At 46.8% G+C, this 101,141-nt stretch overlaps 7 protein-coding genes across 8 annotated transcripts; 2 read left to right on the top strand and 5 right to left on the bottom strand.

The window, feature by feature from the left end:
* Window positions 1–1,101: 1,101 nt before the first annotated feature.
* On the bottom strand, window positions 1,102–12,278 carry FIBP (FGF1 intracellular binding protein). The gene is made up of 10 exons (XM_081968241.1): window positions 11,608–12,278; window positions 9,716–9,914; window positions 8,006–8,132; window positions 7,646–7,746; window positions 6,595–6,728; window positions 6,017–6,125; window positions 4,570–4,633; window positions 3,338–3,424; window positions 2,514–2,611; window positions 1,102–1,436 (listed from the first exon to the last, which is right to left on the bottom strand). Exons 1-10 carry the CDS (start codon window positions 11,690–11,692, stop codon window positions 1,367–1,369), a joined length of 1,074 nt encoding a protein of 357 aa, XP_081824367.1. The 5' UTR covers window positions 11,693–12,278; the 3' UTR covers window positions 1,102–1,366.
* Window positions 12,279–17,302: 5,024 nt separating this feature from the next.
* CCDC85B (coiled-coil domain containing 85B) lies at window positions 17,303–20,449 on the top strand. Its single transcript, XM_081968281.1, has one exon. The coding sequence runs from the start codon at window positions 17,469–17,471 to the stop codon at window positions 18,135–18,137; it is 669 nt and encodes a 222-aa protein (XP_081824407.1). The 5' UTR covers window positions 17,303–17,468; the 3' UTR covers window positions 18,138–20,449.
* A 4,158-nt stretch (window positions 20,450–24,607) lies between these two features.
* Window positions 24,608–35,909, bottom strand: FOSL1 (FOS like 1, AP-1 transcription factor subunit). Its single transcript, XM_081968003.1, has 4 exons — window positions 35,733–35,909; window positions 30,038–30,283; window positions 28,289–28,396; window positions 24,608–27,060 (listed from the first exon to the last, which is right to left on the bottom strand). Exons 1-4 carry the CDS (start codon window positions 35,832–35,834, stop codon window positions 26,575–26,577), a joined length of 942 nt encoding a protein of 313 aa, XP_081824129.1. The 5' UTR covers window positions 35,835–35,909; the 3' UTR covers window positions 24,608–26,574.
* A 10,445-nt stretch (window positions 35,910–46,354) lies between these two features.
* LOC309399736 (growth/differentiation factor 15-like) lies at window positions 46,355–55,176 on the bottom strand. Its single transcript, XM_081967811.1, has 5 exons — window positions 54,885–55,176; window positions 52,352–52,515; window positions 50,010–50,084; window positions 48,314–48,477; window positions 46,355–47,803 (listed from the first exon to the last, which is right to left on the bottom strand). The coding sequence occupies exons 1-5, from the start codon at window positions 55,010–55,012 to the stop codon at window positions 47,696–47,698; spliced, it is 639 nt and encodes a 212-aa protein (XP_081823937.1). The 5' UTR covers window positions 55,013–55,176; the 3' UTR covers window positions 46,355–47,695.
* A 1,828-nt stretch (window positions 55,177–57,004) lies between these two features.
* Window positions 57,005–72,512, top strand: CTSW (cathepsin W). 2 transcript variants are annotated; one of them, XM_081968604.1, is made up of 11 exons: window positions 57,005–57,662; window positions 60,382–60,448; window positions 61,530–61,643; window positions 63,788–63,927; window positions 64,949–65,048; window positions 65,768–65,851; window positions 67,760–67,879; window positions 69,121–69,185; window positions 70,081–70,171; window positions 71,071–71,147; window positions 72,018–72,512. In XM_081968604.1, the coding sequence occupies exons 1-11, from the start codon at window positions 57,414–57,416 to the stop codon at window positions 72,126–72,128; spliced, it is 1,218 nt and encodes a 405-aa protein (XP_081824730.1). In that variant the 5' UTR covers window positions 57,005–57,413; the 3' UTR covers window positions 72,129–72,512. The 2 variants fall into 2 exon arrangements, with proteins under 2 accessions (XP_081824730.1, XP_081824731.1); XM_081968605.1 differs by lacking the exon at window positions 57,005–57,662 and adding an exon at window positions 58,886–59,065.
* Window positions 72,513–75,715: 3,203 nt separating this feature from the next.
* Window positions 75,716–93,218, bottom strand: BBS1 (Bardet-Biedl syndrome 1). The gene is made up of 17 exons (XM_081967810.1): window positions 93,115–93,218; window positions 92,288–92,364; window positions 91,275–91,309; window positions 90,728–91,000; window positions 90,021–90,067; window positions 89,245–89,283; window positions 88,646–88,718; window positions 87,380–87,511; window positions 86,423–86,529; window positions 85,869–85,989; window positions 84,285–84,443; window positions 82,929–82,998; window positions 82,024–82,182; window positions 80,952–81,085; window positions 79,186–79,320; window positions 77,374–77,460; window positions 75,716–76,150 (listed from the first exon to the last, which is right to left on the bottom strand). The coding sequence occupies exons 1-17, from the start codon at window positions 93,150–93,152 to the stop codon at window positions 76,064–76,066; spliced, it is 1,773 nt and encodes a 590-aa protein (XP_081823936.1). The 5' UTR covers window positions 93,153–93,218; the 3' UTR covers window positions 75,716–76,063.
* A 1,871-nt stretch (window positions 93,219–95,089) lies between these two features.
* Window positions 95,090–100,489, bottom strand: LOC309400058 (transmembrane emp24 domain-containing protein 10-like). The gene is made up of 5 exons (XM_081968376.1): window positions 100,002–100,489; window positions 99,729–99,849; window positions 98,049–98,122; window positions 97,363–97,489; window positions 95,090–95,533 (listed from the first exon to the last, which is right to left on the bottom strand). The coding sequence occupies exons 1-5, from the start codon at window positions 100,194–100,196 to the stop codon at window positions 95,412–95,414; spliced, it is 639 nt and encodes a 212-aa protein (XP_081824502.1). The 5' UTR covers window positions 100,197–100,489; the 3' UTR covers window positions 95,090–95,411.
* Window positions 100,490–101,141: the final 652 nt, after the last annotated feature.

The raw sequence follows: 101,141 nt of genomic DNA, 5'->3' as shown, positions 1-101,141 counted from the left end.
AGAAGTCTGCCAAAGTCTTTCGGGATAAGGCTGATAAGCACCCACCTTTATCTCCCTTGAAACGCTGCCAAAGAGCTAATTGGCAATTAGTTTTGAAAGGCCACACGGAGCACAGAGTCAAAACAGAGCTTCAGAATGTAAGCCGACCAGCATGAACAAAGTTGCTTTCTGCAAAAGCTCACGTCCGTTTGCTCCTCTTTTATGTCTTATGGGAGGAGCCAATAAACTCCAAGGCTTACTCCCGAGTCGCCCCTTTTGTCTGTTCTTGCCTTCTGGCAGCTCTGCACATGCGCACACTGGGAACAGGCTCCCCCTGTTCCTCTGCCTTGCTGATGTCTGACTCTGAAGGCTGCTAACTGGCATACGGCTCTGGCCCCCTCTCTGCCTCCGACACAGAGCCCTCACCAGAGCCTTCCCCAGACTCCAGGACTGGCCCAGGTTCCTCCCCAACCCTCCTCACTCTCTGAATCTGCTGCCAGCTCGGCTAACCTCAACACCTCACACCATCAAGAACCAAAAACCAGCACCATCAACGAGCGATAAACCTAATTTTAATTCTGACACTTCACAGTTTCTGCTTCCTTGCCAGATGTACTGTATTTCCCTGAAAATAAGACAGGATCTTATATTAATTTTTGTTCCAAAAGACGGCTTAGGGCTTATTTTCCAGTTAGGTCTCATTTTTCAGGGAAATACGGCACTAAATCTGTCCGTCTGGCTGATGATCTTAACTGGGTCTTATATATGGGGTAGGGCTCATATTAGGAGCATCATGCCAGGGCTTATTTTCCAATTGAGTCTTATTTTAGGGGAAACAGGGTATTGGATGACAACTCCCATAATCCCCCACCTTCTCCCCTTAAACCCTGCTCTAATTCAATCAACCGACCAGCCAAATCGAACCGGTGCCTTCCTGTGGACAGAGATTTTCAGCAAAAACACCCCCCAAAAGACAGCCAGTCGCCCCAAATTTTAATTCAGACAGCCGAAATCCCTCTTCCATTGCTGGATCGGCTGGACAACAACCCCCATAATCCCCTGCCTTTGGTCTTTTAAGACTCCAAATTCAGACAGGCAGCCAAAATCAAGCCACTCTCCAGCTTGGGATGAAACGGATTCTTTATTTCATCCGAGCAAAACAAAACAAAACAAAACAACTACTCAAACTAATTGACTAGTCCTCATTGTCAAAATGAAGGGGAATAAAAAAGGTAAAGGGGAGGTGTAGGATGAGCTTTGGGTCACAAATGAGAGGAGATCTGTCCCGGAGGAACAGGCACTTTGGCCTTGAGGGAGTCTCTCCCGAAATAAATTATTAACATCTGGTTTTTTTTAAAATTAAAAACAAATCCAAAATTGTGGGGTTTTAATCATGGTATATCTTCAGCAGGCAGGCCTTGAGAGTGCCCATGTATCGTTCCCAAAGTACTTGATGCCTGCAAGAGGAGAAAGCCAGAGGTCTGAAAAAGTCGGGAGGATTGAAAATAAATGCAGGTAGCCCTCAACTTACGACCGTTCGTTTAGTGACGGTTGAAGAGTTGCAATGGTGCTGGGGAAAAAGTGGACGTTTCGCCACACTTAAAAGACCGTTGCGGCATCTCTGTGGCCATGTGATCAAAATTCAGACGCTTGGCCCCTGACTCGTGTTTATGATGGTCACAGAGTCCCGGGGTCATGCGATCCCGCTTTTGCGACCTTCTGACACGTCCACCGGAAAAGCCAGATTCACTTAACGACCGTGTCACTAATTTAACAATGGCAGTAATTCGATTCACAACAAACGGTGGTACTGCTGTGACTGGCCACTGGAGCTGGCAGCCGATTCAGACAGTGAGGAGGGTTGGGGAGGAACCTGGGCCAGTCCTGGAGTCTGGGGAAGGCTCTGAGGAGGGCTCTGTGTCGGAGGCAGAGAGGGGGCCAGAGCCGTATGCCAGTTATCAGCTGCCTTCGGAGTCAGGCATCCGTGAGGCAGAAGAACAGCTGGAGCCTGTTCCCAGTGTTCGCATGCGCAGAGTTGCCAAACGAAGGGAACAGCTAAAGAACAAGGGTCGACTTGGGAGGAAGGCCACAGATGGACGGTGAATGGCCCCTCCCAGAGGAAATAAAAGAGGAGCGAAAGGGGAGTGGAGTTTGCAGGAGGCAATTAGTTCAATCCATTAGGGGGAAGATCTGTTCCTGACTTCTTGCCAAGGAACTGCTGCTACAGAGTGGAGTTTGGAAGATATCGGCCTGCCAGCTCTCCAAGCCTGATAAAAGTCTTTCAAAAGTTGTGAAATCTCTTGAAAAGACTGTTGGCCTGGACTTTGCTGGAGAGGAATTCCCTTTAAACTAAATAAAAGGGGTTTTATCGGGACGAGGAGTCGGCTTCGTGCTTTTGGGAAGCCTGGGTCAGAACATGTACAGCAGGGCAAAACTCACTTAAACCAAGGTCTCACTCAGCAATGGAAATTGCGGGCACCACGGAGGTCGTAAGTCGAGGACTACCCGTACTGCAAGCAAGGCTTTTTACCCACCTGAACACTTCCAACGAGTGTGCGCTGGCCGTGTAGTGGGTTAGGAAAAGCTGCACGTCATTGGAGCTCCATCTGTCAGACCGAAACGGCTCTACAAACTTTGGAAAAATAAAAGAGAGCAAATATTAAAAATCAAGTTCTCCTGGTACGAAAAGTGATAATTTACAAGCCTTGGAAAACAGCGATTGGGCTTAGGACCCTCCCGGCGAGCTTTGGAAAAGGGGCAGAGGCTGTGTTCTCAGAAGGAGGAGGGGGCCTGGGGAAAGATCCCAGATCCCACAAAATCAGAGGCGGATCGAATAAATCTGAGTGGATTCCACGCAGGGCCTAACAGGGTCTTCTGATGGATTAACCTTGTTCTCTTGCTTTAATATTAATATTTAATTCCTGGATGAATTTGAGGGAGCCTCGATTTTGTGGTACTCCAGGATAATATGTCTCAATCTTGGCAACTTTTAGGATGGGTGGACTTCATCTCCCACAATCCCCTAGCCAACAGTCCTGGTTGGAGAATTCTGGGAGTTGAAGTTCTCCCATCTTAAAGCATGCTGGCTGGGGAATTCTGGGAGTTGAATTTGATTTTAAAGCCTGCTGGCTGGGGAATTCTGGGAGTTGAAGTCCATCCATCTTAAATCAAGCTGCCTGGGGAATTCTAGGAGTTGAATTTGATTTTAAAGCCTGCTGGCTGGGGAATTCTGGGAGTTGAAGTCCACCCATCTTAAAGCAAGCTGGCTGGGAAATTTTGGGAGCTGTAGTTTTAAAAAGTATAAATGTTAGGCAGCTGAAAACCCACATTTGCAGGGCCGGGAAATGGCTCACACTACCTTTTCCACTAGATCAATGAAAAAATCGCGCACGTCTTTGCTGTGGGTGAGCTTCGAGGCGATGTTGATCAAAGCCCGACTGAGATTCTGCAAGAGAGATAGGCGGCTATATAAATTTGCTTAGAATAATAAAACAAAACAGAAGAAAGCAAAGTCAAATAAAAATAAAATAACCTATAAAATAAAGATATAAAATAAAATAAAACGTAAATAAGGGACCGTATTCTCCAACCGTAGCAATTTAAAAAGATCTGTGGACTTCCAGCACCCAGATTGCAAATCACAACAATCACAATTGAAGGTCAAGAAATGCTAAGTTGGATGAAGGGTTGCTGGCTGGGGTATTCTGGGAGTTGAAGTCCACTCATCTTGACACATTACACCTTGAAAACCGTTTAAATAAAAAACCTTTTCTACAAAATCCACATTTTGTGGTTTAACTGGTGTTTCCCCCTTCCCCCAAAAAGGCACAATGGCTCCCCCGTGTGACCAGCCAGTAAATAACAGCTCACAAACGCTTCCCGATTTATAATGATTTTGGAGAACAATTCAGATCCTGCTCAGTTTTTTTTTTCTCTATTACCTAACAAGGAGCTTGTGGGAACAAAAGGAGGTGTGTGTCAGGATTCAAACTCTGTGTTCTGACCTAGGCCTCTCAAGAGCATGAAGCAAACTCCTTGTCCCGATAAAAAACCCCTTTTATTAACTAACTGTGAATTCTGCTCATTCACATCCAGCAAAGTCTTTCTAGGGAGGATTTACAGTCACAGACCTTCTCTGGCTTGGAGAGCTGCCAGGATGATCTCTGCAAAACTTGGCCAGGAGTCTCAAAGAGTCATGAACCAATTAAGCGAACTCATGGTCTCCTGCAAACTCCACTCCCCTGTCGCTCCTCTTTTATTTCCTATGGGAAGGGCCCTTCATTGTCCACCTGTGGCCTTCCTCCCAAGTCGACCCCTGTTCTTTAGCTCTTCCCTTCGTCTGACAACTCTGCGCATGCGCTCACTGGGAACAGGCTCCAGTTGTTCCTCTGCCTCACTGATGTCTGACTCTGAAGGCAGCTGATAACTGTCAGATGGCCCTGGCCCCCTCTCTGCCTCCGACACAGAGCCCACATCAGAGCCTTCCCCAGACTCCAGGATTGGCCCAGTTTCCTCCCCAACCTCCTCACTGTCCGAATCTGCTGCCAGCTCCGCAGGCCGCTGGTGGGCCTGAGTCCCAGCAGGACCCACCTTAAAATTGGCTTCCATCTCACTGAAGACCGAGATTTTCCCCCGCAGTGCTGTGCACACCAGGCTGTGGAGTTAAGTATAAAAAGGAAGAAGTAGGAAGAATGCGGGAAATTTTAGAGAAAACCTCTCCCCATTCAAGTGTCTATTCCAAGCTTCTAGTCCAGCCCCCTGCTCACACAGGAGACCCTGTATAGTTCCAGACAAATGTAAAAAGATTTTAAAATGTGACACGATCCCTCCCGAAACGTGTAACCCTCCGAGATGGCAATTCTCCCCCAGCAAAGGTTTAAACCCAAAGTGAAAAATACCGGGAATTCTTAAGTTACGACTGTAACAGAGGCCGCCCGCTTCGGATGGAAGTCGAAACAGTCGTAAAACAGGGTTGGCTGTAAGGCCAGCCCCGATTTTACAATGTGTCTGTGAGTGAAGTGAGTCTTTGAGTGAAGTGAGTCTTTGAGTGATTGAGCGTGGTTTTGCCAAAAATCTGGAAATTGGTGCTGATTTTTGGCAAAAACCTGTGGTAAAACACAGTGGCGCGAATGCCAGACAGGGCAAATGTCTATAAAGACAGACTTTGTTGCTCAGCATTCAAAGGGTAAGTGTGTAAAATGTCAAGATCCCAAGTTGTAAGTCCCTTTGTCATAACTCTGAAACGGGTGTCAGGCCTGCAGCCATCTTTTTTTTTTGAATCTTTGGCCTGCCACGCTTTCTATTATTCTACTAGGCATTTTGTGTTGTGGGAAAACGGGAGGGGGGATTACACGGAGTTAGATGCTATGTAGCCAAAACAAAATTCCTTCTAGAAAACCAAGGTCATCCTTGGTCTCTCTGCACCTGACCGGAAGTGGATGGGTGGAACTGCCAGCATGGCGGTGGGAGATTGGACCATGGGATGGACTTGTGGGTGTGGGGGGCAAGATCTTGAACTTTCAACTGGGTGGGGAAAACCGGGAAGCTTTCAGATTCGGGTTTTCCCAGATGTGCCAACATGGCTCTCTTCATCAATTGGAACTTTCAGCAATCCTTTGCCTTGGACTCCGATTTACTTTTCGATGCTATTTGGAACCCTGACAACGGGTTGCTAAAAGGACTAGTTGTTAAGTTGAGGAGTTCGACCCGGCGTTCTGCTCTTTCTCTCTCTCAAACTTAGGGACAAGGCGCTAATCCTCAGCGTTCTCCGAGGAATGAGACTGCCCTGAAGTTTGCTGTACCTCACCCAAAGGAGCTTTGTTGACTTCCTCTATGGTTGTGATTAACCATTCAAAAAGTCTTGGGACAGAATGAAAAATTGTAAAAATTAATATTTAATCCATAGCTGCCTCCAGCCAGCTCCTTATTCACTTGCTTTTTTACAGGACAAGCACAAAACTCTTAATATGTTTTGTGCCCTAACCAAAGCTTGGATTCTAGCAAGCCCCCCCTCCTCCCAGGACCCCCATCAGTATACCTCTTGTGCAGATCTAATAGATCTTTGTCGGCAATCAGAACTTTTAACTCTTTCAGGCCCTGTAAAAATTCTTTATCCAAGTCGACGTCCATGTCGTCTACGTTGGTGTCTGCCGGGACAAATGAAGTGAGTCATTTTGTTGGGCCTATTTGTTTGTTTACGCCTTTATTACTTTACTAGCTGAATACCCGTTCTCCGCTACGAAACTACGTGATCGGGCTTGATAAATCAATACTTAACAGCTTGAAAATATATGAGTAGTTACGGATCGGTCTCTCCTCTCCCCTTCTCTCCCTCAGCCTTGCCCCACAGAATCCAATCCTCTCCTCTCCCATTCCCTCCCTCAGGCTGGCTTCATTGATCCTCTCCTCTCCCCTTCCCTCCCTCAGGCTGGCTTCATTGATCCTCTCCTCTTCCCTTCTCTCCCTCAGGCTGGCTTCATTGATCCTCTCCTCTCCCCTTCCCTCCCTCAGGCTGGCTTCATTGATCCTCTCCTCTCCCCTTCTCTCCCTCAGGCTTGCCCACAGAGGCCTCTCCTATCTATCCTACCCCATATCTCAAAGGATCTGCCCTCTTACCCATTGCCCCCAAAGTCCAATTCTCGATCATCTGTTCAGCGCAGTAGGCAAAATCCTCGAAGCTCAAATACTGCAATTTCTTCTTCCCGGTCTCAAAGCGGCTATTGGCGAAGAATACAATGGCGGCGTAGTCCCTAAGGGGTGGAAAGAAGATTTGGGGGTTTAAACCACTGGGACAGCTGGTCAGCAAATGTAAAAGGAAGGGCCTTGACCTAATGGCCCAAGTCTTGTGTTTTGTGGGTCCATGGCGCACAAAAGGTGCGTTTCTGCTTAAGAGAACAAAATGGCTTGTCTTCAAGCTGCAGTTTAGATTGGAAAAAAAGATGTTCTATTTCTTTGGCAGTGGGCTTTTTCCTGCTCACGACTCACTAGGGGGTGGTTTTGCATTCTGCACATGCTTAGGGTGACCGCCAGGTTCAACTCTCTGAACCCTCCACCCCAGATTCAGACAGAGAAAGACACACAGAGACAGAGAGAGAGACAGAGAGACACATAGAGAGAGACAGAGAGAGACAGAGAAAGAGGGAGAGAGACAGATACAGAGAGACAGAGAGAGGGAGAGACAGAGAGAGAGAGACAGAGAAAGGAGAGAGACAGAGAGAGAGAGAGAGAGGGAGGGAGGGAGAGACAGAGACAGACAGACAGAGAAAGAGAAAGAGGGAGAGAGACAGACAAACACAGAGACAGACACAGAGAGAGACAGAGAAAGCCACACACACGCACAGAGAGACAGAGAGAAAGAGAGAGAAAGAGAGAAAGAGCACACAGAGACAAGAGAAAGTGGGAGAGACAGACACACACACACACACACAGAGAGAGAGAGAGGTATCTTGAATTGCACAAAATTCTGCAGGTAAACTTGAGGGAGGGAAGGAGGGAGAACGTGCAAGAAATAGAGAATTCTCTGGTGGACTGGATGCCCAGAATCTGAGATTCATAGAATCATAGGGCTGGAAGGGACCTTGGAGATCTTCTAGTCCAACCCCCGCCCCCTGCCAAAGTTAAGAATCCTAATAACTCTCCCTTGAAGACATTATGCTTATTTCCGTACCTGGCTAACCGATCCGAAAGCAAGAAATGTTGTTGAATATTTTCTACTAGTGACCCGCGTAATTCTTCCACGGCTTTGAAAACCCGCTTGAAATTGTCGAACTGAAACAGAAGGGGAAAAAACCCCAACACTTTACACATTCCTGGGAGACAAACCATATTTGTCTGGGATTGCGAAATAGTAATAATAATAATCACCATCACCTTGTCCGACTAACCAATTTAATTTTATTTCTATCCCATCTTTAGTACAAACGAACTGTCTTTACAAGATTCTGGATCATCAAACATCTGGAAAATATATTTGCCTTTCACGCCCGTCTGTTAAAAGAGTTACTGAAAGCTAGCTTTTTCAACTCACCTGTCGGCGACAACTTTTAAGGGTCACACCAGTTTTGGCACTGATATCATCCAGATCTTTCTTAGTTCCTTTGGATAGCTTTTTCCCCAGCACCTCACGGACGAAAGCAGCATTGAAGGCATAATACCTGGGGAAGGAATAAAACATTACTACCATTTATTTAATTGCCTCTTTCTAAATAAACCAAAGAAATAGAATCCTAGGGCTCGAAGGGACCCGGGAGGTCTCCTAGTCTAACACACACACACACACACACACACACACACACACACACACACACACACACACACCGTGCCCAAAGTGGGAGACCTTCCACCATCCTGGTCAAATGGTTGTCCAATCTCTCTCTCTCTCTTTTTTTTAAATAGTTTTTATTAAATGTTTTCAAGTTTAAAAAAGAACAGGAAAAACAATACAAAGACAAAACAAATAAAAACACAAACAATATAATATACTTCTACAGCTTCCCGTATCAGCATGTCTGTTCTGCTTTTGACGTTTACTATTCAATTTTTGCCTTTTCGTACTTTTTAACAATTTTAGCAATTCTAATAGTACTGAATATAATTATATTATAGTCTGATAGTACAGAGGAAAGGATCAAATTTTACATATATATGTATATACATTTTTCTTCATATTGTATAATCCATAGTTTTCAAAACTTTTATTTCTTGTTTTGGCTTCGATTCTCTCGCCATTTGTACAGTCTATTCCAAATTTTATAATAGTCTGACTCTTCTCTTCACTCCATGGTCATCCTGTCCATTTCAGCACATTTGAATATCTTCCTAATTACCATATCGTGGGGGGAGGAAGTAGGTTTTTGTTTCCAATTTTGCGCAAAGGAAATTCTAGCAGCGGTTTTTAAACTTACAACCTTTGCAGCATCCTTACGATCAGGGGATCCAAATTCAGACACTTGGCAACTGCTTCATACTTACGACCGTTACTGCGTCCCAAGGTCACATGATTCTCTTTTGCAACCTTTTAAACCAGCAAAATCCATTTGGGGGGGGGGGGATCCAGATTCACTTAACAATTTTGTTACTAACTTATCAACTGCAATGATTCCCTTAACAGCCAAGGCTAGAAAGGTCGTAAAATGGGGGCAAACTCACTTAACAAGAGCAGCTTGGGGCTCAATTATAGTCATAAGTCAAGGACTACCTGTACTGTTTCAGACAAGTGGCTATCCAGTCACTTCTTGAAAAATCTTCAATGACTCACCGGACTGGATTCGCATACAGCACTTTTCTAAACAACAGCTGGGTTGCCACAGACTATCTAAGTGAGTGTGGGGCCCAAATCCAACCCAGGGGCCATTTTATCCACTACCGATAACCAGGCATTGCCTGGGTATTTATTTATAGGGGGAAAATATCCAGACCAAACATAATTTCTCATGTTGGATTTTCCCCCTTACCAGAGGGAGCCCCCTTGTGGAGTACTGTGAAGCTGGCAACTCCACTACGCTGTACAGTAGAGGCCGTTTTACGGCAGTACGGTAGAGGCTGTTTTAAGGCACAACAGGCTGTCTCTTAACAGAACACACACACACCCGAGGGACGTTAGGGGGATCTTACCCCCACAGTATTTGTTTCCAGAGAATAAGTCATCTGTGCACCAAGTCTGGTTGAAATTGCTCGAGGCATTCCAGAGTTATGCTGGTACACATACATTTTTATAGATATAGATTCGCCGGCTCACCTTTCGATCAGCATCGTCTGCCGGCAAGGCGGGATCTGGAAAAGCAGCTGGTTGAGCAGCTTGGGGGGAGAATGGAGGAGCCGTTCCAGCATGTAAAAGGTGCGGTAGTGGTCCATGGTGTCGCTCTGGAGGACATCAACCGTGGCGCCTGTCTGCTCCAAGATGCCAGAACGTAGCCGAAGGGAGACGGCATCGTCGACTGGGGAAAACCAAGAGGGGAAGGTTTGTCTCAAGAAATGAGATTCACACGGTGGGAAGATTTGTGGAGCGTAAACATCTCTGCCTGGCTTTAAGACTAACGTCACTCATCTCAGCCAAGAAAAAGCAAGCACAGAGCCACAATGAGTCACGTTAATTTTGCGAAACTTTCTTCCTGGAAACATTGCATTATAAAACTTATGCTAGGCCTATTTTAGAGTACTGTTCAACTGTTTGGAATCCCCGCCACATATCTGACGTCAGTACAATCAGGCGGGTTCCAGAAGTATTTCACGAGAAAAATCTTGCACTCTTCTGGGCACAATAAAATTCTATATGTTACTAGGCTCGAAATTCTCGGTTTGGATAACTTAAGAGCTGTGTCGCTTGCGGTCAGACCCACCGTATTTTTCGGAGTATAAGATGCACCTTTTCCTCCCATAAAAAGAGGGTGAAAATCTGGGCGCGTCTTATACACGTAATACAGTATTTTTTTGCCTCCCGAAACCCCGCCCCCTTCACAAAAATGGGCGTGCAGAGGGTTTGGGAGGCCTGCAAAGTGCTCCTGAGGGCTGGGGTGGGCAAAAATGAGTGAAAAACGAGCATTTTTTGCTCGTTCCCCCCGCCCCCAGCTCCCAGGACCACTTTGCAGGCACCTCAAACTCTTTGCATGGCCAGTTTTTCACAAAAATGAGGCGTGCAGATGGTTTGGGAGGTCTGCAGAGTGCAAAAACTTTTTTTTTTAAATTTACCTCTTCAAAATCTTGGTGCGTCTTATACTCCGCTGCGTCTTATACTCCGAAAAATATGGTATGTATTGCATGCAAAATTATATGTAGTAATGCTTTACCTGTAAATGACTTTTCCTGTTTTCATCGCAATAATACATGTGCAAATAACTGCTTTAAATGCACCGTAAATCATTCTAAACTTGACTGTAAGAAATACAATTTCTGTAATAGAGTTGTCAAAGTCCGGAATGCTGTACCTGATCCAGTTGTCTTAGCTACAAATTTTCACAGTTTCAGTCACAAATTGACTTTCGTGGACCTTACTTCATACTTAAGGGATCAGTAGAGTGGGGCGTGCACTAATTTGCCTATAATCCCTGTATTTTTATTCTCTTACTCTTGCTGTCGTTTTGTTTGACAAATGCCAATAAATAAATAAATAAACATGCAAGAATTCAGTTCATGTTCTCCTAGGTTGCCAGTAGAGATCTACTCCAGAGTTTCTCAAATGTGGGGTGGACTCCAAACACACCCACACACCCAGAAGTCCCTACCCAGCATGCTTTAAGATAGGAAGATTGGATGAGGAATTCTGAGAGATAAACTCCGCCCATCTTAAAGCATGCTGGTTGGGGGATTCTGGGAGTTGAAGTCAACACGTCTTCAAATTGCCAAGGTTGGAGACCCCTGTCTTAGATCAGGATTACTCAACCTCGGCAGTTTTAAGATGGGTGGACTTTAACTCCCAGAATCCCCCAGCCAGCATGCTTTAAGATAGATGGACTTCAACTCCCAAAAATCCCCAGCCAAGGTATTTTAAGATGGGTGGATTTAAACTCCCAGAGCTCCCCCAACCAACTGAAGAATTCTGGGAGCTGAAGTCCTTCTTATCTTTAAGTTGCCAAGGCTGAGAAACACCGTTGCATATTGTCTTTTTCACAGACGTGAAGGATCGAGATTTACCAGAATATCCATCTAGCCACAGCTGATAGACTTCTTCATCGATCAAGGTGGTATTCCCCACAAAAATGTCGAGATTGCTGGTCATGATTAATGGAGTCCCGCTCTTCAGGCACGGGATCTCTTGCCGGCATCAAGGTGCACCTCACAGCCTGCAAGGTAAGCAAAGAAGTTAAGTTTCTAGTCCACAAGCTCTTTTTTTCCACTTCAGAGACCTTCCCAGCCACAGCACCCAAGAATTCTTCCCACATTTGGAGTTTTCTCAGCCTGGTTGTTAAGTTCTTGTGTTATGGAATTCAACGGTCCAAATGCCCCCTCCCCCCAAAATATTGAACTGAAGGAAGGAATTTTTTTCAAATAAAACCACTCTAGGTCTCCACAGAAAGGAAGAGGATGCGCGCGTCCGAAAGCAAGCACAAGTAGTGTCGAAATGTTATTAAATTTATTATTATTTCTTTTATTCATTAAAAATGAAATTCAGTCAAGTGAACATTTAAAGATGTGTCACAAATACCACTGACTGGTGCTAATGGTTTATACAGGTTGCTGCCAGCGTCCTAGGTATCAGCCAAGTATCTTCTTAAAATATATGTTCCTAGTAGCGCAGTTTTTTGCAGTTCCGCTGGTATTATTGCAGGATGCTGCAAATTATTATTATATATAAAATAATTATTATATAATTATATATATATATATATATATATACACACACACACACACACACACACATATATATATATTATTCATGAAACACGGGACTATGCCAACTGACTGATACTAATGGTTGATACGGGTTGCTGCCAGCGTCCTAGGTATCAACCAAGTACCTTCTTAAAATATACTACTACTATTATTATTAATACATTGATATTTAATATATTAATATTCATTTACAATTGTGCATTTTCACAGCCGAGAATGAGACTCATCAAAATCCTGCTAGATTTTAACACACTTGGGGGGATGGACCCTTTTAAAAAAACACCTTTTTCCAAAGAAAGGGATGGGGATTCAATCATATATGAAAGAATGCCCTCTAGGAAAGGTACACGCCTTAGTTTTTAAATGCTATTTTATAGAAAGAGTTAAAAATCTGATTAATATTTATAACATATAATTTTATCATATTTATAATTCCCCCCCCCCTTTTTCTTGAACGCCCTTCTTGTGCTTTATCCCCCTCCTCGCTTTACAGCCTTAGTCCAGCCATTTTGCTCCAGGGAAGGGGCGAGGCACTCTGTGCATGCTCAGAGGCATGAAGACAGACATCCCCCCATGCTGGATAGAGCCCTCCCCGTCTCTTCCCGGCTCGTTCAGCGGCCCACCCCCGCACAAAAAGTCCGCTCCCCCCAAACGGCCCCCCTCGATATCCATCCATTTCTCCCCTTTCCTGAGGCAAAAAAAAATCCCACCAGCCGCCATTTGCAGCCCTTTCACGTGACCCACCCCAGGCAGAATCTCTTCCGGGTTGCCGCTTGCCTGGATGGGATTTCCGCATGCGCCACCTTTTCTTTTCTTTTTTTTTCTCCCCCGCCGTGTTCTCGGTTTCCGTCTTTACCACTGGGCATGGGCGGTGGGTTTGATGAAGGCCTGTCAGGCGGCCCCCGCCAGGGGTAAAGATGAAAGCCAAGATTACGGCGGGGAAAAGGCGGCGCATGCGCAAATCTCGTCCCTATGTATAGTTCATATATGGGTCATATTAATACGCCTATGATGGGGCTTATGGGAGTTGTGATCCGATGCATTTCAGAGGAGGCTTCCCTAGGGAGACTGTCTTTTGGAAGGAGTAATATAAAATAAAAATTTTAAAGTATACACATTTTGAGATCTAAAATGGGACTGGAAAATAACAAGAATAGAATAGAATTGAACAGAACAGAACTAAGGACTAAAAACATGATTAATGAGTTTTGTAAATCGACGACTACCTGTATTTATGCGGCACCTGGTTGTGTGTGGCTTTTAGTTATCAATTGAGGGTTTTGATGGGGTGGAAGGGGCATGTTAAACACAGCCCAAGCCTTCCACCGGTAGACCCATCTGGTACCGTCTCTCTTCCGCAGGAAAATTGGGGGTCTCCCTGCTTTGAGCCCCCCCAGCGTCTCTGCCTGCAGACTCCATCCATCCAGGAAATCCTCCCTGTTTTCCTTTTAATACCAGAACTGTCAAAAAAAACAACCACCAAGCATCCAGGAAGACACCGAGTTCTACTTGGCAGGGCACCCCAGTCATGTCAAAAATAAAAATATTTGGATTTTTCTCTCTCTCTCGTTCTTTTAAGGTTCCTGGCCTGGCTCGCATCCTTTTGAATCTTGCCAACTCCGGAGGAAAAACAAATGAAAGGCGTCTTGGCTTAAACATCTCGCTGATCTGTCTTTTTCCCTGACAGGGCGGGGTGGTGGTGGGGGGATTGGGAAATTTGCAAAGAGGGTTGGAGGCGTGCTAAGAATCAATGCCACATTTTGGAGGATCACGGACAAAACCTCCAGGGAGCCCAGGACAGAGTTTAGGTTTTCAGCGGGTGGCAGAAAACTCCGACTCATAACCACAATGGAGTCCAACGTTTCTGTTGCTAATCAAGATCTTTGAGAAGAGAGTTTTGTCCCACTTTATGACCTTGACTCAGCCCTCCATCCTTCCAAGGTCGATAAAATGAGGACCCGGATTGTTGGGGGCAAGAGGCTGACTCTGTAAACCGCTTAGAGAGAGCTATAAAGCACTGTAAAGTGGTATATAAGTCTAAGGCTACTGCTATTGTCCTTCCTTCCTTCCTTCCTTCCTTCCTTCCTTCCTTCCTTCCTTCCTTCCTTCCTTCCCTCCCTCCCAATGGTTAAAATGCAGTTTTGCAAACTTAATTCTGCCCACTGCCAGTAGTTCGATCCTGACCGGCTCAAGGTTGACTCAGCCTTTCATCCTTCTGAGGGTCATTAAAATGAGGACCCAGATTGTTGGGGGCAAGAGGTTGACTCTGTAAACTGCTTAGAGAGGGCCAAAAAGCACTGTGAAGCTTTTAAGTCTAAATGCTATTGCTATCTTCCTTCCTTCCTTCCTTCCTTCCTTCCTTCCTTCCTTCCTTCCTTCCTTCCTTCCCAGTGGTTTGAATGCAGCATTGCAGGCTAATTCTGCCACTGCCAGCAGTTTGATTCTGACCGGCTCAAGGTCAACTCAGCCTTCCCTCCTCCGAGGTCAGTACAATGAAGACCCAGATTGTTAGGGGTCAAGAGGCTGACTTTGTAATCCGCTTAGAGAGGGCTGTAAATCACTATGAAGTGGTATATAAGTCTACAGGCTATTGCTATTGCCCCTCCAAACAGACCCATAGAAAACTGGGTTTAAGGGGAAATTTATTTCTGACCGACTCGCCCATCAAGCTAAACCTGGTTTGCGATGGTCCAACCCTTGGATTTTAAGAAATCAAGATCTGGGATCGAATCCCGCAAAGTAAGACAAGGCTCACCTAACACAAAGGTTGATAGGCAGGAAGTGCGAGAGCCAGCCAAGTATGGCGCCAATGAGTCAGAGCCCACAAAATGCAAAGGAAATTACTTCTCCTTGGAGCCTTGATTCCCACAACCTCCTTCCTGAACCCGTTGGCAGAGTTCACACGACCCAAGCCTGCACAGGCCAAGCCACAAACCGCAGGATGTGGCAACCTCGCCCCTTCTCCAGCCTCTTTTGGAGACCCAAGCCCAGAAGCCACGACCCCTCGATGTCCCCCCCCTGTTGTGCCCCGTGTCTTCAAGCAAACTGGCTTGCCCACAACAGGCCAAGGTTACCAGTCCTTCCTTCCATCGCAAACGGAATCCTAACCCTCCGATTGTCCTTTTCGCACTCCCCATCAGGGCAAGCGTTCTACGGCAACAACCCCCCCCATGACACACCCACACTCCATCCCCACCCCACGCTCCCTGCCCCAACCCCGCATCCCTGTACGGAAACCACGGAGGGGGTGGAGGATGGAATCCGCTTGCCAACCTGCAGAAGTCTGCGGAAGGGGCGCAGACCCCGGAGTGGGCGGGTGGGCACAGAAGAACCCCCTAATCCGGCCTGCCAACCCAAGAGAAAGGGTGCAAGCTGGCTCCGTTTCCACCTTACCCACGCCCCCTGCCCCAACCCCGCATCCCTGCGCAGAAACCACGGCGGGGGTGGACGGAATCCGCTTGCCAAGCTGATGGGAGGAAGCCAAGGGGGTCCCAGGCCCCGGAGTGGGTGGGTGGGTGCGGGAGAACCCTTAATCCGTATGGCAACCGGGGAAGGTTGCAAGCCAGCTCCGTTTCCCTCCCACCCACCCACTCCCCAATTTTCCCGGCGATGCTTTTTCCCTCCCGCCATCCTTTGCATGCAAGGCAGCTCCGTTTTCTCCCACCTACCCACGCCCCTTGCCCCAACCCCGCATCCCTGCGTGGAAACCACGGGGGGAGGGGGGGATGGAATCCATTTGCCAGGCTCTTGCCAAGCTGCTGGAGGCTGGCAGGGGGTCCCAGGGGGTCCCAGTCCCCAGAGTGTGCAGGAGTACCGTCAATCTGCATTGCAACCGGGGAAAGAGCGCAAGACAGCTCCGTTTCCCACCCACCCACGCACCCACTCCCCAATTTTCCCCGGCTTGGAGAAGTCAGCGATGCTTTCCCAGCCGCCTGCCCGCCCCTCTTTGCATGCACGCGCCCCCCTTGCCAAGCTGCAGAAGGTTGCTCGGGGGTCCCAGATCCCGGAGTGGGTGGGTGAGTGGGTGGGTGCAGGAGAAACTTTAATCAGGATTGCAACCGGGGAAAGGGCACAAGGTCCCTTCCAACTCTGTTATTCTATTCTATTCTATTCTATTCTATTCTATTCTATTCTATTCTATGCTTCTATCCTATTTCTCCTATTTCTATTCTATTCTATTCCTTATAATATCCTATCCTATTTCTCCTATTTCTAGTCTATTCTATTTCTCCTATTTCTATTCTATTCCTTATGTTATTCTATTCTATTCTATTCTATAATCTATTCTATTCTCCTATTCTATTCTATTCTTCTATTCTATTCTATTTCTCCTATTTCTATTCTATTCTATTGTTTTTCTTATTCTATTCTATTCTTCTATTCTATTCTATTTCTCCTATTTCTATTCTATTGTTTTCTTATTCTATTCTATTCTATTCTATTTTATTCTATGCTTCTATTTTATTTCTCCTATTTCTATTCTATTCTATTCCTTATAATATCCTATCCTATTTCTCCTATTTCTAGTTTATTCTTTTCCTTATTCTATTCTTTCCATTTCTATTCTATTCCTTGTATTATTCTATTCTATTCTATTCTATTCTATTCTATTCTATTCTTCTATTCTACTCTATTTCTCCTATTTCTATCCTATCCTATCCCAGTTCTCCTATTTCTATTCTATTCTATTGTTTTCCTTATTCTATTCTATTCCTCCTGTTCTGTTCTATGCTAAGCTATGCCATTCCGTTTCCCCCACCCACCCACCCACTCCCCAATTCCCCCCAGCTTGGAAAAGCCCAGCGATGCTTCCCCACCCCGTCACCCCCGCCGCCGCCGTCCTCCCCCTCTCCCAGCCTCTCTCCCCCACCCACCCACCCACTTTCCACCGACAGGGCATCCTTCCCCCCCCCAAATCCCCCAAACCCCCAGCCCCTCCTCCTTCCTCCCCCCTCCTCCGCCGCGCAGGCGCCCTTCTCCCTCCGCTGCACCTGCCTGTGGCCGGCGGAGGCGCAGCGCCCGGTGCCGGAGGAGGAGGCGGCTGGCGAGAGATCCCGAGGCTCCTCCGCCCGCGCCGCCTTGCAAAGATGCCGCTGCCCGGCGGGCGGGCTGAGCGCTCGGCTTCCCCTCCGCTTTGCACCGGCCGGGGCTGAAGCCCAGCGATGCTCCCGGCTGCCCCGCCGCCTCCTCCGTCCTCCGATGCCGCCGCCGCTGCCCAGGAGGAGGAGGAGGCGGAGGACCTGTCCGGCTGCAGCAAGGAAGAGCTAGTGCGGCGGCTGCGGCGGGAGGAGGCAGAGAAGCTGGCGGCGCTGGTGCAACGGGGCCGGCTGATCCAGGGCGTCAACCGGCAGCTCCAGGAGCACCTGCGCGAGATCCGCGAGCTCAAAGCCGTCAACGGGCGGCTGCAGGGCGAGAACCGGGAGCTCCGCGACCTCTGCTGCTTCCTGGACGAGGACCGCCTGAAAGCCAAGCGCCTGGCCCGCCACTGGCAGCTCTTCGGGCACCAGGCGGCGCAGGGGCTCCGCGACGAGGTGGCCGGTTGTCTCCGTAAGCTGGCGGGCTTGGAAGGGCTGCAGGAGAGGCTGGCGCAGGATAACCTGGAGCTGAAGGAGCTCTGCTTGGCCCTGGAGGACTGCGCCGCCTCCGCCGCCTCTTCTTCCTCCTCCTCCTCTGCCAACGCCGCCCGGCCCGATGCCAGCCCCAGCCCGGGAGGAGGGTCGTCGGAACTCAGCCTGCCTTGCGGACCTCGCGATCTGGGCGACGGCAGCTCCAGCACCGGCAGCGTCGGCAGCCCCGATCAGCCTCATCCTTCTTGCTCGCCCGACGAGTGAAGCTGGGGCTGCCCCGGACGGATGGCAGCCTGGATGGAGCGTGGGAAGAAGCAGAGGAAGAAGGATGGGAGGCAGGAGATGAGGGGGGGGGAGGCATCCAACCAACCCACCAACCCCCCCTTGCCCCGTATTTAATTCCCATCCCAAGGCGGAATTGCTGCCAACGCAGCCAGCTTCTGGATCACACAGGACTCCTGGGCAGGGATTATTTTTTAATGTAGAAGGCGTAGCATAGCAAGGCCGTTTGGGGATGCTGGCACCCGCAGGATGGTTAACCTCTAGAGTTTCTGATCTCCCCCCCCCCCCAAAAAAAAGGGATCATTCAAATGATCTGGGGATCATTCGAACCCGCGCTTGGATGGGGTAAAGGCGGCTGGACAGAAAAAGCAGAGAAGAAAATCAGTCCTCCTTTCACTCATCTACAGGAGGAATTTTGGTGGATAAATCCCCTTGGAAGAAGAAAAGTAGCAAGGTTTGGGGTCTCGCAGGAGTCTTTGGAAAAGCACCCCTTGGCTTAAACGTGGCCTGGTAGTGGCCTTTTGCCTCCCCCCCACCAATCCGCCACGCCTTTCCCGACTTCCTCCATCGAGATCAGAAATGCTGTTGCACGTCCTCTGGGTGGCCTACCCTGCAGGGCGGTTGTTGGGGCGGGGGGGGGGAAGGCGAAACCAACGAGGAGAAATCGGCCTGCACTCTGCATTTTTCCTGCAGGGAAAAACGAGCTCGACATCCGACGACGAAGAAGCTTGCGAATTTGGGGGAGAGGTTTGCAAAGGAAGGAAACACTGTTTTGTAGTTTTATTCTCGCTGTCCCGAATTGGGCGATTCACGAATGTAGTTTTTTCCTGAATTTGGACAGGATTGGTGGAGGGGGGGGGAAAGGGGTGTCCGATTCCCTTGGGACAATTCTCCCTGCCGTTTTTTGATTTCCCCGTTTTAATTCCCGCAAGAACAAGATCCCAGGAACCCCGCAAAGAGATCCCGGACTCCAAAAAGGACTTTTTAAAGGCGACTGAATTTGTTCTGATTATTATTATTTTTTTGATTACGAGACGATGGGATCATACATAAAACAACGGATTAAGCGACGGAAACATGGGGTGCCAAATGTGATCAAAACTGCAGCCGTGTTGAGTGACAGCACCTTGCGCAGAGCTTGGGGGGGCAGGAAGTACAAATTTGGGGTGCGTTGTTGTGTGGGGAAGGATAAACTCCGCTTCTCCATCCACCCACCTACTGAGATCCCGTACTGGGGGGCACAAAAATTGCCAAAACTATTTCAAAATGTAATTCCGTGGCTTAAAGATTTGAGCCATGCCGAGGTTTGAACGTCAAACGGGGTGGGGGAAAATGGGAATTTTATGGGTGCCTTTTGTGATGCAAAGATGCCCCCAGTTTTAAGAATTTGGGCGCAGCACCGTGGGTGGCTGGGCCTTCTCTTAAGCCGAAATGGATCGCTGCACTGAGTTCTGATCGCTAGCGTTTCAAATCTTCCTTGTTTTCCATGCCCCTTCTACCCAGGGAAACCTAAGGAAGGAGTAGGGTGGGCTTTGAATTTCGATAGAATATATGCGTGGGTCCCCACCCTTTTTCTTTCTTTCCGATGAGCAATATTTCAAAAAAAATAATAATAATCCAGCTTTGGTAACCCCAAAGGTGGAGCTTTAAAGGAGGGTGGTCTGAGGAACTCCTTGCCACTTGGTTCGTGTGCCAAAATGGAATTTTTTTAATGCAGACGATGGTATGGGGTTTATTATTCTGGTTGCAGATGCTGAGTGACATCCCCCCCTCCCTTTCACATGACTCCCTCCCGGCAACCGTCGTAAATATGAGTCTGTTACCAAGGCTCTGAATGTTGACCCCGTATCCACGGAGATGCTGCAATGGTTATAAGTGTGAAATACGATCGTAAGTCACTTTGTTCAGTGCCGTCGTCACTAAATGAGCCCAGGACTGCCTGTAATCACAGAACGTTGGTGTCCCGAAAAGAGGCCTGAGTGGGTTGGTTTTTTTGTCCTTTTAAAACCGAAATTAAATAATATGTTGAAAAAGGCCGATTGCCAAAATTCCTCTTGTTGTATTGCCAATTCCCCCCCCCCCACAAGCCGCGAGCGAAGCTGAGTGGCAGGATTTATTTTATTTTCAAGAGGAAACAACATCTGGTTGGATTGATAACGCCTGGAATCCCGAGCTCGGACAAAGGAAAAAGAGGCCCCTTAAATAATCTTTTTTGGGGAAAAAAACCAAACAAAGGAAGGTCGCAATTCTTCCTCTTGAAAACTGAGAATGTTAATAAATCTCTTAAAAACTGATCAGTTGGAAGGGAGAATTTATTTGAGGCTGGATTTGCATTATTCCCCCTGGAATGGGTCGCAGATAATGGGGATCGTAGCATTTAGACAAGAAAAAAGCCAAATGCACAGGTACAGTATAGGAGAGGTGGTACTTGGCTCAGCGGCGGTAACTTGGAGATGGGTCTTGGAGTCCTAGTGAGCTGCCGAAAAAGCCAACAAAATTCTAGGCTGTGTCAACAGAGGGATAGAATAAAGATCATGTGAAGTGTTAATATCACTTTATAAGGCCTTGGTAAGGCCACACTTGGAATACGGCATTCAGTTCTGGTCCCCATGATGTAAAAAAAGATGCGGAGACTCTAGCAAGAGTGCAGAGAAGAGCAACCAAGAGGATTAGGGGACTGGAGGCTAAAACATATGAAGAACGGTTGCAGGAACTGGGTATGTCTAGTTTAATGCAAAGAAGGACCAGGGGAGACATGATAGCAGTCTTCCAATATCTCAGGGGCTGCCCCAAAGAAGAGGAAGTCAAGCTATTCTTCAAGGCACCTGAGGGCAGGACAAGAAGCAATGGGTGGAAACTAATCAAGGAGAGAAGCAACTTAGAACTGAGGAGAAATTTCCTGACAGTGAGAACAATTAATCAGTGGAACAGAAGTTGCCTCCAGAAGTTGTGAATGCCCCAACACTGGAAGTCTTTAAGAAGATGTTGGATAGCCATTTGTCTGAAACGGTATAGGGTTTCCTGCCTAGGCAGGGGGTTGGACTAGAAGACCTCCAAGGTCCCTTCCAACTCTGCTATTGTATTCTTGTATTTTTGTAAGTGTTTAATATCTCTTGGTAAGGCCCCACCTGGAATACAGCATCCAGTTTTGGTCGCCACAATATAAAAAAAAAAGATGTGGAGACTCTAGAAAGAGTGCAGAGAAGAGCAACAAAGATGATGAGGGGACTGGAAAATAAAACATATTAAAAAGTTGCAGGAACTGGGTATGTCTAGTTTGATGAAAAGAAGGACTAGGGGGGACATGAGAGCATCTTCCAATATTTGAGGGCTGCCCCAAAGAAGAGGGGAGGGTCAAACTATTCTCCAAAGCACCAGAAGGCAGGAAAAGGCAGGAGAGAAGCTTGGAATTAAGGAGAAATCCCTTGACTATTAATCGGTGGAACAGCTTGCCACCAGGAGTTGTGAATGCTCCAACACTGGAGGTTTTTAAGAAGAGATTGGACGGCTATTGGTCTGAAATGGTGTGGGGTCTCCTGCTTGAGCAGGAGGTTGGACTAGAAGTCCCTTCCAACTCTGTTATTCCAAGCGAAGAACAGGGTTGGAAGAGACCTTGGAGGTCTTCTAGTCCAACCCCTGCTCAAGCAGGAGACCCTGCACCACACCTGTCCAACTTTGGCAGATTTAAGAGGAGGAGGAGGAGATGTTATCCATTCAGTTGTATCCGACGCCTGGCAATTCTATGGGCCAGGTAGGTTTCCCCATATCTTCCAGATGCCGGCCACATGACTACGGCTTTGAAATGGAGAAGAGCACCGCCCCCTAGAGTCGGGAACAACTAACACATATGTGCGAGAGGAACCTTAAGGTCCCTTTCCCACTTCATTTTTAGCCGGTACGAATCGAAATAGGGGTTCGGTTTGGGCGTCCCCCGTTTAACGAACACAACACTGTTGAGGGTTTACGAGTGGGTGGAAAGCTGCCAGCAAACTGAAGAGCTTCACATACACAACAGCCCAAGGCAAAGCCAACCGTCCTGCTTTGTTCAGAATCTTTTTGGGTTCAGCCCAAGATGTGTCATTCGGCATCTGAGCAGCGGTCACCAACTGCTGGTCTGTGGAGAAAATATTTGGTGGTCCACCCAAATCAGGGGTCCTCAAACTATGGCCCCTGGGACGGATACGTGCAATGGACGCTTGTGTTGCTGCAGAGAGTCTCCCCCTTTGGGGTCTTTTTGTGGGGGTCGGAGGGGGGCAGAAATTCCGACTTGGGGTCTGCTTTGGTCTCCTTATGGGGGGCTTTGGGCGAAGGCTGGAGGGAAGCGCCGCTGGTGGGGAAGAGCCGGAGGGCCTCGTTCCAGTGGGACTGCATCACAGCCTGGAACTGGCTGACCATCTCAGCCCGCTGAGCCTCCAGGCGCCGGGACCTGGCCTTGCAGTCCCGCAGGTCTTCCCTCTGCTTGGAAAGCCCATGCTGGTAGTCCTCAGTGAGGTGCCTCTACTGAACCTCCTTCTTGGTCAGATCCAATTTGAACTGAGCTGTTTTGCCAACTCTTTCTCCTGGTGGCTGCTTAGCTCCAGCAACGGCTTCCTGTTGGGGCCCTAAGGAGCCCAGGTGGGCAGGTGAGGAGTGGCTGGGAGGGGAGAGCCGAGTAAAGGACGATGAGGTGCCCCTCAATGTGAGTGACATCGAATTGGCCACGCCCACCCAGTCACATAACCACCTAGCCACGCCCACCCAGCCGGTCATTAGGCAGATCACATTAGTGGTCCGCGGTATTTAAAATTATGAATTTAGTGGTCCCCGAGGTCCGAAAAGTTGGTGACCCCTGCTCTGGAGGATGGCAAAAGCAGGAACCACGGCTGTTTGCAAAATCACAACTGAACGGGGCCACAAAGAGACCTTCCTGGCACTTCCTGCCCAGCCTGGATGGAGACAAAGGGTCTCCCAGCCAGGAAACAGGTGGCCGGATCCTAGTTTTGGATAAAGGAAATTTTTACCGTCCACGTGACCGGATGGAGAGATTCCTTGGTCGGCCTTTTGGGATTCCTGACGTAGTTAGATCAAAATGAAAACGGTTAATCTGAGTTGGGAAAGGAGAAAGAGGCAGATTAAAGGCAGCAGAAAGTGTGCTTGTGTGTGTGTGTTTTTTTCCCCTCGACCTGTGAGAGTCCACATTCACACAACCTGTTCGACCCGGGGATCATCATTTCCTGGCTTTGCAAAACAACACGCAAATTGTAATGTAGGCCAGCGGGTTGGATTCTCGCCCCCAAATCTGAACTATTATTTATTTGATTTCTTCAGTTTGTCAACCATGGAGGGAAGAAGAAGTATCAATAGAAACATGGACATGAACGAAAGAAATGGGGACAAATAAATGGGGACAGTAGGACGTTAAACACGCTGGTGGGCTTATGCACGGCCCCTTTACGGACCTCTTAGGAATGGGGTGAGGTCCACGGTGGACAGTTTGAGGTTGAAGCTGTGGGGGGTTTGAGGATGTAACAACGGAGTCGGGTACAGCATTCCAGGCGTTGACCACTCTGTGGCTGAAGTTGTATTTTCTGCAGTTAAGTTTGGAGCAGTTTACCTTGAGTTTGTATCGATTGTTTGCCCGTGTGTTATTGAGGTTGGAGCTGAAGTAGTCATTGACAGGTAGGATGTTGTAGCAGACAATTTTGTGTACTGTGCTTAGGTCAGATTGCAGGTGGCTTAATTCCAGATTGTCCAAGCCCAAAAATTTGGAGCCTGGTGGCATAAAGGATTCTACGGTGAGCAGAGGAGTGGAGGACTCTTCTCGTCAAATACCTCTGGACTCGCTCGATTGTATTAATGTCCGATATACAGTGTGGATTCCAGGCAGACGAGCTGTATTCGAGGATTGGTCTGGCAAAGGTTTTGTATGCCCTAGTTAGCAATACAAGGTTACTGGAGAAGAAGCTTTGCAAAATTAGGTTAACAACTCTTCTTGCCTTTTGGGCAATGCTGTTACAGTGAGCTCTGGGGCTTAGATAATTTGAGATGAGTACTCTTAGGTCCTTGACAGAGTGAGTCTACCAGGTCGTATCTTCCCAGCTTATATTTTTATTGCCAATGTGTAGGACAGAGCATTCGTTAGTTAGAACTAAGTCGTATTTTCTAGCTACTCGGGAAAACTGGTTGTGCGAATGCGGCCAGAAACAGGGAACCTTGAGCGGATAAATTTTTTGAAAAAGTTTCTGCAAAATGTCTGGCTTTTATCCATCACTTTGTTTCCTTGGCTGGCCACCCCCACAAGAAATCCACTCTTTGCTTGATCGCCCCGAGCTGAAAAAGCTCACACCCACAGAGACACAAAAACCACACACACACACACTCCTGCTGCAATAGTGTTTGTTTTTAATGAGTCCCATTTTTCCAAATAAACATTTAATCCCAAAGTTCCTTGCGCAGATTTTTTTTTTATTTAAAAAAAAAGGAGAAGGCCTCCCAACACAGACAGGGAAAAAGGCGTGAAAGTGATGGGAAACATGCTTTTTTTTTTTTTGGCAATGCTAGAACTTAACAAAAGTTTTCGACTCAGTTGGAATTACGGCATTGGTTCCTGGCTGTGATTTTCCTTGGAAAAAGATCATTTCTATCGTGGACAAATGAGTCGAAAGGCTTGTTTTTTTGTTTTTGCTTCTCTGGTCCGTTTGAAATTTCCTTTTGAAACGGATTACACAGGACGGAATATTGTTCAGCCTGATTGGGCATTAAAGTGTCACCAATTTACGGCAGTCAGCTCTGCGGGCAGCTAGTCCTCATGAGGTTTTAGGCGCAAATCGGCAGAGGCAAAGCACCGATCGGATTGGACTTTGCGGTTAATGGGATAGTCTTCAGTTTGCAGCCATCCTTTGGGCAAGTCTTCGAAGCTACGACGGCCCTGAAAAGAGGGACCGATGGACTGGTCCTCGTAGTTAACGACCGTGGCAATGCCCCCGTCGTCCCGTGATCTGAATTCAAGTGCTTGGCGCAATTGGCGTGTGTTTATGATGGTTGCAGCGTTTCCAGAGTCACAGGATCGCCGGGGAATTCCTTGTGTGTCGAATCGCACTTGGCCATATTAAAGTTCAATTTAATTCATTTCCTGGCCGTTTTTTCACCAGCGAAATCAACGGGGAAGCTGGACTCGCTTAATGACCGCATGATTCATATAACAATGGCAACGATTGGCTTAGCAACCACATCGGGTGTGACTTACTTAACCGCTGCCTTCCTTAGCCATGGAGACGGCGGTCATAAGTTGAAAGCTATCATTTTTAGATGCAATTCTCCGTGGAATCTTTACATCTTTCCATTTTCCAAAACGATTCTCCTACGCTTAAGATAGTATTCCTGGCCAAACCAACAGAGTTCATGAGGTCTAGCAGCAATGTTTGGTTTATTTTCAAGAAAAAGTAAGCCAAAAGAGGTGGGGGGAGGGGGAGAATACCCAACCTATCTAAAACAACACATCTGGGATTGTTTCCAGCCCTGTGAATTACTGCAGGTTTTCAACATATGTTTAAAAAAAAAAACAAAGTTTACATAATAAAAAATAGATAAATTTATCCCTCGCTGATCTCTGATGGTAAGTTCTGTGCTTGCCGTTCTTTATTTATATTTAAATGTCCCCCTAAACGCCGATTAAGTCCCATGAGGTTTGAAGACACCAAAAAAATGACAATATATCAAAAATCAACCAGCAGCATCTAAAACGGCACAAAACCATCACAGCTTTGTCTAAACTTCCCTTGTAAGGTAACTTTCATGAGGTGTCAGGGGAAAAAAAGGAAAAAAAATGTGTATGTTTACAACAATATACAGTATATCCAACCAGCTTCAGTTCTGGACAATCTACGTCCCACATCATTCCGGCGGTCATCGTAGAAAAATAAATCTATATTCGTCTTAAATTTCTCTTCTTGGTTTAAAAAATACAGGACATTTAAAGTGAAAAACGACTTTAAAACGGTGCATTTTTTTTGTTTGTTTCTTGAACATGATTGAAGGACCCAAAAACTCCCGCTTGTTTTCCAGAAAGAGGATGTCAAAAGAAAAAAAAAAGGTCAGTCTTGAGGACTAGCCACTTGGCCCGCATAAAGGCGAGGGCAAGGGCAACAGGAAGAGATATTTTAGTGTTTCGCGAAAGAACACAACCCTGGTTGGAATGCGGGGCTTTTCCAGACCAAAGGAAAAAGAGGCTCCTGGCTGGTCTTGAGGACTAGAAACCCGATGCCTGCGTCTGGGCGGGGAAAGCAGGAGTCCTGTAACTTCGGTTGGAAACCGGGGTCACAAAGGGAATCCAAAGGGAATTGGGCGTAGCCAGGAAGGACGGTTAATCCTTTGACAAGCCCCCCCCCCCCGTCCCCAAAACGGGGACAAGGTTCGAGACAGCCCATCCGAGGCCGTTTCCTCAAAGTGCCAGCAAAGTGGGGGAATTGAGGGAATCTGAGGAGTGGTCTCCACTGCTGCTCCTTCGGTGGGCGGAGGAGCAGGGCTCGGAGGGGAAGCCAGACCCCGAGGGCCCGTCGGGGTCCCCCGGCGCTGGGTAGGTGAAGACCAGGCTGGGGGTGAAGGGGGTGAATGATGGGGTGGACATGAGGGTAGGGGTATGCAGGGACTCGGGCTCCAGCAGGCCGCTGGGAGGCAGGGTGATGGTAGGGGGAACCGGGGCCGCCCGGCGAGAGCCACGCTGGGGCCCTGGGGGTGACTCGTGCTTCTCCGGCGGTTCAACCGGGCGGCGGTAGCAGCCCCCCTCCTCTTCTCCGGAGGATTCTTCCAGGATCTTGCAGACAGGATGATGGGCTTCCAGAACTAACTCCAAACGATCTTTCTGTTTCTGTAATTCGGCAATTTCTTTCCGGAGAACTGATTGCTCAGCTTCCAGCTGGTCCGTTTCCTGGGGAGGGGGAGGATAAAGAAAAGAGGGGAAGGGGCTTAGATTTGAATCCGGAAGGAGATCAGATCCTTTTTGACGTTTTGGGGAGGTTGGGGGGGCGGGGGGCTTCCTAGCGAAGAGATTTGAAAAAAAAAAAATAGGCCGGATAATTGTTGGACCGGGATGTACCTGTATTGTTGGACTTCATTGAGTGTTTTCAAAGGTACGATGGAGAATAAGAAAACAATACGATAGTAAAATTAGAATGGAATAGAATAGAGGAAATAATATAGAATAGGAAAAAAAAATAGAATAGAGAATATGGAATAGAATAGAAGTAGAATTCAATAGAATAGAACAGAATTCAATAGAAATAGAGTAGAATAGAATAGAAATAGAATAGAATAGAAATAGAATAGAATTCAATAGAAATAGAATAGAATAGAAATAGGATAGAATAGGATAGAATTCGATAGAGATAGAATAGAATAGAAATAGAATAAAATAGAATTCGATGGAGATAGAATAGAATAGAAATAGAATAGAAATAGAATAGAAATAGAATAGAAATAGAATAGAAATAGAATAGAAATAGAATAGAAATAGAATAGAATAGGAGAATATGGAATAGAGAATTTGATAAAAATAGAATAGAATAGAAATAGAATAGAAATAGAATAGAAATAGAATAGAAATAGAATAGGAATAGAATAGAAATGAAATAGAATAGAATTCAATAGAAAGAATAGAATAGAAATAGAGTAGGATAGAAATAGAATAGAATAGAATAGAATAGAATAGAGCTGGGAGGGACCTTGAAGGTCTTCTAGTCCAACCCCCTGCTCAGGCAGGACACCCTATATTATTTTTTAGGTTCAGATTACTTAGTTTAGAGTTTAGGGTTAGGGTGCCATTGGAAGGAAGGCGACATTCACAAGAAGAATGGCTACTGCTCATTTGTTGCCTGTCCTGATTAACCTGGTTACCAAAGGAGCCCGTTTCGCAAACCCGGGACTACAAACCAGAATTATACCAGCCCCCACCCAACCCCAGGAACTGACTCAGGGCCCCCTTCCCCAAATCCCCCATATGAAAACAAAACCCTTCACTGGAACGACCCCCACCTATCCTTTGTAAGCACAGGTTGCAAGGCCCGGAAAGGACGTCATCAGAGGTCATCCAGACTGACCCCCACTGTGCCCGTTGCAGACCGCTGTGCGAATGCCCTTAAATGTTGCCTCGAACGTACCGCTTGCAATGTGTCGGTCAGCTCTTTGCGCCGATTGCGGCATTTGGCGGCTGCCAGTTTGTTGCGTTCCCTCCGTAATCGCCGTCGCTCGTCCTCTTCCGGAGTCAGCTGCAAAGGAGAGTCCGGAGTTCACAACTACACAACCACAAACCGACCGTTTCCACCACAGCACAAAGCACAACACAACCCTGCATGCAACACACACACACACACACACACCCCCCTCCAAGAAACCAAGATACAGGTAGTCCTCAACCTACAACTTACGTTCATTTAGCGACTGTTCAAACTTAGAACGGCCCTGAAAGTGACTTACAACCGTTCCTCGCACTTGACCACTGCGGATGCTTGGCCACTGGCTCATATTTATGACAGTCGCAGCATCCCGGGGTCATGTAGTCCCCTTTTGCGACCTCCTGACAAGCAAGCAAGCCAGATTCACTTAACGACCGTGGTTCATTTAACAACTGCAGTGATTCGCTGAACAGCGGTGTCACAAAAAGGTCCTAAAATTGGGTGCGGCTCGCTTAACAACTGCCTTGCTTAGCAGCGCAAAATCTGATCCTAACTGTGCTTGTAAGTTGAGGAGTATTTTTTTGTGGGGGGGTTACACCCCAATTTTTCAAAACCGTTCTTAAGACCAATTCTGGTTGATCCTAGACTGAGCTTCCAGACCGCAAACCAAGATTATGGTGTTATATAAGAAAGGGAGACCACGAATGCAATTTTGGGTGTTCGTTTTTTAAAAAACTTTTTCCAACTTTCAGGATTGGACTACATCTCCCATCGTCCCTGTTCCCCAGCCTGCAGAGACTTGAATTTAAAGGACGCAGGATTGAAACAGAGCCAAAATGAGAGTGGTCCATAGGTCAGCGATCCATCGGTTGGACAGCCATTGGTCTGAAATGGTATATAGCGCTTCCCGCTTGAGCAGGGGGTTGGGCTAGATGGCCTCCAAGCTCCCTTCCATCCCTGTTATTCCAGTTGTGGTTGGTTTGGGGCCTTGGATGGTGATGTCACCGAATGGCCAGCAGGGGGTGCAAAACACCAGGAAAAATCCAAGAGGATTTGGATTTGTCCTGGGTTTATTTATTTTTCCCCACTTTTTTTTTCTCCTCTCCAAACTTTTTTTCTTTTTTAAAATTCTTTTTTGACACAAGTGTGCAAATTGAAGTGCCACACAAGGGGCTGTAAGGAGATATATATGTGTGTGTGTGTTTGTGTGTGTGTTGTATTTGTACTGATAAATAAATAAAGGGAGACTAGTATAGATCTATTTCGAGCTATTTAACTCTCATCAGCTAGCCATACCCTTACTGGGATTTGAACCTGGGCTGTTATATATCTCAGGCAGGAGTCTTAGCCACTAAGCCACAGGATCGCCTCCTTATCAGTTGAGCCAGGGAAATAGGTATTTATTTATCAGTACAAATACAACACAAATATAAAAAGGCAACATTAAAAAAAATAAAAATATGGTTTTCTGCCTGCATGGTCTTCTGTGATGAGCCGAAAGGACAGAAAGAGGGAGTAGTGACCTTCCTCCCATATTTAGGCATACCAGGGGTTGTAACACAAATATATATAAATAAATATATACATACATACATACATACATACATACATACATACATACATACATACATATATATATATATATATACACACACACATATACATATACATATATATATAAAAGGAATGAAATATTCATCGCATGCTTGCGGTGGAGCTTTCCCGGATACTCACGTGCTCTGAGTGACGCCTACGGGGCACTAGGCCTGGGCCCGTAGTGCGAATGACGCCAGGACGGATGCCAGCCGCGTAGTGCGGGAAGCGATACGGCCGGGGGAAAGGAGGGAGTCCCGAGGAGGCACCCATGAGGGACGGCTGCACCATCCACTGCAGATTGTGGCTGGTAGTGATGGTGTTGAGGTTGGGCACAAAGTGGGCAGTTGTTGCGCTGGTCCCGGCTGTGGGATCTGGCTGGAATTTCTGTGAGTGGGGAAGAAAAGAAGGGAGGAGGGAGGGAAGAAAGAAGGAAGGAAAGGAAGGACGGAAAGGAAAGAAGGAAAGAAGGAAGGAAGGAAGGAAGGAAGGAAGGAAACAGGGGAAAAGAAAGAGGAAGAAGTCAAAAAGAAAAGGAAAGGAAGGGTGGGAGAAAGGAAAGAAAGGGAGGAGACAGAAACAAGAAGGGAAGGAAGGAAAGAAGGGAAGGAGGAAGGAAGGAAGGAAAGAAAAAGGAAAACAGGAAGGAAAGAGGGAAGAAAACGGGAAAAGAAAGAGGAAGAAGTCAAAAAGAAAGGGAAAGGGAGGGAGGGACAGAGGAAAGAAAGGTAGGAGACAGAAACAAGAAGGAAGGAAGGAAAGGAGGGAGAGAGGAGAGGAAGAGGAAAGGGAAGGAGTAGCAAAGAGAAGGAGGAAGGGGAAGAAGAGGAAGAAGGAAGAAAGAGGAGAAGAAGAAGGGAAGGGTGGAGGAAGAGGAAAAAGGAGGGAGGAGAAGAGTAAGGAGTAGCAAAGAAGGGGAGGAAGGGGAAGAGGAGGAAGGAAGGAGAAAGAAGGGAGGGTGGGAGGAAGGAAGGAAGGAGGTAGGGAGTAGAAGGAGAAGGAAAGGGAGAGGAAGGAGGCAAGAAGGAAGGAAGGAAGTAAGGAAGGAAGGAAGGAAGGAAGGAAGGAAGGAAGGAAGGAAGGAAGGAAGGAAGGAAATTATACTACTGCCTTCTGGCTGAGTGATAAATATTTCCCCAGTTGCCCAACTAAGAGAAATTCACTTTTGCAAGAAGGCCCTGGGAGGCCCGAAGTAACACAGGATCCTTCAAAATTAATCTTATCAGCCTCTCCCATCTTCCCCGGCCAGGGGGAAGCCCTCTGCGCATGTTCAGAGGGCGCCCCCAGCCATCAGGTGCATCGGAGGTGAAAAGTTCCGTGTTCCAGAATGTGTAATCCGCTTGCCCTTTGCCGTACACTCGCTGACCTAGTTCCCTGGTAGCCTCTGCCTTGCCCTGGAGGCTCTTGGCACGCTTGTGGGTCACGCCCGGCTGTTTGCGTGGGGTGCTGGCGTCATTTCACTGGGCGAGGCGTTCTGAGTGGCGTAAAAAGGCCACGTCTCTTGACCTGCTTCCACACGGGTGGAGACCTTCCGACAAGCCACCATCAAGCTGCCATTGCTTCACCCAAACCTGGATAGGGGTCTCCCCTCTTCAAATGTGTGTTTTATGCCGTCCAGGCTCAAAACAAGACTAGAAGCCCCATCCTCCACAGCAGGTCCCTTCCAACTCTGTCATTCTGTATTCCGACAGGGGGTTGGACTAGAAGACCTCCAAGATCCCTTCCAACTCTGCTATTCTATTCTATTCTATTCTATTGTATTTTATTCTATTCTTTATTTTGATATCCTATCGCATCCTATTCTTTATTCTGATATTCTAATCTATTCTATTCTATTCTCTATTCTCTATATTTTATATTTTATTCTATTCTTTTTAGTCTAGTCTAGTCTATTCCTTATTCTAGTCTATTCCTTACTTTATTCTATCCTATCCTATCCCTTATTATATTCTCTATATTTTATATTCTATTCTATTCAGTCTAGTCTATTCCTTATTTTAGTCTATTCCTTATTATATTCTATTCCATCCTATCCTATTCCTTATTCTATTCTCTATATTTTATATTCTATTCTATTCTATTTAGTCTAGTTTAGTCTATTCCTTATTCTATTCTATCCTATCCTATCCCTTATTCTATTCTCTATATTTTATATTCTATTCTATTCTAATCTAGTCTATTCCTTATTCTAGTCTATTCTATCCTATCCTATCCCTTATTCTATTCTTTATATTCTATTCTATTCTATTTAGTCTAGTCTAGTCTATTCCTTATTCTATTCTATTCTATTCTATTCTATTCTATTCTATTCTATTCTATTCTATCCTATCCCTTATTCTATTCTCTATATTTTATATTCTATTCTATTTAGTCTAGTCTAGTCTACTCCTTACAGTGAATATTGTATTCTCATTCTTATTTCTATTTTATTCTATTAATTTTACTCGTGTATTGCATGGTATTCTTATTTCTATTCTATTCTCTTCCTATCCACCAATCCAAATGAGGACCTTGTACTCATTTTGTTTCCCCAGGTTGTGCAATCACCAGGTATTTACATGACTCCACAATTGTTGTGCGCAAACACAACAGGAAAGGAATGTTTTCCGGCTTGGTTGCGGAGGATTTCAGCAACGGGAGGGTAGGGATTAATTTGGCCTCCGCTAAGGGCAAGTCCGTTTCGCAGCTGCTTCCAGCTTGGAAGGACAAGGGAGTGGAGTGGTTAGAGCCACACACACACACACCTCTGTCGACAACAGCAATTAGTCAAATATGACAAACTCTACAGGGGCAGGAAGATGTCCGTTCTCAACGGAGGGAGAATCCATGGGGGGGGGGGGAGAAGAATGGCTGATTCACAGAGGACGTTGCTCCCGCTAAGGCAAAATGGATCCTCCATGGACAGGAGAAGTCTACCTCTCTAGACCTTTGCTGAAGGTAAAGGAAGGAAAGCCATTGGCAGACAGGCCCTTCTCTGGAAAGCTTGGCTGGCTGAAGCAGCCTTGGGGTGGGGGTGGGAGTTAAAACCCTGGATTTTAAGGTGGGGAAAGAAAGAAACCCCCCAGAAGGATTTTATAGAATACATAATAATAATAATAATAATAATAATAATAATAATAATAATAATAATAATAATAATAATAATAAATAAAATAAAAATAACAACAACAACAACAGAGTTGGAAGGGACCTTAGAGGTCTTCTAGTCCAACCCCCCGTCAGAATCCAGAATGACAGAGCTGCAAGGGACCTTGGAGGTCTTCTAGTCCAACCCCCTGTCAGAATCCTGATTGACAGAGTTGAAAGGGACCCTAGAGGTCTTCTAGTCCAACCCCCTGTCAGAATCCAGAATGACAGAGCTGGAAGGGACCTTGGAGGTCTTCTAGTCCAACCCCCCCGTCAGAATACAGAATGACAGAGCTGGAAGGGACCCTGGAGGTCTTCAGAATCCAGAATGACAGAGCTGGAAGGGACCTTGGAGGTCTTCTAGTCCAACCCCCTATCAGAATAAAGAAAGACAGAGCTGCAAGGGACCTTGGAGGTCTTCTAGTCCAACCCCCTGTCAGAATAAAGAAGGACAGAGCTGCAAGGGACCTTGGAGGTCTTCTAGTCCGACCCCCTGTCAGAATAAAGAAAGACAGAGCTGCAAGGGACCTTGGAGGTCTTCTAGTCCAACCCCTTGCCCAAGCAGGAGACCCTATACTCCCATTTCAGACAAATGGCAGTCAACTTAAAAAAAAGAGACGAGATTTTAAAACCAGATCAGAACGAATTAAAAAAATCAAAAAAAAATCCTTAGCTCCTGTAGAGTTAATGCCAGACTTCAAAGTGCTGGGAACCCAATCCCCTTGCGAGGTAGGCCTGCTCGGGCAGGCCCAGGTACCTATGCCCCCGGGGGTGGGGGGTTGGGGGGGGGAGAAGAGAGATTTCACAAGCCAGGGAAAGGGTGAGAAAAAAAAAACTCCCCAGCCGCTTGGAAACTGGGTCCCAGAAGGGAGTGGCCAACTCTTAAGCTCTGTCTGCAGGACAGGTGACTCTGTTCTGACAAATCTGGCCATGACTCACACTTATGACGCAGCACAAAGAATGGCCTGCCCTTCAAGACGGGGAATCAAACCTCGTTGCCTGAAGCCGATGACTCAGGTATTTGGGGGGAAGGGGGAGTTTGAAAGCAACCTTTTAAAAGTGTAGTAAAAAAAAACCCATTACTCAGCAGGGTTGTGTGCTAAAATGAGGATTTCCCCCCCTTACAAACGCACACAGAACAAAATCCTTGCTGCAGGAAAACACGTTGCCCTGCAAAACGAGCTCTGGAAGGAAGTTAAGCCTTTGAGCCCAGGGAACTCCTTGCCACTAGAAGTCTCGAAGAGATGGGGCACGAAAGGGAGAGGGGTCAGACTAGGAGAAGAGCTTGTTGCTCCGTAAGATTTGGAGGGGGTGGCGAGTTCGACCCTAGGTAGAGGCAGATGTAGGGTTTCCTGCCTGGGCAGGGGGTTGGACTAGATGACCCGCAAGGTCCCTTCTAACTCTGTTAATGTTAATAAGTTTTTTTCCAACCTGACCCAGCATTTTTAAAAAGAGTGTAAAAGGAAATTATTCTCAAAGTTTCCCAAATCTCCCAGCAAACCATGAAATAGGAAAAAGGCCATTGAATGTCACCGAATCCTATTATTTTAAATTTTTTTTCAAGTGACGGCTTTTAGATGAGTGGACTTCAACTCCCAGAATTCCACATGCTGGCTAGGGCATTCTGGGAGTTGAAGTCCACCCAAGCTGACAGCCGCCAAGGTTGAGAAATACCATTTAGGGCAGGAAGAGGTTTAAGATTGAAAATAATTGAAAATATTCACTTGGTGGCATTGCAAAGCTGGCTCCTTCCTCTACTATGCCAGCGTAGGAAGGAAAGAACTGAACCCCCTTCGCAAACCTCGGTTTGACTCTGGTTTGATTGGCTGAACCCCCAGATCAGCAAGCAAATCTTTCCTGGATCAATGCCCCCCTCCCTCTCTTTTAAACTGGATCTTGACACACTTTGCCCCAAAAGGTAGAAGGATCATCTTTCAAATTTAAATCTCAAATAATCTCAGTTAACCCCCTTTTTTACAGCGGATAAAATGGGGGGGGGGGCTTTCCCACAACATCTGGGTTCCAGGATTAAGTAACACACCCTGTGTTTGATTGACAGCTGGACTCCCTGACATGGGTCAACTTCAAGACACGTGAAAAATCCAAATTTTGACCCCTACTTTGACAGCTTGTGCTTGTGGATCAGAAAGGTCGGCGGTTCGAACCCCTAGTACAGAAAGGGTCTCCTACATGAGGAGGGGGTTGGGCTAGATGACCTCCAAGGTTCCCTTCCAACTCTGTTACTGTTAAACCCCCCCCCCCGATTTTTGAAATATTCCAAAATCCACTATTTGAGAGTGGGTTTCCCCCGAAGCCTTCTGACCAGTGCCTCTGAGCGTACACAAAGAGCGGCTTGTCTCTTCCCGCACCCCAAGTTTAGTCCTCGGAAGACGGTTCTCTCCCGGGTAGACTGCAAAGACTAGAATCCCCCCCCGAGCATGTGCAGAGTTCAAAAGAAAGAGGGAAATGGGGAAACGTCTTTTGCCGCTGCGATCCCAGGCGAACCGCGGAGTCTAGACTCCCACCCCCCCCGCCCCACGAGCATGTGCAGAGTTCAAAAGAGAGAGAGGGGGGGGGAGGGAGGGAGGGGGGCAGGGGAAAGTTACTTGCCGCCGCGATCCCAGCCGGAGCGCGGAGTCCAGACTCCCCCCCCCCAATCCCCAGAGCATGTGCAGAGTTCAAAAGAGAGCAAAAGCAAAGGGAAACTTACTTGCTGCTGAGATCCCGGGCGGACTGCGGAGGGCAAGGCGGGTAAACGTGGCCGCGGAGCTGCGGGCGGAGGTGGCCTTCCTCCTCCGTAACCCTTGAACATGTCTAGCCGGCCTCAGCCCCGCCGCCGACGCTCCGATGCCCGAAAGAAGCCAAGCGGCGGCGACCTTGGCCTTTTTTTTTTATGAATGGGGACTCCCGGCGCGGGCTCTTCCACTTGTCTCCAAAGGGACCGAGGGAGGGATTTAAACTTTCCCACCCGCGAACCGGAGGGGGGAACCCCGTACCGAGCAGATCATGAGAGAGGAAAAACTATTTTACATACAAGCCGCCCTTCCACGCCTTCCCACGCCCTCCCGAGGTGAATCCGAAGGGTTTCCCCCAACACGCGTCCCCCCCTACGAGCGGAGGCGGTTGGTTTCTCCCGAGCCGTGAATCACGAGACGATGACGCAGATGCCCTTAAATGGGCTGGTTTCTTCCTGTTTGGCGCGCCGCCTGAAGGATTCCCCTCTCGTGCCGGCTTCGCACGTGCGGGCTTGGCCACCGGTGTTTTTTGGGGTGGGGGGATACAAAAACTGGACGCTTGGGGAGGCTCAGAAGAGAGGGGGTGGGGGAAGAGGCTTTGAGTGCTCTCTACACTCTGCACATGCCCAGAGGCTGCTCTTCTTGCTGAAAAGAGGAAAGTATAACAGATTGACAGAGTTGGAAGGGATCTTGGGGGTCATCTAGTCCAACCCCCTGCCCTAGCAGGAGACCCTACATCTGCCTCTACCTAGGATTGAACTCACAACCTCCTGATTGTGAGCTCCAGCTCTACGCCATGGAGTTGTTTGCATAGGGTCGTCCCCAACTTACAACAATTCACTTAGTGACCAGTTCAGAGTTACAACCGCCCTGAAAAGAGTGATTTTTTCCCCACACTTAGGACCGTTGCTACATCCCCAGGATGAAAATCCAAATGCTCGGCAACTGATTCGTTTTTACGACGGTTTCAGTGTCCCGGCGGTCGGGTGATTCCCCCTTTGGCGACCTCAAAGTCAACGGGGAAAGCCAGACTCGCTTTGCAATGGGGTTCCTCATTTCACGACCGCAGGGATTTGCTTAACGGCGGCGGCCAGAAAAGAATAAGGAATAGAATAGAATATGAGAATAGAATAGAATAGGATTCAGAATAGCATAACATCGCATGGAGAATAGAACAGAATAACAGAGTTGGAAGGGACCTTGGAGGTCATCTAGCCTAACCCCCTGCTCATGCAGGAGACCTGTACTGCGGATTCGAACCCCCGAACCTCGCTTCACAACCATCTGGCTTAACAACAGAAGTTTTGGGGGCTCAGTTGTGGTCGTACATCGAGGATTAACTACCTGTAGTGGAAATCGGGGAGTGGGGGGCAGGTGGGCTTGGGAATAAAGGAAGCGATGGGGGTAACAACTTTCTCTGATGTCCCTTCCCCACTTCCTCTCCTTCATTCTGGGCACGTGTCAACTTATCTGTCTCATCCAAAGGGCCTCGGTACATTCTTCACGGAGGTGACTCAGATCCCACCCAAGGCACCCGAAACGGGGAAATCCCCTAACTTTTCCCCAGTGGGAACTGAGCCAGCTTGCAATCCTAAAGCAAAACGTCCTGAACTCCAGTTTCATTGAAGAAAAAAAAATGGGGGGAAACCTGGTTTCCTGTCCTCCCCCCCCTTTAAAAATCAAATATTTATTATCAGGTCAAATCTGATCTCTCACCTGTCCCCCCCCCCACTTCCTTTTGTCCTTTGGCTTCTACCTGGATTTAAGGCACGTCTTGGCTAATGAAAAGGTGGACCAGGGGGGGACGGGAGAGCAGTGTTTGAATGTTTGAGGGGCTGCCACAAAATAGGGGGGGGGGTTCAACCTGTTGTCTAAAGCACCTGAAGGCAGGACAAGAAGCAATGGGTGGAGATTGGAGAGAGGAGAGAGGAAACGTAGAACTAAGGAGGAATTTATTGACTGTGAGAACAATTAACCCGTGGAACGGCTTGCCACCAGAAGTTGTGGGTACTCCAACACTGGAGGTTTTCAAAAAGAGACTGGAGAACCATTTGTCTGATATGGTCCAGGGTCTTCTGCTCGAACAGGGGTGTTGGACTAGAAGATCTCCAAGGTCTTTTCCAACTGTGTCTGTCCTTCCTTCCCTCCCTCCCTCCCTTCCTTCCTTCCTTCCTTCCTTCCTTCCTTCCTTCCTTCCTTCCTTCCTTCCAAAAAAGAAAGGTTTTAAGAAAAAAATTGGACAACCACTTGTCTGAAATGGTAGTGGGTCTCCTGCTTGAGCAGCGGGTTGGACTAGAAGACCTCCAAGGTCCCTTCCAACTCTGTCCTTCCTTCTTTCCTTCCTTCCCTTCCTTCCTTCCAAAAAAGAAAGGTTTTAAGAAAAAATCTGGACAACCACTTGTCTGAAATGGTAGTGGGTCTCCAGCTTGAGCAGCGGGTTGGACTAGAAGACCTCCAAGGTCCCTTCCAACTCTGTCCTTCCTTCCTTTCTTCTTTTCTTCCTTTCTTCCTTTCTTCCTTCCTTCCCTCCCTCCCTCCTTCCTTCCAAAAAAGAAAGGTTTTAAGAAAAAAATTGGACAACCACTTGTCTGAAATGGTAGTGGGTCTCCTGCTTGAGCAGGGGGTTGGACTAGAAGACCTCCAAGGCCCCTTCCAACCCTTGTTATTCTGTTATTTGGGCTTATCCCCCCCCTATCTGCTTAGATCAAGATACTATTTTTCAAGCTCTCGTCTGAGCATAGGAAGGGGTTTCACCCCCAATCTGAATGAGATGAGCATGTGAGCTGCAAACCTTCCTCTTTTTTAGGTTTGCATTCAGTTTTTGACGGGGGCTGCCGGCCTGAATGAGGAATAGAAAGCAATTCAGTTTCAAAAGGAAACTGCTTCAAAAAGGAGAAACAGAAAGTAACGTAGGTTCTCTGGACTTTCTAATAAGAAAAAAAGGAGAGAACCATGGGTCCTTTGGAAGCGGCGGGACTCCAACACCCATCAGCCCCTGACCGATAGGCGGACGGTTGTGGACGATGGGACAATCCACCCATCCTTGCAGATAAGAAAAGTTAGTTAAGGGGGGCCTCTCCTCCTGTAAAATTATTTGAAATTCAGACCGAGGTGGGAAAAAAAAGAAATTTTCTTATAAAGATTCATTTTTCAGTTTCACTCCCAGAACTTTTGAGGGCTTCGTTCTCACAAGGGGAAACTGATCTATTAAAAAAAAAAACACCCTTGAAGGGGAGTAATCTCATTTTATTAGACAAATACAACTTTTAGCTAATTCACAATCAGTTCTTTCCTCTGGAATGGAATGACCGGCTTTGCTCCCATTATACAGATGGGAAAACTGAGGCTGGGTCAAAGAGGAAAAAAAGATCCAGAATCGAAATTGTACATTTGAACCTTCTGTTTCTGGTTGCATTTAATGGGGAAGGGGGGGGGGAGTTAAGGGGCTGCATTAGCTTTTCTATCACCTGTCCAAGGCTAATTTCCCCTCCATCCAAATAGCCCTGGTTTTGCTTCTGAACTGTAAAGGGTTAACCAAAACTTTTTTCTCTTTTAAGATCCGGCAGGATGTGACACAGCCATATAGGATTTTGGTGATTCACCTAGGAGGAAAGGACCTAAGACTCAGCCAGCTTTTGGCTTCTCCCTGTGATTGAGCTCTGAAATCAGAAGAACAAGAGTTGGAAGGGACCTTGGAGGTCATCTAGTCCAATCCCCCCTGCTCAAGCAAGGAGACCCTCTACGGTTCCACACAAACGGCTGTCCAGTTTCTTCTTAAAAACCTTCTTTTTTGGAAGGAAGGAAGGGAGGCAGGGAGGGAGGGAAGGAAGGAAGGAGAAGGAAGGAAGGATGGAAGAAAGGAAGGATGGAAGGAGAAAGAAAAGATGAGAAGGAAGAATGGAAGGAAGGAAGGAGAAAGAAGGAAGGAAGGAGAAAGAAGGAAGGAAGGAAGGAGAAAGAAAGAAGGGATGAGAAGGAAGAATGGAAGGAAGGAAGGAGAAAGAAGGAAGGAAGGAGAAAGAAGGAAGGAAGGAAGGAGAAAGAAGGAGGGAAGAAAGGAAGGAAGGAAGGAAAGACAGAGTTGGAAGGGACTTGGAGGTCTTCTAGTCCAGTGGTCACCAACCGGTGGTCCGTGAGAAAATTTTGGTGGTCTGCAGAACAAATATTTGCATTTTTTAATATTGCACTAAATAGTATTTATCTTTTAAAAAATCATATTAGTGGTCCACGGGATTTAAAATTATGAATCTAGTGGTCCCTGAGGATTGAAAGGTTGGTGACCCTCTGCGCAAGTAGGAGACCCTCTACCATTTCAGGCAAATGATTGTCCAGTTTAGTCTTAAAAACCTTCTTTTTTGGAAAGAAGGGAAGGAAGGAAGAACAGAGTTGGAAGGGACCTTGGGGGGTCTTCTCATCCAACTCCCTGCTCAAGTAGGAGACCCTCTACCATTTCAGACAAATGTTTGTCCAATGTCTTCTTAAAAACTTCCAGTGTTGAAGCATTTGTAACTTCTGGTGGCAAGCTGTTCCACTGGTTAATTGTTCTCACGGTCCGGAAATTTCTTCTTATTTTCTAGGTTGCTTCTCTCCTTGATGAGTTTCCACCCATTGCTTCTTGCCCTGCCTTCAGTGGTTTTGGAGAACAGCTTGACCCCCTTCTTCTTTGGGGGCAGCCTCTCAAATATTGGAAGACTGCTATCCTGTCGCCCCCGTAGCGTGGCTGGGGGATTCTGGGAGTTGAAGTCCACCCATGTTAAAGTTGCAGAGATGGAGAAATTCTGCTCCGAAGGGCCGCTGGCTTTGGGGAGTAAATCGGAAAGACTCACGTGTGGAGAGATGCCAGAGAGATGGCCCAAAACTCAGAAGCTGGGTTGGTGCAGAGTTTTCTCTTAACTTTAGAGCTGAGTCATCCATCCTTCCTTCTTGGAGTCATTTCACTCACACTGCAAAATATGTTGGTTGAATCCAAGCCATCTTCTCTTGCAGCGACTGTGTCTCTTCCCTCCTGTAACCAAAACCAGAAGTGGGAACCAGGAGGTCAGCCCAAGGACGAGGAATAGGGAAGTGGGCACTGACCTCCGAGCGGAAAAGGGTAGCCCGGCATTTAGCTGCCACTGTCGGTCCATGCTGGTTTCCCATGGTTTTAGAATAGAATAGAATGTAAAATAGAATAATAAAATTCTGAATAGAATAGAATAAGATCATTCTGAATAGTAGAATAGAATAGAATAGAATAATTCTGAACAGAATAGAATAGAACAGAACAGAATATAAATAAGTATAGAATAAAATAGAATAATTCTGAATAGAATAATAGAATGTTGAATAGAGTAGAATAGAATAATAGAATGCTGAATAGAATAGAATAATTCTGAATAGAATAGAATAATTCTGAATAGAATAATAGAATGTTCAAGAGAAGAGAAGAGAAGAGAAGAGAATAAGAGAATGCTGAATAGAATAAATAGAATAATAGAATGTTGAATAGAATAGAATAAAATAGAATAGAATAATTCTGAATAGAATAGAATAAGAGAATGTTGAATAAGAGAATGTTGAACAGAACAGAATAGAATAGAATAGGAGAATTCTGAATAGAATTATTTATTGGCCATGTGTGATTCAACACACAAGGAATTTGTCTTTGGTGCAGATGCTCTCCGTGTACATAAGGAGAATAAAAATACATTCATCAAGAGTAAAAAGATACAACACTTAGTGATAGTCACAGGGTACAAATAAGCAATCAGGAAATAATCAATATCAATATGAATCATAAGGATACAAGTAACAAAGTTACAGCCATGCAGTCATAAGAGAGAGGAGATGAGCGATAGGAAGGATAAAAAGATTAATCCTAATAGTAATCCAGCCTTAGTAAATAGTTTGACAGTGTTGAGGGAATTAGTTGTTTAGCACAGTGATGGCATTGGGGAAAAAACTGTCCTTGTGTCTAGTTGTTGTGGTGTGCAGTGCCCTATAGCGTCGTTTTGAGGGTAGGAGTTGAAACAATTGATGTCCAGGATGCGAGGGGTCTGTAGATATTTCCCCAGCCCTCTTTTTGACTCCTGCAGTGTGCAGGTCCTCAATGGGAGGCAGGTTGGTAGCCGTTGTTTTTTCTGCCCTTCTGATTCTCCTCTGAAGTCTCCGTCTCTCTTGTTGGGTTGCAGAACCAAACCAGACAGTGATGGAGGTGCAAACGACAGACTCAATAATTCCTCTGTAGAACTGAATCAGCAGCTCCTTGGGCAATCTGAGCTTCTTGACTTGGTGCAGAAAGAACAATTTAAATGAAAATCAGGGTTTACGAGCCAGAGTGACTGGATCCCTGGTTGAAAAATTTTGATCTAGGCTGAAACATTAAAAAAAAAAGAGAACAGCAAGATACCTTTCCTGCAGACGCTGCCCTGATTCACTGAAGTACAGGCAGCCCTTAACTTACAACCAGAATGTCCCTTGCTAAATGAGACGGTTGTTAAATGAGCTGGGTACAATTTGACGGCCTTTTTGCCACCGCCGTTAAGCAAATCGCTACGGCCGCTAAGTCAATCGCACGGTCCTTAAGTGAATCTGGTTTCTCCCATTGACTTCGCTGGTCGGAAGACGGGGCGAAGCATCCAAAGTTTGAGCAACTCACTCTGGGGAAGCTGCAACTGTTATAAGTGTGAAGAACGGTAATAATTTCCTCTTTTGTTTTTTTTAGTGATGATGTAACTTCAGTCACTGTACAAATCATTGTAAGTCAAGGACTACTTGAACAGTACCAGGGAGGCGGTGGCTCAGTGGCTAAGATGCTGAGCTTGTCAATCAGAAAGGTCGGCAGTTCAGCGGTTCGAATCCCTAGCGAATATGGGGATCGTTAAATGAAGATGTTGATTAAATGAACTGGTGTAAATTAAGGAATACCTGTACAGCTGCAGCTACAATTCCCAGCACCCATTGGGAGGGGGGGAAGAGAAGGAGGAGAGAGAGCAGGATTGGCACCTGCGGGACCACAGATGCCCCATACCTGGGATTACAAACTCACCTGCTGCTGGTTTTGTCACTACACAATTTTGCTCCATCAGCCCAGTTGGCTAAGTTGTCATTTTGTTGTTGTTAGTTGCGAAGTCGTGTCCAACCCATCACGACCCCATGGACCACGTTCCTCCAGGCCTTCCTGTCCTCTCCCATCCTCTGGAGTCCATTGAAGCTCAGGCCAACTGCTTCAGTGACTCCATCCAGCCACCTCCTTCTCTGTCGTCCCCTTCTTCTTCTTTTGCCCTCCATCTTTCCCAGCATCTTCTCCAGGGAGTCCTTCTTCCTTCTCCTTAGGTGGCCAAAGTCTTTGAGTTTCCTCTTCAGGATCTGGCCTTCTAAAGAGCAGGCAGGGTTGATCTCCTCTAGGACTGACCGGTTGGATGGCCTTGCAGTCCAAGGGACTCAATGCAGGAGTCTTCTTCTCCAGCGCCACAGTTCAAAGGCCTCCATTCTTTGGCGCTCAGCCTTCCTCATGGTCCAACCTTCACAGCCATCCGTTGCAACTGGGGAAACCACAGCCGTGACTAGACGCACTTGTGTTGGCAGGGTGATGCCTCTGCTTTTTAGGATGCTGTCTAGATTTGCCATCGCTTTCCTCCCCAGGAGGAGTTGTCACTACTAAACTCAAACAAAAGTAGACACACAGAGTGAGTGTTCTTCCCATCCTTACGAAATGATTCAACCTTGTTGACTTTTGTGCGGGAAAAGATTGTTGGGGTTATCCTTCCTCCCACTTCTAAACTTTCTCCCAGTTCAGCTTTCCTAATAAATTATTAGCAGAAACAGCCTTTCATCTAATCCTCCAACAACAAACTACTTAGATGTTCCTGGCAGATAGCCTGCTCCAGGTTGGGGAGGCTCCGTGTTATAAAGCTGAGTAATCCTTCCAAGAAAGAGTTCACACACCTTTAGTGAGTTTTTTTTCCTGAGCCCAGCAAAAGGTTTTTATTTTAAAGGTACCTAGAGTCCTGGATGTACGGACATGCGAAGTTTGTGTCTTGTGGCAGAGAGTTCCACAGTTAATCTGGAAGTTGTTTAAAGAGGGATTTTTGTCCACTGGCTGGCCTTGTATTATTGTTATTTTTTAAAAAATATGTACTAAATATATCTAGTTCCTGCAATCTCCAATATATCATAGGTAGATAGTTGTTCCATTGATTAATTGTTCTCTCTGTCAGGAAATTTCTCCTTAGTTCTAAGTTGCTTCTAATTTCTAAAGTCACAAAACACAATAACACACACACACAAAGCTAATCAAACAGGCTTTGCCCATGTGAAATTGCCAAAAGCCAAGTGACTTCACCGCTCATTGTCCAATCCCTTCTTAAAAACCTCTAGCGTTGGAGTTGGACTTCTGGTGGCAAGCAGTTCCAATGGTTAATTGTCCTTGCCATCGGGAAATTCCTCCTTCGTTCCAGGTTGCTTCTCTCCTTGGTTAGTTTCCATCCGTTGCTTCTTGTCCTGCCTTCAGGTGCTTTGGAGATGAGGGTGACCCCCACTTCTTTGGGGCAGCCCCCCAAATATCAGAAGGCTCCGGTCATGCCCCCCCCACTCAAAGTCGGAATTTCCAGGTTCGAATGGGTTCATGAACTTCCAACCGTTGCTTCTCCTCCTCCATCAGGGCGGGGGGTTGGACTAGATGACCTACAAGGTCCCTCCCAACTCTGTTCAACTGTTACTCAGCTCAACCGGTTGAACTTCCCTTCTGCATCCTAGGCAAAAAAAAAAAGCTCCACCAGTTGGATTTCTGCCTCTTTCCCCCCCCCCAAAAGCCCAGGAAAGCATAATAAATGGGGCATCCCCCCCATTGGACTCCACCAAAGCATCCCCCCCCCCCAATTTCCCGTGTGGCTTGGCCACCAACTTTTGCTAGTGATTCATTCTCCATTTCTACTTAGCTGTTCATCCTTTTGGCAAGCGAATCAGAGAGATGCCATTCTTGGCGTCTGAATCACTCACAAAACAGAGGGGGGGGGGGAAACAGGACTTGCCAATTGGTGCCCTAATTTCCTTCCTCCCCCCCCCCCGCCCACCCACCGTCCATAGAGGAAATGGGGGGAAAAGTGAGTCAATGCTTTTGCTTCCCCCTTTCATCAGCCGTGTTATGAAACTCCTGCATTTTTGGCCGGGGGTGGAAATGTGAAGCGTGCTGGGCACACATGAAGATGCTTCATTGACCCCGGGGGAGGGTCCAGAGGAACACCCCCCCCCCCCAATTGGCGAAATTTCTGTCTGGAGCTTCTGTTAAAGGAAGTTAATCCAGAGAGAAGCTCTGCACTCTATTTGGGATGATTTTATGAAAAAATCTCGGGACTGAGCACAGAGCTAGTGATTTTTATTTTCCTTTTTTAAAATCCTTTATTCTTTCAGTATTTTATTCTTTTAACACTTCTTCCCTCCCTTTGCTTCTGTTGTCATCTCTCTCCTTCCTTCCTCTCCCTTCCTTCCTCCCTCCCTCCCTTTAATTAAAGTCCTTCCCTCCCTCCCTCCCTCCCATTATCCTCCCTTCCATTATCTTCCCTTCTCCCCTCCCTTATCCTCCCTTCTCCCTTCCCTTTCTTCCTTCCTTTCTCCCTCTCCTTCCTGCATTCCATTAAACCTCTTCCCACCCTCCCTCCCTCCCTTCCATTATCCTCCTTCCCTTCCTCCCTCCCTTCCTTTTTTTCTCCCTCCCTCATTTTCTGCCTTCCTTTCTCTCCCTTCCTCCCTCCCTTCCTTCCATTATCCTCCCCCCCTCCTTCCTTCCCTTCCTTTATCCCCCCTTCCTTCCTCCTTACCTTCCTTCTTCTCCCTTCCTTCCTTCATCCCCTTCCTCCCTTCCTTCCTTTCTCCCTCCCTCACTTCCTGCCTTCCTTTCTCTCCCTTCCTCCCTCACTTCCTGCCTTCCATTATCCTCCCTCCTCCCTTCCTTCCTTTATCCCCCCTCCCTTCCTCCTTACCTTCCTTCTTCTCCCTTCCTTCCATTATCCCCTTCCTCCCTTCCTTCCTTTCTCCCTCCCTCACTTCCTGCCTTCCTTTCTCTCCCTTCCTCCCTCACTTCCTGCCTTCCATTATCCTCCCTCCTCCCTTCCTTCCTTTATCCCCCCTCCCTTCCTCCTTACCTTCCTTCTTCTCCCTTCCTTCCATTATCCCCTTCCTCCCTTCCTTCCTTTCTCCCTCCCTCACTTCCTGCCTTCCTTTCTCTCCCTTCCTCCTTCACTTCCTTCCTTCCATTATCCTCCCTTCCGTCCTCCCTTCCTCCTTTCCTGCCTGCCTTCCATTATCCTCCCTCCCTTAACATCACTTAACAACGAGGTTACCAACTTATCAACTGCAGTGATTCACTCAACAACCGTGGTGGGAAAGCTCGTAAAATGGGGCAAAGCTCCCTTAGCAAATGCCTGACTTAAAACCATAGAAATGTTGGGCTGAGGTGTGGTCGTACGTCGAAAACTACCTGTATATTCGGAACCCCAATTCTGCCATTCGAGGGGATGAATGCCCCCCCCAATAAATAAATAGATTGGGTGCTTTTCTAAGACTGAAAAGCCAAGTTTCCGATGCTTTATACTTTTTTAAAACCCCCTTAAATACGATTTCAGTGCGGTCAGCCCTCCCCTTCTCAAACCCAAGGCGCCGGGTTGTATTAAAATAGTTGGTGCGTTTTTATTGCAAATCGGTGAAGAGTGATAAAAAATAAAATACAATAAAAACCCAACAAAACCACACAGGCTATTTACAATTCTGTTTCCTTCCCTTCGGCCAGCTGCAGGACGCCAACGGCATCTCGGCTGCCTTTAAATCAGTTTTCCCATGATATCTGCTGGCTTCCAGCGCCTGCTCAGCGCCTGGCGATTTCAGAGCAGCTGCGTCTTGCAGAAATGCACAGCGATAACTTTGGAGCAGTTGAGAAAGTAGCTTTTTCTAGCGTGATAAGAGACGGTGGAACTTCGCCCGAAAGACTCTTGTCAACAGTAGCTTGCAGTGCGGTGGAGGCAAACTATGCCCTGGCCTTGTGTTTCTCAACCTTGGGGAATTTAAGACGGGGTGGACTTCAACTCCCAGAATTCCCCAGTCAGACATGCTGGCTAGTGGATTCTGGGAGTTGAAATCCATATTCCTTAAAGCAAGCTGGCTGGGGGATTGTGGGAATTGAAGTCCACAAGTCTTAAAGTTCTCAAGTTTGGACACCCCTGCCTTAAAGCATGTTGGCTGGGGGATTCTGGGAGTTGAAGCCCACCCCTTTTAAAGCATGCTGGCTGGGGGAATATGGGAATTGAAATCCGTGACTCTTAAAGCATGCTGGCTGGGGGATTCTGGGAGTTGAAGCCCTCCCCTCTTAAAGCATGCTGGCTTGGGGATTATGGCAGCCAAAGTCCACCCACCTTGAAGTTCCCAAGATGGAGAAACACTGCTCTAGCAAAATGGTGGCTTATAAAGGTAAGAACTGGATCTGCATTTAGCTGATGTTAAAAGGTGTAGGAACAAGAAGGGCTGGAGGGCAGCTGGAGAAAATGCTCCCTGGCTAAAAATGTTCTTTCCCTCCAGCGACCCACACCCCGAGATGACCTGACCGGTGTTTGCAAGAAGTGCGAGGTTTGGGTTAAACCCCCCCCAACCCGCCTTCTCCAAACCACAACTCCCAGGATGCCTTGCGCCACCCACACCTAGTACACCTTGTTCCGAGCAGCTTAGCGGTGCAGCAGTGCTGGTGTTTGCAATGGGGGGGGGGGCTGTGGAAAAGGGGCTCTCGCAGCCCCGCAAGGACTACTTTTTGTGTGTTTAAAAAGGTGACAACATTTTAAAAGTTTGTTTTTTCCTCCCCTCCCCAGCGATGCTCTCCCTGCCAAGAGAGGGGACGCTTGCTGACCGTACCCCCTTCCCCCCGTGCAGGGAGGCTGGGCGAGGGTCTCGGGAGGGGGGGTGTCTCAGCTCAGGGTCAGCAGTGACAATCGTGGGCCAGGCGGACCGTCTGGAGATTCAAGGAGCCGTCTTCTTTCAGGAAGAGAAAGGGGAGCGGGGTTTTTCGGGGTCGACAGCAGCGTCTCTGGCGGAAGAAAGGAAAAAGTGGGGTGAATTTGGTGATCTCCCCAACGCCGTCTTGAGCCCTGGGACCTCTACAGGTAGTCTTTATTATTATTTATTTATTTATTTATTTATTTTATTAGCACTTATATACCGCCCCCTCTCCCGAAAGGGGTCGTTTGAGGGGTCGTTTGAAGTTACGGCAGCACAAGTGACTTATGACTGCTTTTCACCCTTACGACCGTTCCAGCGTCCCCTTGGTCAGGGGACTTAAAATGTTTATGCAAGAAAATTTGAAGACTAAAACAACGGTGTTACTCACTTCACAACAGCAGCAGTTCACATAACAACTGGGCAAGGAAGGTCGTAACACGGGGGCAAAATTCACTGCCATCGTCTCGCTTAGCAACAGAAAGCTTGGGCCCAATTGGGGTTGTGAACCAAGAACTACCTATATGCCACAGGATTGAAACCCCAGCTCTGCCTGGCCCCTTGCTCCAGGAAGCAGCCAGCTCCTCCATCCCTGCTTTACCTGTTGGGCATCCACCTGGTCTTGGTGGCTTGGCTCCTGGAGGCCGCAGGCCAGAATCCAGAGGTCCAGCTGCGTGTCCTCTTTGATTCGGTGGCAATGACACCCCAGACATTCGGTGAAGGTGAAGGAAGTGGGGCTCAGCACCCAGTTCTGCCAGCCAAGATCTGGGTGGTGGGATAAGGGAGGAGAGAGCGAGAAAGAGAAAGAAAGAAAGAAAGAAAGAAAGAAAGAAAGAAAGAAAGAAAGAAAGAAAGAAAGAAAGAAAGAAAGAAAGAAAGAAAAAAAATGAACGGATTCATACACACTTACAGAATAGTTCTTTTTCAAAAAGAAACTGGACAACCAGAGAAAGAGAATTATCGTACAAATCCTGTAAGGCACTCCTGCCTGAGCAGGGGGGGGGGTGGACTAGAAGACCTCCAAGGTCCCTTCCAGTTCTCTTATTCTGAAATTCTTCAGTCTTACTCTATGCCTAGTTTCTAATTCCAGTTTAGCTCAATGGGAAAATGGCTCTCTGTAGCATTTCCAGAAGCCAGGATTAATGTGCAACCTCAGCCACTAGGGGGCATAGTTACTTTTTAAACCTATTTTTTAATCTGCCCTATTTTTCACTTTTTAACGTATTTTTGAATTTGTTTTTACTACTATTTTTTAACCTAAGGTATTTTTTTTTACACTTCGCCTATTTTAACTCATTTTATATTTTTACTTTTTAACCTATTTTTTAATCCACTATATATTTTTTTAACTTTCAACCTTTATTTTTAGCCCAAAGTATTTTATCTTTTAGCCCATTTTAAGGTACTATATTTTTTATTTTTAACCCACTGGTTTTTTTTTTTACTTTTCAATCCATTTTGTAACCCAAGGAATTTTTTAATTTTCAGTCCATTTTTAACCCACTGTATTTTTACTTTTTAACCTGTTTTTTTAAACATACCATGTTTTCTGTTTTTTTTTAACCTATTTTTAATCTAATCCATTTTTGTATTTTTGACCTACTTTTCATCATGTTGTAACACACTATCCTGACCAAAGTTCACAGGTATTTTTTTTAAAAAAACATACTGTGTTTTCTGCTTTTCTAACCTATTTTTAATCTAATGTATTTTTTATTTTTAACCTACTTTTTCAACCTGTTGTAACACACTATCTTGAACAAAGTTCATAGGTAAATTTAAAAAAAAACATACTGTATTTTCTCTCCTCTAACCTATTTTTAACCCAATGCATTTTTTTTATTTTTAACCTACTTTTTCAACCTGTTGTAATACCCTGACCAACTATCATAGGTAATTTTTTAAAAAAAACATACTGTAGTGTACATGCTGCTTTTCTAGCCTATTTTTAATCTAACGTATTTTTTACTTTTAATCTGCTTTTTCAACCTGTCGTAACACACTATCCTGACTTAACATCATAGGTCAATTTTCAGCCATCATGGTTTAGTCAACAAAACCAGGACATAAGCTATGCTTTAGCAGAATGGACGTATTATTATAAACCTAGTTGATAGTTTTTTAATTTATTCAACCTGACTAACAGGGTTCAGGCAACAAACCAACATTTTGCACAGATGAAGCTTTGGCAGAAAAGTTACCCCATTTTTTCTTTCAAAAAGCCCGCTAAACCTATTGGATTGTAATATTCGCATATGAATAATATTGTGATATTAACATATTATTGATCGTATTACCGTCCAGGGTGATGCGTTGCGAGATCTGTAAGCAGCCGCCTCTTTGGCTCACTAATGTCTGATGGGAGGTAATATCTGAGGACCAAAAAAAGGCAGATAAGCAATTTGTAGTCTTAGCCAAGGCGATAAAACAGGGCAAGGCTCACTTAACAAATGCCTCACTTAGCAGCAGAAATTTGGGGCTCGGTTTGTGGTCGTAAGTCAAGGACGGCTTGTGTTTATTTGAAAGAGAGAAATTTAATTTTTCTTGCCGCTATCCGGAGGAGTAAAACCTTCAGACAGCGAGGAAAAAGAGAAGAGCAGGTGTGTGGGGTGGGTTGGAAAAGATATTGAATTAGAAATGTCCTTTTCTTCTACAGATAACAAAGGCTAGGGTTTTATTAATCTAGCAAGACTCTCCAGCCCCCTCCAGCCAGCTGTTCTCCTTCGAAGTTGGCAGGGAGTAAAAAGATTGTGCCTGAAATAAGAATAATCCTGAGGAACTGCAATAAACAACAGAGGAGGATAAATAGGCACTCTTTATCGTACGCTTCCCCAGAAATAGCTAAAAGAATTTACGGAGTTCCTACAGTGCCAGATTTTCCGTGAATTTCTCCGATCGACAAGCTCAGCGTCTTAACCGCCGAGCCGCCGCGTCCCTCAATTCATTTTAGGGTTGGCCAAATGACAATTTTCTAGAGATTGCCAAGGAAATCCGTTAAAGAGTTATTGGGTTGGAGTTTTCAGTTTCCAAATGCAAAGGCATTTTTCTAGGAATTTCCCTGCTTCTCTAACGTTATCTGCGGAAGCATCTTGAGATCATCAAACCCTGATCGCCGTAGGTGTGTCAAGACCGCATTTCCCAGAATTCCTTGACCAAACTAGCCAGGAACCCTGGGAAATGCAGTTCTACCCTGTTTCCCTGAAAATAAGCCCTCCCCGGATAATAAGCCCAATCGGGCTTTTGAGCGCATCCGCTAAAATAACCCCCCCCCCAATAAGCCCTCCTCTAAAATATTGCAACACAGCAGCAGCCATGAGGTGACTGCCCTCGCCGTCTCCTGCACCCCCAAAATAATAAGACCTCCCTGAAAATAAGGCTTATTTGCAGGGGCCAAAAGAAAATAAGACCCTGACTTATTTTCGGGGGAACACGGTACCATTTTCAGATTTCCTCGTCTGAGCAGTTCCAACTCTGTGGACTTTTACTCCCAGAATTCTCGGCAGCGAACGTGCAGACTGGGGGATTCTGGGAGTGGCAAGACCACACAGCTTATGCAACGCCAATTTTTTTTTTAATTGACAAAAAAAACCACGAGTTTTTCCCAGGCTGAACGGCAAATTAAAATGGATCGATGCAAAAACTGGATCCGTTATGCAGTCCGAAAGCAGAAGTGAGTATTTCTATACCAACTTTTTGACGTAAATGGAACGGAGGGTTGTGGTGAATTCCCTCTCCCCTAAAGAAAGAGAGCGGCAATGCTTTTTAACTCCTCAAGCAGACGGCCAGCAGCGTGTGTGACCAAGGGCACACTTAGTATGCCCTCGCGTGCTCTTGTGAGTCAACTTCCTTGCGACGTCTTTAACCACTTTTGGACTGGATTTTGTTCCCTTTTTGGGGCTGGCATCATCCAGTAGTTGGAGTCGCGAGATGCTGCTAGCACCTCAACTTACGAACACCGTTAAACCCACCGTGAATTTTGAGCCCTTTCACGCCACCGTTGTTAAGTGAATCACCGCCATTGATAGGTGAGTAACCTGGCTGTTAAGTGAATCCAGCTTCCCCCACTGACTTTGCTCTTCAGAAGGTCGCGAAAGAATGGAGGCCTTTGAACTCTGGTGCTGGAGAAGACTCCTGCATTGAGTCCCTTGGACTGCAAGGCCATCCAACCGGTCAGTCCTAGAGGAGATCAACCCTGGCTGCTCTTTAGAAGGCCAGATCCTGAAGAGGAAACTCAAAGACTTTGGCCACCTGATGAGAAGGAAGAAGGACTCCCTGGAGAAGAGCCTCATGCAGGGAACGATGGAGGGCAAAAGAAGAAGAAGGGGACGGCAGAGAAGTAGGTGGCTGGATGGAGTCACCGAAGCAGTCGGCATGAGCTTCAATGGGCTCCAGAGGATGGGAGAGGACAGGAAGGCCTGGAGGAAGGTTGTCCATGGGGTTGCGATGGACACGACTTCACAACTAACAACTACCTTGTCTCCCTTAGTCCTTCTCTTCACTAGACAAGCCCTGCCCAGTTCCTGCAACCCTTCTTCGTATATTTTAGCCTCCCCTCTGAATCTCCTTGGGGCTCCTTGGGAAAAGGGAGGGGGAGATGCCAGACATAGGAGGAGCGAGGAGGGTGCAGAGGGACACTTACTGAGATGCTGTCCCCCGATGGAGTGGTCCAGAGACCTCCTTCCTTCTTTGGCCCATTCTTCCCGCACCTGGCGGGTCACGCTGGCCGTCAGCCGGGGTGGGTGTTCTAAGCGCAGCAGCTGGCACATCACCATCCTCACTCGCTGGAGGATTTGCTCCCGACAGCTGTGGGGGAGATACAATGAACAGGAGCTCAGCCGCAGGCGTGGAGCAAAATTTGGGATAATGGAAAGAGGGCGGCGGCGGCGGGGGGGGGGGGGGAGATGGAGGTCTCTAATTTTCTCCTGGAAGCAGCTAAGTAAGGTGTTCCTGCCTTGAAGGGCAGAAGGGAATAAATGAGGATATCTGTCTTTCTGTCTGTCCGTCCAGCCATCTTCCATCATCCATCCATCCTATGCATCCATGTCTGTCTGTCTGTCTGTCTGTCTGTCTGTCCGTCCAGCCATCTTCCATCATCCATCCTATGCATCCATGCCTGTCTGTCTGTCTGTCTGTCTGTCTGTCTGTCTATCTATCTATCTATCTATCTATCTATCTATCTATCTATCTATCTATCTATCTATCTATCTATCTATCATCTATTCACCCATCCATCCATCCATCCATCCATCTTCCATCATCCATCCATCCTATGCATCCATGCTTATCTATCTATCTCTCTATCTATCAGAACAACTAGACACAAGGAGTGTTTTTTCCCCCAAATGCCATCACTCTGCTAAACAACTAATCCCCACAACACAGTCATATTACCAATTAAGACTGTATTACTATTATTCTTCTCTTCCTTTCTAGTACCTCTCTCCCCACTTATGACTATAACCTTGTTGCTTGTATCTTTAAAATTTATATTGTTTTATTTGTTTCCTAGTATGATTTGATTGGTTATTAGTAACCTATGACTATCACTAAGTGTTGTATGTTATGATTCTTGATGAATGCATTCTATTCTATTTTTCTTTATGTACACTGAGAGCAAATTATGCATAAAAAAACAAATTCCTTGTGTGTCCAATCACACTTGGCCAATAAAGAATTCTATTCTATTCTATCTACAATGTCTCCATCCATCCATCCACCCATCCATCCATTTATCTATCTATACATACATCATCTATACATTCATCAGTAAGAATCATCTATCTATCTATCTATCTATCTATCTATCTATCTATCTATCTATCTATCTATCATCTATCTATCTATCTATCTATCTATCTATCTATCTATCATCTATCTATCTATCTATCATCTATCTACCTACCTACCTACCTACCTACCTACCTACCTACCATCCATCCATCCATCCATCCATCCATCCATCCATCCATCCATCCATCCATCTATCTATCATCTATCTATCTATCTATCTATCTATCTATCTATCTATCTATCTATCTATCATCTATCTATCATCTATCCATCCATCCATCCATCCATCCATCCATCCATCCATCCTATACATCCATGGTTATCTGTATAAAGTTTTATTTATTTTTTATTCTCTTACATACCATTTTAAGTATATACATTCACATAATTGTTATTCTTCTTTACACTTGTCATTCTTATACATTTGATATTCCATTTAATAGGATATAATATACAATTTGGGTTGCTTAATTTACCATCCCTTCCGCCTGTTGTAATACCACCTTAACATCCATGGTTATCTATCATCTATCTATCATCTATCTATCTATCATCTATCTATCTATCTATCTATCTATCTATCTATCTATCTATCTATCTATCTATCTATCCATCCATCCATCCATCCATCCATCCATCCATCCATCCATCCATCCTCTCTCTATCAAATTTTGAAACCGCCCATCTGCCCCACCGAGGAACATTCGGGCAGGGTAACAGATAAAATACGGAAACATTAGAACCAGAGGACAAAATTTTTACAGAGGCGAGAATGATGAAAGTACAATGTTAAAAGTTCCATTTTCATTTCCTGCCCACCGGGGATTCCTCCAGGGGGGGAGAGAGACGCAGGAGAACGACCTTTTAAAAACTCGGCAAACGGGTGCTGGAATCAAAAGAGGCGCGGTGGGAGGGGGGGGGAAAGGGAAGGGTGTGGTTACCACCTCCCGTCAGCCTTTCCAAATTATTACCCGCAGGGTAATAACTTTCCCCACCTGTGGCTGATGGGAGGTGTAGTCCGTCAGCTCCCAAATTCCTCTGCCCCCTTTGAAAAACACTTTACACCTTACATTGCCACCTCTACATCCTCCCAAAATGTTCTCCCCAAAAAGCAGATCTGTCCCAGTCTTGCTTCACCCCATATGTACTGATCCGTATAACTAACCCTCCAATTATGCCCTCCCCAGTTTAGGGTACGTGGCTTGTCTTCTCACTGACGGGTGAGGTGGTGGTAGGGCTGTCTTTGCAACAGATCTTTGCACCCAGGTCTTTCCTGGCCAGGTGGGGATTTGAACCCAGCTCCTCCCAGCCAGCCCCTCAGCCGCCCTGCCTTTTTTCCCCCCCAGGTCTCCCCGCCATTTGGAGCTGCTGGAAAGCCTTACCTTTCGTTGAGAGTCAAGGCAGAAAATTCCAGAGTCTGCTCCCCTGCGGGGTCTCCCTTCCACAGGTCAGAGGTGCCGCCGGAGGGCACCCCGGCCAGCAAGAGGGGCAGGAAAAACAGGGAGAACATGGCACAGATGGCGCCCCGGGGCTGTGAGAATGGGCACAGGTGGGCACCGAAAACCAGCAAGGCTAAGGTGTTGCCTTCGGAATGGGGATGCGGGGATGGGACGCTGGGAACAGACTTTTATCTGTCTCTCCTCCAGGCCTGGGGTGACCTTGGCATTTTTCAGATTTTCCTTATCCCCCGAGGAAAAGCAACTGCCGGAGGAGAGTCGGGTGTGCCAGCTCTTCCGTGCACCCGGGGGGGGGGGGGGGGCACAGCCAGGCATGCTTGCCACGCTTTGGGACCCTCCCTCCCTCTCTATCTCCTTCCTTCCCTCCCTTCATCCGCCCCGCCAAAAAGCGGCCCCTGCTTGCAACTACTAAGACCAGGATTTCGCGCCCATGGATTGCCAGACCCTCAAAATGTGAGCGGTTAAATTTGGGGTCAGGGGGGAGAGCAGGGAGGTGGAGAGGGTGCTCCTGAGCTTGAGCAGAGTGCATTGTTAAGCCCGCCCCAAAGATGCTTTTTTTTTTTCCAGGAGGCAACTGGACTTTTTTTCCCCTTTCTTTTGAAGACGTTTCGCTTCTTCCTCCCAAAAAGTATCTTCAGCTGTGATGGGATGGTGGGGAATGGAAGGAGCTGAAGAAGCTTCTGGGAGGAGAAGCGAAACGTCTTCAAAAAGAGGGAAAAAACAAGAAAGTCCACTTGCCTCCTGGAAAAAAAAAAAAGCACCTTTGGGACAAGCAGGACTTGGAGGACTGAGGATCTCTACAGACTTTGCCCCGAAGGAAGCATCAGCAGGTGGGGGGATTCTATAGAATAGAGAGTGACTGAGTTGGAAGGGACCTTGGAGATCTTCTAGTCCAACCCCCTGCTCAAGCATGAGACCCCATGACATTGCAGACAAATGGTTATCTGGTCTCTTCTTAAAAACCTTCAGTGATGAAGGACCCAAAAATTCTGAAGGGAAGCAGTCCCACTGGTTAATTGTTCTCGCTGTCAAAAAATTTTATCTTTAATTCCAGTTTGCTTCTCTCCTTGATCAGTTTCCACCCCTTTTTTTCCTTGTCTTGCCGTGCTTTGGAAAATGGGTTGAAGCCCCCCCCTTCTTTGGGGAAGCCCCTCAAATACTGGAAGGCTGCTATCCTGTCTCCCCTGGTCCTTCTCTTCCCTAGACTAGCCAGGCCCAGTTCCTGCACTTCATATGTTTTAGCCTCCAGGCATTTGATCATCTTAGATTCAGATGAACAGAGTTGGGAGGGTCCTTGGAGGTCATCTAGTCCAACCTCCCAGCCCAAGCAGGACACCCAACACCATTTCTGACAGATGGCAGTCCAGCCTCTTCTTGAAAGCCTCCAGGGATGAAGCTCTACAACTTCCGAAGAAAACTTCTGTTCCATGGGTTGATTGCTCTCACTGTCAGAAAATTCCTCCTTATTTCTAAGTTGAATCTCTCCTTGATCAGTTTCCATCCATTATTTCTTGTTTGGTGCTTTGGGCAATAGCTTGACCCCCTCCTCTCTGTGGCAGCCCCCCAAATATTGGAAGACTGATATCATGTAATGAGGAGGGAGGGATAGAATAGAATGAATGAGCTGGAAGGGACCTTGGAGGTCTTCTAGTCCAGCCCCCTGTGCAAGCAGAAGAGCCTATACAATTTAAGATGTGACTGTCCAGTCTCTTCTTAAAAACCTCCAGGGATGGAGCTCCCACCGATTTCTAGAGGCAAGCTGTTCCACTGGTTAACTGTCCCCACTGTTAGGAAGTGTCTCCTTAATTCCAGGTTGCTTCTCCCTTTGATTAGTTAGTTAGTTAGTTAGTTAGTAAGGAAGGAAGGAAGAAAAGGAAGGAAGGATTGAGGGAGGGAGGGAAGGTAGGAAGGAAGGATGGATTGAGAGAGGGAGGGTAGGAAGGAAGGGAGGGAGGATTGAGGGAGGGAGGGAGGGAGGGAAGGAACAAAGGGAAGGAAGAAAGGATTGAGGGAGGGTAGGAGGGAAGGAAGGAAGGACAGAAGGGAAGGATGGATTGAGAGAGGGAAGGAAGGGGATGAAGGGAGGGGAGAAGGAAAGAAAAAAATGATGGCTTGAGAGAGAGATGGAAGGAGGGAAGGAAGAAAAAGATAGAGAAGAAAGGAAGGAAAATGTGTCTGAAATGGTGCAAGTTTTCCTGCTTGAGCAGGGGGGTTAGACTAGAAGACCTTTATGGTCCCTTCCGACTCTGTCATTGTGTGACTCCTTACCCTTCACTTCTGAAATCCCCAGAGTTAAAAAAAATCCTGGAGAATAAGAAAGCCTGAAGGTCTCTCCTCCTCCTCCTCCTCCCTTGCCCCCCTCCCAGACCTGACATTCCTCCCAAATAGACACCTCTTGTGTATCAGCTATAAATACCCCCCCCCCCAACCAGGTCCGTGGGGAGGAATGTTCCTATGGGGAGGGAGCTGGGGCCACCCATTGCCGGCCTCCAGAGATTAGCTGTTCACAAACAGCTTCTTGGACACCTGCACCCAAGGTCTCCACATCAAAAGGGCTCCAGGCGGAGGGAGGGCGCATCGGTGAGCTGCTGCGGCCCAGGGGACGGGATGCGGGGCGCCCGCTTTGAAGATAACACCCCATGCCAGGATTCGGCTGGCGGGGAGGCCGTGCTCTGGCCTTTTGATGTTTGGGGACCCGCCCAGGTAGGAATGTTCAGCATCTCGAAGTCAAGGCAATTGTTTGTGTCTATGTCTTGAGAACAGAGAGTACTAGAACCAGAGGGATGGAAAGGGGGCGTCTGAGGTCTTCTAGTCCAACCCTTTTTACCATCCTGGTCAAATGGAGGTCCAGTCGATTTTTTGGAAAACCTCCATTGATGGAACCCCGACAACTTCTGGAGAGAGCAGTTCCACTGTTCTCCCCTGATTGTTTTCACAGTCAGGACATTTCTCCTTGATTCCAGGTTGTTTCTCTCCTTGATGAGTTGCTTCTTATCTCAGGAGCTTTGGAGAACAAGTTGACCCTCCTCTTCTCTCTGACAGTGCCTCAAGTAACAGGATAACTGAGTAGCAGAGCTGGAAGGGACCTTGGAGGTCTTCTAGTCCAACCCCCTGCTCAAGGAGGAGGCCCTTTTCCATTCCAGAGAAATAGCTGTCCAATCTTTTCATAAAAACCTCCAGCGATGGAGCACCGTTCTGGTGGCAAGCTGTTCCACTGGTTGGCTATTCTCAAGTGTTAGGAAGCTTCTCCTTCGTCCCAGGTTGCTTCTCTCCTTGGTTAGTTTCCTTCCGTTGCTTCTTGTCCTGCCTTCAGGTGCTTTGGAGAATAGATCGTTGTGGCAGCCCCTCAAATATCTGAACGCTGCTATCGTGTCATCCTTGGTCCTTCTTTTCATTAGACTTGTTGTTAGTTGTGAAATCATGTCCGACTCATCGCGACCCCATGGACCACGTTCCTCCAGGCCTTCCTGTCCTCTCCCATCCTCTGGAGTCCATTGAAGCTCAGGCCGACTGCTTCGGTGACTCCATCCAGCCCCCTCCTTCTCTGCCATCCCCTTCTTCTTCTTTTGCCCTCCCTCGTTCCCAGCATGAAGCTCTTCTCCAGTTCTACTCAATTCTATTCCAACTCGAGCAGGGGGTTGGACTAGAAGACCTCCGAGGTCCCTTCCCAAACGATTATTCAAGGTTCCATGGGGGAGCAGCCAAATTGTCTCAAGCCAAATAATAAAAACGAGTCCAGTTGCAAGGAGTCCACCTTCAGACAACTCTTATCTGGATGGCTGACAATTTTCATCAACGTTGGTTAGAGACATTTTGTTGTTGATGATGAAGCTGCTACTTTAAAAAAAATAAAAGTAGGCTGCCTGCTTTTTGTGATCGAGGGCTGAAATTCACACCTCGCCTTCCTGTCGTTGTGGTTTTCCACACCTCCCCCAATCTTCATCTTTCTTTCTTTCCATCCTTGGTCGATACTTTCACAACGGGCCCAGAGGCAGCAAGACGCACCCACAATGTGGCTGGCCAAGCTTGCCGCTTGCTTGACGTTATGGGCGGCCTGGATCTGTGCTCTTCATGCCAACTTCACCCTCCCTTCAGACCCGGGCATGGTGAGGAGACCCCTCTCGTAGGGGAAGGGGATGTGGGGGCGGGGGTCGAAAGAAGGGAGTAAAATGGCTATCCATTCCAATTTTTCCCCCCATCTCTGATCACCGTTGCAACTTGCCTTTTGATAACAGCTTCGTAATTGGATGTGCAGAAAATAATAATAGAATAACGGAAGAGTTGGAAGGGACCTTGGAGGTCTTCTAGTCCAGCCCGCTGCAGGAGATCCTATTCCATTCCAGACAAATGGCTGTTCAATCTCTTTTCCAGCTCCAGTGATGGAGTACCCAAAACATCTGTTCCACTGGTTAATTGGCCTCACTGTCAGGAAATTTCTCCTTATTTGTAGATTGGTTCTCTCCTGGATTAGTTTCCACCCGTTGCTTCTTGTTCTGAGTTCAGGTGCTTTGGAGAATAGGTTGACCCTCCCCTCTTCTTTGGGGCAGCCCCATAAATATTAGAAACCAGCTGTTACCTTCCCCGCAAGCCTTCTCTTTCTTAGGATAAACGTATTTGGTTCTTTTAACCATTCGACGTATGGTTCAGCCTCCAGCCCTCTAACAGAATAATGGAAGAACTGGAAGGGACCTTGGAGGTCTTCTAGCCCAACCCCCTGCTCAAGCAGGAGACCCTATTCCATTTCAGACAAATGGTCGTCCAATCTATTTTTAGAAACCTCTATTGATGGGGCACCCACAATTTCTGGTTGCAAGCTGTTCCACTGATGTGTGTCCAATCACACTTAGCCAATAAAGAATTCTATTCTATTCTATTCTGAATTTTAATCTATTCTATTCTCTATTCTATTCTATCTTTCCTATTCTATTCTATTATGAATCCTATTCTATTCTATTCTATTCTATTATGAATTCTATTCTATTCCCTATTCTATTCTATCTTTCCTAATCTATTCTATTATGAATCCTATTCTATTCTATTCTATTCTACTCTATTCCATTCCATTCACTGTTCTCCCAGGAAATTTTTCTTTGGTGTCTGGATCTAAATCTCTCTTGAATCCCATCGATGTGCTTTGATAAGTTATCGATCAAAATCTTTTAATTTTCTCCCCAGGTTTCCGGTGATTCTCCATATTATTGGATGGGAGGGGGAGATATTAATTCCCCTCCCCAGATTGGAAAATGCAGGGCTGCATTTGATAGAACGATTGGGGGGGGGGGAGCTATGGCAAATTTGGCTCTGGGATAAACCAGCATTGCGTTTGTGGGAGGGAGGGAATCAAATGCAAAGGGAAATTTATCTTGCAATGTTTTTATTCTGAAGTGGGTTAACTTTTTAAGGCACTGTTGTTTAATCCCAGATGGAGATGACTGGGAGGTTCTGGGATTTTATGGCGAAGTTTGGCAAAACCTACCACAGCCAAGAAGGTAAGCAATCTCTGTGAATGTCTGCTTCTCCCTCTACTACACCCTGAATCGTAAAAGTAGCCCAAGAAATGGGATTCTGATGAAACGTGGAAGAGGTTGAATCTAGATGTGTTTTTAGTATGTGTGAATGCAGACTTGAGTAAGGAGAAGCGGATCTGAGACCACCAAGGTGAGGAGGTCAGCCGGATGCCCCCGAGAGCAGTGTGTTTCTCAATCTTGGCAGCTGGAAGATGCATGGACTTCAACTCCCAGAATTCCCTAGATGAACTGTTGGCTGGGGGATTCTGGGAGTGGAAGTCCACCCATCTTAAAGCATTTTGGCTGGGGAATTCTGTGGGTCGAACGCCACACCATAAATCTTCAAGCTCCCAAGGTTGAAAAACCCCGTTCTAAAAGTATTACGCTCCAGCTGCGGTAATTTCCATCTGTCCAGCTGCAAATTTTGAAGCATTTCAGTGCACTCCGGGAGCTTAACACGATATTATTTTGACTCCGGAGGTGTTAAACAACAGGGACGCAAAGCATTTGGCTACAAGACATTGCAAATCTTGCTTTCTGGAATGGTTACCTGACTTCCCAGTATAAAAATATTAAAACCACAGTTACCCAGGAAGGAGAGAAGCAGACAAACCAGGGTCTAACATCAACTAAGCATCCATGTTTGTAACCAAGCGCGGTTTTCTTAGTTGCAAAGTTGTGTGCGACCCATCTCCTTCTCTGCCGTCCCCTTCTTCTTCTTCTGCCCTCCATCGTTCCCAGCATGAGGCTCTTCTCCAGGGAGTCCTTCTTCCTTCTCATTAAGTGGCCAAAGTCTTTGAGTTTCCTCTTCAGGATCTGGCCTTCTAAAGAGCAGCCAGGGTGGATCTCCTCTAGGACTGACTGGTTGGATGGCCTTGCAGTCCAAGGGACTCAATGCAGGAGTCTTCTCCAGCCCCAGAGTTCAAAGGCCTCCATTCTTTGGCGCTCAGCATTCCTTATGGTCCAACCTTCACAGCCACCCATTGCAACTGGGGAAACCAGAGCCTTGACTAGACGCACTTTTGATTGGCAGGGTGATGCCTCTGCTTTTTCTTCACCCTAGAGACAACTTACCGCTTCAAGGTTTTTGCACAGAACATGGAAACAAGCCGAATCTTGCAGGACACTGAGCTGGGGACCGCACAATACGGTATCACCCCTTTCAGTGACTTGACAGGTAAGATGGAAGGGCAATGAAATGTTTGAACAATGGAGGCGATTACTATCGGTTATGTAGGCGTGGCTTGGTGGGCGTGGTATGGCTTGGGAGCGTGGCAGGGGAAGGATACTGCAAAATCTCCATTTTGCAGATGGCATTTGCCAGTTCTCCAAACTACTCAAAATTTCCCCTACCGGTTCTCCAGAACCTCTCAGAACCTGCTGGATTTTACCCCTGCTTGGAGGTCTTCTAGTCCAAGCAAAGTTCCTTTCTAGGCCTAGGATTCTATGAAAACGGCAATGGGGAGGCAGTGCCCAAGAAGAATGACAGGAGGGGATATTCTCAAAGCAGCCAGCAGGCCTGTTCAGTTCAATAAAGTGAAATTTGTTGGGTAAACTGCACAGCCCCGGTTTGCAATTTGGAAAGTTGACAGCGTGTGGGAGCAGCGTTGGTTTCGTGGTGGGCTGGTGGTGAGCTGAGTGATCCCATCCTGCAGAAGTAGGCTGTTTAGAGATGAGACCACCGCAGCACCCAACCTCCGCTCAAGGTCTAACCAGTTGAGTTTCAGCCTTGTGGCATCCACACAATGGCTAAATCTCTCTATAACTTGCTCAGAGAGTTTCCAAGCCTATCAAAAGTCCCCCAGGTGCTTTTTTTTTTTTTCAAAACACAGCTGGACTTGTCCAGTTTTCTATTTTCCAAAGCACCATTAAAGGTAAAGATTCCCTCGCAGTATGTGTTCCCGACTCTAGGGGGCGGCGCTCATCTCCGTTTCTAAGCCCAAGAGCCAGCGCTGTCCGAAGACGTCTCCGTGGTCATGTGGCCGGCATGACTCAATGCCAAAGGCGCACGGAATGCCGTTCCCTTCCCACCAAAGGTGGCTCCTATTTTTCTACCTGCATTTTTAAGTGCTTTCGAACTGCTCGGTTGGCAGAAACTGGGACAAGTCACGGGAGCTCCCTCCGTTACGCGGCGCTAAGCATTCGAACCGCCAAATGGCCAACCTTTCTGATCGACAAGCTCAGCATCTTAGTCACTGCGTCCCTTAAAGCACCATTAGGCAAGACAAAAAAACTAACCAAGAGAGAAGCCACCTAGAATGAAGGAGAAATTTCCTAACAGTGAAAACTATGGCTTCCTTGCAGAAGTTGTGGGTGCTTCATCCACTCAAGCAGAGTGTGGACAACCACATGTCTGAAATGATATACGGTCTCCTTCTCCGCAGGGGGTTAGGCTAGAAGACCTCCAAGGTCCCTTCCAACTCTTGGACCTAGAAGAGGTCTGTAATTCTGTTAAACTGAATTGTTGGAAGCTGCCCTTATCTCAGTGGCTGGCTGTCACACAATCGCTCTTTTGTTTGGGCATTGCAAGCGTTGTGCGTTTTAAGCAGTGTGTTTTATTCACCCTAGTTGAAGGGATGAGCTGGGGGTGGGGAACACAACTGGGCTGGCACAAACCTCGGTGGAATGCCAAGCAAAGGGTCGAAGGAAGTTGAATTCCTGGGTAATTTTGCCCGAGTCTCACAAGGCTATCGTGCAGGATCAAAAGAATTGGCTCCCCCCCACTTCTCCTCCTGTCTCTTTCCCTACTCCTTTCTTTTTTGTCAAGGTACACAACACCACCCAAGGCCAGCCAAATTATTTTGGCAGCCGAGGCTGAGAATTCCACATGGATGTCTCCCTCTTTGGAAGAGAGTAAAAATAGAAAATTAATAAAAAGAAGGAAGGAAAGCTATGCCGCCCCACGCCTGCAGTGGGTCAACTTTCCCTGGTCTGTTTAATCAAAGTTTGACCGGTGCGGTTTGAATTGCCAAAAGGCCGGTAGGCAGGCAGAGGGCCAACTGGGAAAGTCTTCAGGATCAACAGGTAGTCCTCGTCTTACAACGGTGCATTTATAGTGGCCGTTCAAAGTTGCATCAGAATTGGAGGGGAAATATGATTGAGGACCGTTGTTCAGACTTTGGGGCTTTTGGGCCAAGAGAAAGTTAGATTAACCGAGTCGCCTAATTCTGCAACCTCCGACGGATGCTTCCTTCACTTGGCTCTGAACTACAATACCCCTCATCCCCCACCGACACAACTCAGGCCGGTTAGAGAAGACTGGAATTATAAAGCCTAAGCCACCGGTGAATAATACAAAATGTGTTTTCTTCCTTACTGCAGAAAGCGAGTTTGCTAAGAGGTTCGGCAATCCGTTTTTGGCTTCTGTGCCGGTTGGGCCGAGGGAACCGCGCCGCGGCTACTCGACGTCATCCCGATTCTGCGACTGGAGAAAAAAGGGCTTGTCCCCTGTGAAGTACCAGGTGAGCGTGGACAGAGAGAGCTGCCAACTTAATCTTCTGCAAACTAACGTTGCATTGGCTGCCGATTTCCGTCTTCTCAGCTTCTCAGGGACTTTTTGATGGTGATGGACGTGACTTATGCAGAGCGTAAATTTTAGGGAAAGCCTGGATGATGTTGAAGGGGGCAGATGGATTCCTCCAGCCTGGTTGAGTGAGATTGTCTTGAACCACTGAATAAAGTCCCTGGAGTAGGGGTTGTTGCTGTTGTTGTTTTGCAACTTTGGAAAGTTTAAGAGGGGTGGACTTCGACTCCCAGAATTCTCCAGCAAGCTGACCTCTTCAAAGAATGCTGGCTAAGGGAATTCTGGGAGTTGAAGTCCACCCATCTTAAAGCAAGCAGGCTGGGGGATTCTGGGAGTTGAAGCCCACCCATCTTAAAGCATGCTGGTTGGGGAATTCTGGGAGTTGAAGCCCACCCATCTTAAAGCATGCTGGCTGGGGGATTCTGGGAGTTGAAATCCACCCAATTTAAAGCATGCTGGCTGGGAAATTCTGGGACTTGAAGTCCATCCATGTTAAATTATGCCGTCAGGGGAATTTGGGGTTTTCAATTCCACCCATCTTAAAAGAATACTGGACTAGAAGACCTCCAAGGTCCCTCCCAAGTACAGATTTGTCCGCAAAACCTAGATAATAGATAAAATGAGGAACTGAATTTAGGATGGAGCCCAATTGCATGCAGGACCCCCCGGTGTTTGGATTCAGTAGTGCAGGGTGCACAGATTGTCAATTAGGACCCCCTCGATCTTAGACTGCCTCCTCCTTACAACAACCCTGTAGGGTAGGGCCAGGATGAAGGCTAGTGATGCCTCGGACTGGTTCATACAGTTTCCCCTCTAAATTTTAAACAGTTATAGGTTACTGAAGTGGCAGTGGGAATTTTCCTGCACTGTTAACAGCCCTGGGATACGAGAGCCGTGGTTAGAAACGAGACGACATGGCGGGCCAGATCCTAGTTTAATGCTTCCGAACTCTTTCCTAGGGAGAAGAGTGCAGATCCTGCTGGGCTTTCGCAGCCGTCTCCAACATAGAGGCGTTGTGGAAGATTCACCGAAAAGTTAACTGCAGCCTCTCGGTGCAAGGTATGTCAGATGACGGGAAGGTAAGTGAGGAAGGAGGGTTTATCAAAGTGTTTCTCAATGCCAGCCATTTTAAGATGGGTGGACTTCAACTCCCAGAATACCTTGCTGGCTAGGGAATTCTGGGAGTTGAAGCCCATCCATCTTGAAGCCTGCTGGCTGGGGGATTCTGGGAGTTGAAGTCCATTCCTCTTAAAGCATGCTGGCTGGGGGATTCTGGGAGTTGAAGTCCATTCCTCTTAAAGCATGCTGGCTGGAGGATTCTGGGAGTTGAAGTCCACCCCTTTTAAAGCATACTATCTGGGGGATTCTGGGAGTTGAAGTCCATTCCTCTTAAAGCTTGCTGGCTGGGGGACTCTGGGAGTTGAAGTCCATTCCTCTTAAAGCATGCTGGCTGGGGGATTCTGGGAGTTGAAGTCCACCCCGTTTAAATCATACTAGCTGGGGAATTCTGGGAGTTGAAGTCCATTCCTCTTAAAGCATGCTGGCTGGGGGATTGTGGGAGATGAAGTCCACCCATCTTAAAATTGCTGAGATTGAGAAAGATTGAGTAGTTCCCTCAAAGGTGGAGCAGAGTCTTCTGCAAACTCAGATTGGGAAGTGGGGACGGGACGGGTGGCAACGAGAGCTGACTAATTTGGGACCTGGGGGGAAGGCAAGCGTCTTCCACCACTGTCCGACAATCTTCTTCAAAATAATCTTTTTTCTCTCTTTCGTTCTAGAACTCGTCGACTGCACATACCCGTCCAGAGGCGGCTGTCTCGGGGGTTACGTCTGGGACGCACTCCAGTACGTCTTCAACAAAAGTATGTGGACCTCCCTGTTCGGTTGCAGCATTTCAGTTGTGCAGCATTGCACAACTTTCGTTGTAGCATTTATGTGAATTCACACAACTGTTCCCCACCCCACCCCGCCCTCCATTGGACTCCGGGCTGTGATGGCTCAACCCATGTTGGAGCCTCACAACAACCCAGCAAGGTGGGCTCCGTGGGAACAGGTGAGTGAGTTGAACAGGGAGGCAGAGATAGCAGGAAAGCCGAGTTGGAAGGGACCTCCGAAGTCTTCTAGTCCAACCCCCTGCTCGAGCAGGAAACTTCCAGTGGTGGAGCAGTCACAACTTCTAGAGGCAAACCGTTCCACTGGTTAATTGTTCTCCCTGTCAGGAAATCCCTCCTTAGTTCTAGATTGCTTCTCTCCTTGATTAGTTTCCATCCGTTGCTTTTTGTCCTGCCTTCGGGTGCTTTGGAATGACAGAACAACAGAGTTGGAAGGGACCACGGAGGTCCTCTAGTCCAACCCACTGCTCAAGCAATAAATCCTCTCCCATTCCAGACAAATGACTGTCCAATCTCTTCTTCACAACCCACAGTGATGGATCACCAACAACTTTTGGAGGCAAATTGTTCCACGGGTTAATTGTTCTCCCCGTCAGGAAATTTCTTTTTAATTCCAGGTTGCTCCTCTCCTTGATTAGTTTCCATCCATTATTCCTTATCTGGCCTTCAGTTCTTTGGAAAATAGGTTGACTCCCTCTTCTTGGGGGCATCCCCTCAAATATTGAATTTCGGCTCTCAAGTCACCCCTTGTCCTTCTTTTCATTAAAATAAAAAGGTAAAGGTTCCCCTCGCACATCTGTGCTAGTCGTTCCTGACTCTAGGGGGCGGTGCTCATCTCTGTTTCAAAGCCGGAGAGCCAGCGCTGTCTGAAGACGTCTCCGTGGCCATGTGGCCGGCATGACTCAATGCACCGAACGCTGTTCCCTTCCCACCAAAGGTGGTTCCTATTTTTCTACTTGCATTTTTTATCTGCTTTCGGACTGCTAGGTTGGCAGAAGCTGGGACAAGTCACGGGAGCTCACTCCGTTATGCGGCGCTGGGGATTCGAACCACCAACCTTTCTGATTGACAAGCTCAGTGTCTCAGCCACCGAGTCCCTTCTTTGTGGCATCCCCTCAAAGATTGAACCTGCTCTCAAGTCACCCCTTGTCCTTCTTTTCATTAAAATAGACACAGCCAATTCCTGCAGCGGTTTTCATGTTTGTTATTTGATGAGCATCTTGGCTTTGTATGCTGAAAGCTGAAATCTCAGTTTGGTTAGCGAGTTATCTGCCTGGACGTTTAAAGTTTCAAGGCGGCAATAAATTGACCAAGGAAATCCAAGGAAAGGAAGAAAGAAGAGTACTGTTTAGTTTGTGGGAAATGGTATATGTGGTTAGATGATAGCAATAGGAAATAAGAATTTGGGAAAGCTAATTTGTATTACAGAAAAATTAGGAAACAGTGATAAGAAAGTAGGAAAAGTAGGATTTACAAAAGAAGAAAAAGATATATAATAGAAGAAGAGTAACAATGACTGTTCATACGAATGACCAAACATAGACTGTTCAGCAAAAGAGCAATAAATAAAAGGATCAGAAACGTAAAATTAGAATGTATTCAGAGGGAAGTAATATTTGTAAAGATGCACCGATAGATCTCTCCTGTAAGAACGAACGTGTAATTCCGGTGTTGTTTGTAAGTTTTGTGTGTGTTTTCGTCAATGTGTTTAAGTGTTTAAAATACAAATAAAATAAAATAAAGTTTCAAGGCAGTTATTTAATGCCCAACGTTAGGGAAATTCCTAAATAATAACGGAAAGAAACTTTTTTTTTAAAGGTCTTTTTTATCTACCTCTTTTTGTAAAACATCCTTGCTCTTCCCCCCCCCCCCCCCCAGGTGGATTGTCATCAGACACCCTTTACCCCTACGCCGGAAAAAACCAGCACTGCCAGAAACACAGGGGGAGAAAACTAACCAAGATTGATGGTTACAGCGTACTTCCAAGAGACGAGAAGTGTAAGTCTTTGGCCCGGGGCTGGATTGAGACGTCTGAATTATAAGGCTCTTGAGGCCCCTGAAAAATTAGGTTTACTCAAGATTTTAAAAAAATGTAGGGTGGTTTCTTTTTTGCAGACGGAAAAACTGGAATGAAAATGAAAACATTTATATGCAAGCCGACAGTCTCTTTTACAGGTTCAGCCAATTTAAATGCGAGGGGGTGCGTTTATATGATGTCCCCCCCCCCAAAAAAAACATTGTGGCTTTAATTACAGGTAGTCATTGTCTTACAACAATCAAGGAGGCTTGATTGACTTCAATCCTAGGTAGAGGCAGATATTTCTCTCTGTGGGCAGATGAGAATATATCTGCAGAAGAAAACTCCGCATCGGCAACGGGAAGGGCATCGGGCCATTCAAACACTTTGCTCGCTCCATTCAGCTGCCAGGGACTCCACCCTGCCAGGGATTCTGGGGTCGTTAAGCGATGATGGTGATTGTCTTACAACCATTCATTGAGTGACTGCTGAGTTACAATGGCACTGAAAACAGAGACTTGCAAACAATCCTCACATGTACAACTGTTATAGGATTCCCACGGTCATGTGATCAAAGTTTGGGCACTTGCCAACCAGCATTTATTTATAACCGTGGCAGTGTCCTGGGATCATGTGATCACCATTTGGGATCTTCCCAGCGGGCCTCTGACATGCAAAGTTGATGGGGGGGTGGGGGCGGAAGCCCGATTCGCTTAACGGCCGCGTGATTCACTTACCAACGCTGTTGATTTGCTTCACCACCTCGACAAAGAGGTAACATTTGGTGTGACTCACTTCACATCCGCCTTGCTCGGCAATGACAACGGCAGTGGTCGTAAGTCGTGGACTACGTAAGTCGCTATGTTGCAAAGTGAGACCTTTGTTAAGTGGATTTTGCCCCCATTTTGCGACCTTTCTTATCCGCTGCTGCTAAGTGAATCTTTGCAGTCTGGCTTCCCGATCGACTTTGCTTTGTCAGGTTGCAAAAAGTGATCACGTGTCCCTTCCAGGACTCTAATCACATGACTAGGTGGACACTGCAACGGTCACAAGTGTGAAAAACGGTCCCAAGTCACTTTTTTCAGGGCTGTTGTAACTTTGAGCCATCACTAAACGAGCTGTTGTAAGTCCGGGACAACCCGTCTTCGGGAAGGGGAAATGAATTTCACTCCAAAATCCTGATTTTGCACTTCCGTGTTAATTTGTGATCCTTTTCTCCCAGACATCGCTAGTATTGTGGCCAACCAGGGACCCGTGACAGCTTTGATGAACCAAAAAATCATTCAGGTGAGAATCAGGTAAAATTATGGTGGAAAAGAGGCACAAGGAAGAGTTTCATTAGCTGTCATCCTTCCCAATTTCTCAGTTGGGTTCTTTTGGGGCTGAATTTTCCCAGCTCTCTAACTTGGCTTCATTTGAACTCGGCTCAGCTCCTGTACATGCTGGGACGTGGTGGCTCAGGGGCTAAGATGCTGAGCTTGTCAATCAGAAAGATCGGCAGTTCGAATCCCCAGCGCCGCATAACGGAGTGAGCTCCCGTGACTTGTTCCAGCTTCTGCCAACCTAGCAGTTCGAAACCACGTAAAAAATGCAAGTAGAATAATAGGAGCCACCTTTGGTGGGAAAGGAAAAGCGTTCTGTGCGCCTTCGGCGTTGAGTCATGCCGGCCACATGACCACACCGACGTCTTCGGACAGCGCTGGCTCTTCGGCTTTGAAACAGAGATGAGCAGCGCCCCCTAGAGTCAGGAACGGCTAGCACAGATGTACGAGGGGAACCTTTGCCTTTACAGCCCTGGTACAGCTAGTCCTCGACTTACAACCCTTCATTTAGTGACCGATAACAATGGCACTGAAAAAAGTGACTTGAGACTATTTCACACTTACGACCATCGCAGCATCCCTGCGGTTAGGTGATTTAAGAATCAGACGCTTGGCCACTGACTCAGATTTATGACAGTTACAGCGTGCTGGGGTCACGGGATTCCCTTTCGGAGACCTTTTGATGAGCAGTCAAAGGGGATGCCAGATTCGCTTAACAACCGTGTGACTGAGATAACCATTCGTGGCGAGAAAGGTCTAATTCCAGAAAGGAGAAGCAGAGACCTAGAGAGGTAACCGGGATTTAAAGCTCATCCATCTATGGTTAATCATGGTCTGTTTCGATTCTCTCCATGGGGCAGCATTACAAAAAAGGCATCATCCAGAGGTCCAAGGTGAGCTGCGACCCCAACTGGCTTGACCACGCAGTCCTTATTGTTGGCTTCGGTGAAGGTAAGCTGTCTCTCTTGGTTGTTGGGATCCAAGGGATCCTACTGATGTGCCCCGCCAATGGCTAGCGGAGTTGTCAGCTGATTCGGAGGGTGAGGAGGTTGGGGAGGAACCTGGGCCAGTCCTGGAGTCTGGGGAAGGCTCTGGTGAGGGCTCTGTGTCGGAGGCAGAAAGGGGGCCAGGACCGTATGCCAGTTATCAGCTGCCTTCGGAGTCAGACATCAGTGGGGCAGAAGAACAGCTGGAGCCTGTTCCCAGTGTGCGCATGCAGAGTTGCCAGACGAAGGGAACAGCTAAAGGAAATGGGTGGACTTGGGAGTAAGGCCACAGGTGGACAATGAATGGCCCCTCCCAGAGGAAATAGAAGAGGAGCGAAGGGGGAGTGGAGTTTGCAGGAGACCATTAGTTCGCTTAATTCGTTCGTGACTCTCCGAGACTCCTTGCAAAGGTTTTGCTGATCTTGGCCTGGCAGCTCTCCAAGCCAGAGAAGGTCTGTGACTGTAAATCCTCCCTTGAAAGGCTTTGCTGGAGGTAAAGGAGCAGAATTCACAGGCAATTAATAAAAGGGGTTTTTATCGGGACAACAAGGAGTTGGCTTCAGGCTCTTGGGAAGCCTCGGCCAGAACACTGGTTTGATTCTCCATTCAGCATCCCGCCAGTTTTGAGATGGGACATCACAACACCCATTTGAAGGTGGTTGGGATGTTTTGATGAACCCAAAAACCATTCAGGTGAGAATGGGGGGAGGCGGGGAATTCTGGGGGACATGTAGCTTACTCCATTTCTGATTGACAAGCTCAGTATCTTAGCATAAAACATGGGGGCTTCTTGATAGGTGGAAGAAGGAAACTAGAATCCATGACCGAGTGGTTGTGGATTATGGCGTGCTTTTTTGGTTGCAGGCAAAATCCGACGCGGCACCTGGAGTGGATCATACTGGATTATCCAGAACTCCTGGGGAAAACACTGGGGAGAAGAGGTGGGTAGAGTTCTACTGATTGGTGGGAAAGAAAGAATGGAAGTGCCTCTTTGGCCTAGATGAGATGAACAAAGTTGGAAGGGACCTTGTAGGTCATCTAGTCCAACCCCCCCGGCCAAGTAGGAGACCCTACTACACAGTTTCTGACAAATGGCAGTCCAATCTCTTAAGGTAAGGTATACCAGGCTAGAAACCAGGAGATGGTGAGCTCTGGTATTGCCTTAGGCATGAAAGCCAGATGGGTGACTTCGGGCCAATCACCAGGAGATGGCGAGTTCTAGTCCTGCCTTACACATGAAAGCCAGTTGGGTGACTTTGGGCTGATCACCAGGAGTCGGGGAGTTCTAGTCCTGCCTTAGCAATGAAAGCTAACTGGGTGATTTCGGGCCAATCACCAGGAGATGGTGAGTTCTAGTCCCGCCTTACACATGAAAGCCAGCTGGGTGACTTTGGGCCGATCACCGGGAGACGGGGAGTTCTAGTCCTGCCTTAGCAATGAAAGTTGGCGCGGTTAACTTGGATAACTTGGGGAAGGGAATTGGGTCAACCAAAACCCAGTTCAGGGGCAGGGAAAGCATCTCTCCCCATCATTGACATAAATTGACGTAAGTGCAGTAGAAACCAAACAATGAGGACAATTAACCAGTGGAACAACTTGCCACCAGAAGTTGTGGGTGCTCCGATACTGGAGGCTTCTAAGAAGAGACTGGACACCCACTCTGCTTGAACTGGTCCAGGGTCTCCTGCTTGAGCAGGGGGCTGGACTAGAAGTACCTCCAAGGTCCCTTCCAGCTCTATTCTGATTGATAATTGATTGATTAGCTGTATTGCTTAGGGATATTGAACTGAACTCTTTCTATTTTCCGTTAGGGCTATTTCCGGATGGACAGGGGCTCCAACACCTGTGGGATTGCCCAGTATGTCACAACAGCCATCCTCAAAGATTTGGGAGGAAAGAAGCCGGATATTTGTCCGAGATGACGGTGTGCGTGCATTTGCCTGTCGTTAAGACAACAGCTCTGGAGCACTCCGTCCTATTAATTTTCAAGCTTTTGCAACCTGGAGACCTCCGGAGGTTGGCGGCTTGCACCGTTCGATTGTCCTCTGAGTGATTCGGTTTCTTTCAAACGCAGTCTTTCTCGAATTTTTCTTCATTTTTAAAAGCAACCGATGAGTAGCGTAACCTTTTTAGAATTGCCAAGTGCAACAACTGGGAGATGATGGACCGAATCCCCAGTTTTGGTGCAAACTCCTTTTGTGTAGAAAAAAACGCTATTTTCTCTTTCTCTGGGTGTACATGCGGATGTGGAGTTGTGTGGATATGGGGGAAAGGAATACTTGAATGGAAACGGAATAAAATGCACGGGCAGAATATGTTATCTATCGTCTTCTTCTATCTTCTTATTTATTATTTATTTATTTTGTATGTATGTATATTCCAGCATCACTCTGGAACGCCCTGAGCAATTCCAAACAAACATAGTACACAGATGACTTACCCTCTGGAAACAAATACTGGGGTGGGTGTGGCGTGTGGGTGTCTTTGTCTGTATGTTCCAATATAACTCTGGAACGCCTGGCCCGTTAAGGAAAGCGTCCCAGAGCAGCAATTGTTTGTGATCTCATGGGAGGCAGAACCTGGGCCATTAAGGAGAGAGAGTGTGGCATTTGAGAGCAGCAATTGTTTTGCGATGCCAGTTCCTTCGCAGATTACTCTGGAAAGCCAGCTGTGATGTTTGCCCTCCAGTGGAACAATTGTGAAGTGCCTATGGATTTGGGGCAAGAAAGCGGAGTGCATGGGAGGGGGCAGGGATGATGGGTATGGGAGTAGGGGGAAGAAACGCCCCTCTCAATGGCTCCCTGTCAGACAAATGCTTCGGGGCAAAGTGCCAGGATCGTAGACAGGGCGGGAAAGAGGGGTGCATGGGAGGGGGAAGGGAGACGGCAGAGATGATGGGCATGGGAGTGGGGGGGGGAAAGGCCTCTTGTCAGACAAACCCTTCGACGTCTATAAATGCCATAAATAAAGAAAGGAGATGCTGAAAATACAGTGAACTCTGCTAATAATCTTCGCACGGAATGAATAAAAAAAAGGATTCTCATCAAAACAGCCATGCATTTTCCCCCTCCCTCACAATTCTGGAATCAAAACCATCTTTCATTTAGATATGAGCCATAAAAAAAATCCTCCTCACATTTGTTCCTCTCTTCATTTTCTTCCCACCCATTTTGGCTCAAAAAGGAAGACGTTTGGCTTTTCGGCCCTTGCAGGTTATACTACGATTAGATGCGCGGGGATGTTGTTTTTTTCACACCTCCAAAGTCACACGGTCTTTCGGGTTTGCGTATCTTTATTTCTTTGGGGTTTGGGTTTTTCTCACAGTTTCACTTCGTTTCCACTGTGCGCCCCAACTGAAGTGTGTGGTTGGTTAATTTGATGTGGCATCCCCGTGTTTCTTTAACTTGTACATATTTAAACCTAAACACACACACAGTTGAAGGAGGGGGGAAAATCAAGAATATATATTGTACAGAGAACCGAATGTTCCCACATCTGAGACTGTCCAAGCCTGTACGATATGATCAAGAGACAGCGTTTTATTCACCTAAATTAATCAGAAATGAAAAGCTATTCTTAGGCTTAGATAAAGGTTCCCCTCGCACTTATGTGCTACTCGTTCCCGACTCTAGGGGGCGCTGCTCATCTCCATTTCTAAGCCAAAGAGCCAGCGCTGTCCGAAGACGTCTCCGTGGTCATGTACCCGGCATGACTCAAAGCCGAAGGCGCACGGAGCGCTGTTCCCTTCCCACCAAAGGTGGTTCCTATTTTTCTACTTGCATTTTTACGTGCTTTCGAACTGCTAGGTTGGCAGAAGCTCGGACAAGTCACGGGAGCTCACGCCGTTACGTGGCGCTAGGGATTCGAACTGCCAACCTTTCTGATTGACAAGCTCAGCCGCTGAGCCAACTGCGTCCCAATTTCTTACGCTTATCCAGTGCAAAAAAAGAGCAGTGTAAAAAAAAATGGCTGCATTCCCACAACTTGTTCAGCACACCTTAATGTCTTGCAGGGAGCTAACCGGTTAGTTAATTTAAGAGTCAGTGAATTTTAATTGGTTTAAGGACGAGGTTAGGTCCTGCAAACAACCGTCTGTGGTTATGCTCCACTTAGGAACTGCAGGAAGCAAAGCTGAACAGAACAGAAGAGAACAGCAGAGTTGGAAGAGGGGACCCTGTAGCTGCTCAGGATGTGATTTTACCTGCAGTGATAAAGATGGAGCCAAGATTTTCACATGATTGTTTTAGAGTTTCAAAGAGCCAAAATCTTGAGGACTGCAACTGTGTTGGGTTGTTGTTGTTTTTTTGGGGTGTGTGTGTGTGTGTGTGTGTCAGATTTTATAGGCTTTAATTTTGGGGGAGGGAGGTGGCATTCATTAAAGCAGTATTTCTTAAATGTGGCAACTTTAGGAAGTGCGGATTTCGACTCACAGAATTCTTAAAGCGTGTTGGCTGGGGGATTCTGGGAGTTGAAGTCCACCCATCTTAAAGCAAGCTAGCAGGGGAATTCTGGGAGTTAAAGTCCACCCATCTTAAAGCAAGCTGGCTGGGGGGTTCTGAGAGTTGAAGCTCTTAATGTTGCCATATTGGAGAAACACTGCCTTAAATCTCCTCCAAGTGTCTCAAAGGAAAAATAAATCTTAAAATCCAACAGACCAAAGGGCCTATTCTACCTAGAACATCAGATCTTCTTGAATTATCTTTTCAAGCTGATTGCCATGATGCTACTTTTAAGGCAGCAAGCCTTAGGCTGTTCTTGGGACCCAGATGTCCAACTGGGATTAACAGAGTTGGCAGGGACCTTGGAGGTCATCCAGTCCAACCACCCTGCCCAAGCAGGAGACCCTCCACCATTTCAGTTTTAAAGGAGTTGCCATTGGGAGGGCAGGGGCGTGGATGGAGAGGAGGGGGGAAGGGAGGCTGAATAAATACCCAGAAAGTGCAAGAAAAACAGAATCTTTCGGAGAAGGGAAATTAGGTCTCTTCTCATAAACCAGGCTGTTGACTGCTAGGAAAAATATGACTATCAGCTTCGAATTCAACCGTGGTGTGAAAAAAGGGTGTGAAATTTTTTTTTTAAAAAAAAGCCCACACAGAGCGAGAAAAGCTGCCAGGTTTTTGATGCAGATTGTTGCTCCCCTTGTTGCAAAAAAAAAAAAAAGGAAGGAGGAGGAGGAGGGAGGAGGAGAAGAAGAAAAAGAAGAGGTGGAGAAGGGGGGAGGAGAAGAAGAAGAGGAGGGGGGGGAGGAGGAGGAGAAGAAGAGGAAGAGGGGGAGGAAGAGAAGGAGGAGAGTTCTGTTGCTAATTCTATTCTGCTCTTTTTTTTATTCTGCTCCTTTTTCTATTCTCTTCTGTTCTGTTCTATTCAGAATTCTCTTATTCTATTCCATTCCATTCCATTCCTATTCTATTCTTTCTAGTCCATTCCATTCTCTATTATTTTCTATTTTCTATTCTATTCTTACTCTGTTCTCTTCATAATTCTGTTCTACTCCTTTTTCTATCCTATCCTATCCTATCCTATCCTATCCCCATTCCATTCTCTATTCTGTTGTGTTCTGTTCCATTTCATTCCATTCCATTCTATTCCTGTTAGGCAGGGAAAACTCCTTTCCTTTAGACGGCAGGATAAATATAATTTATTGACCTCTTCTGGCCTTCTAGCCTTACACGGCTTATTTGGTAGCTAATTCTAACCTTGTCTCTCTGTGTGTGGGTTGTTGCTCCTTAGCAGCAAACGGGACTCTTCTTCCTACATTTGAGAAGAGGCAACTCTTTCCTCCAGTGCTCAGTCGCTGTGCCGAGACCGTCAAGAAAGGCGAGATGGATGAGAGCTTAGGTGTCTCCTCGGAGGCGGTTCAGCTCGCGACCAAGCCTTCGCTCACGGGCATGCTAATGTGGGCCGTGAGCAGCGGCTGGCTGCTGCCCTCCTTCAGCACGAATACCTGCAGGGGAAAAGAGAGAGGGACTCGGCTGATTCAAGAGGAGTCGAAGAGTGGGCGGGGGAGCGTATGGAACGGCTCCCTTTGGGAGCACAGAAAGACTGGAGGGGTCCCGCCGAGGAAATTGGGGTACCGAGATAAACAAACCAGATTTCTCCCAACAGCAAAATGGGGAACGGAGAAGAAAGGGGCTTGGTGGGTTATGTTCTACCCGAGGCTTCCCAAGAGCATGAAGCCAACTCCTTGTTGTCCCAACAAAAACCCCTTTTATTAATTGACTGAATTCTGCTCCTTCACCTCCAGCAAAGTCTTTAAAAGGAGGATTTACGGTCACAGACCTTCTCTGGCTTGGAGAGCTGCCAGGCCGATCTCTGCAGAACTCTCTGAGAGTCACAAACCAATTAAGCGAACTCCTGCAAACTCCACTCCCCTTTCGCTCCTCTTTTATTTCCTCTGGGAGGGGCCATTCACCGTTCACCTGTGCCTTTACTCCCAAGTCGACCCCTGTTCTTTAGCTGTTCTCTTCATTTCGCAACTCTGCGCACACACCTATTGGGAACAGGCTCCAGCTGTTCTTCTGCCCCACTGATGTCTGACTCTGAAGGCAGCTGATAACTGTCAGACGGCTCTGGCCCCCTCTCTGCCTCCGACACAGAGCCCTCCTCAGAGCCTTCCCCAGACTCCAGGACTGGCCCAGGTTCCTCCCCCCAACCTCCTCACTGTCCGAATCGGTTGCCAGCTCTGCTGGCCGCTGGCGGGCCACAACAAGTTAGCATGCTGATGCAATGGTTAGAATGCAGTATCGCAGGCTAACTCTGCCAACTGCCAGCAGTTCGATCCTGCTGTGTGTCCCAAGGTCATGCGATCGCATTTTGCAACCATCCCAAATAAATAGCTGTTCAATCTTTTCTTGAAAACCTCCAGTGTTGGAGCATTCACAACTTCTGGAGGCAAGTTGTTCCACTGATTAATCGTTCTAACTTTCAGGAAATTCCTCCTCAGTTTTAAGTTGCTTCTCTCCTTGATTCGTTTCCACCCATTGCTTCTTGTCCTGCCTTCAGGGGCTTTGGAGAACAGTTTGACTCCCTCTTCTTTGGGGCAACCCCTGAGATATTGGAAGACTGCTATCATGTCTCCCCTAGTCCTTCTTTTCATTAAACCTTCTTTCCTTTAAACTAAAGGATGGGGGTCTTGAATGATGGGGAAACCAACTTAAGGTCACCAACCTTGATAACATCCGAGATCGCTTGGTCGCTGAGACACTCGACAAAGGTGGCTAAAGGATAATTCAGTCCTGGGATCAACATGGGAGCCTTAAGAGAAAGTTGAAAAAGAGGAAATAAATACAGATAATCCTCGACTTACAAACTATTTGTTTAGTGACCAACGTTACAGCGGCAGTGAAAACAGTGACTTATGACCGTTTTTCACACTTATGACTGTTGCAGCATCCCCATGGTCACGCAATCAAAATTCAGACGCTTGGCCATGGGCTCATACATATGAAGGTTGCAGGCTTAATTGCGGTTGTAAGATGAAGACAACCTGTGCAGCCAACACCTGGATCTGGAGCATAAAGTAAAGTAGGCGTGGGGGATTTGAAGGCCAGCTTATCATCTGCCTTGAATCAAATTACAGATAGTCCTCAATTTATGACCACGGCTGAGCCCAAAATGTCCATTGCTAAGTGAAACATTTAAGCGCTCTATTCCACGACTCTGCTCTTGCGTAACAGGAGAACAACTCAAAAAGAGAGCTGCCCAAAGAATAAAGGTTATAGGAGCACAAAATGATATAGCTATCCTTAGTAAGGCAGGTAACTTGAAATGGTGAGCAGATACAAACATACTTTTCATGTATGGCTAGCTTCGTATTGTGGTTTTTGTTTTTTAATGTCATGTCTATTGCCTAGAAATGTTACAGCGAGTTGGGCACCATATCAACCAAATAACCAACCAACCAATCGATATGTACCCAAATCTATTGTGCTTTTTCCTTTTTGAACAAACTCTGTTATATAAAGCATATAAAAGGAATCAGAAGTACAGTAGCAATCCAAGCAGGAAAGGACTAGAATTATGGCTAAATCTAGACTAAAGCCATAACCATTTGCTTTACCTCTCCATACTCTTTCCAAACTCATCGACTTCATTCAAGTACATAATTCTCCTTCTCTTGTCTCCCACTCTCTGCCCCCTGACAGCGATTTGAAGTTACAACTGCCAAAGCATCTTAGGGAGAGATTTACACGAGCGAGATTTGAACCACTTGACCCAATGGTTAGATATGGGAGATTCCATTCTATACCCTACAATGAGAGTCTCTGCATTTGTGGAGTGGCAGAGGTAGAAGATCTGGCTCGCATCCTATTTGATAGTTGCTTGTATCAGGGGGTGAAAGACAGGTGCCTTGGTCTATATAACGAATGAATGAAACTCACTGGGATCCCCCATATCAAAACAACTGACTTTATGTGCAGCCAGAACCGGAAAATAATATTTAACCCAGCACAGTTCTTAAAACAAAATGGTTCACTTGAGATCTGCATATGTGGGACTGATTGGGGTAGATTGTAAGGGCGACACCGAAATATATTTTTATCCTATTTTATCTGTATCTTAAATTATTGTATTCTATTCCAATTTCATTTTAGACTGGATTTTATTCCAATTCCATCTTAAATCGTATTTTATTCCAATTCCGTTTTAAATGGAATTCTATCAAATTTCATTTTAAATGGGTTTTTATCAAATATTAGTAATAATCTGTTTCTGGAACCTTGCGCTTGGATGTGGCCCAAGGGCATATCAATAAATCGACTCAATGTCAAATGTAATGAATACTGTACATTTTTGATTGTAATAGCACAGAAACATGTACCCAGTCGACACACTGTTTAATGGAAGATGATATATTCAAGTTAAAAAATTAATTTTAAAAAAAAGTTCAGATGCTTGGCGGTAGCATTATCCCGGGATCATGTGATTGCCATTTGCGTCAAAAGGAGGGGGAGGAGCCAGAGAAGGGTGCAGTGTTACCTTGAAGAACGGGCGTTCGACGGAATAATGGTTTTCGTTGTAAACGAAGCAAATGAGAAGATGTGCTATGGCGCGACTCTCGGACATGTTCTGGAGATTGAGACACAGTTTGAAAGTGGGGCCCATGCCCTGTACCTGGAAGGGGAGGAAGAGGAGGAGGAAGCAGCATTACAGGAGGACAAAGGACCTGGGGCAAGGACAGAAACCTCCAAAAGGACAGCTTCTCTCCCTAAGCCCAAAAGTAAAAAATAAAAATCAGAACACCAAATACGAGCTGGGCGGATACGACCTCGTAGACGACCCTCCTCTGTCAAGGACCTAGGAGTCCTCATCTCAAACGATCTAAGCCCCAGAGCCCACTGTAACAGCATTGCCCAAAAGGCATTAAGAGTTGTTAACCTAATTTTGCGAAGCTTCTTCTCCGGTAACATTGTACTGCAAACTAGGGCATATAAAACCTTTGCCAGACCAATCCTCGAATACAGCTCGTCTGCCTGGAATCCACACTGTATATTAGACATTAATACGATCGAGCGAGCCCAAAAGTATTTGACGAGAAGAGTCCTCCTCTCCTCTGCTCACAACAGAATCCCTTATGCCACCAGGCCTACGGTCTGACCTAAGCACATTACACAAAATTGTCTGTTACAACGTCCTACCTGTCAATGACTTCTTCAGCTTCAACCTCAACAATACATGGGCAAACAATCGATACAAACTCAAGGTAAACCGCTCCAAACTCGATGGCAGAAAATACAACTTCAGCCACAGAGTGGTCAACGCCTGGAATGCTCTACCCGACTCCGTTGTTACATCCTCAAACCCCCCACAGCTTCAACCTCAAACTGTCTACCGTGGATATCACCCCATTCCTAAGAGGTCCTTAAAGGGGGCGTGCAAAAGTGCACCAACATGCCTAAGGTCCCTGTCCTACTGTCCCAATTTATCTATAGTTACTTCCTTTGTTCATGTTTATGTTCATACTTGTTATCTCCTACATGTATGACAAACAAACAAACAGATAAAAGATCATTTGCATTTCAACTCTGCAAGTGCCAGAGAGAGGGAACATGTTTTCAATTGTTCTAAATGGATTTTTCTTTAGGAAACCTTTTTTACAGATGCAACCTCTAGCAATCAAAGCCATCTAAAGGCGGTGTTTCTTAACCGTTGCAACTTTAAGATATAATTCCCCGGCCAGCTTGGATTAAGAGGGATGGACTTCAATTCTCAGAATTCCCCCACCATGCATGCTTTTTAAGATGAGTGGAGCTCAAACGCTCAGAATTCCCAAGCCAGCATGCTGGGACTGGAAGTCCGCACATCTCAAAGCATGCTGGCTGGGGAATTCTGGGAGTTAAGTGCCGTTAAAGTTAATGAATGAATAAGACTTAGCCTTAAGCAGTCTGCACATGAAATCTCTCCAGGAGAGAGGGGAAGGGCTGGCTGGGGAATTTTGGGAGTTGAAGTGGCTAAGCCGCATGGTAGAGTCTTGTGCTTGGGTGGGCGATTGGACTAGAACTGGATGACCTCCAAGGTCCCTTCCAACTCTGTTCATCTGAATCTAACCTGAAACTGAATCTCTAAACTCCAGAAACATTGTTCTGGAACACATTTTAAGAAGCACGGACTTCAACTCCCAGAATTCCCCCTCCACACAAATGGAAGCAAATGCATAAAACCTTGATAACATTGATAATATTAGGGAGCATTTGAAGCCTCGGGTGTTTGGGAGCTCCTCCCTGGTCTCCGAATGGCTTCCTCACCACGGCGTTCAGCTTGAGTGGCTCCTGCAGGGACTCCGAGATGGGGGCCATGCTGCACTCCAGCGCCCGGACATAGGCACGGGCCGCCGTGAGACGGATGCGGCTGAGGTCCGTCTGAAAGACTTGGTGCATGGCTGAGAAAGGGAAGAAGAGAGGAGGATGAGCAGAAGGCAAGCGAAGGAGCCATTCAAATTTTACCCCTTCTTACTATGTAGGCTCGACTTATGACCACAATGGACCCCCCTCCCCTAAATTTCTTTTGATAAGCGAGACATTTGTGAAGTGAGATTAACCCTCATCTTACGACCTTTCTTGCCACTGTGGTTAAGGGAATCATTGCAGTTGTTCAGTTAGTAACACAGTTGTTAACCCGGCTTCCTTATTGGCTTTGCTTGTCCGAAGGTCGCAAAAAGGGATCACATGACCCCAGGACACTGTGACCGTCACAAAGAGGAGTCCATGGCCAAGCGTCTGAATTTTGATCATTGGTTGTAAGTGTGAAAAATGGACATACTTCTCTCTCTTTTCTGACACACTGCTCAGTGTCTCCTGGGGATTTGAAGTCACCCAGCCGGCTTTCGTGCCTAAGGTGGGACTAGAACTCACCGTCTCCTGGTGATTGGCCCAAAGTCATCAGCTGACTTTCATGCATAAGGCGGAATTAGAACTCACTGTGTCCTGGTGATTGGCTCAAAGTCACCAAATTGGTTCCATGTATAAAATGGAAATAGAACTCAGCACCTCCTGGTGATTGGCCCAAGGTCACTTAGCTGGCTTTCATGCATAAGGTGGAACTAGAACTCACAATCCCTGGGGTGATTGGCCCAAAGTCACCCAGCCGGCTTTCGTGCCTAAAGCGGGACTAGAACTCACCATCTCCTGGTGATTGACCCAAAGTCACCAGCCGGCTTTCATGCCTAAGGCGGGACTAGAACTCCGGACCTCCCAGTTTCTAGTCTAGCACCTTCCCCTCTACGCCAAGCTTGCTTTCCTATCAACATCCAAACAGTATTTGAAGGTAGAGAATAGACCGGAGAGACAGAGCACTGTATTTCTGGCCTCTTCTGCTTACCTACTCCACATTCCCGTTCCCGCAGGGTCTGGTCCACGTAGAGTTTCGTCTTCTTGGGCACGTTGAGTTTGGTGCTCTGGGCAACAAGAACACCAGCTGTGGCGTCCCCCTTATGGAAAGTGCTGGTGCGTTTCAGGATCTTGATGATAAGACCCCCACCTGGAGACGATAGAAAAGTTAGAAGTGGGATGGGTAGATAGAAGGCAGCACAAAGACTGATGTTGAGACAGTAGAAAGAGTGCAGAGAAGAGCAACAAAGAGGATTAGGGGGACTAGAGGCTAAAACATATGATGAACAGTTGCAGGAACTGGGCCTGGCTAGTCTAGGGAAGAGAAGGACCAGGGGAGACAGGAGAGCATCTTTCAATATTTGAGGGGCTGCCCCAGAGAAGAGGAAGGGGGTCAAGATATTCTCCAAAGCCCCTGAAGGCCAGACAAGGAATAGCAGATGGAAACTGACCAAGGAGAGATTCAACCTGGAAATAAGGAGGAATTTCCTGACAGTGAGAACCATCAACCCATGGAACAGAAGTTGCCTTCGGAAGTTGTGGGAGCTTCAACCCTGGAAGCTTTCAAGAAGAGACTGAACTGCCATCTATCAGAAATGGTGTCAGGTCTCCTGCTTGGGCAGAAGGGGGGGTTGGACTAGATGAACTACAGCGTCCCTTCCAACATCTGTTAAAGAAAGGGTAGCTGTCCTGCAACCATGAATGAAGAAAAGGCTTCACCAGACCGTGGAAGAAACGAAGAGGCTGCGTTTGGCCAACAGCCCCCACATTCTGGCAAGAGGGAAATTCCATGAGGCTGGGCTCTAGCACGAGTGCGAAAGCTCGGAAGGGAAAACCTCCGCTCCTGCTGACTGATCCAGATCGGATCCCGAACCTAACTCGTTTACATTCACACACCTTGGGTTGTCATGATGAGGGTGTTATCCTCTCGTCCGTAGTGGCCGAAAACGATGCTGGTGACGACATCCTGCCAAGAATCGGAAAGAAAGAAGGAAAATCGGTCAGCAATGAAAACTTTTGAGAGGGGAGGAGCTGGATATTTTTGCTGGGTCCTTCCAAGCTGAAGCTGGATGTCGTATGTGTGAGGGGCTTTCTCAGTAGCCCTCAACTTACGACCATCGTGGGAGCCTGCCGTGAGAATACCTATTTGATTATCCCTGTATTAGCTGCAGCTAGAATTGTATTTGCAACAACATTGGAAGAGTGAAGAGATTCCTACTGATGAGAAGGTGATCGGGAAAATATTAGAATGTGCAGAAATGAATAGATTAACATTAATAATGAAAGAGAAAGAACAAACTGAATACTATAAGATACGGGAAGTATTTTATCAATAGAGGGAAAAAAGGGAACCTGGAAATGAGGGAAGAAGACTAAAAAAAGAGTAGAAAATAGAGGTATAAACAAGATGATAATTGTTAGTATTATGATGAGGAAGATAATTATGATTAATATTAGTATTGTATTTTTATTAGAAGATATGTTAAGAAAGAAAACGAAGAGGTTAATAATGTTCCATTACTTAATATGTTGCAATTTTAAGATTAAAGGTAAAGGTTCCCCTCCAAAAGGGAATCCCGTAATCCCGGCACGCTGTAACCGTCATAAATCTGAATCAGTGGCCAAGCGTCTGAGTCTTAATCACCTAACCGCAGGGATGCTGCGATGGTCGAAAGTGTGAAATGGTCTCAAGTCACTTTTTTCAGTGCCATTGTTGTTGGTCACTAAATGAACGGGACTAGCTGTACTGGGGCTATAAAGGTAAAGGTTCCCCTTGTACATCTGTGCTAGTCGTTCCTGACTCTAGGAGGCGGTGTTCATCTCCGTTTCAAAGCCAAAGAGCCAGCGCTGTCCGAAGACGTCTCCGTGGTCATGTGGCCGGCATGACTCAACACCAAAGGCGCATGGAACGCTGTTCCCTTCCCACCAAAGGTGGTTCCTAGTTTTCTACTTGCATTTTTTATGTGCTTTCGAACAGCTAGGCTGGCAGAAGCTGGGACAAGTCACGGGAGCTCACTCCGTTATGCGGCGCTGGGGATTCGAACCACCGACCTTTCTGATCGACAAGCTCAGTGCCTTAGCCACTGAGCCACCCTTCGATGAGTAAAAGTATATAAATTTGATCCCTGTTTTGGATGATCTGTAATGTTAATTCCTGAAGTGAGCAAAGAGGTCTAGGGGGTTGAAAAGGAAGTTGGTTGGCATAAACCTGACAGGATGTCCACAAGTATTCCCAAAGCTTGGAATGCTTACCGGCACTTGGATGACGTTGACGAGGTTCTTATCCCGGTAAACATGAATTTCCCTGTTGGCCAGCGCCACCAACACAGCCTGGAAACTTTGCAATTTCTCATCCATGAGGCCCAAAGTGATGGGGTTCGACGACAACGTCACCGTCCAAAGTTTCTTTCCCTGGTAGAAGAAGAGGGCGGAGGGGTGGGGGAGTATCAGAAAATCATAGGGTCTCCTGCTTGAGCAGGACGGGTTGGACTAGATCAGGGGTCCTCAACCATTCGGACCTCAGGGACCACTAAATTCATAATTTTAAATCCCGTAGATCACTGGTGAGGAAACCATTCGGAGACCAGGCAGGAGCTCCTGAATACCCTGGGCTTCAAATGCGTTCTAATATTATCAATATTATCAAGGTTTTATGCATTTGCTTCCATTTGTGTGGAGGGGGAATTCTGGGAGTTGAAGTCCGTGCTTCTTAAAATGTGTTCCAGAATAATATTTCTGGAGTTTAGAGATTCAGTTTCAGGTTAGATTCAGATGAACAGAGTTGGAAGAGACCTTGGAGGTCATCCAGTCCAAGGGTCACCAACCTTTCGGACCTCAGGGACCACTAAATTCATAATTTTAAATCCCGCGGACCACTAATAAGATCTGCCTAATGACCGGCTGGGTGGGCGTGGCTAGGTGGTCATGTGACTGGGTGGGCATGGCCAACTCAATGTTACTCACGTTGAGGGGCGCCTAGTGACTCCTCTACTCACCCCTCCCCTCCCAGCCACACCTCGCCTGCCCACCTGGGCTCCTTAGGGCCCCAACAGGAAGCCGTTGCTGGAGCTAAGCATCCACCGGGACAAAAAGTTGGCAAAAGAGCTCCGTTCAAATTGGATCTGACCGAGAAGGAGGCTCAGCAGAAGCATCTCACTGAGGACTACAAGCATAGGCTTTCCAAGCAGAGGGAAGACCTGTGGGAGTGCAAGGCCAGGTACCTGCACCTGGAGGCTCAGTGGGCTGAGATGGTCAGCCAGTTCCAGGCCATGATGCAGTCCCACTGGAAGGAGGCCCTCCGGCTCTTCGCCACCAGCGGTGCTTCCCTCCAGCCTTCACCGAAGCAGCTGAAGGCTGAAGCAGACCCCAAGTCAGAATTTCTGCCCCATTCCGACCTGCGCAAAAGATCCCGAAGGGGGAAACTCCCAGCAGCAAAACAAGCGTCCATTGCACGTATCCAATGAAGTTTGAGGACCCCTGATTGAGTGCAATATAAAAAATGCAAATAATTTTTCTGCGGACCGTCAAAATTGTCTCACGGATCACCAATGGTCCACGGACCACTAGTTGGTACCCGCCAGACTAGATGACCTCCAAGGTCCCTTCCAACTATATTCCTTCGCTTCCTGAGGAGGAGTTTGGGCAGAGCAACACTGCCCCCTGCAGGATTGTTCAAAGGCACTGCGGAAGAATATACAGGCAGTTCTTTGGACTTCCCCAATGGAGCCCGGATTTCTGTTGTTGTTATATGAAACATTGGTTAAATGAGTTGTGGTCGTAAGTCGAGGCACCCGCCGCATGACTGGACTCAATTTCACAGCAAGAGTCGAAACTAACCTTCTGGTTGTAGCCTCGCAGCGTCTCATCTGAACAAGCCACTATGATGTTCTTCTGGACTCGGACCAAACCCACAGCCTGGGAGCTCAGTTCGATGCAGTACTTGGGCCGCCTGGAGTCCCTGTGTGGGGAGCAGGAAAAAGTTCAGTCCGAAGAGACGGATGGACATGGTTCCAACGGGGCAGAAGCCGCAAAAAACATAAGTGCCTCTTATCAATAAACAAGGAAGCTACAAGTCAACGTTTTTCAAACTTGGACACTTTAAAGATGCACGGAATTCAGTTCCCAGAATTCTTTACCCAGCATGCTTTAAGAAGGATGGACTTCGACTCCCAGAATTCCCTAGTCGGCATGCTTTAAGATGGGTAGAATTTTGACTCCAAGAATTCTCCAGCGAGCATGCTTTAAGATGGGTGGACTTCAACTCCCAGAATTCCCCCGACCACATGCTTTAAGATGGGTGGATATCAATTCCCATAATTCCCCAGCCAACACACTTGAAAAGATGTCTGGACTTCGACTCCCAGAATTCCCCAGCCAGTGGAATCACGTACCTGCGAAGGATGTAAATGCTACCGTTCCGACATGCTACGGTGAGATAATATTCCACGTCAAACTGGCCTGCGATGTCCAAAAAGGCGGGCACACTTGGTATGGCCACCTACAAGAGAAAAAGAGAATCCTGAGTCATTAGTGGCCGCCTCTCTGCGAAACCTGGGAGGAGGGAGGACTGGACGTGATAGCCGGATTCTCACACTGCATCCAATCAGGTCACTCTAGCCCGGCGTAGTTACGTTCGCACAGCCTATTAAACTGGATTAGTGTGAATTCAGGGTTCATTTTTTACGTGCTTTCGAACTGCTAGGTTGGCAGAAGCTGGGACAAGTCACGGGAGCTCGCTCCGTTACACGGCACTAGGGGTTTGAACCGCCGATCTTTCTGATCGACAAGCTCGCCGTTTTAGCCACTGAGTGTCCCAAGAGATGGTCGGGACCCCAAAAGTAGTCTAGTTGTGTAAACAGGTGAGGTGGGTTGTGTGGAGGAGATGAGGGGGAAGGAAGTGGGTTTGGGAATGAAGGAAGCTTCATAAAACAGGGAGCTCTAACCTTGGCAATTTTAAGATTGGTGGACTTAAAACTCCCAGAATTCACCCGCCCGTCAGACATTTTAAAGCATGTTGGCTGAGGAATTCTGGGAGTTGAAGTCCAGACACCTTGAAGGATGCTGACCAGGGAATTCTGGGAGTTGAAATACAGACATCTTAAAGCATGCTGGCTGGGGAATTCTGGGGATAGAAGTCCACCCCACCTTAAAGCTGCCAAGCTTGGACACTCCTGCCCTATAAGATCGACAAGATCCACGGTCTTAAAGCCACAATCTTCCAAATATGTATACATTCCCTATGTGTTGGGTTATTATTTTTTGTCAATACCTTTGACAAGGAAGGAAGGAGAGCATACCATCTTGCAAAGGGGGTACACAGTATGCAAAATTAAGCTGTAGAGCCTCACTTTTGACAAGAGGGTGAAGGCTTCGGCGTCCAGGATGAGGATTTCCATGTTCTCCGTCCCGACCACCAAGCAGCTGATCGCGTCCTCCTCCACCCTGTTCTTCTTCAGAGTGGACATACAGGTGATCACCGTCTGAAATACACCCACGGTAGCCCCGAAAAATAAGGAAGGCACTTTATTGCATTAACCAGCCAACCAAATTAGAGGTAGGCCTCAACATGTGACCACCAATGGAGACCAACATTTCAGTTGTTAAGCAAGACAGAAAACTAAGATCATGGCATCCGACATTCTCAATTCCTGGCAAATACACGGAGAAGAAATAGAGATCTTATTTTCCTGCCATCCAAGATCACCGCAGATGGAGACTGCAGCCAAGAACTTAAAAGGAGCTTGCTCCTGGGGAGGAAAGCGATGGCAAATCTAGACAGCATCCTAAAAAGCAGAGACATCACCCTGCCAATCAAAAGTGCGTCTAGTCAAGGCTCTGGTTTCCCCAGATGCAATGGATGGCTGTGAAGGTTGGACCACAAGGAAGGCTGAGCGCCAAAGAATGGAGGCCTTTGAACTCTGGTGCTGGAGAAGACTCCTGCATTGAGTCCCTTGGACTGCAAGGTCATCCAACCGGTCAGTCCTAGAGGAGATCAACCCTGGCTGCTCTTTAGAAGGCCGGATCCTGAAGAGGAAACTCAAAGACTTTGGCCACCTGATGAGAAGGAAGAACAATTCCCTGGAGAAGAGCCTCATGCTGGGAAAGATGGAGGGCAAAAGAAGAAGAAGGGGATGGTAGAGAAGGGGGTGGCTGGATGGAGTCATTGAAGCAGTCGGCGTGAGCTTAAATGGACTGCAGAGAATGGTAGAGGACAGGAAGGCCTGGAGAAACGTGGTCCATGGGGTTGCGATGGGTCGGGCACGACTTTGCAACTAACAACAAGTGAGACATTTGCTTAGTGAGTTTTGCCCCATTTTAAGGCCTTGCTTGCTTGCTTGCAACTCTAATCGCTTTTCCACTCTGACGATGTTAGCAGTGGCTAACGAAAGCTAAGTGAGCAATATATTTTAAAGTTCCAGAGATCACAATGTCTGTTTCTTTTATAACTACACCCATATAATCCTCTCTCCCATTTTCCCACAGCCTTGAAAGTGGCTGGCCTGAAAGCCCAATGCAAAAGATGGCTCCCAGGGCCTAACATCACCTTTGTCAGTGCCGTTGTAACCTTGAACGGTCACTAAATGAACTGTGCTATTAGGTTCAGGAGTACGGACCTGACGTTTGATGGGCTGGAACTTATTCTGCTTCACAAAGGACTCCATCTCCGGGAGGTCAAGGGTCAGGAACCTAGAGAGAAGAGAAAAGGCGGTGAGAGAAATATAGGTCGTCCTCTACTTACAACAGCTCATTTAGTGACCACTGGCAGCTACGACAGCGCTGACAAAAAGTGACTTAGGATCGGGGTTTATTTCACACTTACGACCATGGAAGGATCCCCGTGATCAAAATCGGTTTTATATTTACGACGGTCGCAGTGTCCCTGGAAATCATGGGATCCCCTTTGGAGACCATCTGACGAGCGAAGTCAACGGGGAAGCCGGATTCACTTAACAACCGTTGTTGCCAACTCAACAACGGCAGCGATTCGCTTAACAACGGTGGCAAGGGAGGTGGTAAAACGGGGCGAAATTCATTCGAAAATGGTGTTGCTTAACAAGAGACTTTCGGGGCTCAATCCCGGTTGAAAGTCGGGGACTCCCGATATAGATTCCCAGGTCAAGAAGTACCACCTCCCCCCAAAAAGAGAGAGAACATTTCCCACAACCGGTGTGAGGTCCCCCGCAAGCCAACCCCTCCGACGTGAGAGGCTCACCTCAAAGACTGCACCGAGAGGGGCATTTCGGCATTTTCTCTGGGAAGGAAGAAGAGAAGACACACATTGGAACGGACAACGGGTACAGCAAAGAGCTAAGGGGACTTTGCAACTCAAATTCAAGCTGAACCAGGATGCCTCTATAAGTTGTGGATACGCCAACATTGGAGGTTTTTAAGAAGGGACTGGACGGCCGTTGGTCTGAAGTGGTGTAGGGTTTCCTGCCTGAGCAGGGGGTTGGACTAGAAGACCTCCAAGGTCCCTTCCAACTCTGTTATTCCTTCCTTCCTTCCTTCCTTCCTTCCTTCCTTCCTTCCTTCCTTCCTTCCTTCCTTCCCTTCCTTCCATTGGTTATAATGCCGAATTACAAGCAAACTGTGCCCACAGACATGAGTTCGATCCTAACCGGCTCAAGGTTGACTCAGCCTTCCACCTTTCCGAGGTGGGTAAAATGAGGACCTAGATTGTTGGGGCAAGAGGCCGACTTTGTAAAGTGCATAGAGAGGTCTGTAAAGCACTGTAAAGTGGTAAATAAGTGTAAGTGCTATTGCTATTGCCCTTCCTTCCTCCCTCCCTCCCTTTCTGTTTCTGTCTCCTAACTTTCTTTCTTCTGTCCCCCCACCCTTTCCCTTTCTTTTTGACTTCTTCCTCTTTCTTTCCCCCTTTTTCCTTCCTTCCTTCTTTCCTTGCTTCCTTCCTACTCTGTTATTCCTCCCTCCCTCCCTCTGAATCGGAAGAACAGCAATTCACCATGCGTGGGGTCGAGATTCTCTTACCTGATGGCTTCCAGCATCTCTTTCATTGACAGAAGATCGACCTTGTCCTGTGCAGAGAGAAAGAAAAAGGCATGCAGCCCAAAATGCGACCTCCAGGATTACAGTTACAAGATAGGCAGTTTATTTCGGTCTCTCTTTTTTTGGATAAAGTACCGTATTTTTTGGAGTATTTTTTGCACCTTTTTCCCTTTCTCTATCTCTGTGTCTCTCTCTCAATCTTTCTCTGTCTCTCTGTGTCTCTCTCTCTTTGTGTCTCTCTGTCTCTCTCTGTCTCTCGGTCTTTCTCTGTCTCTCAGTCTTTCTCTGTCTCTCTCTGTCTCTCTCTCAGTCTTTCTCTGTCTCTCTCTCGGTCTTTCTGTGTCTCTCGTCTCTGTCTCTCTCTGTCTCTCTCTCAATCTTTCTCTGTCTCTCTCTCTGTGTCTCTCTCTCCCTCTCTCTCTCTCTTTCTGTGTGTGTGTGTGTGTGTATCTCTCTGTCTTTCTGTCTCCCAGTCTTTCTCTGTCTCTCTGTCTCTGTCTCTCTGTCTCTGTCTCTCTGTCTTTCTGTCTCTCTGTATCTCTCTCGATCTTTCTGTGTCTCTCTTGTCTCTGTCTCTCTCTGTCTCTCTCGCTCTCTGTCTGTTTGTCACTCTCTCTCTCTTTCTCTCTCTGTCTTTCTCTGTCTCTCTCTCTCTGTGTCCCTCTCTCTGTCTCTCTCTCTCTCCTCACCTCCTTTGCCTGATCCCAGACCACTTTCTCCATCGGGTTGGGCTCCATTGGCGGCAGAGTAAATTTGAAGTAGGGACGCAGATTCTTGTAGACATAGATATATGGCCCAGAAGCCACAGCCAGGGCTGGCATGCGGGGCTCATGGAGCTCCATCAGAAAGGAGACCACGCTTGTGGGTAAATCCGGCAGGGTGTTTTCACTCAAGAGGGTGGTACCCTGGTAGACCTTCAGCTTCATCTCGTGGCCCGTGAAGCCAAAATTGCCCACCACTAACTGAAGGAGAGAGAGAGAACAAATATAACATGATTTGACTTCTTTAAATCATCACCAATTGGATACAGATAGTCCTCCACTTATGACGAGCTGCTTAGCACCTGTTCAAAGTTACAACAGACCAAAACACAACAACGATACAGGTCATCTTTGATTTCCAACCGTTTGTTTAGTGCCCATTAAGCATTAAAAAGGGCTGAGGACATATACACTGGATGGAAATGGGAAAAGTTGGCTAGGGATTTTCTATCTCCGGTAGGCATATTATCTTTACCTTGTGGTCTCCATCCCCATGCAGGTCAGCCAGAGCTAGAAGAAAATGAACAGTCAATGAGAGGACAACGATGTAAGCTTATCAAAGCTTACTAAGAACAAACAGAGGGAATCTTGGAATATGTTCTAGAGTTGAGGGTTGAACTGTGGAGTCCTTAATGCTCTCTGAGCTTAAGTGTGTTTCCTTGCAGACTTTTTATTACCCAAGCAGGTAACATCATCAGCACAAGTGAGTGCTGGGGTTCTAATCCCTATCTCCTTCTTTCCTTTCTTTTCCTTTCCTTTTCCAATCCAATTATTTTCTGTTCTATTCTGTTTCTCATTCTATTCTATGTTCCATTCTATTTTATTATCCCACCTTTTATATATATTTAAAATTCAGGGGAGCAAGCATGTTGAATACTCTTTCCTTTTCCTATTTTTTTCCACAATGGCGACAGCACTTAAGACTTATATACCGCTTTACAGTCCTCTCTAAGCGGTTTACAGAGTCAGCCTCTTGCCCCCAGCAATCTGGGTCCTCATTTTACCCACCTCGGAAGGGCGGAAGACTGAGTCAACCTTGAGCTTGGTGAGATTCGAACTGCCAAACTTCTTGCAGCCGGCAGTCAGCAGAAGTAGCCTGCAGTACTGCACTCTAACCACTGCGCCACCGTGGCACAACAAACCTGTGAGGTTGATTGGGCTGAGAGATAGAGACTGGCCCAAAGACACCCAGCTGTCTTTCATGCCTAGGGCGGGATGTGTTTTAAAACTCATTATCGCCTAAGCCAGGCCATTCACCAAGATACTAAAATGGCTCGCACTGCCAGTTTAGACACATAGAATCATAGGGCTGGGAAGGGACCGTGGAGGTCATTTATTCCAACCCCTTATTCAAGCAGGAGATTCTATACCATTCTGGATGGTCCAGTCTCTTCTTGAAAACCTCCAATGTTGGGACATCCACAAGTGCACTCCACCCCTCCGTAAAAAAAAGAGGAAAGAGGAGGGGAAAACGGAGTTCAGACTTACTGACACACGAGGAAAAGGTGTGCAAATTGGCGACTGGATCGTAGTAGGCATCCAACCATTTGGAACTGGTGCGAACACTGTTGGCAACCACAGAAAAAAAGATGAAAAAGACATATAAACATGGCAAACCAATGTTTCACAACCTTGGTAGTTTGAAGATGGGCGGACTTCGTTTTCCAGAATTCCCCAGCCAATATGCTTTAAGATAGGAAGACCTCAATTGCTGGATGAGGAATTCTGGGCGTTGAAGCCCACCCCTCTTAAAGCCTGCTGGCTGGAGGATTCTGGGCGTTGAAGCCCACCCCTCTTAAAGCATGCTGGCTGGGGGATTCTGGGAGTTGAAGCCCACCCCTCTTAAAGCATGCTGGCTGGGGGATTCTGGGAGTTTATTTTATTTATTTATTTAATTAAATTTTTAAACCGCGCCCTTTCCTAAACAGGACTCGGGGCGGTGAAGCCCACCCCTCTTAAAGCATGCTGGCTAGGGGATTCTGGGAGTTGAAGCCCACCCCTCTTAAAGCATGCCGGCTGGGGGATTCTGGGCGTTGAAGCCCACCCCTCTTAAAGCATGCTGGCTGGGGGATTTTGGGAGCTGAAATTCGCCCATCTTTAAGTCGCCAAGGCTGAGAAACACTGTGTTAGTGTCAATGTAGGCTAGATTCCCAAGGCCTCTCCTGTCCGTACAAATGGATACTTCCCCTCAAAGCGGACCCAGAAGGGGGAATGAGGGAGAATTGGCTCCTTTTCTCGTCCCCCCACAATATTTTCCCGCCCTGAAGGGCTGCGCTCGCTATATCCCTGGCTGCACGCCGGGTTTTTCTTTTTACCCGTCGCCGGCGCCTCCAGAAGACGCCGCCGTCGCCATAGCCCTGGAAGCCCTCACGGCTAGGCCGCGAAGCCCGTTGCCGTGGAAACCTCACGACGTGAAATGGGTGCACCGCGAAAAGGAGCCCTCGCCTGCGAAGCCCGTTGCTATGGAAACCCCCTCGGCGCGCAACGGGTGCATCGCGAAAATGAGTCCCCCTCAAAACGGGCTCATAAACTTCCAAAAGTTAAGAGTGACCCGCGCAGGGAAGCTTCCGAGACCGACTTGAAATTTTCCTTTCGTCTTCTCTGCCAGCCGTTGAAATAAGGCAGAGATCTCCAAACTTGAAAACTTCGTGGACTTCAACTCCCAGAGTTCCTCAGCCAGCATGATTGGCTAGGGAATTCTGGGGTTTGAAGTCCACAAGTCTTAAAGTTGCCAAGTTTGAAGACCTCTGAAATAAGGGATGTTAAGAGTTTGGTTGATCGGCTGACCTTGAAGATGATTTATTTTGATCGTTTTGGGTTTGGGGTATCCCAACATTTAGGGGGGGGGATAGTGATACATACACAGTCCTGGGATTCACAGCTAGCAAGGGTTTAGCCCACCTTTCAAAGAAATAAAAGCGTGCTATGAATTAGTTGCATTTCCAGTCTCTTTTTCTCCATTTGCACAATTTTCCGGGACTTGCAAAATCTGCCATACAACAAATTTTAAGTCGTGCTGTTTTTGATGCATTTGCTACCTCTCCTTTGGTCATCTGTATGGCGAATTTTCCATGATGGAATAAGAAAGAATAAAAAGGGGGCTTCTGTCCATGCACAGAGTGCCTTCTCCCGCCTTCTGGAAGAGCTCAAGATTTCTCCAGCTGAGCTCCTTTGAGACATGGGAACAACTGGACTCCCCCTTTTTTTCTCATCCCAAGTAACAAACATTGGTAGTCGACTTGCAACCCGAATGGAGCTCCAAAATTTCTGTTGCTAAGCGAGGCAGCTGTTAACCGAATTTCCCCCCATTTGACACTTTTGCCTTGCCACTGTGGTTAATTGAATCCGGCTTCTCCATGGACTCTGCTTGTCAGAAGGTGATCACTCGTAAATATGAGTCAGTTGCCAAGTGTATTTTGGTGACGTGACTGTGGCAATGTTGCAATGGTAGAAACAGGTCATAAATCACTTATTTCAGTGGTTGTAGCTTGAGTCACCAAATGAAGTTGAGGATTACCTGTACCAACCCTGGTTGGGAATTACGTGTTTTATAGTCAGAGGGGACTTGGATGAGTCTGTTGTTTCAATGAAAGCGCATCTTCAATGCCTCATTGGTCGTCGACTCTGCAACCGTGAGCCATTTTTATTTTTCAAATCCAACAGCTCATATTCACACGTGTATGTAAATACACCCCACGGCATAAAATCATAGATTGCTCTCTCAAACGGGACGGGAACCAAGGCTTGTTAATAAGCCAACTGTGACAATTAACTGAGTTCACACTTAGTCATAAACTACCAAGCCATCAAGGCATGGTAGTTAAGCCATAATTGCCTGGGCTCACACATCATCCTAAACCAGAATTAAATAATACAGTGGCATTACTGATTAGAGCAGTATTTATCTTAGCAACTTTAAGATGTTTGGACTTCCAAGTCCCAGTATTCCCCAGCCAGCCTAAGCAGCCTCGCTGCGGAATTCTGGGAGTTGACGCCCAGATTTTAAAGTTGGAGAAACAATGGCTTAGCCCAGTGATGGCTAACTTTTTCCGGACCGAATGCCCAAAGCGCGTGCGCGCCTGAACCCCCCAACATGCAATGCGTGGCAGAGCTGAGCTGGGGCGATGGCTGGCATGCCATTGGTTCACCATCACAGGCTTAAGACTTAGGGAGATGAGTGAACTCACCAATATTGTGGATTAAGTCACAGCCCTCTTTCTCCCCCTCAATTTCATATTTTCTTCCCAACTCAAGTTTCAAACGAGTTTTCCTCCACCAACAGCCACCGGCCTAGGAACCAAGATTTATTACTTCCAAATATTATCCAGTGTGCTCAAATTGCGTAACAGTCGGATCGAATGCCTGCCCTCCAACCCCACCCCAAAGATGCAGAGATGGTGAGAGAAATCACCCAGCTAAGTCCAAGAGAAAAGAAACGCACCCAAAACCGTTTGTTTTTCAAAAACCAATCTGTGGCCCAAAAGAGATCCGGTCCAATTTCCAATTGTCACCTCCATCGAGATCGGAGGGCCAGTGAGGAGTTAAAAGTGGTTTGTCCCGAGATCTTGGCACAATCAGGTAAGGAGACGAGGAATCCTGGATCGCGTCTCCGTCACTCGATGAGTTTTTTGGCCTTGAAAAACCGTCGTAGATAGAACACCTGCCAGGATGCTAAGCTGACCAGACACAGCATGGAGAAAATGCTAAAGTAGAAAACTCGAGTGCTGGTGGATTCTGCAAAAGAAAAGTAGAGGAAGGATCATCAACACGGCGATGGCGGCAGTTACTAAGACCGTGGTGACTTTAAGACGTGTGGACTTCAACTCCCAGAATTCCCTAGCCAATGTGGTTGAGGAATTGTGGGAGTTGAAGTCCACAAGTCTTAGAGTGGCTGAGTTTGGGGGCCAAACGTGGCTGGGTGAGGAATTGTGGGAGTTGAAGTCCTCAAGGCTTAAACTGGCCAAGTTTGGGGACCCCTGACCAAGACCACCATATAACTTCCGGTCCTGAACGCAGCAAACTGGATTCTCACCCAACATGCTAAATTTGACTATTGAGGTAGTCCTCGGCTTACAACTACAATTGGGACCGGAACTTCTGTTTGCTAAGTGATAGGATTGTTAAGTGTATTAAATCAATCCTTTGATGTGACTCTCTAGCTCAGTTTTCTCAACTTTGGAGGCTGAAAGACATGTGGACTGCAAACTCCTAGAATTCCCCAGCCAGAATACTTTTAACATGAGTGGAACTTTGATTCCCAGAATTCCCCAGCCAGCATGCCTTAAGATGGATGGATTTTAACTCCCAGAATCCCCTAGCCAGCATGCTTCGGATGAGTAGATCTAAACTCCTAGAATTGTGCAACCAAGGTTGAGAAACCGTAGCCTGTTTGAAAAGAGAACTGGCTGATGGCTCAAGCTGACAGTGACTGAGGTCTAATCTGAATCTCCTTGTCTGTTAACCCCAAGATGTCCATCACAATCAATACATGCTGGTTTGAGGATTCTGGGAGTTGAAATGTGCACGTCTTCAAGAGGCCAAGATTGAGAATCTCTGATTTGATAAGCCGCGATGGCGCAGTGGTTAAGAGTGCAGTATTGAAGGCTATTTCTGCTGCCTGCAGACTGCCTGCAATTTAGCAAATCAAATCTCTCCAGGCTCAAGGTTGATTCAGACTTCTGTCCATCCGAGGCCAGTAAAATGAGGACCCAGATCGTTGGGGGCAAGAGGCTGACTCTGTAAACTGCTTAGAGGGGGCTGAAAAGCACTATAAAGCGGTATGTAAGTCTTAATTGCTATTGCTTCCTTCCTTCCTTTCTTCCCAGGGATTAGTACTGCAGGTTAACTCTGCACACTGCCAACAGTTCGATCCTGACTGGCTCAAGGTTGACTCAGCCTTCCATCCTTCCGAGGCCGGTAAAATGAGGACCCAGATCGTTGTGGGCAAGAGGCTGACTCTGTAAACTGCTTGAAAGGGTTGTAAAGCACTGTAAAGTGGTATAAAAGTCTAAGGGCTATTGCTATTGCCCTTCCTTCCTTCCCTTCCCTTCTTCCCAGTGATTAGTACTGCAAGTTAACTCTGCCCACTGCTAGCAGTTCGATCCTGATTGGCTCAGGGTTGACTCAGCCTTCTGTCCTTCCGAGGCCGGTAAAATGAGGACCCAAAATTGTTGGGGGCAAGAGGCTGACTCTGTAAACTGCTTAGAGAGGGCTGTAAAGCACTGTAAAGCGGTATAAAAATCTAAGGGCTGTCGCTATTGCTATCCAGCCCTAGTTAGAAGGAGAAGTGGCAGGTGGCTCATATCGACATATTATAGCTTGAATTGCCTTGCTTGTTAACCTCAAGTTTACAATCAAGAGTCTGTGCATACTGGCTGGGGGGATTCTGGGAATTGAAGTCCACACAGTGGCTAAGGCTAGGGAACACTTCCCTGGGAGTTCAGAAGGTGGTTGGAAGCAAAGGGCAGCGGACGCAGAAGATGGTAAGATCTGCCGTTTTTCTTGGGGGTGAGCTGCCCAGAAAAGCAGGGGTCAAATCCCCAATTAGAAACTCTGGGCCTTACCATTGGTATCCCGCATCTCCTCTTCCCGTTTTTTCATGAAGGCGAAATCCTTGACAATGGACTCGGAAAGGTCCTCCAGCCGGCGGAGGTCGATCTCCAACGGCTTCAGTTTCTCCGCTTTTGCGACCTGGCAGAAGAACCATAGAGTTTGGCGTGGGAACAGTGACCTCACGTCTGCAGTGACATCATCACGCTTGTGACGTCATCCTGTGATGATGTCACCCTGACCCCTCCCAGATGCCATCAGGGAGAAGTGAAATTAAGTAGTGCCACCATTAATGGCTGTCGTCAAACCGCACACCTAATCAAGTTACCAGTCCTCAAAGAACATTTCTATAACATGGTGAACAACTGGGCTTCCCCCCCCCCCCCAAACGAGCTTACCCACTTCAAATTAGTTATAATTGGGATCAAAATTTCCTTTGCTAAAAGCAAGGCAGTTGTTAAAGGAGTCATCCCCAATTTTATGACCTTTTTCAACATGGTTGTTAAGTGAATCCCTGCAGTTATTAAGCAAATTTGGTTTCCCTCACTGACTTTGTTATTTTAAGATTGGGATTACTTTAGAAATCTAGCAAAGTGTGTTAATTGAGCAACCATGTTAATTAAATCTGTGATTTGTATGCAGCCTCTGAACCTGCCACAGCAAATATCCACAGTTACACTTAGCAAAAAAGTTGACTTACGTTTTCATAATTCATGGCTTCTACCCCATGTTTAACATTGAGGGTGACCAGTTGGTCTGGCAGCCGAAAATTCCCTGAAAATGAATAAAAGGGATGGTTGTGTATAGGATGAAAGAAAAACACAAGGATAAAAATCAAATTAGCTACACAGGCTTGGTTCGTTCTATTGAAATGGGTGGATTCCCACGAAGCACAGTAGTAGCCAAAATTGTGGAAAACTTTTGGGAAAAGTGTATTTTTTAGGTTTGATGGCGAATAACACCACTTTTTTTGCTTTTGCAGTAGTACCATAAAATTGCATCTCAATGGAAAGATAATTTAATCAGGAATGTAATGCAACAACGTTTGTTCAATTATCTGTATTCTATGAAAAGTTATAGCCAAATAACCAGAAAAAGACAGCACGATGTGCTTAGGTTGATAACAGATAGCTTTCCTTCATTTCCTTCACATTATAACAGCTGCAGAACTAAAAGACTTGGTTCACTCCATGGGAAGACATTGTAATTCATGCTACAGGTTATCCAACTAAGTATTAACTGACATGGTGATCATTTTTGTATATCTCGTTTTTTTCTATGGTGATAATATTAGTATATCTCATTTTTTCTACATGTTTCACTTTTCTTCTTTATAACTGCTATTCTAATAGCAAATCCTTCATAAAAATTATTACACTACATTCTTGATTAAAATATCTTTTCATTGATGCATAATTTTATGGTGCTACTCCCCCAAAAAAGTGGTGTTATTAGCCATCAAACCTCAAAATACTGTACACTTTTCCGAAAAGGGTTTCCACAATTTTGGACACTAAGTTGCCAATTCTGATTTACAAATTATAATATTTGGTTTTACTAACCATAGCAAAACCAAGCTAAGAAAGCCTATTGAAGCTTTTAATGTTCTTATTAATTACTGTATATTAATAGTAATAGAAGGACTCAACAGGTAGATAAAAAGGCCAAATCTAATCTGACTGTGCACTAGACCATGGAAAATAATAATAACAATAATAACAACAATAACAATAATAATAATATAATGGGGTTCAGTTTTCTCTGAAACCTCTTTCAATCCCGTAGCAAAATAAGAAACCTCCAAAAATAAATTTAAAGTAAAAAGTGCCTTTGGTCAACACGAACAAAGATATTTTAAATGATCAAAATAAATTTCCTAACTTTGGGTGGCAAAACCCATTTAACCACGTCAGTTTTTCGCTTCTGCCTTTGCGCAACTTATTATAGTCATTTGACTTTTTAATTTTAATTTAGGGGGCTGCGAGACTCAATGTGTTTGCTTTAGCTAACCATCACACACACAAAAATCACACAAATTTTGGGAAAATTGATGAATGCATTCTATTTTATTTTTCTTTACGTACACCGAGAGCATTTGCACCAAAGACAAAGTCCTTGTCTGTCCAATCACAAAGAATACTATTCTATTCTAAATTCTAATTTTATTCTATTCTATTCTAAATTCTAATTCTAATTCTAGTCTGTTCTATTCTAACAACTCACAACCAAGTAAGTAATTAGAAGTTTGTTTTGGGGAGTAAAAAAGCAGCACATAATCTACTGGACCTCTGTCTTCCCAAAGTAAGACCCATCGCCACGCTGCAGGAAGGCCCTGAATGGGGACGATGGGACCTGTAGTCAGGCAGCTGCATGCCCTCACCTGGCTGTCCGTGACTCTGGAAGCAAATCTCGTAGACTTCGTAATCCTCGGTGGTGAAGGCGAATTTCCCCTTCTTGGCTTCCTCCCTGGAGTAGAGCAGGTGCCCGGACGAGTCGGTCACCTGCGAGCAGAAGAAGAGAGAACCCCTGAGCATGCACAGAGTGCAGAACCCAGATCAGCAACAGTTTGCAAGAGCTCAGGCGGTGCATTAAGGGTTGGAGGGTTGTCCAAAACGGTCAGGGGAGGAGGAGGAAGGGAATGTCTGTCTCCCACCTTTAAGTCCGTCCGGATGCCCGGTGCGGCCGCTTCGGACACTTCGAACTCGCCGGTGACCATCACGTCCCGGTGCAGCTCCTCTTTCAAGCACTTGCGGCTCAGCGGAGGCAAGTGGAAGGAGAGCCCCCGGCAGCGGCCGGCAGCCAGGGCCAGCAGCACGGCCCAGGGACCCAGCAGGGCGGGCAGCCACATGGTGACGGTGCAAAAGGGAGACCCTCGCCTTCCCCGGGGCTGATTTGGGGTGGAGGTCTCCAAACGGGTGCTGATCTTGGGGTGGGGTGGTTTGTTCCAACGACCCCAACCCTTCGGGGCTCAGATCGCACCCAGAACCCGGGTTGGCACGTTCCCACGACCCTCTTCCCGGGATCGCGCTTTGCACGGTGCAAACGCCGCCGCGACCTCCAACCGTTCTGCGCTTCCCCGGGCGCGAGCTCCGGGGATTCTCCAAGCGCGCATGCGCGGCTGGCTCCCCTCGCCGCGCCCCCCTCAGGCGGCGTCTCCGCGCGACGTGGCGCGGCCTCCAGCCTTCATTCCGGATTGGGGGCGGGGCCACGAGGAAGGACCGCCCTCCCTCACGAAAACCGGAAGTTGAGAAAGGGCGTGTGGGGAAATGGCCGGTTCTTCATCCGTCTTCATCCTCGCGGGGCGCGGCGGAGTTTTGGGCAGGGGAGGGCGCGGGTGGGGGAAAGGAGGGTGCCGAGACAGGGAAAGGCCGATTTGACACCCAGGGGTTCGCCCCACGCGTTAGTCCCCCCAAGCTGGGGGACTTTCGGAGGTGTGGACTTCAATTCCCAGAGTCCCTCGCGCGCAAGGATTCTGGGAGTTGAAGTAAACTCGCAAGATTCCCTTTGTATAGGAATACATTAGAGTTACTAGACTGTTGTTTCTCTGTGTCATATATGTGGGATCATATTTTCTATTTATATATTCCGTCAGGGTTATGTAGTGAATATTGAAGGTGGTGACCCTTTGAGATCTGTATGCAATGTAATTTCTTTTTAATGTAAATTAAATCTACATTAAATCTACATTAGATTTAATGTATGCAGATTCACAATGAAGTATTCTATTCTCTATTCTATTCTATTCTTCTATTCCATTCAATTCCATTCCATATATTCTATTGCATATTCTTAT

The sequence above is a fragment of the Natrix helvetica genome (assembly GCF_964273705.1).
Source record: "Natrix helvetica genome assembly, chromosome: 16".
In the NCBI taxonomy this organism is placed as follows: domain Eukaryota; kingdom Metazoa; phylum Chordata; class Lepidosauria; order Squamata; family Natricidae; genus Natrix; species Natrix helvetica.
Note: the sequence above shows the minus strand (reverse complement) of the source record. Positions and strands in the feature narration are given on the sequence as shown.

Coding starts and splice junctions, on each gene's coding strand:
- FOSL1 (XM_081968003.1), bottom strand. CDS start 35,834: ATGTTCAAGGGTTACGGAGGAGGAAGGCCACCTCCGCCCGCAGCTCCG. Junction 28,397..30,037: donor GTAGGCGTCACTCAGAGCAC/GTGAGTATCCGG, acceptor TCTCCTTTGCAG/CTGACTCCGGAAGAGGACGA. Junction 27,061..28,288: donor TGACCGACACATTGCAAGCG/GTACGTTCGAGG, acceptor CCCCCTCCCCAG/GAAACGGACCAGCTGGAAGC.
- FIBP (XM_081968241.1), bottom strand. CDS start 11,692: ATGACCAGCAATCTCGACATTTTTGTGGGGAATACCACCTTGATCGAT. Junction 7,747..8,005: donor TTAAAAGTTGTCGCCGACAG/GTGAGTTGAAAA, acceptor CTTCTGTTTCAG/TTCGACAATTTCAAGCGGGT. Junction 6,126..6,594: donor TTGGACTTTGGGGGCAATGG/GTAAGAGGGCAG, acceptor TTGTCCCGGCAG/ACACCAACGTAGACGACATG.
- LOC309399736 (XM_081967811.1), bottom strand. CDS start 55,012: ATGTTCTCCCTGTTTTTCCTGCCCCTCTTGCTGGCCGGGGTGCCCTCC. Junction 52,516..54,884: donor GCCTTGACTCTCAACGAAAG/GTAAGGCTTTCC, acceptor TCTCCCCCACAG/CTGTCGGGAGCAAATCCTCC. Junction 47,804..48,313: donor ACCAGGTGGATGCCCAACAG/GTAAAGCAGGGA, acceptor TTCTTCCGCCAG/AGACGCTGCTGTCGACCCCG.
- CTSW (XM_081968604.1), top strand. CDS start 57,414: ATGGGGAGGGAGCTGGGGCCACCCATTGCCGGCCTCCAGAGATTAGCT. Junction 63,928..64,948: donor TGTCCCCTGTGAAGTACCAG/GTGAGCGTGGAC, acceptor ACTCTTTCCTAG/GGAGAAGAGTGCAGATCCTG. Junction 69,186..70,080: donor TGAACCAAAAAATCATTCAG/GTGAGAATCAGG, acceptor TCCATGGGGCAG/CATTACAAAAAAGGCATCAT.
- CCDC85B (XM_081968281.1), top strand. CDS start 17,469: ATGCTCCCGGCTGCCCCGCCGCCTCCTCCGTCCTCCGATGCCGCCGCC.
- LOC309400058 (XM_081968376.1), bottom strand. CDS start 100,196: ATGTGGCTGCCCGCCCTGCTGGGTCCCTGGGCCGTGCTGCTGGCCCTG. Junction 99,850..100,001: donor GCATCCGGACGGACTTAAAG/GTGGGAGACAGA, acceptor TTCTGCTCGCAG/GTGACCGACTCGTCCGGGCA. Junction 97,490..98,048: donor AAGCCATGAATTATGAAAAC/GTAAGTCAACTT, acceptor TTCTTCTGCCAG/GTCGCAAAAGCGGAGAAACT.
- BBS1 (XM_081967810.1), bottom strand. CDS start 93,152: ATGGCGACGGCGGCGTCTTCTGGAGGCGCCGGCGACGG. Junction 91,310..92,287: donor CACCTTTTCCTCGTGTGTCA/GTAAGTCTGAAC, acceptor ATTTTCTTCTAG/CTCTGGCTGACCTGCATGGG. Junction 89,284..90,020: donor GAGATGCTGGAAGCCATCAG/GTAAGAGAATCT, acceptor CTTCCTTCCCAG/AGAAAATGCCGAAATGCCCC.